Here is a 144,179-nt window from a genome sequence, read left to right on the forward strand (position 1 = left end):
ATCCACACCCCAGATTGGCAGCATTCAAAGCCCCTGGGGCTAGAGGGGAGGGTTATCATTAAAGGTGACATCTGGTGGTGGGATTTATAGCCCATGAAAGAGGCTTCTGGAAGGAGCCTTGGCCTCAAGACCATTGCTACAATGAACAGACTAGGAACAGGTGGGAGGGAGGGGAAACACACGGCAGTGTAGCTCATGTATGCAATGTGCTAGGACTGTGAGAAGGAACTGCGAGATGGGTCATCGGAGGGTGTCCCGCCCATGCACACACTCACATAATGACCACCATGGGCACTGTTTAACTCTGTGATGGTCCTGCAGTGCACCCTCCATTGTCTCACTGTGATATCAAAAAGGCAAGTTTAGCCTTTTTAGCTAAAATCAAGTGCAGGGTTTGAGCAATGAGCAAAGGGATGTCCTTTCTTGTCTTTTAGCTGAGACTGAGAACCTGTACAACATGGGGTGGGGGCCACAATTAATTTACAACCATTGTCAAGGAATGCCATGTTGGTTTGGACCAGCATCCATCGAGCCTAGCATTCTGTCTCTAACAGTGGCCAGTTTGAGTCACAAGTATCCAGCAGATCCCAAAAAATAGATCTTTTTTTTTTTGTTTTGTTACTCATACCCAGGGACTGAAATGGCTAATAATCAGGCTGATAATGCTTTATGGACTTCTTCCCCAGGAACCTGTCCAAACCTCTTTTAAACTTTGCCATGCTAGTCGCTTTGAATGCATCTTCTGGCAACAGACTCCACAGCTTGATTGTGCATGAAAACCTCCTGTTCAAAACAAAGTGGTAAAAAGTACACGGAAAGCAAAAATGAGATTCAAACCTGGGCTTTCAGATGTTTTGCGTGTGTAGTTAGAATGTTTTCTCATTGAGTATTTGTATCACGGGTTTTCAAAAGGCGATACAGTACTAAGAATGAGATGAAACTGAAAGCGAATTCCATTCCCTTCAAACTAGAGAATCCTTACTAACCATGACTCAGGCCCTGTGAACGCTCCTATCTAGAAAACCGCAGGCAATGCTCAGAACCTTCCTTTTCAGTACAGTTCCATAGTCTATAGGATTACCTTCCATTTCAGCTCCAACAGCAAACTTTTACAAGGTAATAAGAACAAATATCCCACAAAAGGCCTGGCCTAATTATTATGGGAAACACTCTTCAAAAGATCTGGAATTAATGAACCCTTGGTTCAGTACAGAGACAAAAAGGCGGGGATTAGCAGCCAGCCAGATCTGGAAACGAAAGAAGGGAAAGGCACGGAGGGGAGAGAAGCCTCTCAAACGTGACACTGCAACCTGTTTGCTCATTTAGGATCTCAGAACTTGAAATCCAAAGGAAGGGGGATCCCCTCAGTTAAGCTCATACATAGTTAAAGTTTGATTTCTCATTCAACTTCCATTCTTATGTCCAAGGCTTAATTTGTAGACAAAATAAAAAAAAGTGGAATATGGAATGGGGATAGGAGTTGAGGAGGAGAGGAAAGGCAGAGTAGAAGAGCCAGGTGTGCGAGGAGGTGGGGCCAGGGCTACATTTGAACTCCATCTCCCAAACACACTTTTCACATTCTTAAGCTTATTCTAATGATCCTCCATCCCCATCGCCCACTTGTGATCAGCCCCTAGCCATTCTTTGCTTAATGAGCACTGGAGGTTGAAGGACAGCTGGAGGTTAAGCACTGCTGGGGCTGGATGATCACTGGAGTTAAGGAGGAGAAGGCGATAGAGGGAATGGAGCCTTTTCTCTTTACCTTCCTCCTCTTCCTTACCCTGGGAATCTTGGTCCTCAATTTCCCAGTCCCCCCTCTATGAATCCCCCCAGTGGTCCTTGGGCCCCCAAGTCTAACCTATAATCCTGGCAGTCCTCAAGCCACCCCCTTATGAAAATTACTCTCTCTAGAAACTTTCCCGATCTCCCAACTTACGGGCCGATTCAGTAAAGTCCGCAGGAGAGCGGGCGAATCTCCCGGTGATCGCACAGGCCACTTGCCTGTGCACACGATACAGTATTCAAATGAGGCCCGGCGGTAGAAACAGACAAAAGGAGGCGCTAGGGACACTAGCGCGTCTCTAGCGCCCCCTTTTTGACAGGAGCGGCGGCTGTCAGTGGGTTTGACAGCCGACACTCAATTTTTCCGGCATTGGTTTTCGAGCCCGCTGACAGCCTCGGGCTCGGAAACCGGACACCGGCGAAATTGAGCGTCTGATTTTCGACCCGACAGCTGCCGGCCGAATTCAAATTTTTCTTTTCTTTTTTTTACCCTTCGGGACCTCCGACTTAATATCGCCATGATATTAAGTCGGAGGTGCACAGAAAAGCAGTTTTTACTGCTTTTCTGTGCACTTTCCCGCTGCACATTTTACTTACTGAATCGTGCAGGAATACCTAATAGAGCCCTCAACATGCATTTGCATGTTGAGGGCGCTATTAGGTTCGGCGGGTTGGATGCGCGTTTTCCACCCCTTACTGAATAAGGAGTAAGGGAAAACGCGTGTCCAATAGGAGGTTAACAGTGCGCTCCATCGGAGCGCACTATCCTGTATCGGCCCGTTAATTAGTAGGGCCCGAGCCTCCTCGATGCAGAATCATGGCTTTCCTCTGCCATGGATGATGAGGGCAGACTGGCAAGTGCCAGCCAGTCTTCTTAGCCTCCTTGATCTGCGAATGGACCTAGAATTCAAAAGCAAGGCCTGTTCTTTGCTTCCTTGGGGAAGAAACCAGAGCAGACTGATTCTAAGGAATCCTTGTTTTTCCCTCTCCTTTTACCTTTCTAACTATCTCGAAAGGTAGAGCTAGCACATTATGAAATGATTGCCTAATACTATACCCAAAGAATATGTTTTGTTTGTGCAAAAGTGATGTATAAATTTTATTTTATTCATATCCAATATATAACATATTATCTAGACAATTAAAATCTAACTAATCAGACTCATTCATTCCCATTCATACCACTTTAAAACCAAATAAAACATCAAACATTGTGACACAAAAATCAACAATTTCAAACTTATTTTTTTTTCACAAACACCTTATAACCTTTCTCATAAACCTTTCACCAGTTTCATATCTGTGCATGAAAGATAAAAGATATGAAACTCTTTTGCGATCGGAAGGATCAGATACAAGATATGAAACTGGTGGATCATTAGGAGTGGACATAAAGAATAATACTCGGAATGATTAGAGAATAATTTATTAATGAAAAAATTAGTAATTTGTTTATGAGAAAGGTTATAAGGTGTTTGTGAAAAAAAAATGTTTGAAATTGTTGATTTTTGTGTCACAATGTTTGCATGTTTTATATGGTTTTAAAATGGTATGAATGGGAATGAATGAGTATGATTAGTTAGATTTTAATTGTCTAGATAGAATGTTATATATTGGATATGAATAAAATAAAATTTATACATCACTTTTGCACAAACAAAACATATTCTCTGGGTATAGTATGTGTTGAGGGATAGAAGATACCGTGTTTGACTACATCCCTGTGTGAACACTATACCAAGGCACTTTGTTTTGTTGGTAAACTGAACATGTTTTCTCTTGTGTGAAGTCTACAGGATGTGGAACACGTTTCTAGGATTCTCTTTCTGACCAAAGCAGGGTGCCTTCAGCAACCTGTCCTGGCATTTACCGATAAAAATAGTAGGAAGACAGGAACAGTAACGTATGCTTGCCTCACTCACCCTCTTCTAATCCCTCTCTTCGGGGGCCGATGCAATAAATTCGCGTAGAAAGCAGGCGCTGAACAGTCAGCGCCCGCTCTCTTAACGCGCCCCCCAAGGGGGGCACCATGCAATATTTAATTTAGGGGGTTGCGTTGGCAAAAAAGGCGCTAGGGTCGCTTGTGCAACCCTAGCGCTTCCTTGCTAACGAGAACCCAATCTTTTATTGTGATTCGGTCGTCCGCCGGTGGACGGCCGAGTCACGAAAACCTACGTCGAGTTTATTGGCGTCGTTTTTCCTGACCGGAGGACGGCCGCCACGAAAACCGACGCCGATAGACCCAGCATCGGTTTTCCTTACCGGCAGACGGCAGTCACGAAAATCGACACCGGATTTATCGGCGTCGGTTTTCGTGACTCAGCTGTCCGCCGTAAGGTAAACCGACGCTGAGGATTCAGGAAGCATGTGATGAGCGCTATTGGAGTCACTCAGCTTTGGACACGCACTGAATATGCGCTAATCTCCTTATTGCATTAGAGGATTGATTAGCACCTATTCTACCCGCGTCTGACTGCAGGTTAACAATGCGCTCGGCTGAGCGCACTGTATTGCATCAGGCCCCATTGACTCTTTCCCCCTGATCCTCTCTGATCAAAGGGTTTGCAACCTGAGGCTCCCGAGCTGCATGCAGCACTTTGCAGCTCTTTGTTACCTTTGCCCTCCCGACTCTGGTAGAAAAGTTTGTACTAGCAGCTGCACCTCTGATACTGCTCTCCAGTAAAACATACAGTGCCTGCAGCATCAGGCTGCAGTTCGAAGTCCCACAATATTAACCACAAGTTTAATGAGGCACTACGGAGCATCCATCTGCAGCTCCTGTTAACCTAGCAACGAGAACTTCACAGAGTACAGCGATTGTAGGAACAGCTGCTGGCCTGCCTGCAAAAAGAAACTTTGGTTTTGCTGTCACCCTGAACAGAGTATAGGGGCCAGCAGATCTTACATGGAGGAGATGGAAGGGGGGGGGGGGGAAGAGAGGACTGAGGGAACCACAGAGCTTACTTGGAGAGGGAGGAGCTGGAGGAACTGCGGATCTCTGTTGGAGGTGGGTGTGGGAGCAGGGGCTGAGGGCTGGGATTATAAGGGCTAGTGCTCCGAAAGGCCCATGCTGTAAAACACGGGCTCTTACTGAGCGTCCATTTTACTAACATGTGCAGAACTACCTCTCCTGGGCGCCCGATGCAATAATCAAATGAGCTGCCACACTAAAAAGGACGCGCTAGGGGAAATTGTGCGTCCCTAGCACTCCAAAGCACTGGGCACCCCAGCGACGAGGCTTTGCGCAGATTAGGAAAATGGACACTCAATACGAGTGCCCTTTTTAATCCCATCACTTCAGAACTTCATAAGCTGGCTGATCCAACGTCACTTGAGAGGACACATTACATACTTACATAAGGGAGTGGCTAGCAGAAAACTTAAACTGTCTCATGGTTTAAGGAAAAATAGTAAAATGGACAAATTCTTGTCAGTTTCTTACTGCAACAGGTCGAATCCGCAAAATAAGAAAGGCTTTAGTTCAACAGGAACCTCAGAAAGCAGTATTGTTTTGGTTTTTTAGTTGAGGACTTGACACGCGGTATCATTTAACGCCAGCTCCGGGGCTGGCGTTAAATTTGCCACATTACAAAGGGTGCATTAGCCGAGCAGCGATCAGAAGGTTAGCTAAAAGCCTCATTTACATCCGAGTGTTATTAGCTACCTGTGAGTTTGGACACATGGTTTTGGATGCGCTAATCGCCTTATTGCATTGGGTGTTAGCCTCGCACATCCAAAACAGGCGTCCAATCGCTCATTAAGCTTAGCATTAGGCTGAGCATACTTTATTGCATCAGCCCATTATTTTATTTATTTATTTATTTTAACGTTTTTATATACCGCACTAGGGGTAGGTATCTATCCATCTTAGCGGTTTACATCATAAAACACACATAATATTTGACATACAGTAAAATACTATAAAATTACAAAGTTTACATTCATTTACAACTGTATATTCCGTAATGCTTAAGGGTTTGAAAACAAAGTTGTTATGTTCATTTTGTTATGTTATAGGCACAGGTGAATAAGTAAGTTTTCAGAGCTTTTTTGAAATCATTACGATTTTCTGTTAGTCGAATATACTCCGGGATAGAGTTCCACATTGTAGGGCCTGCAATTGAAAATGCTCGTTTTCTGGTTAGAGCTAGGCTTGCAACTTTTACTGTGGGTATTTCCAACATGCATTTGTTTATTGATCTAAGTTGTCTGTTTGGTTTATATAGTCTCAATAGTGAACAGAGCCAGATTGAATTGGGGTTATATAACAGGTTGTGGATTGTGGTCAAAATTTTGTAAGAGATCCGGAATGTCATTGGAAGCCAGTAAAAGTGATATAATAGCGGTGTGATATGGTCTCTGCGTGAGGCGTTACATAGCATTCTTGCAGTTGCATTTTGCACTAGTTGCAATGGTTGTATTGATGATTGCGGTAGACCAAGATATAATGCATTGCAGTAGTCTAATGTAGTCAGTATCAAGGATTGAGTTACAATTAGTGGGGAAGTGGGGAAGTCTTGGGCTGTAAAGGTTCTGGAGCTATAAGGGTTGGAGATGTGGTGGAAGAGTACCAGGGCTTATTATTGTAAAAGGAATTTTATTACTCCACATGTTTTTATTTCTCTCACATATTTAGTTTGTGATACGTGTACTAACAAAAAGTGCCCAGCCTTGCTGGGGTAGTCTAGTCTGTAACAGCCTGTGTGTGCACATGTGGAGGCCTGTTCTTATGTGGATGCTTCTGCCTGTATTGGTGCTTGTGCCTGCGTGAGTGAGGGGGGCCTGTGCTTGTACATATGTGTTTGCCTATGGAACCAAGCTGCTGGCACTAACTTTCAAAAAGGAGATAGAGCAGCTTTTAAACTAGAACAAGGGGGAAAGCTGACAGTCGCTCAGCAGTGCATGGTTCGGAGAAATGTATGTTGCAAGTATTTAGGTATGAGGGAGGCTATTACATTTAGAATTTTCAAGCCAGACTTGTGCATAAGACCTCTGAAAACGTGCAAGTTGTCCTGGTACATGCATACACATATACACAGAAAGTTACAGCTGCTCCTGAATAGATGACACTTTCTGTGTGTTACATTTATGCACATACAATGGTTTATTTGTGTAATACATTAAAATGCAATAAAAATAAAAAAGGTTTGGATACATTCTTGGAAGAGAAATCTATTAACTGCTATTTATTAAGTTTACTTAGGGAATAGCCACTGCTATTAATTGCATCAGTAGCATGGGTTCTTCTTAGTGTTTGGGTAATTGGCAGGTTCTTGTGGCCTGGTTTTGGCCTCTGTTGGAAACAGGATGCTGGGCTTGATGGACCCTTGGTCTGACCCAGCATGGCAATTTCTTATGTTCTTAAGCCAGTGTGCACTTCTGCATGCTTGCACATGCTAGCGTAAGCTTGCATGTGCATTTGTGCATGTCTGTGAGCTTGTGCATGCGCATGCCTCTGCGAGTTTGTGAATAAATATGTGTGTGAGCATGAAAGACAGAGCTTCACAGGCATTCTCCCTCAACCAGAAAGGGACAGGAACGAGCCACCTGGACATATATACCCGCCGCCCTCAAGCCAGAAATGGGCGGGAAACATGGCGCCCGCGCACAACTACATACCCGCGCTCTCAAAAACGGCAGAAACGGCCCACTCGCAGCCACAAGCGCACACACAGCCACAAGCGCACACACACAAGCGGGGCCCTCCCCAAAGCGAGGGCCCCGCTCTCATATTCTCTTTCACCTCGGGAAAGAGCTGGAGAGGCGCGCGCACACACTCTGCGACAGCCGTCAGCTAACGGGCTCGCGCTGCTCTAAAGACGTCACACGAGCGTCGGAATCGCTCTAAAACTCCCTTCCTGCCTGCTGCGGCCTACAGCGGAGCTCGCGAGCCAAACCCTCTAGCCCTCTCGGTTCCAGTAGTCCACCCAGGGGGCGGGATCTTTGGAGGGGGCGGGCTAGACGGCTGCAACGTCACACCTGTCAGTCGTCTGACCACGCCGGCCGCTCAACCTTCGGGAAGCAGCTGTCAGGCGGAGGGGGCGTGGTGTGTTGGTCACGTGGGTAAACAATTCCACGTTGTAGGAAGCATGTGGTGGAATATGACACAACAGTGCAGCTGATGAACTTGGTTGCTAACCCTTTAAACTTTAAAAAAAACAACTCCTATAGTCAGATATTTTTATTTGTCTGGAACAGGACTTACGAGCAATCACTAAACCAGCTGAATCTATTTATTTGACAAAATAAAAAGCTAACAGCTGGTTCATTAGTATTACGAAACTCTAAAAGTATCTGTGTCCAGAAAACATGAAATAAGATTGTTAAAACTAAGCATGAAAGTAAAAGCACAAATGTAAATATCTAAATAGCAAAATAAAGTTATTTTACTTTCTTATTGTAGTTAGGCATCGATGAAGATACAGTGTTAAGGACTGGCTGTGATGCTGGATATGGTGCACTAGTTTTGATTTGTGAATCTTCCTACGGAGTTTATTGTAGTCCAATCTAGCTAACCAGCCTCAGTTATATATGGATATATATTGCTACTCAATAAGACTATATATTCTTCTGAATTAATTACTTAAAAAATTATTTGTTAAAGTAATAAGCAAGTGACTGAACTTCAGGGCTCCTTCATGCATGGCCCACTGCTTGATTGGATATCCTATGCAAAAAATAGATATATTTTGCCTCCACAGACCCCGAGAATATAGTGCTATTTATTTAGGGACCTTGAAGCAATCAATATATTATCATTAAGTAGATTTAAAGATGCCTAAGACCTAAATTAACCAATGAAACTGATTGTTTTAAGCCTTAAAAACAAATTTACATGCTGTTATAATGGATTGAACAAATTGGTACATTTATTTTTCTATATTGATAAGATAGTTTTGACTCTGCAGGTAGAGCTCTTTATGAATTTTTATTTGCTAGAGCAATTAATAAAAATGTTTTTAGGTCCTATAAGCATTGGATTAAACAGCTGGGTATGGTATTTTCAAATCTAGTTTTTGATGACTTTGTTTTTCTTTCCATGCAAATTATATGTTGCAAGTATTTAGGTATGAGGGAGGCTATTACATTTAGAATTTTCAAACCAGACTTGTGTGCAAAAGACCTCTGAAAATGTGCAAGTTGTCCTGGTACATGCATACACATATACACAGAAAGTTACAGCTGCTCCTGCGTAGATGACACTTTTTGTGTGTTACATTGACGTCCCTCGAAGTCTGTTCTGACTCCATCTGCTGGACGGGGGACATAACCCACCGTCTGGACTGATCCTGGTACGTACAGGGAAACAGAAAGTTACAGCTGCTCCTGCGTAGATGACACTTTTTGTGTGTTACATTTATGCACATACTTTATGCATAAAGACTTTCTTTACTACAACTCCATCCTCTGAATGCTAATTCAGGGGTGGCAAACCGGCATCTTGTGAGCCACGTGCGGTTCACAGTTTAAGTCCTCATCTAGTAGCTACTGTAGTACCTCCCTATTGCAAACTGTGATCCTCCCTCTTCTCAGCAGCCAGCTTGCAGGTGGAAATTGTTTTACAATTTCCACCTGTGACTTGGGTACTGAAAAGGGGAAAGATTACAGCATACAGGAGCTGTTTGCCTTCACATCCATGGAGCTTAAGCCAGATTGGGGAGCCTGTCCATGGGATAGGCACAGATCCCATCCCATGGCAGCTGAAGAAAAGGGCTGATGGGGCCTGCAGTGTTTCAAATGTAGAGAGCCTACCAGTTCTTTACTAGTGATAATTGGTTTCACAATTGGAGTTAATGTGAGAGAAATAACTCCCCCCACCCCCCCATGTGAGAGCCCAGTATGGTGGGTGTCCATCTTATAAAAATGCCACCATTGTAAGGCAGGAAGTTGACTCTAATAGGAAAAGCACATCCATGGCTGTTCAATGTTTCTTTTGTTTTGATTGGGAAAGCACTCTGGGATCTCAGTAGTTGAGACCCTGGGTTGGAAATGGAGCCAGAGTGCCTTTACCAGTTTGAGCGCCATGTTTTGGAAACCTTTCTCTTACAAGAGGGTAACGTTTTCCACCCTTTCCAGCTCTGTTTTTTTGTTTCCCTTGTTATTATGGAATAGCCCATTTTTTATTTTTATTGGGTGCCTTTGGGCCCAGAGACTCATATTGTTTCCCTTTATTCTTTAGAAGGGATGACATTGAAGTCATCCACAGGGAGAAAGAATGAAATGGGGAGGAGAGTTTGTGGACCCAGTCTGTGACCCACAAGTAGATAACAGGAGAAGAGGGGTAAAGCTGGTACTTCTCAGGTACCAAAACAGGATGAAGGAGAAGATCTACAGGAGAGGTAGGAGAATTGGGACTTTCCTATGGAACACAAATATATAGGGAATATAGGGGTTGGTCAATTAGTTGAGAGGGAGTGGGCCCCACCATTTAATTGGCCAAGAAAATGATTTATTTACCATAAAGAACCCACTGAAATAAAGACAAAGGTCACATAAATATCAAACTGTAAAGTTTGCTTTAAGAACATTAAAGGCTGTAAAGCACATTCCATTCAATGCGTAACTTAACAGTAAAAGTTATGTTGGAAACTAGCACTCCGACCAGCAAATCCTTTGCTGCCATTTGCATTAAGGGGGTCATCCGTGCTCTTTACAATGAACTTTAAAATAGGATTGGACCTTAAGCAATGCACAGGGCCTAAATTATTCCCCCCCCAACCCACACACACTCTCAGGGAATTCTGGACACTCAGATAAATGTAACAATTTGGGAGGACTTTAATAGCAGAGACAATGTAGGAGGTATGGATCCTGGGACCCTATCCAGGACTTCCAGCCTAGGGGTTACAGAAGAAAAGGCAGAGAGAGAGAGAGTGTGTGTGTGTGTGTGTGTGTGTGTGTGTGTGTGTGTGTGTGTGTGTGTGTGTGTGTGTGTGTGTGTGAGAAAGAGAGAGAAAGTGTGTGTGTTTGCAGGAGTGTGAGATTGAAAAAGCATGTGCGAAAGCCTTTATGTGTGTGTGTGCGCATGCAGGGACATTACTAAATATTTAAAAGATTGGTGGCATCCCCCCCTTATGATAATTAAGCTGAAGATACTAGAGTAATTGAGATACAGCTTTCATGACTCTCTATTCCTTGTCTATGTAGTTGCAATTTGGAGAGGGAGGCCTTGGGCTACACGGATCAGTACCACTCCGCTTCCAGGTTTTTTGTATCTCAGACTGCTCCTCACGCAGGACTGTTATCCGCTAGGCCTCTCCTTCTGCTGGGAGTACTTCTTTCCTGGTAGTTCCTGCACAGCTCATGGATCAAACCCCAGCCAAGGAAGCCTCGGCCCCCAGCACAGAACAAACAGGCAGCAGCACGCGAAAGAACTGAATCCTTTCAGAAACCAGGATGCCATCCAAATGCCCCCATCCTAGAGCACCAGTGGTATCTCTAGCCAGAAGTATTTGAGGTGGTGTCAAGAGAACAAGCCGAGTATGGAAGGGTACAAGCCAAAGTGACATTTCTACACATCACTACCCAAATAGCACGGCCTCCTGCATTTAAACTGGCTATGAAACATACAAGAAGAAAAGGTCCCAAGGACCATCTATGCAATTAAACCCTTTCCCTACCAGTTTCAACCACCCCGTAAAACTATCATTAGCTTATAAACCCTCTAGGGACAGGGAAAGACTTAAAGTAGCTGAATGTAATCCACTTTGACGTGCCTGAAAGGCAGAATATAAATCAAATAAATGCGACTGGCTATAATAAAGTGCCCCTTGGGTTAGCACACCCCAAGTGGTTGGGAAAAACTTACAACTGTGTTTTGTGCATGTGCAAGTGTTTATGTAATGTATAATTGCTACTAATAGGTGAATGGTTATAGAAGGAAAAAGAACTGAACCAGTATCTTGGTTCAATTTTTTTTTTTTTTTTTTAGTAAGGGGGGAATGGGACCCAGCTTTGCCTTTCATTAACATGGTTCCCTATATTTTCCAAGCGAGAGAGGGGTTTTACATTTTTTGAGTCCACCCCTTGCTCTATTCCCAGCCGTTTTGTGGGATGTGCCTGGGAAAAAGTCCCCTGGAATATGAGATCTGCATCATTGTCTCTGCACAAGAGGACTCATCAAGAATGTGAGAGGATTGCGGTGTTGTCATTGCCATTCAAGAGGAGTGATTGGGGGTAGTCTTTGCTGCTTATAAACTAGACTAAAAAAAAAAGAGGGTTTTTTTGAGAGTAGGAGATTGTGAAAGGGATTTTTTGTACTTTTGGAGTTGAACCAGTTCCTGAAGGAAAGGAAACTCCCATTATCTGGAAGGATCTAGATTACTGTTGTGAGAAGACTATATTTTTTTGAACAAGGGGTTTTGTTAGGTTTCCAGCCCTAGTTCATACTGCAATTACAAAAAGACTACCCTACCCTCCAAGGGGAAGGGATCATGAAAGTGGATGCTGGTGCAGGGGTAAGAACATCTAGAAGGAGTGTCATGGATAAAGAGACAATGGTTTTTCTGACTGAGTTTTCTGATGCTGTTCCTTATTTCTTCTATAATGATTTTGATTTTCAAACTCAAGTAAACTTTTATGTTGAACACGATTGCTGGACTCTTTTTTTTCCCCTGGAACATTAAGACTGACTGGAAAGTGTAAGATTTTGTTTGGGTTTTTTTTTCTCCTAGATGACTTCCCTGCCCAGTGACTAGAATCAGTGGAGCGAGACTTAATCAGTACAGCCGCATCCAAGGGCAGAGGAGGTAAAGCCTCCTCCCACCTCTGCCGGATGAACCCCAACATTGTAGCTCCCCGGTTTCAGCTAGTTAGCCAACTGGGGATCCCACTATAGAAATAATAAATAAATATCATTAAAATTATTTGATCTCATCATTCAACAATTCTATATACGGGAGGAGAGCAAGATGGCCACCACCTAGCATGCATGTGGATTTCCTACATTCTTTATACTTATAATACCGCAACACCGCGGACAATGCCGCATACTAAAAGAAAAACAAGATTAAGAGAAGTTTTAACTTCTTCGCCCATACCTGATCCACAGCAGCCATGGATAGATTCGCTCTTTGTGTCTCCTCTACAGATATCACTGAAGGGAGGGGCCACCAGGGAGTTCAGCTGTGAGCGAACACTGACCTCGATGGCTGAAGAAACATCTCTAAGTCCTGGTGCGCTGTTGGCTCCACTGCCACCATTCACTGCATCTGATGTTGCTTCGAAGGAAAATTTCTTAACATCTCCAAAAGAGTTAAGTCTTGAAAAAAGATCTAATGTCCCAAGAAGGGACACCATGTTGATGTCTCCTTCGGAGAGTCATTGTTTGCGAGACTCCATGGGCCTTTCAGGAGACTTACATATTCAAGCAGTGATGGACAATGGAAACTCCATAGAAGAAGGAGTAAGTGAACCAAAGGTATGTCTGACTTTACAACCTTCTTTAGACACCGATTATAACATTGGATTCAATTTGGAATGCATTGACTTCAAGGGAGAAAGCTATACTCATTCATTAACGTAAGTCTTGAAAGAGACTAGTACTAAATCATGACCATGCAATCTCAAATAGCAATTATTGATTCTCCATTGAAAGAATTCGATACAAGATTATCCTACTCTGAATCAGTTCAGAGTAATTTGGTGCGATCGGCCAGTGTTCACTCAAAGAAATTAGAGAATATGGAGAATTTGTTGAGAATACTAAACCTGAGAGTTTTGAATTTTCCCTATTTAAAAATTGATTTCCCCCAAGAATTTATTTAGGAATGATGTAGATTCTTAAAATTCCTAGTGAAGCAGTACCAGCTATAACAAAAATATATTATTTTTCTTCATTTAAAGATGTGAATTTAGGTAGCAATTTTAGATCTAATTCTCAGTGGAGCACAGGATTTGGTGAGAGGTAACGGCGGTGGGGCCGCTTGGCAATAGTAATCATAATATGATCAAATTTGAATTAATGACTAGAAGGGGACATTCATATCCACAGCTCTCGTGCTAAACTTTCAAAAGGGAAACTTTGATAAAATTAGAAAAATGCTGAAAGAAGCAGCTACAAAGGTAAAAAGTGTGCAAGAGGCATGGTCATTGTTCAAAAATACCATCCTAGAAGCACAGTCCAGATGTATTCCACACATTAAGAAAGGTGGAAAGAAGGCAAAACGATTACCGGTATGGTTAAAAGGGGAGGTGAAAGAAGCTACTTTAGCCAAAAGCTCTTCATTCAAAAATTGGAAGGATTCAACAGAAGAAAATAGGATAATGCATAAGCAAGTTAAATGTAAGACATTGATAAGATAGGCTAAGAAAGAATTTGAAAAGAAGTTGGCCGTAGAGGCAAAAACTCACAGTAAAAACTTTAAAAAATATATCTGAAGCAGAAAGCCTGTGAGGGAGTCAGTTGGACCATTAGATGATTGAGGGGTTAAAGGGGTACTTAGAGAAGATAAGGCCATTGCAGAAAGATTAAATGATTTCTTTGCTTCGGTGTTTAATGAAGAGGATGTTGGGGAGGTACCCGTACCGGAGAAAGTTTTCATGGGTAATGATTTAGATGGACTGAACCAAATCATGGAGAACCTAGAAGATGTGGAAGACCTGATTGACAAACTGAAGAGTAATAAATCACCTGGACCGGATCGTATATACCCCAGAGTTCTGCAGGAACTAAAAAATGAAATTGTACCTGAAGACTGGAGGATAGCTAATGTAACCAATATTTAAAAAGGGCTCCAGGGGCGATCCAGGAAACTACAGACTGGTTAGCCTGATTTCAGTGGCAGGAAAAATAGTGGAAAGTGTTCTAAATATCAAAATCACAGAACATATAGGAAGACATGGTTTAATGGAACAAAGTCAGCATCGCTTTACCCAAGGCAAGTCTTGCCTCACAAATCTGCTTCACTTTTTTGAAGGAGTTAATAAACATGTGGATAAAGGTGAACCGGTAGATGTAGTGTACTTGGATTTTCAGAAGGCGTTTGACAAACAATGTTGGGAATTATTAGAAAGGGAATGGTGAATAAAACGGAAAATGTCATAATGCCTCTGTATCACTCCAAGGTGAGACTGCACCTTGAATACTGTGTACAATTCTGGTCACCGCATCTCAAAAAAGATATAGTTGTGATGGAGAAGGTACAAAGAAGGGCGACCAAAATGATAAGGGGAATGGAACAGCTCCCCTATGAGGAAAGATTAACGAGGTTAGGACCTTTCAGCTTGGAGAAGAGACAGCTGACAGGGGTTATGATAGAGGTGTTTAAAATCATGAGAGGTCTAGAACGGGTAGATGTGAATCTGTTATTTACTCTTTCAGATAATAGAAAGACTAGGGGGCACTCCATGAAGTTAGCATGTGGCACATTTAAAACTAATCGGAGAAAGTTCTTTTTCACTCAACACACTTAGAAAATAGCCACTGCTAATACTAGCAACAGCAATGGAGTAGACTTACTTTTTGGGTACTTGCCAGGTTCTTATGGCCTGGATTGGCCACTGTTGGAAACAGGATGCTGGGTTGATGAACCCTTGGTCTGACCCAGTATGGCAATTTCTTAATGTTCTTATGTTCTTACAAGTTCAATCACAAGATGCTGCTTTAAATATTTCAGATATTTTGGAACTCTCACAGGATACAGATGTTCAGACAAGAGGAACATTACTCATTACCTTTGCATCTATATCAGAAAGGGACTCTGTATTGAGGCTCTACTTCCGGAATCAGTCACAACTGTGTCATTCAGAAACTCTGGATTTTTCCTGACATTTCAAGGAGCACACAAGAACAAAGGAAGAAATTTCTAACTATGAAAACAGAAGTTGTTTCGCGAGGAGCAAGATTCAGCTTGTGATATCCGTGCAAATGCTTATTAAATTTTCAAAATACTAAGTATTTGTTTTTTGAACCTGCACAGTTCTATACTTTTTTGGGCTCACACTCCTAAAAAATTGATCTTCTATTTGGGGGGGGGGGGTGTCAGGCATTTGGAATTTATAGGGGATAACTGGGAAGCATTTTCCTTTATTTGATTTTCTTCATTGTAATCGCTCTAATAAGTCTTGCTCTCCTTGTTCTTTATTATAATGGAGATACTAGATATCTTTTCTTCTTGGAGTGATATTGTACTCTCTTATTTTGAAATATGCTTGTAGTGTATCATTTTCTGGAACAAGTGTAGGGTTGTGTTAAATTGAAAATTAATAAAAATAAAAATAAAAACCAGTTCTATATAGATATGGGAGTGAAGTCTGGAAGCTGTAGAGGAAGACAGAATCTCAAAAAAAACAAAAAAACATCCCACACCTCCAGTTCTGTAACACTCTCTGCATCCACAGAAATCCTCTCAACGATGGACAAGGGAATTTCCTCTTACAACTTACCACAGGAAAAAAAAAAATTCAAATTTTGTCACCTCAGTAACAGTAACAAACACCTTCCACTATCAGACACTTTTTGAAGTAACACAAAATCCTGCAAAAAAAAAAAAAAGGCAGTTCTTTGAGAGATGGAGTGTGATAGTATAATTGGGTTATAGTTTTGCAAACTGCAATAGGATTTTAGCTGGATAGATAGCCAGAAATGTTATGGGAAGGGGGAGTATGAACATTCTTCTTTAAAGACCTTTAAAGCTCATTTTAATCGATATTTATTCAGGGCTCCTAGGACTTACTATTATGCACCCACAGAAGCAAAGTTTAAAATAGGCAATCAAAAAATATTAAACTGACCTGCTTTTATGGACCTTGCATTGCTCTTCATTCAACTGTTTCATTTTGGTTTTAGGTGTAGTGATTTCCTCAAGTGCTATTAAAAAGCAGGGTTAGGCTAGTGCCAGTCATAAACCTGCATTTCCAGATTCTAACCCCCGAAGTTGATCTGGATCAGGCAATACTGAGCATTGTACAGCCAGCGGTCAGATTCATATACAAACTTGTGTATGCATGAAGATGAGGCTTACTCTTAAAGCCAAAGCAAACCAAGCTTCTTCAGAAATGCGGCAGGCGTGCTATCCAGGTTTAGCATTTTCCAGTGATGAAACATCCAGAGGATCAACAGAGAACACTTAGCTACCAGTCTATCTAATTAGAACAATTCCGTCTTAATTCACTTCAATCCCGGGCTAACTTGGCATGACCAGAAACATGGAGACAAATGAACCAGTTTCCTGGGATTCCATCTGTGCAGAGCGCAGAGGGCAACAAACTATGAAAATCTTGACTTCCCGACAAGCAAGCTACTGGGGATGAAGGTGATTTCCCTAAACTTAATGAATCATCCTCAGGGCAGGCTTGGAGAATCTGCATTAGCACCCAGACTTTCATAATAGCGTTTTGGCACAGGTGCGGGTGGGCTGAAAGCCACAATCTCTTCCCCTCTCTCCAGGGAGTAGAGCATACATAGCTACAGCTGACATATAACTGCACTCAGACACCTTTTTGAGAGAGCGAGAGGAATTCCAACCATCTAACTCAACCACCTAAGGCTGAATTGTGCTACAACAGAGCAGTATAGACCTTCAGAAGGAGAGAACTAACTTTGAAACTAATATGCATAGCACAGGGGGTGGGGATGCTTTTGAGCCCAGGCTTACATAAGGGGAGTGTCCAGGTGCATGGGCCAATGAGGGACTAGGTCAGAGCCTCCCAAACTACTCTAGGTCTGTGTTTTCCAACGAACGTGTGCCATGGAAAATTCACCACTGCCTGCTGCTCATTTCCAGGCCAGCACCTTGCAGCAAGAGCCATAAGCAGTGGCTTTTAAACATGTAGGAGCTCCTTCCTGAGACCACGTGTAATCAAGCATGCTTCTTCCTAGCATAAGCACAGGCGTGTGGTATTTAATGGGCTGCATGCGGGGGCACGGAGAGCTGGGCCCCACCTTGAACAGCATGCACGTTGCACACAGCTCCTCCTCATGAGCCTCTGTCTTATTCCCAGGCTGGGTGAGACAGAGAGCGTGTGCACTGAGCCCTAGCTGTGATGCAGTGTGTACTGGGAGCAGCACAGCGGAGGAGCTCTGGCAGCCACATGAAGCGGTCCCGATAACTAACCGAGCCAGCCTCATGCACAACTTCTCTCTTCTCCTGCACGGCCAGGTAGAGGGAGCTGATCCATTGTGACAGGTTCATGTTTGTTTCTATCCCCTCTCTCCCTTTGTCTTAAAATTCACAAGACAAGGTGGTGGGGCTTGCATAGCGCATGCTCCTCTCCGTGTCCGCAGTGCCTGCTCCGTGGAAGCTGGTATGGCACATAACATTTTTGTTAATGTAAATGTGCCATGGGGTTGAAAGTCTGGTCTATGTAATCCAAGCCGAAGGGAGGAGCAAGGAGTCCACCCTTCAGAAGGTACAGCCTGGCGGTCCAGCAGGAAGTGACAAGCTCCTACCCCAGCTGGCCAGAGGGAAACCACGAGAGCAGGGCGCATGCAATTTTCTTTCCGAGCAAATATTTTTTAGTTCAGTAGTAAACACACAGTAACATGGTGGATGACAACAGATTAGGATGAAGTGGCATATAAAGAGTGCCCCACTGTTCCCGTCTAGGAATATATCCAGCTGTCTGCACACACAATGTGATCCCCTGCAAGATATCACACCTTAAAGGAGCATCTAATTTCCCATAATTAAAACAGGCAACCAGGCCTGCCCCACCCCCTTCCCTTATAAAACTCAATAAAAGCAAAATTCTCCTATCATTGATAAAGAGGGACCTTCGTTTTCAATTTATATTTTATTTTGCCTGGGAATTTCAATGTGATAAAAACAAAAATTAACCAAACAATTTTCCAATTTTTTATATCACAGTGACAGCCCTAGGAAAAATGAAATAACTAAAAACAAAGGTCCCTATTGTTTAGAGTAAAATTATTTATTCTTGGAGGCTGGTGGTGGAGGTGAGGGGGGCAGGCAAGTTGCTAATTAAGCCTAGACAGTATTCTGTCTTGGAAACAAACATGAGCCAAATATCACTCGTACTGGGGGAATAAATAATGATAATTCGTCAAAACCTTTCCCTGCACCCTCTTATTTATAATGTTCAGGTGCTTAGCATACTTTTATTCCATTGGGTATGCAGAGACACATACTCTATAGTACACGAAGGATAATGTCACCATTTCAGCTTCTCGTCTTTTTTTTTTTTTTTTTTTATTAATTATGCTCTTTTTTTTAATTTTGCAGGTTGGAGGAAATCTGCATTCATATTTTACCACGGCGTAAGCCAAAAGGTTAATGGAGGTGGCTACTCATGCACCAATCAACTTGGAAGAAAAATATTCTTTGACATTGTGTAAAAAAAAAAGTGGGGGAGGGGTTGTTCTGCCACCTTCATAGAAGATTAAAGGCTCAGCCGCCATCGCTGCTGAGGGCCTGTGTAAAGGTGACTTGTTGATTTCTTTATGCAATGGACTTGGCCTATATATTTTTTTTTACAACAATTTTAGATCAGGTAGGGGTGTGAGTGAAAAAAAAAACCATGCAAAGAAAAAGATCCTGGCAGTACAGAAATAAAGAGCATTTTTGCAGCTTGAGAATTTTTCTTTTTTTGTTAACAGTAGGATTAATCCAACGGTTGCAACCATAAAGATAGCACCAGTGGGGATGCAGTCGAGGGTGCTAATGATCCCTCGCGTACAGGTTCTCAGTCTTGGCCACCACAAGAAATGGGGTTGGTTTCAAGCTTTATGACTCAGCCTTTCTAGTTTATCTTAGCCAAAAAGCCCAGAAGTGATCATGAGAAACATTTTTTTTTTATTTATAGACATGTGATAATCCATCTTCTCCCACGAGTGAGCTCATTGCAGATTACAGTACATTCATCAATGGTCACATACATGGGTAGTAGACTATTGCAGAGAATTCAGCTCTTTATGCAGTTCAGAAATTTTGTAGAACAGGGGCCCAACTGCCTATGGTGATTTCATTTTTAGGTGGGTGAAATATTCCACACCAGCCATTGCAGTCAAAATGTATAAAAATGAGAATCACGGAAAGATCAACTGGAAGGCAGGGGTTCTAACTGCAACAGCCTTTCAGCACAAGCGTGCAAAAGTCATTTAGCACAAACTATTGCCTTTCAGAGGCGGAAAAGCACCGACGACCAATGAACAATATGCAATGTTTCAATACAGGTGAACAAGCCAGTCATTCCAAAAATTAGTTCAACTCCAAGAGGCCCAGTAATCGTGCAAAAACAGCCACTTCTTATAGGCAATTACCTACAGCTTTATAGAAAAATATTGACTACTGGGAATCCCTCCTAATTCAAAAACACTTAGTGAACCAATCCAAAAAGCCAATGTGACTTTCCAAAACTATTTACAGAGGTACTTATGCAAGTCCCCTTTATAGATTATTGCAATTGGCAAAACAAAGGGGCTGTGTTGGGACTTACATGAAAAATCTATAGCTATCTTGGAAACATGGGCTGCTGTTTTTTTTTTTATGGTTGGTGATTTTTCATCAGTGCACAAGCCCCATTAATTCTTTTGTTGAGCCTACTTTATTATTTGCTGCTTTCATACATGTGACATTAGGATGTAGCACTCTTCATGAAAAAAACTTATATTAAAGAGATTGCACCAGTGGCACTTTTTGGCCAGGAAGCTTCTTGGACCTGCTTCCGTTTCCCCAATGCAGCTGGACTGGAAGGTGGCTGAACTGGTACGTTGTTCTCGCTGATTTTAGAGCAGGTGACCGTAGAGGGGAAGGAGGGTTGGAGCTCACTAGTTCTGTCTTTCAGAAGTCAATACTGGCCCCCTATACTTAAGAGTTGTGCTCTACAGGAACCTTTTCTTTAACATGGGAAACACTAAACAGTTTTTTCAGGGGGGGGGGAGGGATAATGATGGTGGAGGTTTGTTATAGGACTATAGATTTCAGTCTGGATTGAGGCTGGAGAGGGAAGCTCCACTGAGCGATTCAAATGAAAAGCAGAGACCACCTTCGGCCAAAAGGAGGGCACCGTGGTCAACATTATCCCCAAATCTGTAATATGGAGAGAAGGCTCCCTGCAGGACAAGGCTTGCAGCTCTGAGATCAGACGGGTAGAACAAATCGATACCAGGAACACAGTCTTCAAAGTGAGGTGCTTGAGAGTGGCTCTCTTTAAGGGTTCAAAAGGTGGACCTCCCAGAATCCGGAGCACTAAGTTTAAGCTCCAGGAGGGGCATAGACTGCGAATTGGGGGCTTGACATGCTTCGCTCCCCTAAGGAAACAAACATCTGGATGAGAAGAAAGCAGCGTTCCTGCGAGACGCAAGAACCCTTGAACCCTCAGTGAATTAAAAGCCAGTCCCATGTTGAGACTCCGTTGTAAGAAAGCCAGGACCTGGGCGACAGACACCTGTCACAGCAAGATATTCATAGACACCAGGATTCAAAAACCTTCCAGACCTGGACTTGGGCCACAGAGGTTGAAGTCTTCCAAGCCTTCAGGAGGGTAGAAATAACTGCTTCAGGATACCCCCACTTCCTTAGCCTGCACCTTTCAAAAGCCAGGCTGCAAGACGAAAGCGTTCTGCCTGGTTGAAAAATACAGGACCCTGGCGCAGGAGGTTTGACAGGTGTCCCAGACGCAGAGAACAGTCCACCATCATGTTGACCAAGTCCACAAACCATGGCTGACAGGTCCTGGATGTAACTAGATCCTTCGGAGTACCTTTCCCACCAGAGGCTAGGGTGGGAACATGTAGAGGATGTTCCGTGGCCACAGCAAGACTCTGGCATCTACGCCCTCTGCCCTGTGTTCCCTTCGTCGACTGAAGAAGCGCGGAGCCTTTGTTTCTTTGAGTGGCCAGATATAGATGTTGACATCCCCACGTCCTGAAGAGAAGTGAGGCTGCTGTCTCGGACAGCTCCTATTCTCCAGTATCAATGTGCTGACGACGCAAGAAGTCCGCTTGGACATTGTCCACTCCCACAATGTGCGAGGCCACCAGATGGGAGAGATAGCGCTCTGCCCAAGGAAGGAGCTTGTCCTCCAGTGACACATGAAGACTCCTGGTCCCGCCTTGCCGGTTGTTGTAAGCAACTGTTGCATTGTCTGAGAGTATGCGAACTGCTTGGCCTTGGACCTGTGGGAGGAACCACATGAGCGCCAAATGGACTGCTCTTGTCTCTAGCCGGTTGATAGGCCAGGCTGTTTGTTCCAACGTCTACTGGCCCTGTGCCAAGTGCCTGCCACACACTGCTCCCCAGCTGGAGAGAGACTGGCATCCATGGTGATGATTATCCATTGTGGGATTTCCAAGTCAACCCCCTGCAGTAAGTGGTCCAGACTGAGCCACCACAAGAGACTGGCTCGGATGGACGGAGGGCTTGGTAGCAGAGCCTGAAATTCTCAGGAGATCAGCTTCCAGTGGGAAAGCAAGGCTCTTTGCAAAGGTCACATATGAGCAAAGGCCCAAGTACCCAGAAGCTGTAGATAGTCCCAGGTGGTGGGAAGCAGGAGGAGCTGAAAACATCGTACGTGAGACTGAAGAGATAATGCTCGCTCCACCCGGAGTGAGACCTTGCCCACTGTGGTATCGAAGTGCACCCCCAAGAAGTTTAGACTGATGGGGTAAGCTGGCTCTTGGCAAAATTTATCACCCAGCCTAGAGTCTGAAGAAGGTGCAGAACTGTCGATCGCTTGCTGACATAGTACGCTGGACTTCACACGGATGAGCCAGTCGTCGAGATAGGGATGGACCAAGATTCCTTCCTATCGCAGATTCGCCGCAACCACCAACAATCTTGGTGAAGGTTTGAGGTGCGGTTGCAAGGCCGAAGGGCAGGGCCTGAAATTGGTAGTGCTGCCCCAAGATCTTGAACCAGAGAAAGCACTGATGTTGCTTCAGGATGGGAATATGCAGATAAGCTTCGGTCAAGTCCAACTAGGTGAGGAACTCCCCTCAGTGTACCGCTATCACTGATGCAGGATCTCCATCAGGATGTGAGGAATCTGGAGAGCCCTGTTGACCATCTTGAGGTCTAGGATTGGCCGGAAGGATCCTTCCTTTTTGGGAACCACGAAGTAGACTGAATAGTGGCTGAGCCCGTATTCCGCTGGAAGCACTTGAAGGATTGCCCCGAGGGTTTGGAGACTATCTAGGGTCTGGCGGACAGCCTCCTGCTTCCTGGATGGACTGCATGGGGAGAAGACAAACCAGTCTTGAAGAGGCTGAGCAAATTCTAAAGCGCAACAGTGATTGTGGCCCACTCCGAGGAAGAGGGAGAGACTGCCCCCTATTCTGGGAGTCAAAGAGTGGGCCGGCAACACTTCATTGGGAGGATTTAGAGGATGCCCCTTGGGCAAGGTTATCTCGAGCGGGCCACTGACCGCAAAAGGACTGAGACCAAGACTGCGACCTGGATGAAGGAGACTTGTGAGCAGGAGGTCTAGACCGACGAAACAGTCTGTCCTCTGATACGGTTGCACAAGGAACTGAAGACTCGTGAAGTTTGGGGGCGATATTCCGGCAGTTTATGCACCTTATTTTCGCCCAGCAATTTAATAAGCTGGTCCAGGGTGGATCCAAGATGGCTACCGGATGTGCTGCCGTGGTCTGAGCATCGATAAATCTTAAGAGTTGATTCCTGCGAAAAAATTTACCTTTTTATGATGGGAAGGAAGCGCAAGCAGAGGACTCCTTATCCCGCGGTAACCCTAGCGAGCACCCCGACCGGCCTGATGGACGCTCATGTCAGATGCAGCAACAGAGGAGCAGGAGACCAGCTGCTGCAGAGAGGTGGAGAGGCTCTCTACCAGGCTCAATTTCACAGTTGAGTCCCGCTGAGAAGGCTCCACTGCTTAATCCAGCTGCCTGAAGATCAGCACTTACTCCTGGGGAGGAAACCCAAGACCAAAGAGTCCAGGACTTCACTCCAGCAGGGTCCGGAGCAGTGCAGACAGCAGCCTCTAGCCCCTTGGGAGCACAGGGGCAAGGCGGTGGAGAAAGTGGAACTCCAGGAGGAGAAGCTTCGGGAGCTGTTGGAGTTTCCCTGCGATAGAAATACCATCAATGGTAAGACCGCAAGTCTTCTTTTGAAACGTTGTGGGAAGCCATAAATGAGATGAGTGAATATATTGCAGCAATAAACACCAGTAACAGAACAAGTCAGACGGCATGAAAAGAGAATGGAAACGTTTGTGAATATGAACTTGGAAACGGAACAGACTGCTTCTATTCGGACTGAGATAAAGGCGCTTCAAACGCAACTGATGAAAGAAAAATAGTACTGCTCAAAATAGAAAATCTGAACATTGCAAAAATTCAAGATATATAAATTTTCCACAACTACCTATGAGATCTGAGAGGTTTTCAATAAGTATATGTCTCATATACTAAAAGTTTCAGAATAAATGATTCCATCGATTACGAAGATACTTTATATATCAAAGTCCAGAAGAGAAGCAGTAAACCAAGAAGGTGATTTAGAGATTGAGACCAGCAAGTGATCAGCTTCTCGATATAACAATTTTGGAAACATCTGATACGGAACTGGCAATTCCTGCTACTTTGATTGTGACTTTTGCACTAGAGACTGACAGGGAATGGCTGTTGAAATCAACCTAATAAATGAAGGTTGACCGACGTGCCGCAAATGCGCAGTAGAGAGCAGCTCTACCGCGCATGCGAGCACGGTCACAGTGTGCCTCTTAAAAATAAAAATGGCGCTGTAGGAGCGGCGGTGGCACCGGCCCGAAGACCCGGAGTGGCGGCCCGAAGACCCGCGGCGGCGGCCCTGGCCCGAAGAGCAGGAGCGGCGGCGGCATGCGCGCGAGGGAGGGACGGATGGAACACCCCGGAGATCTACTGAGGGGAGGAGGGAGGGGGGAGAGAGGAGTAACTGAGGGGAGGGGGGAGGGAGGAGTGACTGGGGCAGGGGGAGATAGGAGTGACTGAGGGAGGGGGGAGGGGTGGAGAGAGAGGAGTGACTGAGGGGAGAGGAAATGATCCAAAAAAAATGTTAATGTAGCCCGTTTTAACGGGCTTAACGGCTTGTTAAGTATAAAGCATAGGAATGAAAGATTTTTGGGAAACTTAGAGCCTTCCCAGATGTCTCCCATGAGACGCAGAGGAGGAGGAAAGCTTTCCTTCTGTTGAGACCACAGGTCTTATTAGTTGGGGCGAGATATTTCCTCAAATTTCCATGCAAATGTGTGGTTAAATATTTACAAAATAAATGTATTTTTTGATCCACCCCAGTTAACTCAGTTCTTAGTGGGGAAAGCTCCCTTAACTACTGAAGCTCCCTGTTTGGAGGTTCCTAGTCCCTCATAAGTAGAAAGTGTTGCTGTAATATCTGGTATATTTCCTTAAATAAGTTTATTTGTACTTTTCCTTTAGGTTTGGATGGATCCACCTTCATTGTGGATCTTAAAATATGAAGGGATTCTGAAAAATTATTCTTTCCTGTTAATTTTGTATATTTACAGTACTTGTGTATTGATTGAATATTCTCTATTTCCTTCAAGATTTGTTCTTGTAATTATTGTAAACTGGCAGAAATATAAAACAAAAAAAAATAAGCTGGTCCAGCTCATCTCCAAACAGAAATTTTCCCTTGAAGGGAAGAGAACCCAGCGACGAAGAATCCGCGGATCAGTTACAGAGCCAAAAGGAGGCGCCTCGCCGAGACCAGACACACCATGGACCGCGCTAACACACGGAGAAGATCATACAAGGCATCCGCCCCATATGAAATAACCACCTCCAGACATCCCACTTGCTGCACCTCCAAGGGAAGGTTCTTGGGTACTAAGCAGTTGCTGAACCCACCTTAACCCTGCCCTTTGCATCAAGGAGCTACAAACCGCCGCTCTTACACCCAAGGCGGACACTTCAAAAACACGCTTCAGATAAACCTCGACTTTGCGGTCCTGCAAATCTCGTTACCGGGATATGGTGGTTCTCTTCGTGACAGCCGTCACTGCGGAGTCCACCCGAGGAAACCTGCGAGTTCCAGATACTCCTCTGGGAGAGGGTACAGCTTGTCCATAAGCCTTGCTGATCCTCAGGGATGCCTCTGGTGTTTCCCATTCTTTTGGTTAACTGAAGGCGCATAGGGTGGAATGGAAAAGCCTTAGCTGGTGGATGGAGCCCTGCCAGGACCTGTCCCCCTTCTTGGCCGTGGTAGTGGGCTCTGGAGATTCCTGTGGAGGGTCGATATCCAATTCCTTCAGGACATGTGCAATAAGACTGTCCAACTCATCCAGTTGAAACAGCCCAAGAACCCTGGGATCAATCGCGCTCCACCTGAGCCTGCGGAGCTGCGTCATCCAGATCCGGGTCCAAGGGGGTCTAGGGGGAGGAGGGATGGGGGGGGGGGGGGTGTCTATAGAGGGCTGCGAGGCCACCCGCAGAGAAGCTGAGTATCAGCTGACCTTAGAGCCACCCAGTGCCCCCTAGGACTCCTCGACCCGGGGAATCTTCGGTGGAGGGAGCAAGAGCGGATTCTGCTGCTGCTGTTGGCTCAGCCGAGCCAGATAGGTACTATGCATTAGTAAAACGAATTCTGTGGAAAAGGGCCTGGGGGAGGGGGGGCGGAGCAGGAGGATCCCCATGAGGCAGGCCTACACCCGGCAAGTCCACCAGGGTAAGGACCGGGGGTGAGGGAGCCAGCGTGAGGGTCGGATCAGCGCTGGACTGCAGGGGAACAGTTTCAGCGAAATTCAAAATGGCAGCAGTTCCCGGGGACGGGAACGGCCCTGGCCCTTCAACCCCAAGGCGTGAATTAACACGAGAAATGGTGCACCCCTCCGGCCTCGAGGTGCCCTACCCATCGATGAGGCACCTGGCACAAATACCCTCCCGGGAGGCCAGCTCTCCACAAGAGGAGCATCGTGCGGAGTGCAGCATGGAGGTGGATCACCTCCAAAGGCTGCCTTCTGCTGAGAAGCACGCTGCGTCCCAAAGTAACGCTCGACCCCTTACAGTAATTTTTTTTTCTCTGTCAGAGAAATGTCGCCTCTGACAATTAAGCTGCTTCTGAGGTAAAACGGCCTCTCAGGCAGCAGGTCGGGACAATGGGGGAGAGGCTGGACCACCAGCTTACACCCCAGGCAGCAGGAAAGACCAAGCTGAAAAATAAAAATACAACTTACCCCAAACAGAGAGAGAGAGAGAAGAATAAGGAGAGAATGAGAGAGAGAAAATGGCAAAACCCCTGACGTGAGTCCTGCCTGCAAGCTGAGCCCCAAGACTGAGGCAGAGTCTCAAAAACTTTTTTTTTTTTTTTAAAGTCTAGATCCATCCAAAGAGACAGCAGAGGAAGATATAAGCTCAATAACTATCCCTTGGCTTAGAGAGGAACCTTAAGTGAGACCCACATCTGCTGGAGTCAGAGGAATACGGGGGGGCGCTCTTACTAATAAGGGTCTGCCTTCTCAGCTTTTGCTCTGACTCCATCTGCTGGAAGGGGGATACAACCCACGGTCTGGACTAATCCTGGTACGTGTACAGGGAAGGATCTATACCAGAATCCATAGGTCCAACCCTGTGCTCTCCAACCTCTCTTGGGGCAGCTTTTGCCCTTGAGAACAAGGGAGAACTGACCACCGCCTCCCCCTCCAGAGACACCATAGGCCAAGGGGATGTCCCAACATGGGCAAAAGCTGTAGTAGTCAAGTCGCTTTGAGCCTCTAAATAGCACTTATAGAGTGAGGACTGAATTACTATCAGACGGCACGCCTCGCAAACAGCAAGGCGCTTGGACCTGTTCGTCCCTGGCGCCTAGCTCTCCTGAAATTCAGCTCTAGCCCAGCCTCCCGGGTGCACAGCAATGCCATCTGGGCGTACACGCACACCCCTCCAGGACACATGCAAATACACACACACAAGACTAGGTCACGGTCGTAAGCGCACAAGTACATGCGCAAATATGTGCTAAAGTTTAATTTGCACAAGTATCTGCGCAAAAGCACTCTAGTCTAGCCTGTGGCCTTACGTGCCCAGGTCCCAGCACATACAGCTGCCACGCGGTGAGAATGCATGCAAACAAGAACCACTGCAGTGGCCTACCATACGACTAAGTAAAGCCTGCCTCTTCAGTGCGTTTAGGCCTGGATCCGTTTTAACATCCAGCACTGAAAATCGGCCCGAGGAGTTTTTCAACAGCTCAGGCCTCTTGGCTGAGAATCCATGGAGACTGGGGCCAAGTGCCAGGTCCTCACTTTGCACATAAATTAAAACCAGCAGAAGACCTTTACCAGAACCAGAGACTACTCCTCAGTGCAGGTGCCGGTGATATTTGAGGGGGATTCCAGTCTCTCCTGCCAACGTTGCTAGAGAATTGAAAATGGCTGCAGTTTCCATGCTGACGGGGAAAACCTCAGAGCAAGCCTCACAGATGACGGGGTCTAGCACTACTGGTGCGGTCGTAGACTCCTGCTGCATGCACACACTGTTCCTCCCTGCGCCTACAGCATCACCATCAACTCAATGGCAAGCAGGGGAACCGTTCCTCAGCGCAATGGAGCCAACACCTGGTCTCCTCCGCCAGCAGAGCAGCTGCTGAAAAACCCCATTGCTGAGCTCCCCGAATTGCTAATATAGAACCCCCTCCCCCAAAAAAACAAAACTCATTGCTGCACAGATTCCTCCATCTAGTTCCTTCTCATTTTTTTTTTACCTCTCTGAAGATCACAAGCACACACAAGTGCTCCACACATGCTATACTTGAATACTCTTATTTCCCATTCAATGGCAAGCTCGGCTTAGTTAAGCTCTTGCATTTCACTTTGAGGCTTATAGTTTAAGACCGTATAGGGAAGGCCACTAACCATCCTTTGTTGGAATTTGAAATGTTTAAAAAAAAAAAAAAGGCAAATTATGGCAGCAAATGCATTTTCCTGGTTATTTTGAGTTCACACAGATTTCCCTGACTTTTAGAAGTTTGCCCACTTATGACTTGTAGATTTAGGGGTCTATTTACAAAAATGTTCTCCCACTGTGTCTATGGGGAAAACGCTCAGTAAACAGAGCCCTTCATCTGTAAAAAAAAAAAACATAACCAAAAAAAAAACTATTCGTCAAAATATTTCGGCTTGCCAAAACCTAGTCTCCAAAAGCAGAAAAAGACACAAGGGCAATGGAAGACATAAAATTAACTGTCTTTAAGACAGCATCTTTATTTTAAAAATGAAGATTCATAGCAGCATTTACATAGTTAAAATGGTATCAAATTATAAACCAATACTTTAAAAAAAAAGGCTTACGAAAAATGCATGCCCCTTTCCACCATTTCATTTAAAAAAAAATTCCACTGCATCCCCTAACTCCACAAGATGCCCAAGCATTGCAGTCCCTCGCCACGGGGCTGGTTAACGAGTCTGTTAAGCCTTTTCTGGTTTCCTGTTTTTAAAACAGCCAATATCAAGCATCACCCTCCTTAGCAGCATTCTGAGCACTTCTGTGTTCTGTAGGTGGCTGGTGTACTTGATCTATTAATATTAATACATAGTGATATTCAATTATAAAAATATTGAAAAGTTTTTTCAAGTTAAGGGCTTCCTCTGTCGTGAGAGAGAAAAAAAAAAGCACTTTCCTTTTCGTGGAGTTCAAAAGCTTATTTTTTTCTTTTTTAAAAAAAAAAATATATATATATATACTTGCAGCATTCCAGCAGGCACTTCAACAAAGCTGTCTTCCACCTGGACAGCCTGGATTGTGTTCCTATACCCAGCTCACATGGAGTTGGAATGTAACACTGGGTTCTGCTTCTTGTTACTCTGAGGAGGAGTGAGCACACCCGTGGGTACTGGAGACGTCCGATTCTGCTCCGTCATCATGGTCCCCTTTGCTTGAGCCTTGTCCTGGGGGAGAGACACCAGAACAAGGTATTTTACAAGATGAAGATACCTGGTGCGCACACACACACACACGCGTAGACGCCAACCATTCGGAGGAAGGTTTATCAAGGCACACTATCGTCTCCTAGCCCTCTCAGAATAAGCCCTGCCGGTTTCTTTCGCTTCCCCATGTACCTCAGAGCTAGAGAAGTAGTTGAACAAAAACATTTCTAGAGGACCTAGTTTAAACATGGCTCCTAGTGCATGCGTTAGGAGCAGTTAGTGGCCTTGCTTTTCCTGTGCTAACAGGAGGCTCGTACAGCTTACACAGCAATATAGCATGAGCCCCATGGGAATATCCTCAGATCAGGGAGAAAAAAAAAAAAGAGCCAAGAAGTTTTTCCTGCCATCTCAGAGATTGGCATACATGGGGGGTCTCCACTGAATGTTAATCTCATGCATATCCTGAAAACCAGAATTAAATGCGTGCACCTCCAGAACAGGGTCAGGAAACACCACTGCTTTAAAAAAAAGGAACAATCACAAGAAAGGGAATCATTTTTTAGGGCTACTTGCATCTGCTCTGAAAAACCCGTAACAGGAAATTCAGAAGAGGAGACTAAGAGCAGGCCTCAGCTGGACCCTGCACCAGCTCAAGGCAAGGAAAGCCAAGGAACTGTCTAACATAAGAACTCATTTTTCCATGGCAGCCATGCAGGTGAACATCCTGAAAGTGTGAAACAACTCAAAGAGCCCCTGAGGCAGGCAATTGTGTGTTAAAACCCTGCCGTGTCAGGTTAACCCTCCCTCCCCCACTCCCCGGTGGCCAAGACCAGCAATTGCCTGAAGGCTACCAGTGCACCCAAAGCTAGGTTATGCTTCACTAATCATAATATTTAAAAAAAGCATTTATACGATGAAGGTGCAAGAATTGTGTTGCATTCGACACCGGTGACATTATAAGATCGCCGCTTACGGATATTGCAAGAAACGATTAAGTCCGTGATTTTAGCTGCACCAAAAATATATATATAAAGAATAAGTACAATCTATTGGGCAATAGTCTGGTACATGATTAAATCATTGCTGATTTTGTCTATAATTCAATTGCCTGCCCACACTGCTTATGATACCAGCAGGTTCAAAAAGGAGTTTTTTTTATACTGGACCCTATTTGGTGGTTTTCTAACTAAGACTAAAGCAATTTTTCCTATCTTTGGTCAGTTTTTCAGCAACATGCTGTACAGATGCAGTAAAACATGTTAATATTGTGGGATTTTTCAGTGGGCGATAAACTTAAAATCTGGTTTAGCTCTTAATGGTCTTGTGAATTTATGCATGCAAAGTGCACTCAGGCAAGCAAATCCTGTGGACAACTCAATGGCATATGTTATAGCAACTTTCAAAACTCCACTTATTTGAGTAAAACCCATTTTTTGATTAGCTTTTGGGAACTAATGCTAGAATCTATTCAGATCTGAGGAAGGGAGTATTAGCTCTCATAAGCTAGTCAAGAATTGTATTAGTCAAAAAAAAATATATATATGTTTTGTTCACCTATTTTTGTATTGTAATTAGTGAAAATTACTCTAGGATATATATTGCCTAAACCGTTGTAAGATGAAAGGGTAGCCAGAAATATTTTTAATAAGGTGTCCTATTAGCCCCTAGCCAGTCTAGCTTTTCAGGATATTCACAAGATGATTTGCATGCAATGGAGGTAACTCCATGAGAAATTCTCTCAAGCCTATTCATCTTACAGATTCTGCCAGGGGTATATAAGTTCATGAGCACAACTGTGATAAAAGTGCTTTTACAGTCACAGGTGGAGCACGAAGTACATCCGAGGACCAGAACAAAGTTTTACTTTTGACATCCTAGGAAAGTGCAAGTAATGCATGACCACAGGCAACTCCAGATACCATACCAGTAAGTCCAAGCCATTTATGTGGGGCTGAATGTTGTGCATATCCTCAGGAGCAATGCCTTTGAAATACTTCAGCTTGGAGCTTCCCGCTTCCCTTATGGCCATAGCAAACGGCACCATCCACCGTACGCACTCCTCCAGCTCGCTCCACTCGTAACCTGCGAAAAAAAAAAGTAGCCGTCAGCATGCTGCAGTGCACCCGGCAGGTCCCGAGACTCTGAACCCAGGAGGAGGAGACAAACTTGCCTGAAACCTTCTGCACTAGCTCAGCAGAAGAGAAGTGGTAGAGCGCCGAAGCGGCAAGAACCCCGTACGTAAATTCCAAGCAGCCAATATCCAACACACACAGATCCAGCAGCTAGAACAAAAACCAGGAGAAAGAAAAAAAAACATGACAACTCACGCCAGTCAAAATGATAAGTGCTTACACATTACAAAGCAGCAACATTGTGCTCACCTCTGCTATTTGCACAAAGACTTGCTGGGGATACTGTGGCAATAGCACCTCGTAAAGGTTATTTAGATAAGCAACTTGCATGTAGATGTTCAGCCAGGACACGATTGTCAGAGGACTTAAACTCCAGTTGAGGCCCTAGAGAAATGAAAGTTTACGTTGTTGGATGCTCCTTTGATAAAGTGCACCAGCTCACCCCCCAAAGCAATCTGGCAGCGGCACATTCAGGTTGTACCGTTTCCACTGCCGGCACAAATCTTTTGCTCTGTAACAGCAGGGCCTGCATTAAAAAGCACAGGATGCTGAAGACCGATTTCTGGTGATCTGCCAGAAAAGCTTCGTGCACAGCAAAATAGGGCATCTTGGTTGCAGGAGTTCAGATGCCTTGCAAAGGTTGTGCCATTTTCTTGAAAAAAAAAAAAGAGCTTTTACAGAAGCTACAGGAAAGCAAATAAAAGTGTGGGTGGATGAGAGGCAGGGAAGAGGAGTTGCAGGATGGAAAAAGCACTCGCTGTGTAGCAGTTTGATGTTCACAGTACCTTCATAATGATCAATTCCATACTGAGAATTTCATCCTCTCTACAAGCCCCATCAGTAACGTATGCAAACTGGTGCAACTTTGGTGGATAGATTTCCTGGAGGTAGACGGGGAAACATGTTTAAAAAAAAGCTATTGCACAGATATTAATTTAAAATGCACAATTAACTGAACCAGCATGGTTATTTCCAATGAAGATTTTACTTTAGCAGGAGGGAGAGAATGGACACTACTACACAATATATAAAAGGGCTGAAACGTGTTCTACCTCGAGCTTTGCAGCAATAAATAAAGCTGAAATTCCAATCAGCTGCAGACGTGTTTTGACGACATTCTGCTGTGTGGCCATGAATCGGTCAAAGAAATCCTGGGCTAGGTTACAACGTCTCCCGGTGAAGTTTGTAGACATCGCAGACCTGAAAAGTTACCATTTGAAAGACGCATAAATATATACTTTGGTGGGGAGAACTGTCACTACAAAGTAGATCTGGTGTGCAGGTTTATTGAACAGTTCCTTTAAGCACAGTGATAGGAGCCCAAATATTAGACTGACAACAATCATAGTAACTTAAGACTACTTGCACACTTGGGTAAGCAGATTGCTGAACAATTAGACTTAGACCTTGTTCATGCAAATAGTCTGAATCAAAATCTTGTTTTAAGGCTCGCTACATTCTATAGATGGATGTACTTGAAATATTCATAATATATATGTTTCAATTTATAAGCTGCCTTTCAGTGCTTCAAAGCATATTATATTCAGATACTGCAGATACTTTTACCCACTGTAAGCACAACTCAAGATGTTTGACAAATGATAATTATGAGCCCTGGCTATCAGAGATGATCCAAACTATGTAGAAAGTTACCAGAAAATTAAGAAGCACTGCAAAGGCATTTGTTAGTGATATGGTATTTGTGAACATTAGCAAATTATGACCAATAAAAGCCATGACAGATGCCAAAATATGACTAGAAGTTAAAAAAATGTAAGTCACTATTTAGTGTCTTTAAATCAAACAGAGTCCCAGTCTCTAAAATTTAGTAAATCATTTGGATGGATGCCCTGGCGAGCACATTGACATGAGATCAACCAAAAAGGAAACGATGAGAAGAAAATGTTTCACAAATTAAAACAAACTGCCTTGACCAGAACACAGTGGACCTGGTCAAGGCTGGCTTTTGGGGTCCGGCCTTTTCATAAGATGGTCCAATAACTGGTGGTCAGGGAGCAGGACATTCCGGAGACTGGCCTTAAGGTTAGTCGAGCCATGGATAAGCTCTATCCCTTGCCTGTAGATACTCTGGAGCTCCTGAGGGTGTTGAAGGCGGATGCTTCTGTGTCAGTTACAAAGAGGATCACCATTCCAGTAGCTGACGCGGCAGCTCTGAAGGATTTTCAGGACAGGAAGATCGAGGTGCACCTCAAAGTTTCTGCTCTTGGCATCCTCGCTGCAGTGTGCAGCAGGTTTGTGCTTCAGGCTAACTTGAGATGGGTGCAGCAGCTACAAAGTGCCAGGGATCTGTCACCCCAGAAATCTGAACAGGCGGAGCGCTTGGAGGCAGCAGTTGCTTATGGGAACAATGCTTTGTATGACCTTATTCGCACTTCTTCTACGTCGGACAACCGTGTCTGTGGTCTGAGCCAGGAGGCTCCTGGCTCAGATCAGAGAATTTAGAGCAGTGGATAAAGCATCTTGGAGATAAGTTGCACAAGCTACCAGAGGTTAAAGCCAAAGAATTTCTACCTGTTCACTCTTGAGGGCAAAGGTGTTTCCATCAGAGCAGAGCTCTGGGTGCAGGCCAGAGGCAGACCTCAGTCCATTCAAGGACACAGAATGAACAGAGGGCTCCAGCCAAGGGGCTGGCAGAGCCAAGTCCACGCAATGGACCCACTCCTCAGGGGTCTGGTGCTTTTATATTTTTAATTTTAAACAAGGAGTGGGACAAAACGTCAGACCAGTGGGTTCTAAGTGTGGTAGGACAAGGCTATGTTTTAGAATTTGCTCGGCTGCTAAGAAACCTATTCATTGTATCTCCCTGTGCTTTCCTGGCAAAGAAACTTATTCAGGAGACCATCTAAAGACTGAGAATGCTGGGAGTCATTGTTCCTGTCCCCCAAGAGGAGCAGGGGACAGGACATTATTCCATTTATTTTGTGGCATTAAAGAAAGGAATCTTTCGTCCAAGCCATATGGAGACGCAAGTCTTTCATAGCAGCGGTGTGAAGCAGGGAGTTCTTGCATATTTACACACTGGGATCTGCCAGGATCGGGAAGTACCTCCGGTTCATGATCCTCGGGAGGCATTTTCAGTTTTGCGCTCTACCGTTCGGTCTAGCCACTTTCCCAGAGGACCTTCACCAAGGTAATGCTGGTAGCAACCGCCTCAGGAAGGAGGGCGGGCTGGTTCATCCGTATCTGACTGGCTCATCAGGGCAAAGTCTGAGGACATTCGCAGACAGGTGGTGGAAAGGGTGTTACACCGCTTGAGGTCCTTGGCCTGGATAGTGAATCTGGCCAAGAGCCACCTCTCTCCTTTGCAGGTTCTGAAGTTCCTGGGCGCACGTTTTGATACCCAAGTGGGGAAAGTGTTTCTCGCAGAGCAACGGATCATCAAGCTACAGGCTCAAGTTCTGAGCCTAATGGAAGCCCACATGCCCACGGTCTGGGATTATCTGCAGGTCCTCTGGTTCCATAGTTTTAACTTTGGAACTGGTCCTGTGGGCCTTTGCTCATGAGACCATTGCAGAAAGCGTTACCTTCCGGGTGGGATCTGATGTCAGGAACAGTTTTATATTCTGCTGCCTCTTACAGATTCAGCCAGGTCCAATCTGTCGTGGTGGCTTGATCGACACCATTTGGTCCATGGGGTGGACCTGGAGGTACTGCAGTCGACAGTAGTAATCACCGATGCCAGCCTCTCCAGGTGGGGAGCAGTGTGTGTGTGTCAAGTCTCAGGGGGTGCAAGGCCAGTGGTCAGAGGAAGCATCGTGGTCCAATCGCTTGTAGAGAGGTGCGCTTGGCTTTGCAGGAGTTTCTGCCCCTTGTGTGCAACCGCCCGGTCAGGATCCTGTCAGACAATGCAAAGACTGTCACCTACATCAACCGTCAAGGTGGTACCAAGAGTCGGGTGGTTGCTCTAGAAGCGAAGATGCTGATGGACTGGGCAGAGCAGCTTCTCACATAGGGTCAGACAATGTGCTGGCTGATGTTCTCAGCTGTTAGTTGGATCCTGGACAACGGGCCTCATTACTGCCAGATGGGGCATCCTTCATATGCATCTGATGGCAACTCAACAAGATGCCAAGGCACTCTACTTCTTCATTTGCAGAAGGAAGCGTGGAGCAGAAGAGGTTGATGCCCTGGTTCTTCCTTGGCCGTACAACTTCCTGATCTATGTGTTCCCGCCATGGCTTCTGGTGGGTAAGGTTGTGCAAAGAATAGAGATCCATCCAGGCAAAGTAATTCTCATGGTGCTGGAGTGGCCACGGAGACCTTGGTTTACAGATTTGGTCAATCTAGCAGTGGACGGCCCGTTGAGACTGGGCCATCTGCCAAACCTGCTACACCAGGGCCCCATATTTTAAGACCAAGTGGATAGCTTTTGTCTAGCAGATTGGCTTTTGAAAGGAGACAAAAGGATATCCGGAAGATGTTTCTACTCTGTTGCAGGCTCGAAAGACTTCTACTTCCTTGGCGTAGAACTGGGTTTGGAGAGTCTGAGTCTTGGTGTACAGAGCAAGGGGTTGATCCTCTGAGCGTCCGTGGTGCAGGTTCTGGCTTTTTTGCAGAGAGGCCTAAGAAAAGGCTTGTCCTTTAACTCAGAGTGCACAGGCATCAGCCCTAGGCTGTTTGCACGATAAGATTCATGGAACAATCCTAGCTGTGCATTCGGATGCAGTACATTTCCTCCAAGGGGTGAAGCATTTGCACTCCCCGTTCATAAGGTGCACCTTTCTTGGACCCTTAACTTGGTCCTCAAGGGCATGTGTGCAGTGCATATTGAGCCTCTTAAAAAGGACCACCATAAAAGATCTCACTTTAGAGGTGGCTTTTCTTGGTAACTATTTGTTCAGCTAGACGGGTGTCAGAACTTCAAGCCCCGTCATGTAGAGAACCTTTTCTGAGAACTTCATATTCAGGAGGGTCTTTGCAGATGGTGCTGTCCTTTTTGCCGAAGGTGGTTTCGGCATTCCACCCAAGTCAGTCAAGCTTCCACCTTTTCCAAATCTGGAGGTTGTGTGCCTCATACAAAAAAGAATTAAGACGTCTGGATGTCAGAAGGGCCTTGTTGTGTTACCTAGAGGTCACTAACAGTTTCAGATTGGATCACCTTTTTGTACTATGGAGTGGTGTGAAAGGGTTAGAAAGCATCAAAAGCCATGATTGTGCATTGGTTGAAGGAGGCTATGGGTTCCACATACATCTGTCATGGGCATCCTATCCCGGAGGGGTTAAGGGCTCATTTTACCCGATCCCAGGTGACTTCCTGGGCAGAATGTCAGTGTCACAAGAGATTTGCAGGGCGGTTACTTGGAAGTCTTTGCATAAGTTACAGATTGGACGTCCAGGCCTCAGACATCAGCAATTTCAGTGAAGATGTACTTCAAGCGGGACTCCCGCAATCCCACCCGATAGGGAAGTTTTGGTATAGCCCCAGGAGTCTAGAGTGATCTGGGTACGTACAGGGAAAGGAAAGTTGGTTCTTACTTGCTAATTTTTGTTCCTGTAGTACCACAGATCAGTCCAGAGTCCCGCCCAGTGGCGAGAGGTGTGGAGAGACAGTTTGACCTATTTACTATAATAATTCTGAAGAACTGCACAGGTTTCTCATTAGTCATTTCAAGAAAGGATACTAATTTGGTTATATAGTTCTCAATTATGATTTCCTCTTTCCTCTGATCCTTTAGGGGATATTATCGTGCTAGTTTTAGTAGAAGTTTTTGTGACTTTCTGTTTGGGTACTGAGTAATACAGGTGGCACACCGGGTTAAGAGGCGGTATCGGCAAAGCTTTCTCTGTCTCCATCTGTTGGAGGGGAGGCAAAACCCAGGAGAGTCTGGACTGATCTGTGGTTCTACAGGAATGAAAATTAGCAGGTTAAGAGCCAATTTCCTATAATTCTGGAGAGCTTATTTGTCAATAAATTTTGTTCTATAACAGCCTCTGTGCTTTTTCTGGTATATGATAAACATGGCTCCCAATTAAAAAGTTAAAGCAGCCAAAAATACATCACGACCTTCTAATTCGTGTTTTGACCATATATTCTGCTGCTCATTCCCCCCCATCAATCACAAAGCACACTCATTGATACCACGCTGCGGGTGGCAGCGAGCAGGAAACCGACCTCCATTAACCAGTCGAGAAGAATGGCTCTCATCTTAGGCTGCAGGTGAGGATGCCGCTGCAGGAAGTGCTTGTCCCTCAGATAGGTCTGCTCTTTGTTTAGCATGTTCTGCCATACCTCGTCTTTGCTCGCCCAGCTGAAGAGGATGAAGAGAATTTGGTTTTGTAAGATTTTTTTCCCCTTTTTAAAAAACGGTGATGTACAGAAATAAATATATTACTATATCACCCCTGCCCCCCCCCCCACTCCAGATCCAGGGTTCACTTGGCCAACCCTGTCACCCGCCTGCTGTCACTTTACCTCGGCACAACAGATATGGGTAAACTAAAAATCCTCGCAACCCAGCTGCGTGGCAGGACTAAAACTGCTGCGTAGCGCTGAGACGCCATTGTCTGCCTGCAGCGGGGGGGGGGGGGGGGGGGGGGGGGGAGGGGAAGGGCACGTGCTTTCTGCAAGAGCTGAAACATCCATGCAAGTAGAAAGAGAAGCAAAGCCCTTTTCCCCCTCCCATTGAGGACAATCAAAGCCCCATCTTTGGGACCATGATCAGCTCCCCTCTTAATACCCAAGGATGCCTCCACCTTCTATTCTTTTATCAAGCTGCTGCCTTTATCCTATCTTACTGCCTCCTTCAATGGGAAAAATAAAAGACTTCCTCTTAAAGTCTGCTGGGCAGATCTGCTCCAGGCTGCCACCTGTTTTGAGCCCTTGGAGCTAGCAAATCAGTAGCAGCGAAGGCCGCAAGCCCCGAAGGAAATGAAAGAGGTGGGCGGGACCTTTGCATAAAATACTTACCCCAGAACAGGTAACGGGGAGGCTCTCGCAGGAGTAAACCTATGCGGTACAAAGAGAGAGTAACAGACACCCCCTGCTTCATCCTCCTCCTTGTCGGGCGTGGGCATTAACCTGTGCGGACTTCTACATATGTCATCGCTGCTCCAAGAAGCCTAACAGGGGAAAAAACAAAACCAAAAACCCACACTCACTTGATCAAGTTTATCATTACAACCCTACAGTCATTAAGCTTCAGGCTCTTAAACTTACAGTAGGGGAAAAAATTCCCCTGGTAGCTGGTTAGAAATGTCAAACAATTCTCTGAGAAACAGACTTTTATTGTATAATTAAGCATTGGAGCATAAACTAAGCTGGCAATAAAAAGCAATAAACCAAGCATATTAACATGCCAGTAGGAATAAAAAAAAAAAAAAAACTTAAAATTACTTATTTCCTGTACAAAATGTGTAGACTTTACACAAAGATGTAGTTGCAATAGGTGGGAGATGACCGTGCAAGCTTTAACAGGATCCAGGGAATGACATTCAAATTAGCTTATGGCAACTCCTTTTCGATTCAGGGTGGTCAACACCTGTGCGCTGCTGGCCTGATTGGCTACTACAATTATTTCAACCATATGAGAGATGCAAGAGCCTCAGGCTTGCCCTGAGCAGTGGCTCCGATCCGGAAGTCCCAGGGAGGCAGTGATGTGGGAATAAATCGTACCCATGCTAGGGGAAAGTGGAGGGAGAGAGAAGACCGTTGCTGATCCAAAAGGTTTTTTGATCAGGGTATTTTTTATTTTTTTTTGGAGGGCCCAGGAACAACCTCCTGTTTCCTTGTGTTACCAGATCAATCCAAACTAGGGTAGGATCCAGTACTGTCTTCATTCTCAGCTACCCAGGGATTTCTTTTCTCCACCATTTTAAATCCCTTCCCAACCCAGAGTGGCCATCATCAGTTGAAGGCAATATATATACATATCAGGGATCCTTCTGGAACCCTGCAATCCCAGGCCTAAACCTGGCCACAGGGTGTCTATTGCAGAATGACTGGGGTGCCCCTTCAAGGAGCTATGTAGCAGCATCCCCAGCCACATGTGCCAGGAAATGAAACCCACATCTTCAGCACCAGGCCAGCCCGGCAGGGTTTCATGGGCAATCTGTTCCATCGTTTCCCTCTGCGGGTCAACCTGTTACTGCTGGCTGGGTACACTGAGTTTAAAGTCTTCGGAGAAAGTAAGTTCAATACCTTCGCTCCCTCCCCCCCTTATGCTATTAGAATATTTTTTCCATTATACATCTGTGCATAAACATACCCAATCCCAACAGCCATGCTGAAATCCTACTGCAGCTCCTCACCATGGCTGCATGGCTGTACAAAAGGAGGTTTAATGCTGAACTGTCAAGATTACTAGATCCAGTGTCATTCCACTAAAATTGTGTAGGAAAAAAAAAAAAAAAAAAAAAAAAAAAAAAAGATGGTCCCTTCAACATCTCATGCATGTTTTAAAAAAAGTGTTACAAAAAGGAAAGTGTGAAAATATAGTTGAAGTCGTTTCTAGCCCAAACACGAAGGAAGGTCAAAGCTGACTTTGCCGATGGGAAAGTCCCTACACTATTTAGCTGAAGTACTGAGTGCAGAGCAGTTTACTGCCCACTACACCTCAACTTTGGCCATCCAGAATAAGTAAATAATCAACAGCGCATTATCTAAATCTAGGTCTATGCAGACTCGTTTATTCAAGCAGCATTACCAGGTTTGCCCCCTCACTGTTCTCCAAGTTAGTTATCAGAGCAGATCATGTTCAAGCTAGAGTTCCACGTTAAAAGTTCATGTAGCCCGCACTTCCAGCTTGCCCAAAGTGGCTAAAAATGTAAGACTCTGCATAAAAACATACAATGAGAAGGTAATAAACCACCCTCATCTCTCTCAGGCAATTCATATGATTGAAATCAAGATATAAGGTGTCAAGAGACAGATCCAAATAATTTATACAGCAAGCACATGGCACAGCTGAATGTTGCCACATGGATTTGCAGGGGTTTCCAATCAACCCAAGCATTTCTGGCCTTTTCTGCTCTTAGACAAGGATGGCTTAACTTCCCCAGGTTCTCTTTTTGAAAAGCAGCTTTTGTTTTACCAATTAGGGAACTATTCTACAAACAAACAAACAAACAAACATCAAAAGATCAACCCTAGCTGGGCCTGGAATATGTCAGGCCACACACTGGAGACAGCCTAAGGAGAGGTGCTACTGCCCACACCCCCCAAATCAGGTATACAAACAATTATAAGCTTAGTAGGAAAGTATCTGGTCACAGATAAACCAAATGAATCAGCTAATTTCGTTTTCTTGTTGGGTTACCACAAGGCTTTATCTTATCTTCCCCAGTGACTCAAGGCTCTTCTCTGCTTATCCCACATTTTCCTGAAGAGTGGATTTTCACTTGGGATGCAAAATGAGTAAAAAAATAAAACCACAGAAACCAGAGTACCTTAGTGGTGCATTCTGTTTGCATGAGACTTACTTCAGCAAGATATAACAGCAGAACAGACCAATATCTCATCTTTATGACACTCTAGAAGCAGCGGCATACCTAAAGTATTTGGCACCTGGGGAGGATAACTTCCTTTGGCACCCCCCATATAAAATTTTAAAAGTGTCCTAAACATGAGAAAATATTTCAGAGAACCATCACCACCAAATAATTAAAGCTAATAAAGACTTTGAAACTCTCCTGCCCTCCATCTCTGCCATCTTAAGATTTTCAGACTAGGGGCACGCGTGCACACACACGGACAAAATCTGAACTGGAAACTACGATAAGTCTGGTTCTGTATGCAGTGCAACAATGGAAAAAGCAGATCACGATTCCTCAAAACAATACAATCAAGAAATATAAATTAAAAATTGTAAGCCATACTAAAAACCATATCAAAATAGCTGATTAATAGAATTACCAAACAAAATTTCAAAACACGCATACATCGCATCCAATAATTAAAAGCAACAAGGATAAAAAAAAAAAAAACAACCCTACTGCTCTCCATACCTGGGAACTTTAGATTTCTAGTCATCTTGACACAGTTGTGAATTGGAGGAGACTACACACATATATACAGGCACCCCGGAAGAGGCGGTAGGTGGTACCTCTAATGAACAGAATGGATGTCTTTGGTAGTATGGACAAGGAAAAAAAAGGCACACCTAGAAGCAGAAGGCTGATCAGGCCCCAGTAAAAAAGTGACTGGACTGCTACGTTTCTCCCCAGACAGGTTGACCCCCAGACTGGGAGGTTCGCAACGTCTCGTGGATATCTTCCCGAATGCCACACATTGCCTTGCTATGGAAGCAGCTTAGGTGCATGATACAGAGTTGAACGAGTCAAACCATATAGACGATGTCTCACACCCTCAACATCTGGAAAGGGCTGGGGGGTAGTAGTTTGTGCCACCCACTAGTTGAAGAAAAGGTTTAAGCCTCTGCAGATATTCATAGATGTAATGTGTGATGTAAAACTGGTAATCAACATGAGCATATTACCAGAGCTCTGAAATACATTCTTGCCAGAATTATCCACAACTTTGGATCTCTCCCTAGGAGACAAATTTGAGTCAATCTGTACCTTTTTCAGTGCATACTTCAGTGGGGAAGCTGGACCACACCAAAAGCAGTGATACTTCTGCATCTTTTCGTTAAGATCCAATTTTCTTGCACCATGACTGCAAGTTATGGGGACTGCCTCATTCTCACTTGGAGCTCATCCAGAACCTGTGGAACAGCAGAGCAGCTGGATCAGATTGTCTCCAGAATATGGAGAAGGCTAGTACTTCCATCTGTAGGTCTATCTGTTCTCCACAAGCTTCAAGAAAGGTCGTCCAGTGGGAGGTACACTCCAGAGGATATACTTGTTGACGCCTCAATCCACAGTCAAGAGCATGCTAACCCAGAGGCCCATGGATAATGAAGAAAAAGGTGGTGGCCTCTGGTTATTTTTGAGGGAAAGGAGGCCCTGGTCCAACAGCTCCAACCGGCTGGACTCCGCTGCAACGGAATGAGAAAAAGAACCAAGGGGTTCTTAAGTAGTATGCGCTCTGATGGGCAAAGAAGGAACTCCCTTCTGTAACTGGATCAAGGCTAAGCTGGAGAGTAGAAGATGAACGAATCCTGAAGTCTCAGCAGTCAAGGAAGGTCCTCACCCAACTTGACTACCTGCTTGAGAGACTGATGCGAACTTGGACCCAGTGCAGGAGGCAGTACACCCTCAGATACCAATGCTTGTTCCTGACCCAAAGACCCTGTGAAGAGGCCACATGGAGCAGATAGGGCCTCAGTGCAACCAACCTGGTCAAAGAAAAGGCACTAATACCAAGGAGGGTAGAGCTAAAAATGTCACCCTCTACTTGGCCTGGGACAAGCACAGTTTACTGGGCAGTCACAGCCATCAAGTGTCCTGGGCCCAAAGCCACTGGACAATGTACAGGTGTGGATGCCACAGACGCAGGAATTCTATTCCCCCCAAGTGCTTTGAATAGTGGGAGGAAGACATTAGAATGTGTTGAAAAGTTCCTTAAAGCGATAAAGACTGCATAGATGAAGGTTGTGTCAAGGATAGTGGGTACAGGATCATGGAAGCAACTCCAGTGCTGGCTAATGCAATGGTGTGTAAAGGACTGTATATCTCAAGGAAGGTGCAACATGCCTCGGTAGTTGGGGCTTCAGTGCTGTGCCTCTAGGTAGATAGACTTTGGCTGCACAGAGATATTGTGCGTCACAGAAGAAGGTGAGTCAACATCAGTGCATAGAGTCTTGACAGAATTGTTGCTCCTTGCATTGAAGGTGCCAATGCAGTGCATATTGCATGCTGATGCACAGAATGTGCTGGCATCGAAGTATCCTGGGTCACCCAATGTTTCTTCAACACATATCTGCCAAATAAGCGCCTCTTACTCAGATTGGCTTCCACTACTCGACCCAAAGGCCTCAGCCTGATGCACATACAGGGGAGTTTTTGAAGAGCTCCAGCTCAATTCTTTACCCAGGGAAAGAGATGATGCTGCATGGTGGGTGGAGGAAGGACTGACTTCAAAACATCTTGCGCAGCTCAGCTCTGTGGACCCTGGATCACAGAGTATGAGAGGACATCCTCCCCTAAGCATAACAGTTTGCCTGATAATGTTTTGGGCAGAGTGGCTGTAGCACAACTCATGCCCACCTGAGAGAGACCTGATCTTACTGCACACGTGCTCTTATTTTTGCCCATCTCTGGAGGTGAGAGTCCAAGGCAAAATATTCCACTTTCCAATGCAGTAAAATTGTTAGCCCTGAAAAGTGCTGTGTTGAGGCCGCAGAGGCAGCAAGGCAACAAAAAAGGATGGAAGTTTTTATTTTTCTAAAGGGTATTAGGAAAAAATGTAACAGAAACTATTCATGTACATGCTATGCCTGGCAACTCCCGCATATGCTGAGAGCTTAAAGCTCATTTACAGCTCTATTAAGGTAGAGAGCCAAGCCTGTTCAGTGTTGCTGAATGATGTAAGCTGCATGGGAAGGCTAACTTAGCCTGCTTATCAATGGAGAAGTGCAGCCATAACTGAAGGAGCCAGTGAAAAAAGGCCAGAGAAGTATGGCTGGTGATCAGGCGGATAGCTGAGCTCTCGACAAGTTGGTGCTCTTAACAGTTGTGTTCTACAACCATGCTCCAGCTGGAAAGTACACCAAGTCATATGCACTGTGACAACAGGACAGCACATTTATATCCTAGTTTGGAGGTCAAATAGTAATGTATCACCCCCCTCACTCTACAAATACAACACACAGAGAAAGAATATCCTCAAGCACCAAAAGATGCAATTAGACCAAGAAAATGTGGCAGCCCAGGTGAATTGGGGGCTACTGGCTTGACTTAAAAAAAGTTCACCTTGATATGTTACCTGTATGTATTATACCCTATGAACTCCAGAAGGAAGCAATACAAATATAGAGAAGTTTGCAGGCTAGAGAGCCCATCCCTTCCCCGAGCATCTTCCTCCCCTGTGGCCCTCTACTTCTGGAGTAGGAGCTCTGAACAGGGAGACAAGTGGTGGGTGGGGGAAGAAGCACAAAAGGCAGGAGCAAATAAAGTTCTGCCTCTTCTCAGGCTCGGAAAGCAACTGCCAATCCCTGTAGCAGGCAAATGGCGGCCATTTTGCAGCATCTGCAGACAGCGCTCTACGTTTGTTTCAGAAAACGCAGTCCTAGGCTGACCTTCCTGATTAGAAGCCTGGCTTCCTCCGGTGTCCAAGCTGAGTGCGATTATACCTCAAGCATTCATCCCTGGGATGGCATGGATGTTTGGGGGCAAGCTTGCCAACTGGCATGGGTGAGTTTTCTGGCACCCCCCAATAGCCAATGAGTCTGCCAAGTCTGCTCTTCATGCAACCAACCAAGAGCAGGCCAAATTGCTCACTTGCAGTAAGGGCATCGCCAAACAAAAATAAGAGCTGAGGAGAGGTGAATTGGCCACCCATGCAGCCTGGTACAACCCCCCCTCCAAGTCCCAGGAATAAGAGGACAGAAGCAGCTGGTGCCAATCTGCTATACATCTATACATGCTGCTGGAAGTGAGGAGAACTGAGGTGCTATCTGCCCAACAGGAGCAAGAAGCCAGCAGGGTCAGATGGGCATGGTGAGGCCCCTGTCAATCTGCCCTGGTGGCCCCAATGCTCTAGTGGGGCTTCCCAAACTCACTGCTTTGCTTTTATAATACACCTCCAATGGGCCCAATAGAAACCAGTATTGCACAGGGCAGCACAAGGAGAGGAAGGTTTTCTTTTCAGCTTGATGGCTGAGTTGAGTATTCAGGAAGCACCAGGGAGTAGAGCAGGGGGGACAAGGGTGATAGCTGGCAATGGCACCCTATCCCACAGGCCTGCCACCAGGTGCTCCACCTTATTTCATGAGCCTGCCTGGGTTCAGAGAAGGGAGGGAAGGAGGCACCCATCAACAACTCAAGGAGTGAGGTGCCATGCACCTTTTATAGAAATGTGACAGAGACCAGGTTTTGTGTAAGGTCCTTTACAATGCAGTAAAGCTAGAGGCTAAAGTCCATTATTTGTGACATAATTCTTCTGTCATACATATATGAGAAGTACCCAAACCTTCCATTTTGCCTGAATTGTGTGCAATGATTTGGATAAAAAACTGTACAGACAAGCTTGAAGAGCTACATGGATTCCTGTGTTTTAGTTTAAACATTAACTTGGAATCCCACTGCTGACAACCAATCATGTGCAAACATCACCTTCTAAATCCACTATCCCTGTAACTGAAAAATGTCTGGGCAAAGCCCCTATGGTTTATCCAAGTCCCAGTTTTTAAACAGATGGACCCGTGGCTTAATAGGGGCCACCAAGACCTGCAAACATCCAGTCAATATTCAAGACCTCTGGTGTTACAGGGCTAGATATACTATTATTTTCCCCATATTCACAAAATGAGAAGAGCTTTCGTTCATATGCCCACTTATGACTGTTACTGAGCCAACAATCGGGACCACTCAAACCACTCAAATTAGAAAGTGTGGGACCCATCATGGGAGGTGGGTCTGTTGCAGTGCATTACAGACATTTACTCCAATAGCTCCTTTGCACGAATTTATAGTTTGTATATGGAACTGAAATCTCCACGTTAAGAATTACTGCAGATCTCCATCCCTAGGCACCGGCAACAGCAGAGTTCTGCATCTTAGGCTTAAAGTGGCCCTGAAAATTTAAGAGGTCTTACAATAACTACAGGTTTATGAATTAGAAGAAGAAGGCACTGCCTAACAGAAAATATTTTAAATATTGTGTTTCAAACTGTGCAAAATTACACATACATACACTTCTATAGTGAACATAGGAAGTACTTTTGCTAAATAGGGGCAGCACTTTCAACATGAACCTCAAGGCAAGATTCACAGACAAAATAGAAGACCAGGAAACTCTTCCCAAACAAAGAACCAACGATGGTTTAAAGTTCAAGGACGACAAAAAAATAAATAAAAGTGACAAGAGTAGGCAGAATAGAATCACATATGGCTGACATTACACTCCCAGGCCCAGCCTCGGTTACCTGGTTTTCATATGGCTGTTGCTGCTTCTTCCTTGTCATTTCTATCTTGGCTAGCTCCTCCTCATCTGGATCTTGCAAGAACTGGAAGAAAAAGGCACAGTTTAAAGCAAACGAGCTCGAAAGTAAAAGCCTTATTTTAGTTACTTTATTTTTTTCAAATGAACTTACAATGGCAACATCTGCTTTTCTCTTTCTGGAGCGCGTTGTGAAATCTGTGGGGGTTTCATCCTTTGTTGCTTTTCCCTCGACAGAATCACTTAAAGAGACAGAAAAACACACTCGCTGTGACCTGGAGCTAGATAGTGGGCTTTTTATTTTATTTCTTTGGAGTAGGGGGGTGGCCAGTGGCGTCTGATACGAGTGACAAAACGCTTGGCCTACTCCACAAGCCGGGACACGAGCTGCTTAAAATGCAGCGCTAGAGAGAGCGAGAAAAAAAGTGTTACCAACCTCTCCCTGGGCATGGCGGGCCACCCACTGCTTCTTACCGAAAGGGCTTCGATCCTAGGAGAGGAAGGCATTAAAATAAAAAATACAACACAAAACAGGTTTTCAGAATAGGGGGGGAAAAAAGAAGAACCATCTCAGCTTTTAAAAAGGAAACAGCCCGCAGTTCCCCAGACGCCGCTTCTCCTCCCCCCCACTTCAGCGTGGAGAGAGATCCGAGTGTGTCCCCCCCGTCCCCGATGATCCCCCCCAGCCAACCTGGGAGGCGGCCCACCAAGGATCCTTGCAGAAATCGCCTCAAAAGGCGCCGAGATCGAAAAATGGCCGCAGAAGAGGGAGAGAGGAGGAGGAGGAGGGAAGCCCTCACTTCTGGGCGCGCTTTTCTCCCGGCTTAAAAAATATGTATATATTAAGAAAAATGGCTATTTTTTACACATACGTACAGATCCAGAAATAATCGTCCCTCATGCACAAACGAGAGGCAGCGGCTGCCATTCTGCCCCGGCGCCTGATTAAAAGGATGGGGGGGAAGAAGGGAAGCCTCTTACCTACAGCCGCCGGGTGTGGGTGCGCGTTATGGCGAGGTTTCGTGAGATCGGGAACTCTACCCGTACACGCGAGGGAAAAGAGGCCAGGGAGAGCGCAGGCCGGCTGCGCGGTATAGCCGGGTGCACACTCCAGCTGCTGCACTTGGGAGGAAAAGGGCTGCCAACCTCACGCGCGCGTTCTGCGCCTCCTGCCTATATAGGGGGAAGGGCGGATCGTCGCGCGCGCGCGGACAGGACCGGCCCACCCCCTGCTCCTCCTCCTGTATCAGCGGGTTTTAAAGATATTCTTCCTCCCCCAACCCCCACCATCTCTCGCCTCCCTTGCCAATGCACCCTGCCCTGCCCTTACACCCGTGGCTACAGCGGTCTTCTCACCCTCCCCCAATCACTGGCACCCCAACCACCCCCCAGGCTCCGGGCAGCGCTCACCTCCGGGACGGGGAGGAGCGAAAGGCAAGAGGCGGGGCAGGGGGAGGAGCCCGGAGTGCGGAAGTAGCCGGAGCCGCGTGGTCGCCGCCTGAGGGATGTAAACAGAGAGAGAGAGAGAGAGAGAGAGAGGGGAGCAGGAGGAGCCGCTGAGAGAGCGGCGGGCCGCGTGGGGCTGATGGAGCCGGGTCGGCTCGGGCCCTTGGCCGTCAGGCGGTGCGGCCGTGCGAGCTCCCGGGGCTCGGCACTGGAGACCTATGGACCGGTGCCGCTTCCGTGCTCCCGGGCCGCATGCTGATCGCGCGGGTGCTGCGCTCCCCGGCGATCTCGGGTTCCTGCGCATTTATCTGCCTTTCCTCTTGGGGAAATCTCCCCGATCCTGCGAGTCTCTTGTTTGGATGGCGAGCGGGGCCTGAGACGAATCGGGTTCAACAACCACGTGCTCACAGCCGGGCCTTCCTCCCCTCCCTGTGCATTCGCCGTGAAGTTTATGCAGCTCTTCTGAAAGTTATAGCTGTCGTCCTAGCATATGAAAACAGTATCCGATGCAATGCACCCTCCAAGGAGTGACCAGGTGCGTGCAATGTTTTTGTGTGTGTGTGTAACCAACAATTTTTTTTAAAACAACAATTTCTTTGCATTTGTGCATATAGTACAAAATAAAATTTGTGAGAGCGACTATGTAAAACCTCCGAGCTCCGAAAGGTATGAGCGATTGCTCTCAGCTTAGAGGGAACTATGATCGGTTGAGCCCAACTCATTTTTCACCTGTAGTTTGTTCAAGATGGCCTAGCTGTAGTGTAGCCTACCTGCCTGTCCGGTTTCCGTTGCTGATCATCTGTTATGTATAACTTCTCTAGGTATAAACTATATATGTATAACTTTGTCATGTAAAACCTACAGCAGCGCTTATGTTGAAGCTATAATATAAATAATTGCTTGTATATATTAGCTTGAATTGTTCTAATTGCAGGGACACCAGGCAGTACTAGTTTATTACTATCGCAGATCATGGAGGAGACTTGTGAAGCTGAAGTTTATCAACAGGCTGGAGTTGTAAGTAGCATTCTTTGTAGTGCCTTATTATATTGAAAAATAAATGCCAAAAGGCTGAAAATGCCCAGATTTGTTGATAGCAACCATCAAAAATTGAATTGACAAGTAAAGTTGCACTTTTATAATTTCCAGAAAGAAAATATCACATTTTTATAAGAACATGCCATACTGGGTCAGACCAAGGGTCCATCAAGTCCAGCATCCTGCTTCCAACAGTGGCCAATCCAGGCCATAAGAACCTGGCAAGTACCCAAAAACTAAGGGCCAGATTTTTAAACCTATGCCCGATTATGTATATAAAAAGGGGGTCCTCACACATGCAAAGCTTACCTGAACCCCAGTGCCAACAAGTAATCATTGACCCCTAAAGTTTGTGCGGTGAAACATTCTATTGTGAAAAACTAATAATTTCAAGATGCCTAACAAAACAAGAATGCCTACATCAAGGGGGACGTATTCCAGGGATCAAAACAATTTTTATAATCACAGATTTTTAAATAAACAAGTGAAGACATGAAAAACGTTTGAACAGAAGGGCCTGCTCCTATTTCAACAGATATGTCTTCAATCAGCAGCTTTGCATGGGGCCATGTTGATTTGGGGTAAATAGCCCAGTTTTAACGTGGTTTGGTAGAGTAATATGGCAGTTGAATTTCCTGAAAGGTCATTGTAGCGAGGTTTTGAAAGTCCCTTTTCGCGTGCGATAGTTAGATAGGGCCGGAGTCGGCATCGGAAGAGGAGGAGTCGGGGCATACGCCGCGGAAACTTTGGCTGGCGGCGAAAAGGTAAGAGACCCCTTATCGCCGCCAGTAGCGCGTCCGATGGCGCTACCTTTCACGGTGGCGCTATTGGGTGCGAAAGCCGGCAGCGATCACACCGCTGGGGGTGTGATCGCTGCCGGCTTTCACGGGCCCGCCCCGTTACCGCGGGATTCAGATAGCCCTGCGAAGATAGAAAATCCAGCCCACAGCAAGCCTCTGCTTTCTGTATCAGCCGCTATGCCTGCTGGCTGAGGAGAGCAAGGAGTCAGGTACTTGAAATCCCCACTGCTGGTTTTCTCCCACTCCAGCAATCACTGCTGCTGCCAGTCCAAAGTGCGTTCAGCAGAGCGCAAATTTTTTTTTTTTGGCGAAAACTTTACTGTTGATGCAGCAAGATTTACTCACAAAAAATGTGTGTACAATATGCATTTAAGTTGCACATGATGATGGCATTAGCTATTGTTCCCTCCCCCGATCCCAGTTCAGAGAGGTGCGCCGGCTTACCCGGTGTTTTCTTAACGCTGGAAGTGTAACTCCTAGTCTGAGGTGGAGTATAGTTTCCAGGGCTAATCTTAGACTATAGGCCAAAGCTGGAATTCCACTGCTGGGACCTGTAGTCTGTATTTTATGTGCAGAAAACTTGCTTTGCCCACAAAAAGCACGTTTTCCATACATAAAATGATTTATGCGCGCACAAAAAAATGCGTCCTGTTCTGAAAAATGTTTTTGTGCGCATAAATCATACTTTTTTTTTCTCTTTGAAAATTGACATGAAAGCCTGAAGATAACATTTGAAAGTTACTGCCATGTTTCCGTTTTTCATTTACGTTCCTTTATTTAGTGTTAGGTAAGGGTCGGCCTGTGTTGTACATTTGTTGATGATCTTTTTTTTATAGGTGAGGTTGTTGCTCACCTATATCTAAGGGTATGGCAGGTTTGCTATATAGATTCTGAGTATTTTTTTTTCCAGGTTTTTGTGTAACCTAACAAAATGTCAGACAGTGGATGTATTTAGAGTTTTAATTTATGGAGATGATATCAAAATTTGAATTTTTTTTGTATGGCGAGCTGAAAGTGGGAACGTCTTAATTCAGCAGAATAGTTCTAAATATTTTGATGTTGCTAGTAAGATGCCCAAGGGTTTGTCTATCATGGTTCAACCCTACATCAAAAAAACTGTGTGCAGCACACCAGTCCCAAATTTCTCCCTGATGAAGTAAGTGAAGATTAAAACTGTTGTTAAAAAAAAAAAAAGAGAATATTTTCTCTTGTGTCATTTAAAAAAAACAATATTTAGGATTATATATTTTTAGTTCAGCTGCAGCATGTAGTGGGCAGGGTGTGTCACACACGAGCATCAGGTATGCCCCAATGGGTAAAACATTGAGAAACACCGATCTAGAGGATTATATATGTAAGGGTGCATGCTGTTTGACTATACACCTTTCAGAAAGAACATAACTTTACTCCTCATCAGCACGTCCCTGCACTGGTGAATTTGTCTGCACTTGCACTAATCTGTACGCACTTTGTTGCATGCACATGTTTTGTGCAGAAAAGTCCTTGGTGCGTCAGGAGTAAGATGTGCACGTAATCATGTGTGAGAATGTTCGCCCAGCCCACCTTATTATGTTTGCCCCCTAATGATATTCTAATACCCTGCTAGTCCCCTCAGTCAGCAGAGATTTAGAAAATACCCGAGAAAACCCCACAAGTAAGAAGGAAAATAACTTCAAAATTAAACACTTACTAGCAACTCTACCCGTTCTACGCCTGGGCGGCGAGCCTTTTTATTGGCACATCTGCTCTTGTTTTGAGCTGAATTTCCCTAGAAATTCACTGTAAGAGTGTCCCTTCCACATACATGCTCCCTCACTCTCTGGCACACACACACACACACATCCCCCTTATATAGGCTCCCTCTCTGAAACCCACACTCAAGCATCCCCCCACTCCCCCTCTTACCAACCAAGCTGCCTCTCACCCTCTCCCACACCCGTCTCTTCTCTCACATACACATTCTTTCTCACCGGCATCCCCCCACCCACCCTCTCTTACCTCCCATGCTCTCTTTCACACCCTCCCTACCCCCCTCTCACCAACCATGCTCTGTCTCTCCCCCTCTCTCACACACACACACACATTCTCTCTCACCGGCATCCCCCCCATGCTTTCTCTCACACCCTCCTGCTCTCTCTCTCCCTCCCTGACATACATTCTCTCTCACCGGCATGCCGCAGGACCCGCGCAGTTTGCGGCAAAGATGAAGGCCTGGCGTGCCGTTCGTGGCACACAGGGGCCTTCCATTTTCGCCTTGAGCAGAAAATAGCAGCGGAGACCCCGGCATGCCACGAACGGCATGCGTCCCGCAGCACACGCTCCGTTTGCGGTGAAGATGAAGGCCCGGACGCACCGATCGCGGCACACGGGGGCCTTCCCTTTTCGCCGCGAACGGCGCGCCAGGCCTTCATCCTCGCCGCGAACGGAGCGTGTGCCGCAGGACGCGCTCCATTCACGGCATGCCGGGATCTCCTCTGCTATATTCTGCCTGTCCCCGCGATGGCCGCTGTCCTTCGTACCTGCTGTAGCTGGTGTTGTCCCATGGCCGCTGTGCGGCGTGTTTGAGCCTCCAAGGCAGCCAGGAAGCCGCCTGCGTCATCTATCGGCGGGCTGGGGAACATGCGCGAACACTGACGGACACACTACCAAGCCCGATATGTTATGGAGTTTGCGTGCAAAAAACTATAAGCTTCTGTCCGACCAGAAGTTAGATCTTTTCTGCGCACACATCTTTAACAGAAGCCTCCATTGGAAAATTATGCAAAACAAGCTTCATGGGGGCAATGCTTGGCCTTCGCTTGCCTTTTCACGAGCAGTTCCTCCCCCCTGCCCCTCGCCCTTCCTAAGTAAACGGACCTCCCAAGTCCCAAAAGCGTCCTCTGGGTTCCCTGGATGAAGCCGAGCATAGCCCTGCTGATGGGGAGCTGGCTCGCTCCCTCCTCCCCTTGCCACCTGACTGCAGATCCCCCTCCCCCCCCCCTCCCCCCAGATGAGGTTGGTGAAGGTAGAGGATGGAGGGGAAATGGAGGCTGGGCCAGCATGGTGTCCCGGGGTCTCGGTGCCAGTGTGTCAGGGCCCCCCCCTCCTTCAGGCTCCACTCTTCCCTCTCCTGCCTCATGATTTATGCAGACAAAACAAGCACAAATCATGTTTTATATGATTAAAAGTGTTGGGTGTGCAAAACATGATTTGTGCACAAAGTCCTCCTCCCATCCTGAGTTGAAATGCATGTGCAACCTATATGTTGGCATGCTTTTTTTTTTTTTTAAATTCCAGATGCATTAGCACGCCATTTGCTTTCTGCATCCGGAGTGACATTTTTTTTAGCAGGTGTTCTAGGAAACCGTGCTGAGTTTCAGCGCGCAGTCTTAATACGTAGCTTACTGCGTCAACCGCTCAGTTAAGAAGCAATAGTGTTCCTATTACACTAGTACACAAGAGTAATTCAGGTGCTTGCACGGACTGGGGGCTGGCAAAGGAAATGTCCTAAGGCTGAAGCTTTGTGCATCAGCCTGGCTTACCCTGCAGGAGCAATTGTTCCTTCCCTGCCTATGGGGCCCAGGCAGATCGCCTCTCCCTAGCGAGCCCGCATCCTGCAGGTCCTGCCAGACGGGAGACTGAAAACTGACCTATGTGGTGCTATCCAGCCCAAAAGGCTAATCCCTAAGACGTTAACGTTGACTAGGTAAGTACACTAAGGGGCACGTGCCATCATTGTCTACAACTCAAGAAAACATGTCATTGCCGTGTAGTAAATAGACAATTATCACAATTACACTCGTAAGGCATACATGGAGCTTATTACCATTGCTTTGCTATTGGTTGCCTTTTACTGATCAGCACCAATCCTAATATGTGTAAAACAGACGCTGGGTAGGGGGCTGGCTTTGCTCGTGTGTAATGCGGTAGACGGATAGAGCACACCCAACCCTACCAAAAGAGCAAGGCTGTGGCAGTTCTTATTCAGCACTAAGAGGGCACTTTTTAAATATACTCACCCCCCAAAAAATGGAGCGCCCCGGGGACGAAACGACCAATGCTAGAATCCAAACAGGGCAGAAGTGTCAAGAAAAACAAACTGAATTGGAGCAATTTTCTTCTGTTATTGTGCAGGCGGGTTCTACGTCAGAATGTTTTATAGAGGAGCTGTTACCATGGATTCTTGTATTTCCAGCTAAAATTCCAAGAACTGCTCTGTATCCAGCATTCTGATTGGCTGTTTTTTTTTGCATTGCCATGCAGCCACCTCTCCTGGTCAGGCATATATATATATATATATATATATATATATATATATATATATATATATACATTATCGCACATTAAAATACGAGCGCAATGTTTTGGAGGCTGTAGCAAGCACCGACACAAGGCGTTACGGATTGAAACTTAGCCTAAATTTTTGTCTCCTGGGTCACATAGTCCATGCTGTCAGATAAGGGCCACATGGCCCACCCAGCCTGCATAGACCTCCCTCCCTGCCTGTGCCGCTGTAGCTAAGGATAGCTCCCGGCTGTCATCGTTACAGGCTTGACCCACCTGCAGGAGATCGCGCCTGGGAAGTGTGGCCTGCAGCCCGCTCTCGGCAGCTTGCCGTCTCCGCCCCCCCCACCCTGATTTACATCAGAATGTACCAGAGCTCTGCCGCCATTTCTCGTCGCTTGAGTTTTGGGGCCCTCGCCGTGGTATGCCGACGAAATCCAGCTAAGAAACGTCAGTGTGGAAATGTCCCAGTCAGCCACAGCGTTATCTGACAGCAGAAGCCTGCTGGATGCTGCAATGCAGTGGATTCAGAAAAATGGGGAAAAAAATAGTCCAATGAAATAATTTTCAATGATTTTGTTTTAGATTACATTTTAAAGTTGTAGTCCCCTTGGTGCAGTCTCCACTGGAAAAATAGTCTCTGCTCTCTTGTTTAGAGAACCTTGCATTTATTTTATTTATTTATAAACCTTTCTATACCGATATTCGTGACAACATCATATCGGTATTTGGCTAATAATATCTAGTTTGTGACCTAGACACTTTTTGGTGGTGAAATCCATAGCCATCGGGATGATGATTGCTTTATTTATGTAAATTATATAATCACGTTAGTCCTCTGATTAATTACGCTATAGACGCTCTTCCTGAGACAAATTCAGTAGCATTGTTGATGAAGGGGGTCCATTTTAAATGTGTTGCTCATAGCGAAAAAGGCCCCACAGGCGTGAGCTTGCCAGCGGCGCGGATTTTGAAAGTTGAGAATTGTGCGCATACGTGCGACGCGTGAGCAAAAAAATAAGGGGACAGCGCCAACAGTTCCGAACGCAAGTCTGTATTTTAAAACTGGAAGTTGCAGTGTGCGCGTCGGCTGCTTATATTCGCTGCTGCGCCCGATGGGAGGAGCAAGTACGCGGGAATCGCATTTTTAGGGCTCACCCGACAGGGCGAGGGTATCTGTGTCAGCTGGAGGGCATTCGGGATGAAGCAGCAGAGGGGTTTGGATGTCCTCGAGGTGGACTGGTGGCCTTAAGTGGAAAAGCTGGGAATGTCCCTCACGCGAGCATGTTTTTTTAAAAATCCGCTCGCCATACACGCGTTACACCCGACAAAGTCCTAGGGAAGATGTGCGAAGTATGTTTGCTTGTGTACCCGCTTAGGATCATGAGCATACTTGCACAGGGGTTAGGCGTATTTTAAATCACACGCACACAAGCGCATGTGAATGAAAATCCTACTGTATCTCCGCTAGCGCACCTACGTGCATGTGTGTGGGTGCATGCGCGCTCGTTTTAAAATTTAGCTTGTAGGTATTTTGGCTTCATTGATTCAAACGTTAGCAAGCCTGCAACATGCTCCCACATATGTAGAAGTCTTAATATTTGTTTCTTTCCTTTATTTTTATTTTTTTTTTTAATTTCACAGTTCTTTTTTTCATCTAGAGAATATCTAGAATTATATTTCATGAATTGGTTTGTTTGAACTTTACAAAATCCTTGCGACTGACCAAAACTAGGTATCAAAGGTTTATTTACTGTGGCGAGGGCTACTCGGGTCAATTGGATTTTGATTTTGGACTATTCTGATGGTTAGAACAAATAGTCTGATTTGGGCTCGGTATAATTAGACGTTTGTCTATCGGCGTATTTTCTGCAGGATGGCTCGACAGTGGAAAATGCTGCGTGATCTCCCCTATACGTTCCATACTGGCCCTGAAATCACTGCAGCAATGGCATCCATATGTGCCTGCGCCTGGGTTTCCAGATACTAACTGGTGCCAATCAACAGGCACTAGCAGTTGCTCTTGCAGCAGGTAAATCCATATAATACATTTGCAATTTATCTTCTCTTTGTGTTGGCTTTTATTGTTTAATTTATGTGTATCTGAATACACAGTACATAGCTGGGTTTTGGGTTTTTTTCCTGACTTGATTAACAAGCACAATCCCAAAGATCTTCGAATTAAAATACAGCTTTGGTGAATGATGTAAAAATGTGATTTATCTCTCTGCTAGTGTTTAACAAAGACGGTCTGAGCTAGTTACAGATTCATTTTTGCAAATCCCTTCCAAATGGAAAAGCCATCAGTCAGGGGACGGTTAATGGGTTTAGCTCTCTGACTCCGCCTTGACGTAGCCACTGTTTTAATATTATTTAGTGTATATCCTGCTGGTCTTTTTTGAAGCTTAATGAAATTGCATCTGATTTTTTTTTTTCCAACCTCTAAATCGTCTCAGTATATACACTACATTGGTTTGATTGGATGGGTGTCAAGGAAAGTCCCACTTCAAAAGGGAAAACCTGATCAAATGGAGATTGCGGTCCCCACCGAGATCATGTTATCGGGCTGCAGAGCAGAAGTGTAGTGCAGTGTGTACCCGTTTTCAGATCTGATTTACTGTTCCACGTACGGACAGACCAGAGAAGTGAATCACGAGAGGTTGAACCAAGGATGGGATAAAGGCACCGGATCCTCGTGCTAATGGGGAGCAAGGGGGAGAGGTGTCTGCTTCCCCTGTCTGTCCCCTCCCCTCCTACCCACCCCCAGTGTTAATTCGGGAGCTGATGTGTAATAAGACTTTGGGACTCGGCTGGCTCAGTGGGAAATGCCATGCAGAAGGCCTGGGTCTGGTCCGCGGGTCAAGTCTTGGGCAGGTCGGGGATGCTGCGGAGACACCCGTTCCCAGTCCCTGCTCCAGTTGACTGGGCTGTGGAGGGAGCTGCGGATTATGGGCCCCGGCAGAGGGTTGTCGCTGCAGTGACTGAGCTGAGTTGGGAAGGCAGATATAGAAAAACAGAGGTGTAAAAACCTTGGGAGAGTGAGTGAAGACTCGTGGCACTGATTCCAATTGAGCTGGATACCCTAAAGAAGCAAGAGGACACCGCCAAGCCAGATAGAAAAGAAAAAAAAAAAAAAGAAAGAGCTTGAACTAAGGAGTTAAAGTCCTGTGCGTTCAGTGAGGATTTTCAACCATCTGAAAAATGTTATTTCATTGCATGCACAAATTTACCTGCACAAAAAGGGACTTTGGGGGGAGAGAGAGTGCGTTAAAGATTTACATGCATAAATAGCCTGAATTTTGATAAAAAGCTGTATCTGGAAACGGCATGCTGCTTATAAACTTGACTATGTGCCCTGTTTTGCAGCAGATAAAGCAAGGCCCAGCCTGGCGTCTGGTTAACTGCTTAGCAAGCCAATCCCGCAAGCCAGCGTGCACGGGTGTCCTGTGTTTGAAAATCGGGTTTGTTCTTGCAGGTGCCTGAAATTGCACGCGTCGCTCTGCAGTCGGGCACGGGGCTGGAAATTTTACTCTCCACTGGAGATCTCTGGTTGGCGTGAGGCCCTGGAGGATAGCGAAAGGCGGCCATTGTTGTGGTACTAAAAGCTTTACTTCAGATAGCTTCCAGATCACATTCCAATAACAATTTAGCAATTTAATAATATATGCAATTAGGTCCAGGAACTTCTGAAGAAAGTCTCTCTCTCTTGCTAGCTAGAACCAGTGATATCGTGAAGCGAAAAAGTTCATCACTTGATGGAGACAACAAACTTCCAGTTCATTCTATTGCCCCAGACAAATCGATCCCTGATGCAATGAATCTTATTTTTTTCTTCCTTGTTTTCAGGTGCATCTCATCAGTGCAAAGCGCCTATTGCTGTTGCCCTGTCTGTCCGTCCACACACAGGTATCAGAGGCCCTCTCCGTGGACAGGCTGAAATTCGGTAGGAGAGTCTGTAGCTGAGGCATCAACACTGCTGCCAAATCTGTCCTGGGGAAGGGCCCTCTCCGCCCCTCCTGATAGATGTGCCACAGAGGGTTAGGGGGCCGTGCCCTAAATTTGCAAACGTGGGCAAGGATTGATGCTTAAAATGCAAGAAGGTGATGAAATGCATCTCCAACATGTTACTGTCTGCAGCAAAATAAGGAACTGCAAACTTACAGCTATGTTATCGGTACTCGCTGACGTAATGGGCAGTTTTCTTAAGCACCCTTGCCTTCTGCTTGCAGCGGACTTAAAACTTTCCAGAAAAGGTGATGAAACCTTACTTGTGTCTTTTTTTCTTTTTTTCTTGTTATTTTAAAGGGCTCATCAGGAGCACATGTCAAGGTAGCCAGCTCTCACAGAAGCTCTGATCTCTAACCGTCCCTAAGGTGGTGCGAGGTGTGCCGCTGTTTTCCCTGTGCTTCTACATAGCTGTCGTCGCTGTAAAATTTCAGCCGATGTTCTCAGGTTTTCGCTGCATTGAAAACGTGAATCTGAAACTTGATCGGGTGTGCAGCAGGAACGTGGGCACCCTGACTTGGATACCTGTGCACACCGTGCTAGGGCACTCCGAATTATGTGTTCCAAAAAGAGAGAGAGAGTTCTAGTGGCGTTTTTGTAATTTACGACCGCTAACAGACGCAGCACTTTACGGTGCTCCGTTTCCTTTTTAGAATTAAAACGCGAAGGCAAGAAAACCACTTTGTCACCCGAGTGCTCTAAGTGTCCTAGGTGTGGAGCTGTCACCCGGTTGTGCAGTACGGCTGTCCGTCATGCTGCGGCGAGCGGAAGCTGATGATGTGCCATTGAAATTCCATCTTTCAGGAGAGCAGGAGGCTTCTTTCGCTCGTGGAACATATTTCATTGTTTTTCTTCGTCTGTCTGCTGTTTATGGCATTGCCTGCTGTTCCTGGACATGCTGGTTTTTATTGCCTTTTATTTTATTGTTTGGTGGTTTGCTTCTAAGTGCCTAGTATTTTATTTGTCTTGATGTCAGCCAGCTTTTCCATCCAGGATTACCTCGAGGGGGCGAATTTTACTCTACGATGCGCTCCTCTTTTTCAGGCTGTTTCCACAACCTTGATACGTGGCACGTGGACCCAAGAGAGAGACATAACCAGTCCCTCTGTGTTGTCTGCATTTTACATTGTGGCATTATAAAAAGAGTTTGCTGATCAGTTTTGGTCCAGCCTGCAGGCATCTTCTTGTTCTTGCCTGCTCGGATAAAAGCTGAAAGCTACCAATAAATAATTTCATAGGCCCTTGAATTCCTATTAGAATAATTTTTTATTTGGATATTTCCAGTGCTTTTCATCCAGACACCGATCCAGCTTATTTCAGCAACACGCATGTGGCTACTATACCTCCTGGTGCCCAGCCTGTATATATGAAGGCTTCTGTAAAAGAAGAGCAATAATCTTTACCCCTGCCAAATTTGAACAAGCTGGAAAGGTTCCAGACCTAGAAGGACTTGAACGGAGGGGCTCCGGTTTATTTCCTGGCCGGCTGTGCTCCCCCGTCCCACCCCCATGAGACATTATTGTCCTGCATGTCTATAGGAGTTCCCCTAGCAAGGGAACCCCTTGCTCCGCTGGATCCCTTGCTGGGGTTCCTGTTAGGACAAGCAGCAGAGGCTCAACGTTGTGTTTATTTTTTTAAGTTTAACCTTGGCCAGATAGCCAGCTAGGAGCACCACAAAGTATATGCGTTTAAATTAGGAGACAAGAAAAGATACGCATCTAAATTAGGAGCACGCCAAGAGATGCGCTTCTCTCCAGTTCCTCCCCTCCGGAGTTAAAATGTGTGTTCACCCTGCACTGACCAACGCCTTTTAACTCTGTGTGCACACATTTTAACTGCTGATGCATTAGCCTATTGCATTGGGAGTTTACAAAAATGTAGCCTTTTCATTAAAACTGCCCTGAATTTCAGTACACAGGCTCTTAAGGCACTGGCTATTGCATTGGCCTTAAATCCAGTCCAGGTCAGTTTCCACAGTAATTCCTCTTCATGGGCACAAACAGTCAATACTAGAGATGTAACATCTGCTTACAGGACTAACACGGAGCTTTCAAAACTTTTTACATCACATAACACATCAGTGCACACACAGACAGAAGAGGTCCCGAGTTTTCCTCCGGGATCCCACAGCGACACTTGGCCTCCTAGCCGTCTAAATACCGAGAGCACCTTCCAGGTGTCCCAGCATCCCTTTGAATCCCTTGAGGACCAATCTAGATCCGAGGGAATGCGGGGGAAGGGATGCCATATATCTGGCCATCCGTAGACCGAACCTGGCTTTCACCGAGCTGTTCCGCAGCTCCACTCGCACCTCGAACCTGGCTCAAGGCCACCGACACCACCTTTTTGCCTTAAAACAGGCTTGGGATTTTTTTTGATGATTGTGCAGCTTTTTGTTGTTCTCTTTGGTATTTGAAATCCCTCTGTGCGGTTTGGATTTCATCCGAGCAGAAGGTTTCATCTTCTGCCGTGTTGCTGATGAAGGCACGATGAACGCCTGCGCCAGCGGCCTGCTGAGATATCACGGGCAGACCGGAGCGGACCGTGTGCGGATTTTTGCTGAGATAAGAAACCTAGACGATCTCCTGGCGGAGGATTTGGCTTCTCTTTAGCGTGGTCGTGTCCTGATATTCCTGCCCATTGCATTACTGGAGTTGGATTTTAGATTTGCTACTTTTGCCTTTCCAAACCCAAGCTCAAGGTTTGCACTGCAAGCCATGAGCTGACTTTTTTTTAAATTTTGGAAATAGGCCTTTTTTGTGGCATTTGAAAAATATATCGCAGTGTTCTTCAGTATAGCTCATTTCAAACTTACAAATAAGTCCAGCTTGGTATTTTTAAGCAGCAGAATTAATACTTTGGGTATTTACAAATAGCTACTTTAGTCTGTTGATTTATTTTCCGCCTGATCGGATACTGCCTGCCTTTCCTTTGTTTGCAAATAAAGACCCCAGGCCAAATTAGGACTTTAAAACAAAAAAAAAGAGGGGGATGGGACGGACTAGATAACATTCATTCTGAACATTAACCAGCAAGAGTTCAAGGTCTGTAAGTTGCATTCTGGCAGCTGCACCCCCTATAACGGGATGGAGGGTGCTCTTTTATCAGATAGAAAGGGTCCATCCTCACACTGAAGCAGTTTGGGGTAGGATTGCATTGGCTAGCATCGATGGTAGGAAAGGAGACAGCATTTGTCCCTTGGAGGTACATTTTTTGCTGTTTAGTGAACGCTGGGGGAGGGAGAGTTGTGTCCTCTCGTGGACCGCAAACCGGCCAAAAGACAGGAAACAGAGAGCAGGACCAAACGGACAATTCTCGTTGCCACCCAGTTTGCTAATCATTTGATGATTTAAAATGTATTTGCTATACAAGAGATATGGTGGTGTCTGCCTATAGACTCTCAGCATTACCTCAGCTATCTCTTACTTTGTCCAAGTTGAGGCTCTAACTTTTTATTCTGGTTTTCTGATAACAATCTAAAGTAAAGAATCTGTAACCCTAGTTCTAATTGGGTTTTAATAATTAGGTGTTAAAGTGAGCACTGGAAGGGAAGACCTAGTATGCTGAAGTCCTACCTCACCACCAACTATTCCTTCATTAATTCTCTTTGTCTAATAGACAGACCCATGGCCGGGGGTGGGGAGAGACTGAAACAAAATGTGTTTCTGCACACACTTGCTCCCTCACAAGCAGTCCTGGTCTCTCCCTGTATCTCCCACTTTCACGTGGTATCTGTCTTTGCTGTTCGCTATTGCACAGAGTCGCTTACACACACACACACACACACACATACTCACACTCACTCACTCACACTCTCTCTCTCTCTCACCTACACACTCTGTTTCCCGAGCTGCCGCAGTCTTCGCACAGACTCATGTCTCACTTGCATTCCCCTTGGTCATTGTCACACAGATTCTCTCTCTCTTTTGCTCTCTGACTCACACTTTCTTTCTCTGGGGCCCCGATGCAATATTGTGGACTCCGGTTAGCGCTCAGCTTAACCAGCGATTTGGATGCGAGATTTGGACGTGCTGGGCTAACCGCCGCTGCGATAAGGGGATCAGTGCGTTCAAAACGCGCGTCCAAACTCACGCATAGCTAATAGCGCTCATCACATGTAAATGCCACGTAGAGGAGACTATTAGCTATTACCCCCCCCCCCCCCCCGATGCAAAAACATCACTTATTAACCCAGCAAATTTAACACCAGCCCCTGGGAAATAGATGTTTTTGAGGGTGACAAAGTGACTGTGACCAAACTCTAGCAAATTATACAATGTAGGATAGCGTTCTGTCAGCTCTTTAATGCCCACCAGCCAACCGGGCAAGTATGGTGCTCCGAATGCTCAAACATGGCGCCGCATTGCACGCTCTGCAGTTTTTCTTCTGGCCAGAAAGGGTCCCCTCTCCTTCTCCCATGCACTCTGTAAACTCTGTTACTGCTTCAGCCGCCGCTGCCACTCTATCCTCTTCCATGAAGGAAAACGGTTCTTCGCATTTCTCCTCTGAGCCTGAAGGTGGAGTTTCAAAGCTGTGGTGTTTCCCTTTGGAAGTCCCGAGTCGGCCATGGTCACGGGGATTCCTGTTTTTTTTGCAGGTGCAAAGCACGCAGGATAGAGAGCACAAAGGGCTTTCAAAGTGAAATCCCGCATGTACTTAAGCCGGCCTGTTCTGACCCCTGGCCCCTTTTCACCTCGGGAGTTTAACGGTACATTTGCTGCAGCTTAAGTGCCTTTTTACCCACGGAAAACCGGTTCCCATTTCAAAAAAAGGCAGCTATTGGGGTAACAGCGTTGATCCTGCTACAGTAAGAAAAAATAAAAGTTACGGATCAGTTGACTGTATTGAGAGAATGAAATGTACATCAGAAATAGCCATATTGATTCTGTGCACATGATCATCAGCTGTATACCAAAAGAGATTTCAGTCCCTTTGGCTCCTTGTAGTGGGGCATTGTTAGAGTTGTGTACCCACAAATTCCAACTTTTTTTTTTTTTTTACAAAGAAACAGGATGGCAGGAAAAGACTGCATGGCCCATCCAGTCTGCCCATCCATCCAATTAATTCAGCATTATCATTCCCCTCACTTCCTTAGAGATCCCCTGTATTTATCCCATGCTTTCTCGAATTCAGATATTGTTTTGGTCTCCACCACTTCCACTGGGAGGCTGTTCCACACATCCACCACCCTCTCTGTAAAGAAATATTTCCTAAGATTACTCCTGAGTCTGTCCCCTTTCACCCTCATCTCATGATCCCTCATTCTAGAGCTCATGTGCTGTGCATGGAAAGCTTTGAGATACTTGAATGTCTCTCTTATATCTCCCCTATCCTGCCTTTCCTCTAGGATGTATATGTTTAGATCTTTAAGTCTATCCCCATATGCTTTAGAATGAAGACCACTGTCCATTTTAGTAGCCACCTTCTGGACTGACTCCGTCCTGTTTGTATCCTTTTGAAGATGCGGTCTCCAGATGGGGAATGTGATGTGCATTTTTGGCCATTAGCATCTTTACTTTATCAAATTTTTAGACGTGCAAAATTCTGTGCACCCAAATCAGAAAGTATTCTTATTTTTAAATCAACATACGTTTACCATCCAAGTTTAAAAGTGACATAGAAGGTGAAAGTTTGATTTTAAAAAATTCATATTTTCATTTTAAAAATATCTTGATGGGGGAATTATGGCAATGGAGAAATTAATATATATATGAGATTAGAAACAGAAAACACATTTGATGGGGGTAGAATCCCTTTTTGGCTCACATTGAATGCGTCCTTAAAGGCAAGAAAGGGGATTAGTGGAGTATCTCTGGGAACAGTCATGGGACCGGTTCTGTTAATATCTTTGTGACTGATATTGTGGAAGAGTTAGAGAGAAATGTTTGCCTCTTTGCAGGTAACACAAAGATCTGCAACAGAGAGGACATCCCCGAGGGAGCAGGCAGAATGAAAAAATGAGCTAAAGAAAGCTTGAAGAGTTGATTGTTTGGCAATTAAGATTTAGTGGGGGAGCAAACAACAGAGGCGGATAACTTGTCAAATATATTCAGCAGGATAAACATCCCACAGAAAATACCAGCCGAAAGTTATCTGGCTGCCTTAGCTGGATAATAAAAAGCCTAACCGGCTATGTTTGAATATAACTGGGTAGGTTTTTAGTCACTCGGTCCAATCCCCTCCCTCCCAAAATATCTTATAAAAGGCCCTATCGTACCGTGCTCTGCTCGCCCCTAAAAACCTTAAAATACAGAAAGACCCCCATCCCGCTGTCTTATAATATTTTTATATCAGACTTCCTCTCACCCACCCACAAGGATTGAAAACATTATGGACCCCCCCCCCCGATACATTTTCATGCATTGCCGGGAGCAAGGGGCTCTCTTCCCTGCCCCTGGCGCCTCCAGCGCTGCTTTAAGAGAGGTAGCACTAAGCTCAGGCTTCCGGCACTGCCTCTATCTCCTGGATGGTGGAGGGAGGGGATTTTCAGTGCTGCTTTGCAGTAGCAGGTCTAAAGTTAGCCAGATAATGTAGCCGGATATACCCGATATCAGCTCAATGCCTCCCAGGAACGCCCCTTTTATTATTCAGCTATAATTTAGCCGGATAAGTGGCTGAATATGCAACATTCGCCATTTGAGATGTGCCACATGAGTTATCTGTCTAAATGGCTTTTGAATATGTACCTCAAAAGAATAATTTAAAAATAAAATTGTTTTTTACATATATTTTTTTATCATATGAATTATACATGCATTGAAAATTTTTTTTAGTACACAAGTTGCCTTAGGTGGATTTTTATCCTATTTTATTTGATTTGTGTTTTTTTCAAGTAGAGGCAGTCCTTGAAAAAACAAAGCAGGTGCTTTGAGATTTCCACTTTTGTGAAGCTGCTTGGTCCACTCTTATGGTAAAAATATTTTACATATTATACTTTTCAATATATATTTTGAAAAGTATTTTCAATATTTTTGAGTTGTATTTTAATTTTTTTACTTGGTTTTTTTTCTGTTTTTATGACAACTAGGATTTCTCATATTTAAAAAAAAAAATAGAAGGGCAAAGAAGAAAAAGAAAGGAGGATAGAAATTAAAAGGTACTTAAAAATTGTTTAAAAATAGAAATAAAATTGAATAAAACCTACTGTCCCAGTGCCAAAAAATGCAGTTATGCACTTGGGGTGTAGGAATCTACTGGTGTGATAGGTGATGAATGTTATGGTTTAGCGGTGTTTGGGTGGATTCTTGGGTACTGTGGCAGATGACCACGCCCTGTGTGGGAGACACAGTACTGGGCTAGACTCAGGACGCACAAACACAGAATTAGATCTTTTATTGTACAGCTTGATGTATACCACCAGAGGTGGCAGTAGTGAGGTGGTCTAGATGTAGCAGTCTCGGGGCCCTCGGCAGAGTGAGCCTGTCTCACCCCGTTGATATAGGGGGATTCCGTTGTAGGTTTCCCAGCAAGGCAATGCTGTAGATGAGACAGACTGAGAGTTAGATTACTTACTAGATGGTACCCGTAGGTTGGCGATTCCACCAGGCAGAATTTGATGGTAGAGGCAGGGAGAGCAGGCCCTCGAAGAGCAAGTACCTGATCCCTGTAAGTGACCTGAAATAAAGCAGAGGGCCCCCGAGGAGCGGGTACCCAAGTTAGAGATTACCCCGAAGGGCAGATAGAGAGCTTCCAGCGGCAGCAAGGAAGCGGCAGAGTAGCATAGACCGGATGAGTCCAATCCGTGTTTCAGTCCTAGTCCAAGTCCTTGCTAACTCAATTAGCTAGTAAGTCTGGGCAGGCTAAATACCCGGATGGCTGACGTCACTTGAGGGGACGCCCCCGAGGTTCGCACCATAGCTGGAATAAAGACGTGGGTAGCGTGCGCACACCCTAGGAGGCCCTTGGGAGAAACATGGCGGGAGGCAACGCCGTAGCCGTTCTGGGGACGCCAGAGAGCGCGACTTGCAGATGCAGCAGTAGCCATCTTCCCAAGGCTAGCGGGGAGAGCTGAGGCACAAGGTTCGAAGCCATCTAAGACCGGACGCAACAATGAAGAGCCAGTGAGCACCAGGAGAGAGACCATGGGGATGATGGTGTCTAATGATCCCAAGGTAGTGAAACAGTGTGGTAAGGTAATGGCCAGAGCCAGAGGGTATGCTGAGGTGTATAGGGAGAGGGCATAACCAGTAGCAAAAATGAGATGATAAAGTCTCTTTGTAGGTCATTGCCGAGGCCTCACCAGCTCTATTGGGTTCAGTTCTGAAGGCCGTACTTTTAGAAAAGGACGTAAGAAGCTAGAGACGGTGCAGAGAGAGGCAACCAAGATGGTGCAAGGTCTGCACCAAAAACCCTAAGAGATGAGACGGAAGGACCTCACTATGTATATCCTGAAAGAGAGGAGAGAGATGATACAGATATTTAAGTAGCTGAAAATGAAAAAGAAGCAAACCTTTTCCAGTGGAAAGAAAGTTTGTGAAGCTCCAAGGGAGCTGGACTCAGAAACGATATCAGGAAGCAGTTTTTCCTGGATGGTCTTTGTTCGAAATGCCCTTCCAGAGGAGGTGGTGGAGACAAAAAATGGTAACGGAATTCAAAGAGCAGTGAGACAAACCCAGGGGATCCTTGCAGGCAGGATGGCAGCGAAGCCCTGGGTAACCTGTATGGGATGGCAATTCAGACATAACAGCAGTGGCACGATTGCTGTGAGCTTCCAGGAGTGCATTGGAGTATCCCGCACGGAGTGGCAGTCACAACCCTAAACGGCACTGGGCAGACTTTGGTCTTTATTTGCCATCATTTACTCTGTTGCTTTATTACCAGAGGTGTCTGATGTATCAGCAGTTGACACCAGTTCAGTTCTAAGAAGCTACAGAACTGCTGTACAGCAGCCCTGGAACACTTTACTCCTAGGGTTCATGATGCCTTTTCTTGTTTGATGTGCATACGCTGGATGCTGTGTTGACTGTATTCATTTAAAGTTAAATAAAGGGAGAAAAAAAACAATCAATCCCTCTTGATATCCTTAATCTAGCATCACCAAATGTGCCCACCATTATAACAAAGTGATTTCACTTGGTTGGGATCCTTCCCCTGAACCTCATGCGGTCCTGGTTCCAAGCACAGGGGGAAGATCTGGAAGATTCCAGGTCGCTGGTCAAAGGAAATGAACGGAGATTTCCAGGATTCTCAACTCCGCTCGTATCGCAAGTGCTCGTGAAATGAAAGTGAAATCCTCCAAGATGAAATTAAAACGTTTCCACCATGGAAATTCTCCAAACTAAAAATGAACTGAATCCATATTTCATTAGTTTCTGTGGGGATAGGGAGGATGTAACATCATTAAGAGCTGGTGCCTTCTCTTTATTTTGAGAATGTTTTGACATGTTTTGGGAGGATTATGTGAGCTGGGCCGAGTACTATACAACTCTAGGGTCGGGCTCCCTGGTCTCCCGCCGTGCTGCGGTAAGGGCTGCGGACTTGACTGGTACCCATAGTATGGCAGAAGGCTGGAGGCTAGCTTGAGGAAGAGGGGGCAGTGGCTGGCCAGGCACACACGGGCAGTGGCGCATGTCCTCATTGTCATTCATCTCCTCTTACTAAACCCTTGTCTCCCCAACTCCATCCACATTGTCCTGGGCCGGCAGGATAGAGCCCGACTGGTGCTTTGAACTGTTAATTTCAAAGCAGGAGATTTCAGCTCGGGACCAATCTCCTTATCCTCTCTTATGCTGCAAATCCCTCTTCACCCCGCTCTCTCATGCCCCCTGCTGGCCTGAACCCCATGGCATTCCCCTCCTTCTCCTGCTACTGGCCCAGATCACTATGGGAGGGTGAAGAGGAAAATGCAGTGAGAGAATAGCTGAGGGGATCTGGGGGGGAAGGGCAAGAGAGAGAGTTTGCCTGGAGGGGGAGGGTGAAAAAGAGGAATTGGGGAGTGAGAGAGTGGATTAGCGGGAGGAATGGATAAGGATTGACCCGGGCGGGGGGGGGGGGATGGATTAAGAGGGGATCTGCTTTGTGTATTTGATATGGGGGATGGGGGTGAGAGAAGGCACCTGGAAAGAGGAGAGGGGAAGGGAGAATAAGAGAACCAGGGAAGGGGGGGGGGGGAGAGAAGGGTTGGGAATTGCAAGGGGAGGGACACTTTCCTCTCACACATTTAGATCCCCAAACCTCTCCTACCCCACAACACACACACACATCCCAACTGCCTCCCTGATTCTCCATTCTTCTCCTCAATCCCAGAACGTTCCCTCACCTTATCCTGATCTCAGACCCTCCCTCCTTTGTGCCTCTTACTTGTCTCCCCTCCTTCTCTTTTTTATTCTTGCTTCAACCTCAACCATCTATGCTCCTCGCCCCTCCCCAAGATTTCTTCCTCTTATTCTGAGATCCCCTTCTCCTCTCTTCTTGCTCCAACATACTCGATACCCACAAAGCCCCCAAAATACAAAATAAAATGATACAGAAACATGGGCAAAGCTGGAAAAGCACCTAATTTGCATTATGCAAAATAGATTTACATAATTTATTAGGCCAAATGGAGCAAATTTATGTGACTGTGCCACGCAGAAGCTGCACAATTTTCTAACTTGACTCACAAATCCTGAGTTGCTGCAGGAAACGCAGGGCTGGGCCTAAGGAGTAGGTTTTCTTGCCAGCTAGCTCCAGAACTTACCGTAGGTGATTAGACCCAAGTTTCTGAAACATTTCCCCCCCCATCCCCCAATAGGCGAAGTAGCCTGGGTTCACGCGCTGCTTAAAACGTGGGGGTTGCAGTGAATGGCGGGTGGAGGCCTTAATCAGCCAGCACAAGTTTCCAGTGCTAACTGGGCTAAGGGATGGCGAAGCTATCTCTGGGCACAAAACCAGTCTGCTTAAATCTTGCTGGGTATGATTTAAGAGAAAAAAATAAAAATTCAGAGGCAGCCTAGCCGCCTGAATAACCACTGCGTGGCTTGTTTAAAAATCTACCCCATGCCTTTTGGCTGAAATCCAAGTGCACGGTGTTGGCTTTTGAACTAAAATGGATCCCCTTCTTGGCCTTTTGCCTGGGATTGAGTGCTTTTACCATACGAGGAGGAGGAGGAGGAGGGCTTTCACACCCTGCCACTTGACACCTTCAGTGGGGACCAGATTATGTTATAACCGCTGCCAGAGGAGGAGGACTGAACCTGCTTTACTTAAAAAAAAAAAAAATGGAAGTAAAAATGCTCCAGACGAGGAGCATCCAATGCAGACCTGCCTCGGGCTGGAGCCAGGAAACGTGTGCTCAACGGGAAACGTTTCAGTCTAGCCAGCCTTCGAGCAGCTGATGTGAAAGCACAAAATGGGGTATTTTCAAATTATGTGCAGTCTGGAATAGCCAGAAACCAATTTTATAACTTAATACTATTTAGGTTTGTTTTTTTTTTTACTCCTGCCAAACTGAAGCTAGAAACCTGCAGATCTAGTATTTTTTTCTTAACAGTGAGGGAAAGATCATTCTGCAGACTAACCCATTGTGTTCCACGTGGACCAGCCGAACACTGTGCACAAACATGGTCTCTTTGTTGCTGTGCGCCCATCCAGTTCCACGTACTGCACTGCCTCTAAAGCAGTTTGGTTTATCACTGTTTTGCGTGCTCTCTGACCTGACGAAGGGAGCTTAGCCCTCCGCGACCTTAAGTGTATCAAGGTAGCCCAGTGAAAACGGTGTCAGCTAAACCTGGGTTGCTGAGTCCCTTATTTCTACAAATTCGAGGTGGATTAATCCGGCAACTACAATACCGTTGGGAAATTTTGCATTTACAAAGGCACCCTTCACCATTTTGAAATGGTGACATCTTGAGATACATTTTAAATGTGCTAATAAATTAAAAATAAAAAAACAGGGTATTCAGTATACTTGGAAGAACTGTGAACAGAAAACCAAGAAATGCTAATGTCTTACAGGTGCATGTATTTCAGCTTTTATTCTACATGGAAAGCAGCAATCCTCTCGCCACATTTACTTCTATCTAGTGTATTACACCTAATTATATAACATTTTGCTTTTTTTTTTTTTTGCTTTAATTTGAGCAATTTAGAGAACATTTCAGCTTCCGGATGATTAATCTCGTACGAACGAGGCGGCATTTTAATGCCTTTGTTTTCCTTTTAGTGTTGCAAAGGTGTTGCCTTATGCCAGGCATGATTTGCTAGGTTAATTGGAGAAATGTGACAAATGCTTCAAAGGAAGGAACCCTGATTCAGTCAGATGAGTGCTTTCTTCTGAAAACACTCCTCCAGGGGCGATCTCCCTAATAATTACTGTAGCCCACGTGAAAAGAGACTTGCATTGACTAGAAGATGAGCTGCAGTGTCGTTAACTCTTGATAACACCGTGGGATGGAGTGGAAGAAAGACACCCAGTCAACATTTATTCTTGGGAGTCCACTGGGGTTTTTTTGAAAATATTAAAGAATGCTGTAAAAATGGCTTTCAGCAGTGTGGGGAATTTTAAGGGGCCAGGCCAGGGAAGGAGGAAACCAGAGACCAAGTTGGACCAATGGCAGCTCAGTCGGCAAGTATTAATGGGTAGATTGAATGGACCATTTGGTCCATTTCTGTTGACGTCATCTGTGGTTGAAGAAACCAGTTTATATTAGATTAGATCAAAAAGAGCCCCCTCCTTTTTTCATTCCAAGATTAAGAACTATTTTTGCTTTTAGACCTATTCTGCGTTATTTCTTTTTTGTTTACAGTTTTGTTGAGTAAAAGGTACATATCTTTTTGTTACGGTCAGGAAACCTAATACAATAAAAATTCTCCTTCCTTTGGTCCACTGAATAATTGTTCATGCTGTATTCATGCTTCCCATTAGGGGTAGTGCTTGTTTAGGGTTCTGTTGAAGTTCAGCACAATATTACTGACTCATTTTGGTTCATGATAGAAGGACTGGGCATGTAAGAAGCTTTGCAACATGTAAATACTAAGGGACCAATGTAGTACTACTTTTTTTGCCCATTTCGTTTCTATGAGAAAATGCTTATCTAAGGCAGTGGTATTCACCATTGTCCTTCATGGATAGCAGCCATGGTATTCAAGATATGCAAATGAACCAAGACCAAATCTAGGCAAGTTTACCTCATAAATATTTATTGCTGATATCCTGTGTGAATGCCAAGGTCAAGAAGAGAATACACCCAGCACTTAGTTATCCTCCGAAATAAAATAAAACAAGCAAACTGATTTTAACATTTTTCCCTCTTCCGTTCTATAACGGACAATAGGATTATTTGTTTTTATTCTTTATTAGCATGGCTCAATTGAAGATTGAAATCAGATTAGAGTGAAAGACAGAGTATCTTTTGTACTTACCAGCTGCAAAAAAATGTGTAAACAAGCTTATGTAATTCAACACCTTCTTAATTAAATGGGTATGTCAAATTATCTTTGCATATTTTAACAATTTGTACGCAGGTACAGTAATGATCTACTACTTGTATCATTTCTGGGAGCAATACACAATAAACATTTTAATCTACTAAATGTTCTGTTCGTATAGTTTTTTTTTTATTATTTAGATAGGGCAACCAGATTGCTCTGTATTATAATGGGCAAGCTAAGCCAGTCACGGGTTGACCGCATTGCATGCCTGGGAGAGGCAGTTCGAATTTCCTTAAAAGATGCAGGTCTGCTTTTCTAGGCATGCAGCGGGTTGAAATTGGGGTTGCTTCAACCTGCTCTCGTGTATTTGAAGAGATCCATTTGCTTGGTACGGAGTTTAAAATTTTCATTGAATTTCTGTGCCATTTTGTATGAAAGCATGAAAAGATGCTTTCTTGCGGAACTCAATTGAATTGAATAATAGATATAACCCGAGGCAGATCTTAGACTGAAACATGGCTTGTGTTTGGGTGATCATGGATTTCATCAGACCTGTGGAAGAACAAGTATTTGAATGTGATAATGAGCGTCCATCCATAATAGATTATTAAGTAGTTTGGATTTATTATATGGAAAGAGGGAGCTTGAAAATGAATTAAAATGTGTGCGTTAGCTCTTGAGTAATTTTTAATTACATAAAAAGTTTATAGAAAAAAAGAACAGTGAGGACCTTGGAACCGATTCATTAGAACATTGGAGTACGAGGCCATCTCAGTGGAATCCAATATTTTTTATGATGTTTGATACGACTCCCCTTCATAGGATATGCAGCTATTTACTTACCCTATTTTTTTTTTTAAAGAGGCCAAGCATCGAGAACTTCCAATGTGCAACTGCATTTCCCAAATTCTTAGGGGGCCAATGCAATATCAAGGACGAAAAAATGTGCGTCTAAACTGGGTGCACGTTTTTTCAACACACGCACATCCCACCTCTCCTGGCGCCCGATGCAATAGGCAAATGAGCCGCCACGCTAAAAAGGATGCGCTAGGGATAAACCGTGTCCTTAGTGCGTCCATGGCATCGGGCGCCCAGGAGATGTAGGTGTGCGTGGGTTAGGAAAAAGGATGCTCAATTAACGAGATAGAAAAGAGGACACTCGTAAATTGAGCATCCGTTTTCCCAACCTGACTGCCATCAAGTTTTTTTTTTTTCATGCTGCTTTCTGTGGACGATATGAGTATGAGGAACTGGGTTTTACACGTGTAAATGCACTTTAGTCATGGAAGTGGGCTTTTGAAAATTGCTAAAATATATGCCATTGAATTTTCCATAGGATATTCATTTGTAAGTGCACAGAAATGGCTTTTGAAAATTGCTACAATAGTATATTACATTTAAGTGCATAACTCCTTTGAAAGTTACCTCCTTATTTTCTAAAGAGTCAACCTTTTATATATTTATGAGAAAACATTTTGATAATAGTCCCTCTCTTTACCATGATTTTATTTGCCAATGGATTGCATATCCAGAAATGCTTTTGCTTGGGAAATCATTATAGAGGAAGTCTGAAAGAGCTGTCCTGTTAGACCTTGCCGTAGTTATGCTTATCCACTTCATAGGCAGTAAAACAAAACAAAGGAGAAGCTGTAGCGTTTAGGGATTTCAGATGGCAGACTAAATAGATTTAAGAGATCAACATCTACATCTACCGTTTGATGTAATCTCTACTCTCCTATTAGTTTACAAAAGATGTGCCATATTTCATGACTGCATATAGTCATGATCCAAAGGTACCGAGTTCTAGTTGCAGTATTGGTTCTAGCAAAAAGTGGAATCATTGATAGATTGTGATACCCAGCTGGTGTCAATTCCAGGCCGGCTCTTGCTTAAAAACTGGTCAAGGGAGACATTCCCTCTGATTTCTTTCTGCACAGGGTGAGAGCATGGGCAGCTCTTCTCTTCCAACTTGCCTGCACATTGCATCTGGCAATGCTGCTGTGGGATCAGAGACTCCACCTGGGGACTGTCATGGCTGACTGCTGGGCTTGTCCACCAGGTGGTATTACCTTCAGGCCAGCTGGAGCATAAACGCTGGCCCATTCAGGGTGGCGTGTTAGCAGCTGAAGATGACAAACAAAAGGGGATGGTGCCTCTTTGGAAAGCCATTTGTGATGTAGAAGGGTGACATGGGAATAAGCAGTAAGGTTTGCTGGCATTGGGCTAATGAATGGAGCTAGCCCTGCTATATAAAGCTGGGATTTATTGATTTTGTTTTTGCATGGTTGGGATTATTTTTTTCTGATCAGACTTTTCAAGAACGATATGTTTGGTCTGGTCTACTCATACAATTGGGATGGAATGGGACAAAGATAAAGATCCCTTCCAGAAGAGCCAAATATCCTTCCAATAGATTTCTCAACCAATATCCTTACTAGTTCAACCTCTTGCTATTAATATTTATATTATTAATAGAAAAGTGAAATGAGCATTTATAACTGGAGGACATGCCCTCAATGGGACAGAGGAGGAGCTTCACCTTTACCAGCCCTATTCCCTTGGGTTCCAGGGTCCAGCAGGACTTAGGCGAGTGACTCCTAAGGGCAGTCGGAGAAAGAGAGTCCAGATGTGGTCAAGGTTGGGGCTGGTAGCGAGCAGAGGGTGGTTGGGGTCTGTAACAGAGTTCAGCACTAGACAGCAGCCAAGAGAATGGTCCAGGTCCGGAGCAGAGGTGAGTACCAGGTGGCAAGCAAGAGAATGATCCAGGTTCATAGCAGAGGTCAATACCAAGAGACAGGTTGGATGGACAGGACAGGGTTGGACACAGGAAGAAGACCAGAGCAAGGCAAAAGTACAAGGAGGAGACAAGAGGCACATGGAAAGCAGTACACACTGCAACACAAGGCAGGGGACCTGTTGCTGAGGCATGGGCAGGAGCGCGATGGGGGTTTAAATACCCCTCCGTGTGACATCAAGGGGCGCCTCAGTTGGGCTTTTCTTCCACGGGGCCTTCAAAGGGTGATGTGTGCTGTGCATGTGCGCCTAGGGGCCAGGCCAGTGGGAGCAAGGAATGGCAGTGTTCGAGCCACGGTAACCTTTGGCGGTATGCCTGGTGCGTGCGGCTGCTTGCAGGACCATCAAACGTTACACCAAGCCTTAAATTTCCCCCCCCCCAGAATCTTAACTCCATTCCAAGCCTAGTTCTTTTTTTTTTATTATTATTCTTTATTTTCAAGATTTTTACACATTTCATTCAAGTCATAAATACTGACATTAAAGAAATATGACAACCAAACATATAGGCAAAATATATATTTCACCAAAAAAAGATAAGCAAAATATGTTGTCGAATAAGACCACAAAAGGGGACTGAAAGTAAAGGAAAAAAGAAAATAAAAAGAGAAAAGAGCTCTACAATAATTTACAATGGAAATAACCAACTAAGAAGGTAGAATCAAGGGTCTTTCCCTATTTTGCAAGAAACTTTCTAACTGATCAGGATCAAAGAAAATATACTTAAAAGTACCGAGTTTAATAATACACTTTGCAAGGAAATTGAAGAAGAAATGATGCCCCCATATCAATCACTCGTCTTTTTAACAAAAAAGCTTTTATTCTCAATTGAGTCGCTCTAGTGACATCAGGAAATATAGTAAATTGTTGGTCTAAAAAGCTTTTTATCAGTAACACAAAAATAACATTTGCATAGTCCATATTTTGTCAGGTTCAAGGGCAAATACAAGTATAATAGCACAACCAGAAATTTAATCTGATAATCCTGTAACCTAGCTGTCAAATTATCTATAGGATTAGGTTGTAAAGAAGGACTTCTGAGTGATAAGGGTACCTGCCTAGAGGATAAGTCTTCAAAAAAATATGTATTAAGAGATTTTACCAATTGCAATTCTGAATTTGTGGTTTACGTTCTAATGTGTCCGTGTAAGTTACTATATGTGGGCAAGACAATTAGATCTCTACGTGGAAGACTCTCAGAACATAAGAGCTGTTTAAAGACCATGAAGATAGAGGCTCCGTTAGTTAACCATTGCATCAATATGAAACACAAATTTGGAGAGCTAAAATGCAGCGTTTTGGAACAAATTAAATCAAGTGAGTTAACGTACTACAAATCCAATGTATGAGCAACAGTTCCTGGTGCCATTGTGGAGTCCCACAGCCTCCTTCCCGGACAGCAAATAAGCAATCCATGAGCCCATGGCAAGGGCTTTCCCTGGATTTCCAAGCCTAAGCCTCTGTGGACCACCTCACAGCAAGGTTTTTCCATCCCAGAATAACTTCCAGCTCCTTGAGGACCCAAGTTGGTACCCCTGATTGTTTCCCCATAGAAAAAACCACTTCTGCAGCTTCTGGCCTTTTCCCTCGAGAGAAAGCTGTTACAGAGCCTGCTTCTCGAGGAGAGACACCCCAGGCACTCCATCGTCCTGGTGCGTCCCTCCAGTCCCCTTCTGCCAAACTTTGAGGGGGAAGCAGTCGGGGGGGGGGGGGGGGGGGGGCGGGGGCTATGTGTTTGATGTTCCTGTCCAGCTCAGGAAATAAATTCTGAAAAGTACTCCTTGTAGAGGATCCACTCATTTTTATTTTCAACCCTCTTTAAGGTACACACAGTGGAATTCAGTGTCTGCTCCGTCCATAACTTTTTCCCCCTGAATTCACATTCTTTACCATTCACAATGGTGTGTACTGGCTGTTCAGTGAAATTGTACCAATGTAATTTTTATAATCATAATATTCGAACCATAGTCAAACAAGTTAAAAGGTAGAGGTCAAGTGGACTCCTCCATCCAAAATCCTTTCCAATGAATTCTTCAGTGATGCAGGGCCTACTTCATAGCCCCTTTACATTCACGTTAATTACAGTCTGGTGTTAAGTACTTAGGGGTAGATTTTCAAAAAACGCGAATAGGCGTACTTTTGCTGGCACATCAGGCGCAAGCAAAAGTACGCTGGATTTTAGTAGATACGCATCCACTAAAATCCTGGATCGGCGCGCGCAAGGCTATGAATTCTGTATAGCCGGTGCGCGCCGAGCCGCGCAGCCTACCCCCGTTCCCTCCAAGGCCGCTCTGAAATCGGAGCGGCCTTGGAGGGAATCCTCTAACGCCCTCCCCTCACCTTCCCCTCCCTTCCTCTACCTAACCCACCCGCCCGGCCCTGTCTACACCCCCCCCCCCTTACCTTTCTCCGGGGATTTACGCCTCCCGGAGGATCTACAAGGATCCTCTACAAGGAGTACTTTTCAGAATTTATTTCCTGAGCTGGACAGGAACATCAAACACATAGCCCCCGCCCCCCCCCCGACTGCAACCAGGAACTGTTGCCTGCTGTTGCGCGCAACAGCGGGCCTGTTGCGCGCCGGGACGCGACCTGGGGGGTACGGAGGGCGCGGCCACGGCCCCGGGCCGTAGCCACGCCCCCGTACCCGCCCCCAAAACACTGCCGACACGCCCCCTAAACGCCGCGACGACCGGGCCCGCACCCCGACACGTCCCCCCTCGGAGAACCCCGGGACTTACGCGAGTCCCGGGGCTCTGCGTGCGCCGGTAGGCCTATGTAAAATAGGCTCACCGGCGCGCAGGGCTCTGAAAATCCGCCCCTTAGAGTGCAAGTTTCACATAATTCTTTCCAAGTTTTCTTTTCAGCTCTTAATTGTCATTCAAACAGATCGCATACAAATAAAAAAAAACAAAACAAACCGTTATTTTGCTTCCCAATCCCAGATGTAAATTTCCTGATCCTCTCGCACGTTACGCTTTGTGAAGGTCTCTTATGACAAGAAGCTCAAGTGCCAGGGCTCTCGTGCGAAAGTAGATTGTAATATCCATTCACTGGTTTGGGGATGAGATGAAACCCCATTAGGAGAATTGAGAGGAAGGCAATCGGGGTATCTACCTAAGAAATACCAAAGGAGGTCTAACCACTTCCTGTCTTTGACAATGGGCATGCATTAGGTGTTTAGAGCAGTGGTTCACAATCCAGTCAGGCTGGTTTTCAGAAAAGCCACACTGCATATGCATGAGATAGATTTGCATGCACTGCCTCCTTTGATTGCAGATCTATCTCATGCACATAATGTGGATATCCTGAAAACCAGACCTTGCTGGGCATGAACTAAGGACTGGATTGAGAACCACAGGCATAAAGGAAATGTAGAACTATGGTTCCAAAATCTGTCCGGGGGGGGCAGCCAGTCAGGTTTTCAGAATATAATCAAGGAACATGCAAGCACATTTATCTCATGAATATTCATTATGGATATCCTGGTGGGCCCTCACGAGAGGTGTAAGAACCTATGCTGTGGAAGAAATGGAAGGCATGGAGAGCTGTCCATTCACTGTCATACCTGTCCAATTTCTAGTAATCATGATTTAGGAATGCATTGAAGCCAGCATGAACTACATTACACGTCTTGTCACCCGTGTAACCTCCAAAAGGAAGATTTCTGGTTGAATGCCCCCTATCGAATGCTGTAGTGCAAGTGTGAGGAACCTTTGGTTCTCAAAAGGCCACAAACCAGTTGAGTTTTGTGACTACCCACAATGTAGTAATTCTCAACTCAGTCCTCGGGACACACCCACCCACCCACCCAATCTGGTTTTCAAGATATCTGCAATGAAGATGCTTGTGACAGATTTAAATACAGTAGAGGAAGTGCATGCAACTCTATCTCATGCAAATTCATTCTGGTTTTCCGAAAAAAAACAGACTCAGTGTGTCCTTTAGACTAGGTTGAGAACCCTTGCATAATGAATGTGCATGATGGACTGTGTTCTGCCTGTTTACTGGGCCTCTCCTGAAAGCCCAACAGGTTTGCGGCCCTCAAGGCTCAGAGGTTCCCCACCCTTGCTGTAGTGATATCTAATTGTTGATTGTTAGACCAGTGGAAATAACAGCCTGTAACATGAAAGAAATGCTGAGAACCAGGTTCTGTCACTTCCATGCCACAAGGCAAAAACCTTTTAAAGGAATAATTGACTGTGATGGATATATATATATATATATATTTATTTTGTTTCTTTATGAGGGATCTCTTTTGTGTGATGAAGAAACGACATTGCTTTTAAAGTGAATGAACCGGCGATGCTGTCTGATTTACTACTGAAAACAGAAAAAAAAAATATTAATGGCGTGAAGCAGGCATTAGTGAAACTGTTTAGCTGCGCAAAAAACACACATCAGAAACAAGTACTCCAGATCAAAGGAGATAGATAGCGAGGCAAATGGATATGTGGGAGAAAGAAAAAAAAGTTCAGCTTTTATCATTTCTGAAAGCAGCAGCGTCGGTTGCCCTAATAATTATTTGCAGACTTGCGGGGCACTTTCCAGCTAAGTGAGACAAAGAAATGCTCCTGAGAACCTCAGCATGTCTGTTTCTTGAATGTATTCATCTAGCTCCCTTTATTTTGCTTTATTCAATATTTTATCAATTTTTTATATATATATGCAAACAGGGCGACAAAGTGAAACAGCCTCTGAGAATCTAAAAAGAGCAGACCTGAGGCATAGCCTTACGGGAGCCCTTGGGGGGGATGGTGAGGGTGCCCGAGATGCCAGAACATGGCCGTCTGCGTTGGGCGATTTAAAAACTAAGGAGAATGGGGAAAAGAAGAAGGTAAAGGGAGCTGTTCTGCTTAGCAGTGTGGATCAGTGGAAACAAGGTTTCCCCCTCCGGCTCTCAGCTGTGACTCACACAGGCTTCACTCTCCATAGGACCCTGAGGAATTCACTCTGCCTCTCCGTCCTTAATCTCACTCCTCTTTTCTTAACCTTTCTTCATTTAGATTATAAGCTTTTTGGAAAAGCTTTTTGTTTTCTGCAAGAGCCCTGGAAAAGGCTACTCCCTGAAAAAAAGCAAAGGTCCCGGGAACCGTTTCATGACCGCATAGACACGGCTAATTCATTTGGTACTTCTTATTCATTTTATAGATCTACTAAACATATGCAGCAACCTAGCTAACTTTGTTAAACCAACTGAAGAGCTATAGTGCAGAGAGGGCCTTAAAAAAAAAAACAAGTCCTACCCGTGATTCCAGAAGTGAAATCAGACACATGGGGTTCCCTGTTCCACGTAACTTTACAAAGGAAGAGCCCCACGGAGAACACGTATACAGTGCATCTAAGCAAGTGGCCGTCGCTCGATTCCAGCCATCCAGTTTGCAGTGTAGCTCTCTCTGCTGGCACCCAGCCACATCCCTATAATAAGACTCGCTACACAATATGTTTCTCAGTTGGCAAGGCTTGCGTGTGGTCCTGATAACAGCTGACACAGCAGCCCATGCAAGGAGGAGATAATTAAGGAGGCTGTCCCATTTCTAAATGTATTAGATATATATATATATCAGAAATAGCTTTCTCACCATCTTTAAATGTTTATAAATTGAAGTCCTTTCTACAAAGTGTTGTGATTGCAGTGTGAGTCCTTGTGAATACATGAAATAAAGTTCAAATAACAAAAGGATACAAGGTGATACCTTTTTATTGGACTAATGTAATAGATTTCTTCGTTAGCTCTCTGCAAGTTACATTCCATTCTTCAGGTCAAAACAAAAAGACTTTCCTTGTTAAGGTCCTGATCTTTGATTCGGTGATCTGGTCCAGACGGATGTCCCCACCCCATGGAAGTGTCGCTCGTCTTGTGTCCGCGCGCGTGTTTATTCTCGTCTTTAACCTCTGACCCGTTTCACCGGCGCAGCACCCTCTCCACGTGTTCTGCATTGAAGAATAATAAATGCTACATTACAGGAGGAGCAAGAATAGGATCCCCTTATGTTGATTACCTCTCTCATGTGGGTGACCGTGGGGGTCTCCTGTGAAATACGTTTGGCATAATTTGCATGAAGCAAGCACTAGTGAAACTGTTTAAACTGTGCAAAAACACACATCGGAAACAAGTCCTCTAGATCAAAAGAGATAGATAGTGAGGCAAACTGAAAACAAAAGTTCAGCTGTTTATCATTTTCTGAAAGTAGCAGCACCAGTTATTGTAATAATCTGAGGTCTCACGAGGCACTTTCCTGCTAAGCGAGACGGAAAAATGCTGTGTATTCCTGAGAGCATCATCTTGTTTGTTTCTTGTTTCTATTCCTCTGTTGCCGGATCACAATTCTAGCTTCCTTTATTTTCCTTTATTAGATATCTTTTCTCTTATATATTTTTTTTTGGGGGGGGGGGGGTGTTATAAGAATGGGGTGAAAACGTGAAACATCCAATGAGAAGTTAAAAAGAGCAGGCCTGCCCCATAGTTCAGGCTGTAGCTCTGAGCCATGAGGCAGGCCTGTATTGTACGCAGTTTAACATAATGGAGGCCTTGTTATATGGGAGAAAGGGGGTGGTGAATGAGAAGTGTATCAGACTAGGCTTGGGGAGATGGGGAAGAGACAGAGGATGGGAGAGAATGGATGGGAGTGTAGAGAAGGAGTATGAGAAGAGCATTGAGAACAGTGAAGATTAATGGGGTTGGTGGGAAAGAGAGAGAGATGCCTTCTGCACAAGTCACCTGATCAGTTGCAACATGGAAGGATGTGGTCAAAGTTAATAGCACAGCCGCGTTTAAAATGTTTTGGGCAAGTTTTTGGAGGCTAGGTCCATTAACAAGTATTTAGCTTGACAGGCACAGGGCTCATCACTTCCTTCATCTGGATGAGCAAAAGGGAAGGCATCTTCCAGGTACTTCCAAGCCATCCAGACTGGCCACTAGTGGAGATAGGATGCTGTGCTCAGAGGACATTGGTCTGACCCAGAATGGCACTCCTTATGTTAAATTGTTTTGACGGGTGTATATTTGCCAGAAAAGCAATAGTATGTGTAACCCCTGGGCAGGATGGATCCTTTTATTTCCACCCAGGGGTACATGGGAATTGAGATGGACTTTTTCTGCACACAGTTCTCAGTTTCTGCACAGATAGCAATTATAGCTGAGTTCCAGGGCCCTCTGTGGGACGGATACAATAGTTCCAAGGCTATTTTTCATAAGTCCCAATACCAGCCCTTCCTTCTCCTTTGTAAACAGCATCCAGAAAGCACACTGAGAAGCAATGTGGGTTCCAACTTATTTTACTCATAGTTGATTTGATGACTGAAGAATATTTACAGCACTCAATTTGTGTTTCAAAATAAAGTCAATAAATAATATTACAGCTGACAATAAATGAACAACAGCTCAGAAAAAAATGTTTATACAACCAAAATGATGAGACCTTCTTTCTTCTTCTTAATAATACCAAGTAGACGAAGTTGTAACTATTGTACATTATATCCTTAACCCCTTCTGCCCATTTACAGTGTGGACTTCTTCCAGAGAAAATGCAACATAAGTCTAACAAGATGGTGTGCAATAACAGTCCAAGGGAATCACCCAACATGTTTCTCCAAAAATAGCTTCCTCAAGGGCAATGTTAATCACTTCAGAACCCCCAAAATGTCATTGCGCTATCAAAAGAAAGCAACAAAAACAAAATTATCATACGACTAACCCAGAAAACATCCTTACCAGCTTAGGATGCCAAACTCTAATCATTCACACACAGATGCTGTCATATTGTGGAATATTCAAAGGTCATTCATTACTCACCAAACGAAATTTAAATAGGCAACAACCAATGAAAACTTACCACATACTCTCTCAATGTGATGGATAGCAGGTGTGTGAGCTCTTAGTGCTGCAGAGTAGTTGATGCAGCCTCAAGGGCCAAACTTCGTGGCCTATGCCGGCAATTGATAAACGCATCCTAGAGCAGGTCAATCCGGAGCTTCACCTCTAACAGCCATCTCCCCCACAGGTTGAGCCCTTGGGTTCTGGTGGCCAGTAGGAGCCAGGCAGGTCCCTAGGGTGGTGGTGAGACCTAGAGTCCAGAGACACACCAGGGTCAGGGCAGGGAGCTAGGAAGATTCGTGAGGTCTAGGCAAGAGAGGAGAGGCAAGCTGAGGGTGGATAAAGACACAATGAAGACACTGGATGACAAGTATGGGAGATAAGGCAAAGTTAGAGGACAAGGCTGGAGAAGAAGCAAGGCTGGATGAGGCAAGGCTGGACACAAGAATCAGGGACGCTCACAACATGCACTGCTAAGCAGGAGACATGTTGAGGTGTCCGTTGTTTCTTGGAAGGCTCCATATATATATACAAAGAAGCCTGTGATGTTATCAGAGGGCGCCGTGGGGACTTTCCCACCGAGGACCCTTTAAAGCTGGGAAGTGTGCGAGCCTAAGGAAGGTAGCCATCATGGCGGCATAGGAGGCTGGAGTTGGCGGCATTCTCATCACTCTGAGGCCGGGCATTGGGACCACAGGGAGGAGCATGATGATGTGGAAGGCTGATTCTGGTGGCATTCCCGTCACACCAAAGCTGGGCCGCATCAGGGGTGAGTGCTGTGGCTTGCGGGGCCTACCCGTGGGCAACGAATCCTAACGTTCAATAACCATCATACATTAATGCTAATATTTCAAACACCAACATACCAGCCAGCCCTTCATAGTTACAAACTTTGTTCACGATCCACATTACCATTCCTAACATTCAAAACTATTGTGATACAAAAAAACCTCATTTCATTTACAGAATGACCTAATTCTAACCAATGAGAATTTAAAGGGGCTTCCAGCCGACCAAGATGGATCGCACTGCTGTGTTCTATCACACAAATCTTCACTAACTGATTTGTTTTCCCTACATAGATCAAATTGCAGGGATATAGAACCACATACACAAAATTGGCGAGACTCGCAGTATAAAAGGAAGCCCAGCTGGCCTTACCTTTGCTGGTCTAATAGCCCAATGCTGAGTTCACTCTGTGTATGCTGTTACCAGGCCTCATTCCCATGTTCCTGCTTTCTGCGTTCCTGCTCCAGCTTCTGGTTCCTGATCCAGTCCTGCCCTGTAGAGGCGTAGCCAGAACTGATTTTTTGGGTGGGCCCAAAGTTAACAAGGTTGGGCTATAGGTCTGTGTCTGGACAGTGTTATAAGTATCCTGATTTTGTTGGACTTGGTTTGAAATTGTAATTTTATATGTACCACTTTTTTCAAAAAGTGGACACTCAGAGACCTAGGGTTCTAAAAAGAGCTTAACCTTGCTGGCAGTTATTTGGCATTGAGCTCAAATATATGGTGTCACGTTATTTAGTTGTAAGTGCTTGATGTGGTGGTTTCTATTGATTTTTGTAGTCAGACATAGCTGCTACATGTGTCTGCCACATGTGTGTATACGAGTCCCTCGTTTAGTGTAAGATGAATGCCAAGTGCTCAGACACTAGTACAGCAGACAGGTAGTGATATGATATCATATCATTGATCTGATCCTTACATGTGTGCCCCACTTGCCCGGTTCACAGTAATGTGTCAGCATGCATTACCTAGTGCGTGACATTGAGTGCCACATTTGTTTTACCTGCCAAGATCCACAAAGTGACATGATGGAGGAGGCAGCAGCAAGCTCGGTAATGTCATGTAATTTGGACCCACACGTAGACTATGCATGTGTGCACTGGGCAGGTCCCCAGAAGTGATGCAATAATCAAGGGGGATGGTTTGCAATGCTTTGATTTGTGATAGGGAAAGGTGGTATAGGAAATGCAGTAAATTAAACTAATTGCCCAGGTTCTGCTCACATGGTCATCCCGCAGAGCTGTTACTGCAGTCCCCTGCCGGTAGCTGAGCCTTAAAACACCGTGCACTTTATTTCGGCGCATGGTTTTAACGCTTGGCTTAAAATATTTTTTTTTAACTCCTGCTGCAGTGAGCTAATGCTATGCCAAAGCAGCGGGAGTTAAAAAGAAAAACATGCATAAAGTTTAAAATGTATGTTCAGCACAGGCCAAATGCACATTTTAAGTAGTTGCCAGATTAAGTCAGTACTTAACCGGCTGTCTGGCACAGTTCACCAGTATATATCCGGTAAGTAGCAGCAAACCGTGCCAGATAGCAGGATAAATCAGCATTTATCTGGCTTAAGTGGTAGCAGCGGCTGCCGGCCTTACCTAGAGTGTTCCTGACTGTTTTTTCTTTTAACAGCTCTGATCCAGGAGTTACGTTTCCAGTGCTATAAAAGATGCGCTGCCCAAACACGGTTTCTCTGCATTGGGAGTACTGCTTAATGCCCTCATTTGCATGGGATTTCCATGTTAGTACTCCTATTTAGGGATGCGTGCCAAACTCCTTGCTGCGTCGGAAGAAAACGTGCGTTGAAGTACAGGCCGAAAGGTGCATTTGACTGAATACACCTTTTTGCATCAGCCTGTCAGTGTGCTGTCCAACTGCAGGTTTGGATTGGGGCCAGGTCACCATTACACAGACTCCAGGACAGAATTTTTTATATGTAGAAAGAAACTAGACTGGTTGGTGATTTAAGCAACCCACCAACTGACATACAGGCACAGTTAAAGAGGAGGGTTATACCAGTTTATGCTTAATCTATCATTCTGATATTGTATTCACTGAAGAGATACCCACTTTTTCATGCATTTATTGTGTATATATGTGTATATATATATATATATGTAGTGCTATAAAGTTATAGATGGCCAGTTTTGAGAAGAGAGTTTGCAGGTTCAGCTTTTTTTCTTTCTAGGCTGCTGTTAAATTTTATTTTGCACATTAATTGTCTCACTTAATAAATGTGTGATTTCCTAATCTACAGCACACCCTAGTGCTGCTTTAAATTCAGGAGAAACCATGCTGCTGCAGTTTCTTTAACCAATTCAGGTGCAAAATATAGCATGCCATTCCCTAAATCAGGTGCATGTTTCACACAGCAATAAGATGCCTTCATCAAAGATTTGAATATATGTGGGAAACAGATGCATCTTCCATATATGCTGATTTCCTATATATATCCATCCCTTGTGCCATGCACACCTGGATTTCATGTGCAAGGCAAGAGTAAGCATTACAGGGATTCCTGACCAGGATATCGGAATCAACAAGTCGCTTTCAGCATAGCTAAATGTTTTTCCCTAATACTTCCTTGGCAGATATAAATGTATGTGATGTGCTGAAAACAAATAAAACCCCTGGAATAAAAGCTATTCCATTATAAGGAACTAGTACACACACACTGTCACCCTCTTTTGTTCTTTACAGGCATAATATCCTTTCATGGAGATGCACTGTTTTATTGTAAATAGTAAACATAGCAGGGACATTGGTTCTTTAGGCCTTTTGAAGTGGGTTAGAACGCCTCCAGTCCTGTAAACTGAATCTGAGCTTAAATATCCAACTCCTTTTCTCTCTTATGCAGTTAGTTATGTTTGATTGAAGACTGTTTTCTCCTTATCGCCCCATCTAAACTGAATGACTGTAAATGCTGTTCTTTAATTATTGTAGGCCAAAGGCTTAAACTTGTTTTGGATTTCACACGAGTTTTGTGGCCTCAGACTGGTAAATAGTAGTCATTCATGGCTATCAGAGATCCATTGTATACAGAAGCTCGTCGGTATTCGCTGTGTGGAAAGAAGGAAATTCCAAGACAGAAGTGACGTGCTGACGGAGGATGGGCAGTAAAGTTTTCAACTCAACAGTATGATGTTTTCCCTGATTCTGAACAATATCTCAGTTGTGTTTGTCAGTATTAGCGTTGAAGTTCATATAATGCCTGGAGGGGCGGGGTGAGGAGTGGGGAGGTGTCGGTCACTGCTGAATGGTGACACCGAGCAGCTGGATTCAGGGCTCACGAGAGAAGGGATATGGAAAAAGCTTAATTTCTCTCATCACAGTTCCAAGGTTCTTGAGACTTTACTTTTTTCCTCAGATTTATACGTCGTCTTCAGCCATTTCTGGATAGCTCAGATCTAAAAATTCTTACCCATGCTTTTGTTCTTTCTAGGCTTGACCACTGCAATGCTTTATTACATGGTCTTTCTACAACTCAACTTAAACATCTTCAACTAGCACAAAACACTGCTGCTAAAGTCATTTTTCACAAATCCAAATTTGATCACGTAACTCCTTTGTTTAAATTACATTGGCTTCCGGTATTTCTCCGTATATTTTTTAAAACATCGGATGCCTTACTTTCAAGGCCCTGTGCTGAGCACCCCATCTTTTCTTGCCTCTGTGATTTCCCCTTACTTTCCTACTTGCCAGTTATGGTCCTCGCAACAATAACTTCTAGTGCTACCTTCTATCCGAAACATTCATCTGGAAAGCTCAGGAGTAATCTGCTTCTCTTATTTGTCTCCTCATCTTTGGAATTCTCTACCTTTTAACATTTGTGCTTTTCTAAATTTTAAGAACTCTCTCTCTCTCCTTCCTCACCAGGAGCAGCCCAAAATGTGGAAAGCCCTGTCTCAAAAGTTACCCTAAGCACATTTTATCGCGGGCGTTATTCATGCACAATTTACAGCAAAATGATGACTGTAGGTCTTAGTCGGATAAATAGCTTTTTAAGAGTTTTTAAGTAGCATTTTTTTCAGATTTAGTTGGGCAAGTCTGACAAGCGCTACAACTTATCCTGTTAAGTTGTGGTTGCTGCTGCTTAGCCAGATAAATCTGAATTTATCTAAATAAATGCCTCTACTTAGCCGGATAAGTCTGAACTTGTGCAGCAGGTGGTTTTTACATATGTGAGCATCTTTGCGTGCATAGGTACTCATATAACCTGCACATATCATATCTGTGCAGGTTATAAAATACCATAGCAACTTTGTGCGCACCCATATATACACATATAGAGAGAGATTTTATAAACTTGCGTGTGTGCGTGCTACCCAGCGCGCACACATGGACACCCAATTTTATAACATGCGTGCACAGGTGCGCGCATGTTATAAAATCGGGGGTCGGCGTGCACAGTGGGGTGCATCCTGCGTGCGCCGACGCCCGCGGCCTTGCATAGTTCCCTCCCAGTCTGCTCCAATTTTGGAGCAGACTGGGAGGGAACTTCCCACCCCCTACACTAATCTCCCTTCCCCTGACCTACCCCTCTCCAGCCCTAACCTACAGCCCCCCCCAAAATTTTTGTTTTACCTATTGCATGCGCTGGCACCCTGCCGGCACGCGATCCCCCAGCAAATGGCCGCTGTGCCGGGGGCCTCTGGCCCCGCCCCTTTCTTGAAGTCCCAAGATTTAACATGCGTCCCAGGGCTTTACCCGCGTGGCCGGGCCTTTTACATGTGTAGGCGTTTGAAAATCCGGCTCATATGTTGCCATGTGGACAGCTTTGAAAGTTATCCTCGTAGTTTAAAAGTGTATGCTCCTTTTTTCCTTTTGTAGTCTTAACAACTGCAAAATATAACGGTGATATATTAAATCTATTTCTTCTAAAAAAAAATTGTCAGAAAAATCACTCCATTCTGCATTGGTATCTCCTACTGCCTATTTAGTTGTAGATAAGGCAGACAGCTTGCAGCCTGATCACATATACAATATAGACAATGCAATAACAGAAAAACAGCAAAAAAAAAAACCCCCCAACAAAAACCCCACAATCCTATTTCAGAAAAAGCAGAGAAAAACAGCAAGAAAATTAATTGAAAACAGTGCAGTTTGCAGTTTCATACAAACCTAGTGATGGCAGAAAAAGACCAACTGGTACATCCAGTCTGCCCTGGCTTCTGGTTTTCCAGTGGCCCTAGGACCTCTCTCTGTATCTTCTCCCATACACATATTATACGAGCAGCATAAAATACACAGCCACATGACTACCAGCTTAGCAGTAGAAATAAAGCCTATGACTGCCACACAGAAAACTGCAATGTCGACAGCACCTCCAAAACAAGAATTCAGTGCAGCATTTAAATGAGAATCACCAGGGAAGAGCTACTCATTCCAGCAGCAATTCTGAATAATAGCACTCATCATGATAGTGAAGTCTACAGTAATCCTCTACAATAAAATGTCTATGATCGGAAAAGTGGCATTACAGTAAAAGTGCTATTATTATCCAAACAGTACTATAACAAACAATAATTATAGGATCACTTATATGTTATCACACAAAACCATAGCAAATAATTTTTCCTAGGATGAGAAAATTAGCAGGATTCTGTATAGACATTTGGAATCACGTGGTGTTCTATTTCTTTTACAACTGGACACCTGTCTTTCTACTCCTAACACTCCCAGTACACATGAAAGGACAAGATTACACCAACACGCTAAAATAAAACTGCAATTGTAGACTGAATTTATATTTACACAGCAGTATACTTCTGTGTTGCAGGTTCTTTTTCTGTTTTTTCCCTCATCCAACATACTGTATTCTGATGTGGATATATCTCTGAAAGCTAAGTAGTACAGTTATAAGTCATTTCACAAGTGCCTTGGTGCTACATGTGGTTTTATAGTATTTTGGAAGCCTATCAGTATGAATGATACAATTATGAATCATAAGAACATGCCATACTGGGTCAGACCAAGGGTCCATCAAGCCCAGCGTCCTGTTTGTTTATTTGTTGAGTTTTATATACCGTCATTCGGTGAAGCCATCACAACGGTTTACAAGATTCAAAAGCTAGTATCTTAACATATGCAAATTAAGGGTATAACAGCAGGATACATATTATATTCTAAAATGAGTGGATAAGGGGAACGGAAAGGGAAAAGATTAGGAGGGGATGGGAAGTGGGTGGAGGTGCTGTGGGGGGGTGAAAGAAAAGAGTGGGGAAAAGGAGGGTTACAGAGGTGGGGAAGACTGGAAAATGGAAAGTTATTCATTTTTAAAGTCCGGCAAAAAATCATATTTGAATGAGTCGGGTTTGCTTGGTGCTGGTCTATGTCTTCTTTTTGCATGGTTTCGGTTGGTAATTCTGTTGGGTGTTTGGTCCTGTTTCCAACTGTGGCCAATCCAGACCATATGAACCTGGCAAGTAGCTAAACACTAAGTCTATCCCATGTTACTGTTGATAATAATGGCAGTGGCTATTCTCTAAGTCAACTTAATTAATAGCAGGTAATGGACTCCTCCTCCAAGAACTTATCCAATCCTTTTTTAAACACAGCTACACTAACTGCACTAACCACATCCTCTGGCAACAAATTCCAGAGTTTAATTGTACGTTGAGTAAAAAAGAACTTTCTCCAATTAGTTTTAAATGTGCCCCATGCTAACTTCATGGAGTGCCCCCTAGTATTTCTGTTATCTGAAAGAGTAAATAACCAATTCACATCTACCCGTTCTAGACCTCTCATGATTTTAAACACATCTATCATATCCCCCCCTCAGCCGTCTCTTCTCCAAGCTGAAAAGTCCTAACATCTTCAGCCTATCCTCATAGGGAAGCTGTTCCATCCCCTTTATCATTTTGGTTGCCCTTCTCTGTACCTTCTCCATCGCAACTATATCTTTTTTGAGATGCGGCGACCAGAATTGTACACATTATTCAATCCATTTATTATTGTTAGCCTGTTATGCTAAACTTGTATTTAACCCTTTCAGCACAGATGGTTAAAATAAGGTTAACTTATACAGCACAGGTAGGGATGTTCATTATTGCTGTTCTTAACACTTCAAGTGTTCATTGTAATGCTACGCTGGGTTTGTTAGCTAATAAAGTCCATACATTTCTTAAGCTGATTTTTTACCTTAGGCACAGAACAGGAGTGGCACTACTGGTTAAGGTATAGCTGCAGACTAGATCAGTTCTGCACTCTTATCACATTCATTTGGTGACCTTTTTCAAATTACTTAGGACCTAATCCATCAAGATCTTGTCCTATACAGACAGAATGGGAAAAAAAAAAAAGCCTTATTGAAGCAAATTCCCAATGTTTCAAACTTAGAATGGTTTTTTAGGTAGGGACATTAAATCAATGTGAATTAATCTTATACAAATTTTGTATGTTGATGATCTATATATTATGGGTTAACTCCTTGGCCTAGACTGCCCTGCAGATGCATTAGTAATCCTCGCAGTCGAGGACAAATGTCCTATCTGTGGGGTCTGATCCGAAATTAACAGATTGTTGCCACTTGGACATGCGTTGCCAAGTGGGATGGATAGTCCTGATTTACGGATTCAGCCAATGGCATGCTGCCTTTGCTGCTCTTGCTTTTCTATTACCGTTCTAGTGCTTTTCAATGCTGAAATCCTTATAGAAAATAATCTTTATCAGGAATGGTTCTGGACAATATCCTCCCATGTTGGTGCTGATTTTGCACTTCATATTGGCTTTGAGAATGTTCTCTTGAAGCACTTCCTCATCTCTCCTTGAGCATAAGTCTTGATTGCCCTGAGAGAATACAAAACTTGTTTCAGGAGTCTGGAGTCAGACATCCAGATAATGCGGACAGTCCAGCAAAGTTATGTCATTGCTTAGATACTTGTGGTCTTTGCTTTTGAGAGGATGCCAAGAGTGGTGCATCCATCTTCTGACAGGATTTGGAGAATCTCTCTACAGGCAACACTGCTGCACACCGTCCACTTTAATAGTTAGCACTTGCATGGCTTTCTGGAAATATGGAGCAAGTGCACTTGTGTTCTTTCAATTATGTTAGCAGCATTGTTGCCTGTTCTTTATTTTACAATAGTGATCTACATCTTCAGTTTTATTGAGTTTCACCGATAAATGAACATATTTTTTACACTATTATTCAGTTTTCACTTATTTACATCAATTTTTCAATTCACACAGGGGCGGATTTTAAGAGCCCTGCTCGCCTAAATCCGCCCAAATCCGGGCGGATTTAGGCGAGCAGAAAACCCCGGGACTCGCGTAAGTCCCGGGGTTTTCTGAGGGGGGCGTTCCGGGGGCGGGCCCGGGACGTGGCTATGGCCCGGGGGCGTGGTCACGCCCTCCGGACCCGCCCCCAGGTTGCATCCCGGCGCGCTAGCAGCCTGCTGGCGCGCGGGGATTTACGTCTCCCTCCGGGAGGCGTAAATCCCCCGACAAAGGTAAGGGGGGGGGGTTTAGACAGGGCCGGGCGGGTGGGTTAGGTAGGGGAAGGGAGGGGAAGGTGAGGGGAGGGCAAAAGAAAGTTCCCTCCGAGGCCGCTCCGATTTCGGAGCGGCCTCGGAAGGAACGGGGGTAGGCTGCGCGGCTCGGCGCGCGCCGGCTATACGGAATTGATAGCCTTGCGCGCGCCGATCCAGGATTTGCGCGGCTACGCGCGTATCTACTAAAATCCCGCGTACTTTTGCTTGCGCCTGATGCGCCAGCAAAAGTACGCCAAATCGCGCGGTTTGAAAATCTACCCCACAATGTTTTACTAGATATTTTTATGAAATGCCATCCCAATAGATAGTTTTTAGTTTGTAGCACTGACTCGGAAGTAGTTCTTAGATGCCATATGATGAAGCCATTTAGATTAAACTATATTAAAATTGTGCCATGATTGTCTCACATAAATAAGCACTTAATGCCTTTTTTTTTTTGTATTTTTATACGTTTCTTGGTTTTATTATTGTACTGCCCTCACCTCTAGTTTGAGACTCTTCCAACCCCGACCTCAGCCCAGCCACCAACCTTGTTTACTTCTACCTTCCTTGTACCTGGGCCTGGAAAGCACTGCCAGCTGGAAGAACCTGCGGGCACAACCCAAGGGGAAGATAGCAGGTCAGGCAGAAGACCTAGCCTTGTGGCATATCTTGTGCTTGCAGACAGCAACAGTGGCTCATGGACTCACGATCCCCCATTTCATGACAATTATTGTTTTTTCATGTGTATAAATATACATATATACATATTGTTATGTGTTTAAATGTGTATACATATTAAAATTTATGACTATTCTCTATTAAAATGATTTTTTTCTTTTGCTTACCTTTTCCCAATTTCAAAGCAGTTTTTATATTTGCAAGATATACCCTAAAAAATTCCTACAACAATATTCACAAATCAGGCCCCTTGCTCTGGGACAGCTATGGGCAAAATACAGTCCATCACCATTTTTATACTGCGGCCTGCCTGTCTCACTAAAATTTATGTTATGTGCGGGCCATGGCACAGGAGTGATACGCTGGCGGGTTTCCCACAACCCCATCAGCAAGAAGCCCGGAACTGTGATGCAGGAGTGACGGAGGGTGGGAACCCCGCCAGCACACCAGCAAGAAGAGACCCTGCACAGCGGAGGGCTTGAAGTTGACCTGCCGGCTGGCTTCCAGTACCCAGCCAGCAGGAAACAGACATGAAGCCGGCAGGAAGGGTGAGTCAGCAAGCGGTTCTCAACCGGTGTGTCGCCAAGAACATGCAGGTGTGTCGCTACACTTCCCAGTCCCCCGCTGAACCAGCTGCTCCCCCTACCCAAGGAAATAGGTCCTCCATCCGGGCTTAAAATGCTGATAGCACGGGCGGAACGCGGCTGGAGAGCTGGAGTCAGCGGCACCGGCATGCTCTCTTCTTCCCACACCCCGGAAGAGGAGCAGCAGGTGCGTATGCGGGAAGAAGAGACCATCCAAGTGCGGGCAGCGTCGGCCCGAAGTAAAGAAGAGAGGTGCGGCCTGAAGGATGAGCAGTGCAGCTCGGAGTAAAATGAGGAACAACGTCAACCCTCGCAGCTGATGGGACTCCTTTCTCTGCGAGGGCTGAAAATGAAGGAGGTTGCTGCTGCCTTTAGGGTTGGGAGGAGGCTGCTGCTAGCTGGGGGGGGGGGGGGGGAGTGAGTGAATGAGCAAGCATATGTGTTTGAGATCATATGTGTGTGTGTATGAGTGAGATAGCATGTATGTGAATGATTGAGAGCCTGTATATGTGAAAGAGAGTATGTGTGTGATTGAGAGCTGGTTTAGGTGAGAGAGCATGTGAGTATGTGAATGAGAGCCTGTGTGTAAATGAGAGAAAGAGAGCATGTTTGTAAGCATGTGAATGAGAGTCTGTGTGTGAAAGACAGCATGTATGTGTGTGATTGAAAGCCTGTGTGTGTAAGCATGAAAAGATAGACAGCATGTGTGTAAATGTGTAATTAAGAGCCTATATAACAGGCCGATACAGTACAGTGCACTCCGCCGGAGCGCACTGTTAGCCCGCGATTATATGCACGTTTTCTACGCGCTAGCTTTACCCATTATTCAGTAAGGGGTAAAACGCGCGTCCAACCCCCCCGAACCTAATAGCGCCCGCAACATGCAAATGCATGTCGATGGCCCTATTAGGTATTCCCGCGCAATTCAGTAAGTAAAATGTGCAGCCAAGCCGCACAATTTACTTTCAGAAATTAGCGCCTACCCAAAGGTAGGCGTTAATTTCTGCCGGTGCCAGGGAAGTGCACAGAAAAGCAGTAAAAACAGATTTTCTGTGCACCCTCTGACTTAATATTATGACGATATTAAGTCAGAGGTCCCGAAAGTTAAAAAAAAGTAAAAAAAAAATTGAAATAGGCTCACGGCTCATGGGTTGAAAACCGGACGCTCAATTTTGCTGGTGTCCGGTTTCCGAAACAGTGGCTGTCAGCGGGCTCGAGAACTGACGCCGGCAAAATTGAGCATCGGCTGTCAAACCTGCTGACAGCCACCGATCCTGTCCAAAAAGAGGCGCTAGGGACTCACTAGTGTCTTTAGCGCCTCTTTTTACCGCCAGCCCTAATTTAAATAAATTAAATTACTGTAGGAGAGTGTCCTGTGCGCTCGCCCGCGAATTTTACTGTATCGGCCGGTAAGTGAGAGAAAAAGCATGTGTATATGTGAGGGATTGAGAGCCAGTGAGAGAGGAGAAAGTTGCAAACAAACCATCCCTCCTCCTGCTAATTCACAGCAATCTCAGGGCACCTGGATATCAAACGTTCCCAGGTATGCAGAGCAAAAACGTTTTGTATCCTTATTATTTTTCATTACTGGGTCTTTGCTATTTTGAAATATTTTATTGGTATCTAGAAATTTTTGATATGAGTTTTTAATTATTGGATATTCCATTGATTCTTTATTGTTCAAATACTGTGTCTCCCTTTCAGGGAAGTATTGTGTCGCCAGAAACATTGCAAGACCCAATCCCTCTCAACAGTATCTAAATCATAAAGCAAAAACCCAAGGTTATTGCAAGAGCTACAGAAAACGAGGATTTCAAGAATGGATGATACCTCTTAAGCCAAAGCCATGCCGAGGCATTTATTTTACATATAGTTTACTAAAAGTTCCAGCCCCTTCCTGTCTTCACTTCAGCTCAAACGCAGAAGGTCGCCAGCTGCCTCCTCGCCCAGGGACCGGCTGTACTCGCACTCAGATCAGGGGACAGACTCGGAAGGTCCATAAGCGCATAGAGGGACCCATACCCCGAGAGCAACCGCCAACGCCAACTAAAGTCATCGGCACCAGCAGGCGCACCTCGCGTCACATGTGGCGAGAAACCGGCGGGAGGTGAAATCAAACATTACCCCCGGGAAAAGATTTGTAAAAAAAAAACAACACACAAATTAACTCACTGCCCCGACTACTGAAACAAAACCCGCTACAACGAGGACACGCCTCGGAAAGAGAAAGCACCAAGGGCAAAGTCCCACGATCTTCCAGGCAGCCAATTGCAGGAAGCTGGGGGGGGGGGGGGGGGGGGGAAGCAAGGACGCCGGCTTGTGACAGCCGCGCGCGCGGGCCCATACTGCGGGCCTGGTTGCGCGCGCGCGCGCGCCACCTTCCAGCTCCTGCTAATCCCATCGGGTCTTCTTCACAAGCCTCAGCCAGCTGGGACTCGGGGGCGCGCTCCGGTCCAGGCCTGGTACCGCCCCTCCGCTCACGCGCTCGCTAGCTTATTGCTCCGCCCCACTCCTCCCTTATCCCTCTCCCCTCTGGGCTAGCCTCGCTTGTTAGCTGGTAAAGGAGTACGAGGCTGGCGCGTGCTCAGCTGTCAGCCGGAGGAGAGAAGCGTGGAACTGACGTCATCGTCGGCACAAGACAGCTGTCAAAGACAAGAGAAGAAGAGCGCGTACCTGACGACGTCAACGTCGGCGCCTGGCTTTAGCCGTCAGAAGGAGGAGAAGCACCGAGGGAACGTCATCAGCTCGGCGCCGGGCTGATAGAGGGGGGGAGGAGGCCTCGACGCCATCAACTGTCGCGCCGAGCTGACGCCATCAACTGTCGCGCCGGCCTCAGCCGTTAGCTGGAGGAGGGGGTGGAGCGGTTGCCCTTGCTCTTAGTCATATGGGCTGGATGTGAAAGGGGGAGGCCATGGTATTGTCCTGAGCTGAGCCACGGCTGGGCGAGGAGGTGGAGGTAGGTCGCCGGGTGGCTTGTTATTGGGCTTCATATGTGTCTGCTCTACACTGAGCCTGCTGAGAGGGAGCAGGCGACTCTGCCGGGAAGTTTCTGGGAAAGAAACGGTCAGGAAAATTAGACTTTTTCCGTGACGATGATTAGTAGACGTATCGGATGAAGACATCGGAGGGTTTTCTGAATCTGCGCCTTGCTGACCGTGGCTTCCAGACCTTAAATTGTTTTGTTGGCAAAAGTATTGCATAAACTGGGGCAGTTTTACTATTGCTTAAAATCTTATCCAGTTTGTATCTTGTGAATGTGATTTTTATCTTTTTTTAATTTCTTTCCGTTTAGTTGTGCTCTAATATATTATGTATCAGATTCTTTTGTTGAAATAGGGTCAGAATACAAGTTTAGGGGATACATTGTTACTGACTAGCTTTTGCGTGTTACATTCCTCTCCATCACGTGAGTAAAGAGGCAGCACAGTTACCTTGGCAATAGTCCAGAATGAACAAAGTCTGAAGTTATCTACATATGTCATGAAATTGCTGGTTACATTACAGTAAAGTGGGCTGGGGGAGGAGGGTTCACAGAGGGTCCCATCTCTGGTAATAGATGAGAGAGCCAACATGGTGCTTTTTTTTTTTTAATGAAGTTCTCTTGTGGTTGTTCCACGATGTAACCCCTCCCCTACTTTTGCTAATCTATCTTGGCCAAGAGGGCACTGGGGATAGTTCATCCCTGAACAGAAGATAAATTTTTCTCAAGGTCCTTTGGCTGTAAACACTGGAACACACACAATATTCCTTGCCCATAAAGATTGTGTTCAGTCAAGGTTTTTTTTTTTTCTTCTTCTTTTTTACTGGCAATGTCTTTAGTGGTAACAATTTGTCCTACAGTGCATTTGAAGTGAGATGTATATTTCATTTACACATCTGCAGCATTCATTCATAGTATAGAATGAAACCTGCTGAGATATACTGGATGAGACCAGTCCATTGTTGAAAATGTCTGAAGATTTTCTCCAGTTCTATAGGTGTGGGCGGACTCCTTTGGAAATAAAACTCATTTAATAGAGAATGGTGTATTAAAAGAAAAGCAATGCTACAAGGTTCTGCTGTTAGATTTTTCTGAGGGCAGGCTAGAGCCTTTGGTCAAACTCAGTGACATTTATCCGAAGACCTTACAAAATGCATGATTTACACACACACGCTGCTTCTTGTCTTATTTCTTTGTCAGTTCTACTTTTAATTAGATAAATATGGACACATATATTGAACACAAACAGAACAATTTTTAGTATTACATAACTGGCTGGTAAGCTCCATCTAGCAGGGACTTCTTTTATGTATCTATAAGCACTGCAAATGTCTGGAAGTGCCATAGTAATAGTCTATGATGTGATATTGTTTCATACATGGCTGTATTCATTGCTGTTTGCATCTGTTAAATAGAGTTTACAAATTAGATACATTTTTTCTAGACAGGGCCTTTAATGTTCATGAATGCTCCATGGGGCTTAAAAGCCCTTGAACTTTCACTCATACAAAGAGAGCATTCACTAGCTTACAAATGTCCTGCCCATCTGCACTACTGCTAAACAAACCTGGCTCAGACTTTATTTTCACTGTATTGTGTGGACTTCAAATGATACACAAGCTGGTAAAGTATTTGTTAGGTCTTTGTTATGACTGCTACTTTTTTTTATTTTTTGACGAACCTGTTACCCGTTCATAGCCAAATTCTTTATACTCTCCTCTGTAATTTGTGCTTTCAAAGTGATGCCAAGATGCCTGTGCGAATGAACGATGTCATGGCACTACTATGCCATATTTCTGAGCAACAGCAGATGAAAGTGGCAATCAAGCATTCGGGCAAAGGTGCGATCATAGCAGGGGCTGCTGCATTTCTGGGAGGCCTGATGGGTGGGCCACCTGGAATAGCAGTAGGTAAGTGCTTTATTGCCATTTACATACTTTTTGTGTCAAAACCTTGAAATCCTTTGCATATTTGTGGCCATAGGGCCACTCTTCCTTTAAATTCGCTGCTGCTGTATGTGATAAGCCAGACTACTTGAGTTATTCAGCTCTCATTCATGCACAATGGCTTCTGGTGGAAATTTAGAAAAATCCTCCTTTTTATCTGAGAAGGTGGGCAACTTTTTTTTTTTTTTTATAGATCTTTTTAAAGATGAGAGATCAGACATAAGAAAAGTGTGCACTATGGAGGCATAGGTAACATAGGCATGTGCTTAGAGTGCCAGATTGTGAAGGCACTCAAAAACTGGGATGGCTCCTGCTGCTCTTTACTTCCCGGGGTGAAACCCGCCGCCCTCGGTCCTCTGCTAATGGACAGCATAGAGACAGAGTTAAACACAATACAAATTGACAATATTCCTGTTTAAAAAACAAAACAAACAAAAAAAAAAAAACACGCTTTCATTCCACTAGCCTTCCTAGGTCCTTGTAAGGCTTATTTTGGCATAGATTGAGAAGACTTGAACATTGAGCAGTAATTTAATTTTAATTACAGAATCTATATTCTGCATTCCAAGGCAGAGTACATTCACTTAAAGTACAAAAAACAATAAAATACAGTTTATAACTCAAACCCAACAATACTAAAAACAAAGTAATAAAAATGTCCCTTATGACCATTTATAACCCTAAAACAGCATTTTGTTCAAAATAAGAACATGTAAAAAAAACCTAAGAATTACCATCATTGTCCCCAACCTGGTGATGCACCTCATACCTCAATGCAGCAGAATCGCAGTAAATTATTCTCTCTCAACATTTTTTTAATCATTCATAAAGACATTTTATAGAATGAGGGCCTAGCTCTGCATCCAACCTGCCAAGCAACCAAATATAAGTGGAAAGACAGGTAAGATGAAATATTCCTGCTAGACAGGGTGCCAGTTCTGCAAGGGCACGCGCCCTGGAAGGCACCTATAAGCAATGTTCCCTGTAAGCTGTGGTTGTGAAAAAAGCACACATAAGAAAAGGGAAATTAGAATGGTGGTGTTTCAGAGAATATTGTGCACAAACTTGTATTCTAAATTGCACATGAGAACTTTTTTGCGCACACACAACCCACAGAAAATTGGAGCGAACATTGCCTCAAAGTATTTCCTGACAAGATTGCAGTGCTCTGAAAGGTACATAGTGTCACACTATTTGCCAAATAGCTTGGATTATGCCCAGCAAGAGCACAAAACACTAAGAATTGAATCTTAAACTGTACAATATACCATTGGCTACCAATAGAAAGCCATTAACAAAGGAGAAAGTCACTCCCTACAGCTATTTACCTGTTGTTTTGGGTGTAGAATCTGCAACCTGACAACTGTCCTCTTAGACCTGCATAGATAAAAGTGCAGTCATCCAAACTGCTTGCATCACCTGCTCTTGTATCTTGAGGTTGAAGAAGAGACCGACCTTGCTTAATTACTTGTAATCTACCCAAGAACTTCTTTGTAACCGTCTTGACCTGATTGTTTGTCTCTAGTGAGTCTAGAGACCAAAATTATTGCTAGTCTTTTAACCTTGGCTGACAGACAAATTTGTTTCACCATTTGAAATGAGAGAGACTCTTTGGACCAAGGAGCAGTTTCAACCTGTAAAATCTGTTTTATCTAGGTTCAGCTTTAAAAAAAAAAAAAAAAATAATAATGCAGACACATCCAGGCAGCAACTGTTAAACATAAGAACATAAGGTATGCCATACTGAGTCAGAACAAGGGTCCATCAAACCCAGTATCCTGTTTCCAACATTTACAGGTACCAGGCAAGTACCCAAACCTTAAATAGATCCCATGCTACTAATGCTGGTGACAAGCAGTGACTATTCCCTGTTGATTAATAGCTGTTTATGGATTTCTCCTCCAAGAACTTATCCAAAATTTTTGTAAACCCAGTTACACTAACTGCCTTAACCACATCCTCTGGCAATGAATTCTAGAGCTTAACAAGTAAAACAAGTTTTCCAGTGCCCTTTCAGAATTGTCCCATATGTGACTGACCCCTAGTCAGCCACTAGATGGCCCTAGATCCTTGCCCATTGATGTTCAGCTTAGTGGGAGAACTCTGTCCTTTACAGCTCTCCCCCGAGATTGGTTGTAATTGGTGGTCCCAGTATTCTTGGGAGGGCTAGGAGCTTAGCACATTTAGTCAGTTTGAATTAGATGTCCGAGAGTGAGGATCTATTTTTAGTATCTTGCTGGATTAAGGCCTATCTCCCTGACTTGTCTTTCCATTTGAGGAGATCCCTTCAGTGCCCTCCCTGCCTTCTGAGGTTTGCCTTCTTTTGGAATCGGAGACTTTTTTTTTAGATTTTTGCTAACTTGGGAATTGCTGGTGTGAAACCCTGCACCCTTTTGGTGAAGGCCGTTCCCCAAAAACCAAAGGCTAAAGACCTGTGTATCTCCCTTCAAGTCCAGAGAAGGAACAGCAGCGATAGCATCAGCCCAGAGATTTTTCCTGTTTTGCGTTCCACTCCTTCTCATTGGGAAGCTAGGCTGTAGCGGCCTGGATGTTGCCATGATAACAATCTGAATAGCATGTGAATAAATATTACCTTTTTATCCTTCAGGTCCCTAAAAATAGTTTCCAGGGGAACTTGGCATAAGTGGGAAGCCCTGTGGGACCCCCAAAATCAGGGGCAAAAAACCAGAGTGCGTATTAATATCCTTTGAGATCTATTGAGGAAGGATCTCGGCTTTACCTGGAACACCTAACTCTGTAAGCTGCTGCAGTAAACTCTGATCAACAGTATCAAAGGTTACTGACAGACTGAGGAGAACCAGAAACCTTCACTCTCCCCAGTACCATCAACGATTGCATATTGTCGGTCAGTGAGATTAAAAATGGTTTCCCTACTAAAGCCGGAATGAAATCTTGCTTGGGCTGGATCCAGATCTACCTCTCCCCCCAATTCTTCCATAAAGGCCCTAAAATTGGGTTGTCAGGTGTCCGGATAGTGCAACAATGTACACGGTAACAGGAAGCTTATTATTTTTTAAATCCTTTCGTAATTTAACATGTGTTTGTGAAAATGAGAATAACTCTGGGCCAAACCGGGGAGCATATCCTCTTTAGAGACCAGGGACTTTGCAGCTAGAAAAGGAGCATCTTAAATCTTGGCAAGGTAACTAGATTAGAAGGAGGGAGTGAAATGAATTTAAGATTTTGAGTAAGGAAAGCGTGCAGAGGTGTGACTTCAGGAATGCTTTCCAATATAGATTTGTGGAAGAGGGGTGTGTGTGTGTGTGGGGTGTTCTCTGTATTTGTTGGGAGGGAGTGTGGAAGATGCTTGGGGGGGGCTCCGGAAGGCGTTGTGGGTTTTTAGAAGGCCAGCTTGTGCGTGTAGAAGGGGTTGGGGGTATGACTGTGTCTGTAGGTGCAGTGTATGGGAGGATGTTGGAGAGTGTATATGGCTTTGCACCATCCCTCAACTGTTGTGTCTATTTTCCCTGTTTCTGGGGAGTGGGATGTGTATCTTAGGGGGATAGGTGGCTTTGCAGGTGCTTTTTGGTGGCATCCTTTGCTAGTTGTTTCACATATTTTTCCCTGCCTGCCATTTTTACAGTAGCCGCGTAAACAGCCACCACACAGACTACTTTTTGTTGTTGTTTGTTTTGATTTTGACTGTCATTTTCAGCTTGGGTGTCCCTCCCCCTGGAGGTGGGGAGGGGAGTCTCCGTCTTGGGAGTGAGACAGCACTCAGCATAAGATGTGTGTCACCCCCCCTTCCCCCATTTACAGACTGCCTGTTGGCCTTGCAAACGGAAGGTGCGTGTCTGATTATGGCATATCTTTTTGTTTTCCAGGGGGTGCAGTGGGTGGATTGTTTGGTGCTTGGCTGACCAGTGGACAGTTCAAACCGTTGACTCAGATTATCATGGAGCTGCCTCCAGTTCAGCAGCAGAAGGTCTATGATGACGTCTATGCCCTTGTTAGACACTTAGACTGGACTGATGCAACCCAGTTGATTCTCCTTGTAACAGGGAATGTTGCTCTCCAGCAGAAGGTGGCTGCAGCATTAATAAACTACATAACCCAAGAGCTCAGAGCGGAAATCCAATATGGAGATTAACACTATGGTGTGTGCCTCACAACGGAGTTGAAGAAGACGAGTTTTGATAGCTTATACAGAATGTAATTAGTACTGCTTTAAAGGGATCAAGTACCTCAATTTCATGACTTTAAATGGTTCATTTCCCTTTGCAGATCTTTTTTGATAGGTTTTGATTTTTGTTGCATTTTTTCAGGGGTAACTGGGTTCTTTGCTCTATAGTTTGCATCTGCACCCTTCCTCCTCCTCCTAAAATTAAGATAAGCATTTGGGCCGGATGGCATGGGAGTGGAGGGTATAACTGTGTCCCATTTTCAAAGTTCAAGTTTAGTCTTATGGATCATGCACATTAGTTGGAAAATAATAGTGTATAATAGGTCATATTAACTATCCCTCTACTCTAGCAATGGCTATATACAGATTATGATTTTACAGATTATTCCAATTTATACAAAAAAAAAATCATGTAAAGACTCGGGTCCCAGAATTTGGATGTGGAAATTTGCATTTTCTTATATTAAAGGAAAAAATAGCCTTGTTAATCCTAAAGCTGACTAAAGAAATGTGATCTATTGCCAGTACTGAAACTGTATTTTTCTTTTTTTTTTTTGCAAGTGCTATAGTGGGGATTAGGCAATGCTAATCTTTGAGTGCTACAGATAGGTCTGTTTATGATATCTACAGTGATTATACAGGAGATTAGATTTGCCTCCACTGTGTGCAAATATCTATATCTTCTGCATATTCATTGGGATAGCCTGTAAACCAGACCTGTTTGTGGCACGTGAAGACTAGAGTTGCTTACATCTGTGCTATAGGTTTTAGTCATCCTGCTTTAATCAAATTACAAAACCAGAAAAGTCTGAGTAAACAGAATTTGCTTGGTTATGTTTATTGGTGGAAATTGATCCATTTTCCTAAAGGTCTCTGCGTTCTTCCCCCTCTTGTTCATGTCATAAGTCAATCTCCAACTCTGCAATCACTTTGTCAATGATAATCCCCATTCAGACATCACATATTCAGTCACTAATCAACTATTGAAAAGCAGATTTGACTAAAACACTTAAACATCTTTTATCCAGAATAGTTGGGATGAAGCCCATTCTGAATAATGGGAATTCCTGCATAATATCAAAAAGAACAACGACTGTGCAACATGCAACTGCTTATTGAGCATCAGATGACAAACAAGGAGTCCCTATTGATATGTGTCCATCTGGTTTAGGCTGCAGTGTCCAGCTGGTGACTGATGGTAGACTACGGTATAGGCAGTGGAATGCCTCCAAGTCTTACACAATGTAATGCTTTCTTTGCAGAGGAGGGGGCTGCAGTTCCCCCTCCCCCCACCAAAAAAAAAATTATGCCCAGACCTCTCTTCTGCTGCCTCCATTTTCTTCCCCCTGCTCCCTGACTTCCCCTCTTCTCTCCTCTCCCCATCCCATTCTTCTCCTCCCTTAAGCCCCTCCACTTTTCCCCTATCCATGCAGGCAAGAGTTGGCAGGTCCACTGGGGCAGGCCTGGCAACTACAAGACAGGGCAGATCTGCGAGGCGGGAAGGGAAGGCAGGTCCAGCAGCAACAAAGTGAAGAGGTGGGTCTGGGCTGGCAGCAAAGATGCAGATGCTTCCATCTAAGCTTGCTTGCTCTGGAAGTTGGAACTTCTGCCATGACCAAGCTGCACAGAAGGGGGAGGATCGGAGTACTCGCTCAGGAAGCGGGAAAGGGTCATTGATGCTGACAAACGCTTTTCACTTGCTGGCCCAAATTTTGATGGGGCAATGGCCACTGGCCTACCCTGTTCTGATGCCTGTAGAATGCTGCATACATTCAGTGGGAGCCTTCTTAAGTATCACCATCTGTGCCATCTGCCATATATAATTACTTATTTTAATACGCTTTTTCTATAGCCTCTGCATCTGCATAATTTCCTCCTGGGTAGTAAGACCTCTGCTCCAGAAAGTATATCTATCAGCTCATAGTAGATATAGACTCCTGTCATTTGTTTGTAGAACGGGTTGCTTTTCCTCATCCTTGCTGTTACTTTGTGTTTGGTGGTTCAAAACAATATCGGTTTCAGAATCAGAGAGACTCTCATATGCTGGAACGTTTGTCACTGTCAATCCAGTTGTCAAAATAATCATTGCTGGAGGTCTGGAACAATCATCCTTAACTCTTGGGTGTACTGCATTAGTTGACCAAGGTCGGCTCAAGCCAAATTCCAGATAATGGAATTTAGCATGGGAACCACAATTGTTATTTCTAAAATGTATTGGGAATTTTCAGATAATAGACGTTCAGGTAAAAGGTGCACTGTTATATGTAAGTTGTAGAACATAATTAATTTAAAAGCTTCAGAGCATAGTAACTTTTTTTTTTAATTCTGTGATTTCCTGGAGTTCTATGTAAAAATGAAGTGCATTATTTTCAGTAACACTATTGTGAGAGAAGAGCCTGCTGTGGCACCAAGTGCATTATTTATTTATTAATAAATGGTGAAAAACTGTTCAGATTAAATCTGTTTACTTATTTACACTTGTGAATTGCTTTTATCTTTCAAAATCAAGTGATTTCAGAAACAGCTGCATATACACACACACAAGTGAACAAAAATGAAATAAAAAAAACCCCAGCACAATCCTGTTCACAATAATTTAAAATTTAATTTCATATACAAATCATGAAAGTAAACACCAAATCTTACAAGGGAAATTGAATATAGCTTTCGAAAACAAGAGAATGTTTTCCCTTCAAAGAACCATTTCTTTTATATTGATGGAAAGTAAATATTAAAGGGATTCATGGTCGTCCTAAACAGAAGAGAAATGTTTTGGGTGGATCACAGTATCCTAATGTTAGTGAGATCATTCTCTGTCGACAAGTAGGGTGAATTGGCCACACTGTGGCTCCATAAAGGCTAGAGGATGGGAAAGAAGAGAAGATCCAGGAGGTGGAGTACTGGAGTGGAGGCTACTACCCTTACTCAATAAGCCTTCGCACGGTTAATGCAACTCCAACATTGTTCTGTGCTTCAACGGCAAGGGGAAATGTGGAAAAGAGGATTTGCATTCAGATAACAACCAACAAGGACTGAACTTCACAATCTGGGTAAACAAGAGTGGGGGTAGCTTGCTTATTACAGCAGTTACTACCCTAAGCCAATTAAGCCTGATACATCACCCTGAATGCATATACAGCACTGCTCTTTGCTTCAACGGTAGGGGGAAATGTGGAAAACAGGATTTACATTCAGACAACATCCAACAATGCATGGATCTGTGCAGTCTGGGTAACCAAGCATCAGGGTAACTTGCTTGATACAGTGGCTACTATTCTTAACCATTAAGCCTTATGCTTACTTTTGATGAAACTCCAGCATTACTCAGAATCAGTCAGGAAATATTTCTTCACAAAGAAGGTGGTGGATGCCTGGAACGCCCTGCTGGAGGAGGTGGTGAAAACAAAAATGGTGCAGGATTTCAAAAGGGCATGGGATAACCACTGTGGATCCCTAAAGGCAAGGGGGAGGGGAATGAAATGAGAGGCTTGGGGGTAACTTGCTGGTGTGGCAGATACTATCCTTAACAAATAAGCCTTCATATTGTTGATGCAACTCCATCATTGCTTGCTGCTTCAATGGCAGGGGGAAAAGAGGAATTGGATTTAGACAACAAGGACATTGAATTGTACAGTCTGTGAAAACAAATAAGCATGGGGGTAACTTGCTTGATGTGGCAGTTACCACCCTTAACCAAAAAGCCTGATGGAGCCACATCAGAAGTGTACTATCATTGTTCACTGCTTCAACGGCAGGGGGGTGAAAGGAAATTGGACTCACAGTAACCAACAAGAGTCCTGACCTTGGCGGTCTGAATAACTGATAAGTAAGAAAACTGATAACTATCAGGTCGCTACTGTAACGTGCGGTTGAAGATTTCCTGTCTGTAACGTGCTGGGAGTGCACAATTCGGACGCGTAAGGCGATCCAGCGATACGGTCTCCAGTTTCACGCGTCCTTAGCGCTTCTTAAAACAGACGCATAACCCTTTCCGCACGCAGCATGTATATGATATGTAAATGAACGAATTAGCTGTATAATGAAGGAATTAGCTATTCCCCTCCGATACTGTGGCGCGCGCTCAGATTATCTCCTTTGTAACCCGCTATTTTGCCGCGTCCTTAACCTGTTAGTTTACCGCCTACCCTCTACTTGGTGTTCGAAAATTAAAACAGGAATAAAGTGTAAAAAATGGGGGTAAAACCAAAGGGAGTAAAGTGTAAAAAACCAAGGACGACCTCCATATTAACATTGCAGTGTAAGTTGTTTATATGTATAAATACCTGTCACTTTCCGAATCCCCCAGGCGTGCGGTCATCAAGGCGGCGATGGGAGCCGGCGGGCGGATGGGCGCCCGTTCATCCAGGCGGCGGTGGTGGGAGCCGGTGGGCGGGTGGGCGTGTGTTCGATCCAGGCCGCGGGCGGGTGGGCGTACATTCATCCAGGCCCCCGCCGGCAGTGAATGAATGCCCGTGCGATTTCGGCGCTCAAGGCGGCCGGGTGGGCGTGCATTCTGGAGGCCGCTTTCGCCGCCGGCTCCCTCTGCCTGGATGAATGCACGGCCCCCGCCGGCAGTGAATGAATGCTTGTGCGATTTCGGCGCTCAAGGCGTGACGTCACGACGCTTGACGTCACGGCATGTGACTGCCTTGAGCGCCGAAATCGCACGGGCATTCATTCACTGCCGGCGGGGGCCATGTATTCATCCAGGCAGAGGGAGCTGGCGGCGAAAGCGGCCTCCGGCTCCCTCTGCCTGGATGAATGCACGCCCACCCGGCCGCCTTGAGCGCCGAAATCGGGAGGAGAGGAGAAGGGACTACCGTAGCAGGCCCGAGCCTAGGATTGCCCGTCTCTCCCCTCGCTCTCTTGCTACTTTTTCGGGGTTTTTTTTTTTTTTGCTTCGGGAGGAGGGGACAGGACTGGGGCTGCACCGGAGACCGGACGTGGCCAGGGCAGGTGAGCGGGGGCTGGGGGAAAGTTTGCCGAGCATCGGAGAACATAACTGTCCACTTCCTGGTACCTGTCATTTCAAATGTCATTTGAAATGACAGATACCAGCGTGGCCGTGAAGCGTTAGGCCCGCGAACCCAGGATACTGTATAGGCGCTCTATACAGTAAAATGGGTTGCGCGGGCCTAACGCTTGCCTAACGTTTCGCAGCCGCGGCATGCATTTGTATGCAATTTGAAGAGAGTATCGAGCGGTAGGTGAAGAGAACCTTGCGTGCGGGGAACGAGGGTGCGCCCGGCACTGCCGCACTGTTTCTACCGCGGCCTTAGAGTATCGATCTGTATGAGAGCTTGCTGGTTAGACTGGATGGGCCATTTGGTCCTTTTCTGCCGTCACTTCTATGTTTATGTAACAAGCTCTTCAAAAGAATAAAACTATTTGAAATCTACTGTGCAAGAGCAGATGGTGTGGGCAAGATTGTTTGTTTCTTAAATATGAGTTATTTATTGAGGAGTGGGGTCACAAACCAAAGGATATTTTAGCTTGAGTAGGATTTCCGTGCTTCAATAGAAGATACAGCTCGGGACTTGTTTTATCAGATGATGGGGAGGAGCTCTGTCTCTTCCTTGGTAGTGGAAAATGGATATAAGATACTTTATAGGTGGTATCTTACTCGCCAAATTGGCTAAGATGGTTCCTGGCATCTCTAATCATTATTGGCGAAACTGTAGAGAGAGGAGTAATTTCTATCATGTATGGTGGGAATGCACAAAAGTAGTATGTTATTGGGATATGGTCATTGACCTAATTGATGAGTTCACTGGGTGCAGGGTATTGAGAAATCTCAGACTTTTTTATTTATCACCATGGATACTGATGCCTTAGAGTAAAAGATTAGTCATTTGATACTACATATTGTGACAGCATGATGTGAACTGGCAGCATGGTGATGCAAGATCGATGTTCCACAAAAAGATAGAACTGCAAATGAGACTAGCTCGATTGTTTAACATGTGTACGTTAACTACTTGTCTGCATGATTTTATTCTAAAATTTGAAAAAACCTGGGCATTGCCCTATGAGGAAAGACTAAAGAGGTTAGGACTTTTCAGCTTGGAGAAGAGACGACTGAGGGGGAATATGATAGAGGTGTTTAAAATCATGAGAGGTCTAGAACAGGTAGATGTGAATCGGTTATTTACACTTTCAGATAATAGACTAGGGGGCACTCCATGAAATTAGCATGTGACACATTTAAAACTAATCGGAGAAAGTTCTTCTTCACTCAACACACAAACTCTGGAATTTGTTGCCAGAGGACGTGGTTAGTGCAGTTAGTATAGCTGTGTTTAAAATTGGATAAGTTCTTGGAGGAGAAGTCCATTACCTGCTATTAAGTTCACTTATAGAATAGCCACTGCCATTAGCAATGGTTACATGGAATAGACTTAGTTTTTGGTTACTTGCCAGGTTCTTCTGGCCTGGATTGGCCACTGTTGGAAACAGGATGTTGGGCTTGATGGACCCTTGGTCTGACCCAGTATGGCATGTTCTTATATTTGTTGGAAAGAAGCTCAGAGTTCCAGTTCTGAATCGGCAAAATAATGATCAGCAATGGGTGATAGATAAATATCCATATTTTGTGAAGTGGTATGGATGATTGATACTGCCTGGGTTGGATGGGGGGCAGGGAAGAGGGGTCATGTTTGGAGGGGTGGGTACCATATTATAAGGGAAGGGATGTAGCGTGTGTTTCTAGTGATGTAATAGTAGGGGATGGGGGAGAGTGGATAATGCTGTAATTTTGGTTTAACAATTGCTTTAAGCTTTACATTTTGATTGTCCCTTACAGTTCTGTGTGCAACTCTTTTTTTGGGGAATAGTGATGATTCCAAAGGGCCATAAAATAATTTCTTTACATGGGCTAGCTCTTTTGCTTTTTCCCCAACATCTTTCTCTTAAGGGGGATTCTTTCTGTGGGGTCTAAGGCCCAGGCAAGGGAAACCTTGTGTGTTATGTTACTTCTGCTCTTCAGGTAGGTACCTGGACAAAACAGGCAAGACTCGCTGGATGGATGTTCAAAATAATATTTACTGATATTGATTGGAGGAAAATCAATAAACTGTATACATAAAATGTCCAAATACATCTAGATTCCTTGTCTTTGATGTAGTATAGTTTAAATGATGTATCCCTCTGTGGAAGTATCCCTTTTTACTGAAACTTGGAGCTTGTAATCCATCCATGGTGTGGCATGAATGTCTGTCCCAAGGGGCTGAGGTATCCTAACCTGGGCAGCTGTCCCTTTCCCCAAACAGTACCTGACTCCAGAAGGGCACTCCCGAAATTCACCTGTCTGTGCCTTGTGTCCCAGGGTGGAAACTCCGGTTGGGGGTCTCCTGATGGTCGTCTTCTGTAAGCTCCTCTTTGAAAAAATAGCTCTCTCTCATTGGTCAAAGAAGGGGAGCAGCAAAACACCTTCCTTCCCACAAAATAGAAAAAAAAACCCCAAAAGGGGGTTTCACTGGCTGTGCACTGCAACCTCCTATTGATGGGTTGAAGTTGGGCAAAGGTCCTTCCTGCATCTCTGGGGAAGGGGTTACAGCGTCCTAAAAAGGTGCAGGTCAAACCAGCCAAAAGTCTAGGAAAAATTACAAAAATCACCTCTTCCCTCTCTTTTTCCTCCAGCCTATCACCAAGAGCTGGCAGGGCAGTGACTCTCCCTCCTTTTGCTAAGCTGAGGGCCTGACTCTGGGGAGCACACTGAAACAGGTCCTTCCTTCTTGAAATCAAAACTATACTGCCCCCTGGTCACATGGTCTAATGCCCCCTCGTGTCTCACAGACTGCCCATTCCTGCAAGCCTCTGGGGGAGGAGCAGCTTTGAATGGCACAGCCTGCAATGCAGATGGACTAAAATTAAAGGCTGGGGACTAGGACCACTTGGTGGAGACCTCAGTCTCTACATGCAGTGGTCCCCAAACCTGTCCTGGAGGGCCACCAGCCAGTCGGGTTTTTGGGATATCCTCAATGAATATGCATGAGAGAAAATTTGCATGCACTGCCTCCATAACATGCACATTTTCTCTCATGCATATTCATTGTGGATATCCCAAAAACCCAACTGGCTGGTGGCCCTCCAGGACAGGTTCGGGGACCCCTGCTCTACATGTATAATGACTATAATGTGTTATGTTAACTTGCAATATTGCTAAGTGTTTTTATATTGCAAATCTAGTTGTTAAAATGTAAATTACAAACAAGTTTAATATACGTTGTGATATTTTTACCTCAGAATATTAGATTTTACATGAAAAAGGACATTCAATTATAAATCCCTTATTTTTAATTGTGTTTGGAAAGTCCCATGGAGGGGAGGGTGGGACATAAGTCTTTAAGGCTTGATTAGGATACCTAATACCTTTTCAACCAACCCTGTATCCACCTATCCTCTTCCTCCCCAAACATCTTTTACCTCATCTGCAGATTCAAAATGCCTAAATGTGGTAGGAATTATTATCTCCAGGTGTCCCAGCCCTGCCTGCCAGTATGCAAAATGCACTGGCTGGCTGGAGCCATTTTCTTGTATGAAGGTACTTTTGTACAACAAAATGGCATCAGCCACAGGGCCAGCAAGTGCCATTTTTGCTTACGGGTAGGTGGCGTAGGAATGCTTGGAGATTGGACCTGCCCCATTTAGACATTTTGGACCCAGGGACGGAATGAAGATGGTGGGGACCTTAGAGGGTTGAAGGCTTTGGGCTGGGGAGTGTCAGTTTTTAAAGTTTGGATTGCTGGAGGGAGCTGGGGGGGGGGGAGGTAGACCTGAGACAGAAACTGAGACTGCCGGAGAATAAGAATGAGCAAAAGAAAAAAAAAAGACAAGTCACAGAAACTGAGACAGAGACTGTTTATTGTTTGTTGGTTACTAGAAAAACAAAAATTAAACATTAAAACAAAATAGAATGGGGAGGGGGCAGCACTATAATTGTTCGCAGAGTACAGCAAAAAAGCTAGCACGGGTCCTGCATTTGCTTATTGCACTTGGTATTATTTGTGTTTTTCTTTGGAGATGTTATTCCTCTCTTCCCTGTATGTACCAGGATCATTCCAGACTGTGGGGTTATGTTCCCTGTCCAGCAGATGGAGTTAGAACCAAAAATTCCCAGGGGAGGACCTATATAGCCACGCCTCCCTCGCCTCAATCCTCAGTATAGTTCTAACTCCAGCAGATTGAGCAGGGGACACGGTGGTCCCCAGCACTTTTCTAGTTTTATTTTCTCTTTGAGGGATCAATTAAATATTAGATAAAGGTTTTTCTTCTAAGGGATAGATTCTGTAGTGTTCTGACAGGACCACTCCGTTCAAAGAGAGACACTGTTTTCCAGTCAGGAACTTGCTGACAGGCTGTGTTTTTTGCCTGTCACTTTATTTCTCTCTTCCTATCTTTGTTTTTTTCCTCTTCCTTGCCTGGCTAGAGTGTGGTAAGTGTTATTTTTATTTCATTTACAGTCGTTGGTAGGAACAGGAATTTATGAGGGGTGAAAGTCTGTAGTGCTGACTGCTCCCCCTAGCCCCGGAGTTTTCCTTTTCCCCTCCTCCCTTTCAGGGAGTGATTGGAGATCCCGCCCTGCAGCTCTGCGACGACCCATTCCCCAGAGCTGCTCACCGTCGGGACGGCGTTTTTCCCCGACGGTCTCTTGGGGACGGTGAGGGGTCCGGAGGCCGAAGAGTTTTATTAATTCGCCGCTTCAGTTGTTGCTGCGCGCCGCAGCTGCCCCTCCCCCTCCCTCCCGCCGCGATGCAAAAATCGCCGAACGGCTCCGAAGCTCGGCACGGGCTTCAGCAAACCTCAGATGGATTTTCTTCAGCTTTTCCTGAGGGGGAGTATGGCTTACCTGGTAGGCAGCTTGGAGGAGAGTCGGACTGCGCTGGCAGGAAGCGGCATGCCCCGTTTCCCCTCAGCGCGGGAATGGCGGCCATTTTCTCAGCTGACTGAGGCAGCTCTCTCTGAGGAGGACGTTGACGCTCCTCTCCAGGTTTCCTCTAACAGTATGGAGTTTCGGAGCGCAACGGACCAGGGCAGGCAAGGGGACGACGTCTCGGGGGGCCCCTCATCAGCACTTCCCGCTTTTTCGCCAGAATTCATTGTTTTAATGCACAAGGCATTTTTACAGAGCAGGGATCAGAATCTTGGAATTTGGGGGCCCCCTCCCCCCAAACTGGCCTGCTTGACACAGCTTTGACGGCAGACCCTCCCTTAGGGAGGGCTTCTTTGCCCACAGGGGGTGCAGGGTCCACTCAGCCCCCCCCCCCTGGTGGTTCCTTTACCGCTGCAACAACCGTCGGGGGATCCATGGCAAGATCCAGATGCGGATGATCCCTCCCTGGCGGCCCAGGTAGAAGGTGACGACCCGAGGGTCCTCCGTATTTTTCAAGCAGCGGAATTGGATGATCTCATCCCCCACATCCTCCAGGAAATGGACATTGACCCTCCTCCGGATCCTGTGGCTCAGGATCCGAAGATTAAGAAAGGGGATCCTCTCCTAGCGGGCTTACGACCTCTAGCGAAAGCTTTTCCCACGCATCACAACATCTTGCAATTGATTTCAAGGGAGTGGGATACTCCTGAGGCCAATCTTCGAGTCTGTCGAGCCATGGAAAAGTTATACCCTCTCCCCACTGATTTCTTGGAGATTCTTAAGGTTCCTGTTGATTCAGTGGTATCCGCGGTCACGAAACATACTACCATCCCGGTCACGGGCGGGACGGCGTTGAAGGATGTCCAGGATCGCAAGCTCGAGGTTTACCTCAAGCGTATCTTCGAAGTTTCAGCGTTGGGGATGAGGGCTGCTATCTGCAGTTCCCTAGCACAGCGAGCAGCTCTGCGTTGGGTACAACAGCTTCTCACTTCCCAATCTTTGCCACAGGCAGAGACTATTCAGGCTGATAGACTTGAAGCGGTGGTTGCCTATGGAGCTGATGCTTTTTATGATCTGTTAAGGGTCCTCGCTCGTTCCATGGTGGCGGCGGTGTCCGCTTGTCGTCTTTTGTGGCTATGCAACTGGGCGGCAGATGCTTTGTCTAAGACGCGCCTGAGTTCCCTTCCTTTCAAGGGTAGGTGCCTATTTGGGGAAGATTTGGATCAGATCATCAAATCTCTTAATGAGAATGCGGTGCACAAGCTACCAGAAGATCGTTCACGTTCTTCTAGATCTTTTTATTCCTCCAGAAATAGGTACCGGAATCAACGGAGGTCGCGTCCTACTAGACAGCAGACACCTCGGGCTCCTTCTACACGATCACACACCTGGAACCGGTCTTTTCGGGGGTGCCGCCACGGTAAGGATACTCAAGGGGCAGGTCCTTCCTCGAAGGCTTCACAATGATGCCAGAAGGACCCAAGAGGGGATCCCCCACCTGGGGGGGGGGGGGGGGTCGCCTTACTCTCTTTTACAAGGAGTGGGCCCAAATTACGTCGGATCAATGGGTGCTGGACATCTTAAGACAAGGCTACGTATTAGATTTTGTACACGAACCCCGAGATCGTTTTCTGTTTTCTCCTTGCGGTTCCCATCTCAAACAATTAGCAGTCAGACAGACTCTCGATCGTCTGCTACAGCTGGGGGCGATAGTACCGGTAGCGGCCTCCGAACTGGGAAAAGGTCATTATTCAATCAACTTCGTGGTTCCCAAGAAAGAGGGCACTTTGACCTATCCTGGATCTCAAGACTGTCAACAAGTGTCTCAGAGTTCCTCGTTTTCGTATGGAAATGTTCCGTTCAGTGTTACCAGCCGTGCATCCGGGAGAATTCTTGGCCTCTTTGGACCTTACAGAGGCATACCTTCACATCCCGATCCATCACCATCATCAGCGCTTCTTACACTTCAAGATTTTGGGACAGCATTTTCAGTTTTGTGCTCTCCCTTTTGGTCTGGCGACGGCTCCGCATGTCTTCACCAAGATTATGGTAGTGGTGGCGGCGGCGCTCCGCAAGCAGGGTATCCTTGTACATCCCTATCTAGACGACTGGCTCATTCGGGCGAAGTCGAGGACGCAGGGTTACTGTGCTGTAGACAGGGTAGTACAGCTTCTTCAGTCTCTGGAATGGATCGTCAATTTCTCAAAGAGCAAACTGATACCGTCCCAATCGCTGGATTTTCTGGGAGCACACTTCGACACCAGCCGAGCCAAGGTATTTCTGCACCCGGACAGAGCGCGGGCTCTGCGTGCTCAGGTAACATGGTTCATGGCACTAGTTGCTCCCACGGCGTGGGATTATCTCCAGGTACTGGGAACCATGGCCTCAATCGATTTGGTTCCGTGGGCCTTCGCTCATCTCAGGCCTCTTCAGAGGTCTCTGCTTTCGCGATGGAACCCAGTGTCGGGAGATTTTCAAGCAGTACTGCCCATCCCGGATGTTGTCTTGCTCAGCTTACAGTGGTGGCTGGACCCTCGACAATTAGCTCAGGGAGTGTCTCTACAGAACCCGGATTGGGTGGTCGTCACCTTGGATGCCAGTCTCACCGGCTGGGGGGCGGTCTGTCAGGACGGGTCTCTCCAAGGCTGATGGACGATGGAACAGTCCACTTGGCCCATCAATCGGCTGGAGACCAGAGCAGTCCATCTAGCGCTGCAGGGGTTCTACCCACTGGTACGCAGTCGAGCAGTTCGGATTCTTTCGGACAATGCAACCACAGTGGCGTACATCAATCGCCAGGGGGGCACCAGAAGCCACCTAGTTTCGTTGGAGACAGAGTTGATGACATGGGCGGAGCTACACTTACAGCGGCTAGCGGCTTCGCACATAGTGGGCGTGGACAACATTCAGGCAGATTTTCTCAGTCGACAACACCTGGATCCCGGAGAGTGGGAACTGAGGACGCAATGCAAAGGATAGTACAGCGTTGGGGGGAGACCCCATGTGGATCTAATGGCAACCGCGACAAATGCAAAGGCCGCCCGGTTCTTCAGCCGCAGGCAAGAGCGCGGCAGGAGTCGACGCGCTGGTTCTTCCCTGGGCTCGACAGTGTCTCCTGTATGTCTTTCCTCCGTAGCCTCTAGTGGGCAAGGTTATCCGACGGATAGAGATGCATCAAGGTCCGGTGATCCTAGTTGCACCAGAGTGGCCTCGTCGACCATGGTTTGCAGGTCTTCTGAATCTGGCAGTAATCGGCCCTCTTCGGCTCAGTCATCTGCCACGTCTTCTTTGCCAAGGACCAATATTTTTCAAGGAGGCAGATCGCTTCTGTCTTGCGGCATGGCTTTTGAGAGGCGTCAATTGAGACAGCGTGGATATCCAGAATCTGTCATCTCCACGCTCCTGAAAGCTAGGAAGACATCCACGTCGGTTACTTATGTCAGAGTATGGAAGGTTTTTGAGGAATGGTGCGAGTCAAAATCTATTCTACCAACGCAGGCCTCGGTGACACATGTCCTTTCCTTCCTACAGGCTGGTCTGGAGTTGGGCCTTGCCTATAATTCTCTTCGTGTGCAAGTGGCGGTGTTGGGAGCCTTCCTACGTAGTAATGACAGGGTGCTCCTGCCCTCACATCCAGATATCCTACGTTTTTTAAAGGGGGTAAAACACTTGAAGCCTCCAATTAGACCACCTTGTCCTTCTTGGAATCTCAATGCTCTATGTGCACCGCCTTTTGAGCCGCTGACTTTGGCCACACTCGAGGATGTAACCCTTAAGACCATCTTCCTGGTGGCGATCAGCTCAGCACGTCGGATCTCTGAACTACAAGCTCTATCATGTAGGGAGCCATACCTTCGTTTCACGCCAGGGGGAGTATCCCTGTAGACAGTTCCATCTTTTCTGCCGAAGGTGGTCTCGACTTTCCATCTCAACCAATTGATAGAGCTTCCGTCATTTTTATCCTCTGATTATTCTGACCCGCGTCGGTTGGATGTCCGGCATTCTTTGATACATTATTTGGAGGTTACTAATGAATTTCGACTCTCCGATCATTTGTTTGTCCTTTGGTCGGGACCCAGGAAGGGTTGCATGGCATCCAAACAATCAATCGCTCGCTGGCTGAAAGGAGCGATTTATAGCCGCATACATCGGAGTGGGTAAGTCTCCACCTTTAGCTGTTAAGGCGCATTCTCTCCGCGCTCAAGCGCCGTCGTGGGCGGAAAGTTCTGCAGTTTCTTCTCAGGAAATCTGTAGGGCGGCCACATGGAAGTCCCTCCACACTTTCGCAAGACATTATCGTCTAGACATTCGCGCGCCGTTTCACGGTCAGCTTTGAGACAGGGTCATACGGGCAGGGCTGTCTGCGACCCACCCATGATGGGGAAGCTTTGGTACATCCCACAGTCTGGAATGATCCTGGTACGTACAGGGAAAAGAAAATTCTTCCTTACCTGCTAATTTTTGTTCCTGTAGTACCATGGATCATTCCAGACCCCTCCCTGGTTTTGGGGGTTCTTTGTGGGCCATCCCTGCTTTCCTGTCTTCACAATATTTTCACTCTGTATCTCTAGTTATTGCGAGCTGTGTCTTTGAACACAGTGCTGTTTGCAAGTTCTCAGTTACAGTTTTTTTGAGTATAAGTTAGTTGCTGTCACTTACAGCTGTTATTTTTTCTCTATATTTTTGAGATTAATTGATTCCTCTGGTTCTGTCTCTTCTCGTCTTGGCTTTGCTAGTCCAGTTACTGAGGATTGAGATGAGGCTATATAGGTCCTCCCCTGGGAATTTTTGGTTCTAACTCCATCTGCTGGACAGGGAACATAACCCCACAGTCTGGAATGATCCATGGTACTACAGGAACGAAAATTAGCAGGTAAGGAATAATTTTCTTATTTAGAAAGGGGAATGGAGAAATGTACTTACCTGATAATTTCATTTTCCTTAGTGTAGTCAGGTAGACTCAGGGCCAGTGGGGTTTATGCTCCCCTGCCAGCAGGTGGAGACTGCAGTGACCCCAGCCTGCCCGTATTCTCTTCAAAAGCAACTGTGGACAGACTAGCAAAACCTTGATTAAAAACAGGTAACCAGAACTGTACTCAACTAACCATAATCAGTGAACTCATGTAAGATTCTAGGAGCCCCAAGCTAGGGCCTGGATGAACACTTACCAGTAATCCCTTGGGACCCAGAGCCCCACAGGAGGACTATTGACACACTCATGTGGCAGCTGAGGGTGGAAGCTGAGTCCATCTGTCTACATTAAGGAAAATGAAATTGAGGTAAGTAATTTCTCCATTTCCTAGTGTTATAGACAGATGGACTCAGGACCAGTGGGATGTACCAAAGCTACTCCAACAGGGTGGGAGGCTGCCCACGGTCCAATCAACACCACACATGCAAACTATGCATCCTTCTAGGTCCAAATCCTGGAAAAAGTGTGTAAGGAGGACCACATCGTAGCTTGGCAGATCGACGGCAGACAACAGACTAACCTTCACCCATGATACTGCCTGAACTCTAACCTGAGTAGGCAATGGCTTTGGCATCCACATTCACGGCCATGATTATCCATTTAATCCAACAAGCTATGATAGCCACGAAGTTGGAGCACCCTGCTTACTTCTGCCTTGGAGAACAAACAGGCGATCTATCTTTCAGAAAGGTTCAGAAACCTCCAGATACTGCACGACAAGTCACTTGACATCCAAGGAGTGCAAGAAGTGATACTCCTCCACATCCTTGACTTTATCCAGGGATGGCAAGGAGATGGATTAATTCAAATGAAAGTCCGAGACTACCCTGGGCAAAAAGGATGGAACAGTACGCAGCTGTAATGCCCCTGGAGTCACCTGAAAGAACGGCTCCTGGCAAGACAAAGCCTGAAGCTCAGCTATTCAAAGCGCTGAATAGGCACCAGGAACATAATCTTAAAGGTCAAAAACTGCAAGAAAAAGCTATGCAGCGGTGTGAACGTAGGGCCTGCCAAAAAATCCAGCACCAAGTTAAGACTCCACAATGGAACCAGAGACCTCAAGCGAGGCCTAAGATGCTTCACCACTGATCTCTCCTGCAACTGTAGACTTGAAGAACCTTCGCATTGTGAGAAGTCGCCAGCAGGTCTGGGAATGGAAGACCCCCAGTGATCCACAATCAGCTGAAACACCTCGGCTGCCAACACCCACTCTCCTGGGTCCAGACTCTCTCTGCTGAGAAAGTCCGCACTTACATTGTCTTTTCTTGCAATGTAAGAGGCCAATATCATCTGCAGATGACTTTCTGCCCATTCCATCAGCTGGTCTATTTTGTGCGACACTTGCTGGCTCTTGGTTCCTCCCTGGCGATTGACGTAGGCCACCAATCAGTGTGTTGTCTGACATCACGCGAACCACTTGATTTTGCAGCCTGTGGCTGAAATGCAAGCATGCCCACCATACCACCTAGGCTTCCAGGTGATTGATGTTCCAATGGGACTCTTTGGCATTCCAACGCCCTTGGGTTAACAACTCCAGACAATGATCCCCCCAACCGTGGAGACTCACATCGGTCGTGAGTACCAACCAGGTCAGAGAGGACGAGGGACCTGCCTTTCTCAGATAATCCCCCCCCCCTGCAACTACCACTGGAGGCGGGAACAGATTTCTATCGGCAAGGGGAGCCGAACTGCAAAGTGGTGAGAGTGGATTCCAATGAGACAGCAGAGAGTACTGAAGAGGTCACATTTTTCATTTCATTTAAGAGGCTTTATTAATTGCTTACCACAATAATGGCCGAAGCGATGTACAAGAAAACATTCATAAGAAAATAAGTGTAAAAAAATAACAAAATAAAAACAATACATAAAAATCATTAAATCAATAAAATATATTATATTCAAAACAAAAACATCTGATCTGCATATAAGGAGATCGCTAACCAGTAGCTTTAACACAGTCGGGGAAACCTGCTGCAAAAAGGTTTTAAAATCTTTTCGAAAGGTTTTACTGCTGGGGATTATTCTTAGATCCAACGGCAAGGAATTCTATAGGGAGGGTGCTACCACTGAGAAGGTTGATTCTCAAGTGAATGTTAAGTGGGCTGCTCAAACAGAGGGTACATCAAGGAGTCCACCCATGCCCATGGCACCACTTCCAGGGTAGCTGCTATCAAGCCAAGCACAGGTACGTAGGACCATACCATCGGGTGTATCATGATTAGGGATGTGAATCGTTTTTCAACGATTAAAATTATCGTCAGATAATTTTAATATCGTCTTAAATCGTTATAGAACACAATACAATAGAAATTCTAACGATTTATCGTTAAAAATCGTTAAATCATGTTAGTGCGCACTAACTGGGAGTTAGTGCGCACTAACAGAAAATGATACAAATTGACACTTTCCAGGTCAGTGAAGGTCAGTTAGGAATGAATATGTATTCCTATTGGCTGGCTGCCCTCTTATCTATTGATGTTACCAAGGTTCCCACTGAGGTGATGGTTGGGGGGAATGTGAAATGGAAACAGTTGGAAGCTTGACAAAAAAAAGTAATGTGATGATCATCACTCATGTGACTAGAACTTGTTTGTTTATTATTTTTGTGCATTATATGCACACATTGACTCCAGCTTGTGGAAAAGGCAGGTCTCCTTTACTGCACACACTGACACACTGGGATAGGGCACTGTGTGCAGGAAGATCACAACACTCCTGGTATTAATAGGGATAGGGCACTGTGTGCAGGAAGATCACAACACTCCTGGTATTAATAGGGATAGGGCACTGTGTGCAAGAAGATCACAACACTCCTGGTATTAATAGGGATAGGGCACTGTGTGCAAGAAGATCACAACACCCCTGGTATCAGGGTTAGAGCACTGTGTGCAGGAAGATCACAACATTCCTGGTATTAATAGGGATAGGGCACTGTGTACATGAAGATCACAACACCCCTGGTGCCAGGGTTAGGGCACTGTGTGCAGGAAGATCACAATACCCCTGGTATCAGGGTTAGGGGACAAGTTCTAGTCACATTGACTGATCACATTACTTTTTTTGTCAAGCTACCAACTGTTTCCATTTCCCATCCCCCATATACTGTCAGTGGGAACCTTGGTAACATGAATAAATAAGAGGGCAGCCAATAGGAATACATATTCATTCCTAAACTGACTTTAACTGACCTGAAAAGTGTCAAATTGTATCATTTTCTGTTAGTGCGCACTAACTGGGAGTTAGTGCGCACTAATCAGAAAAAACGATTTTTAACAATTTTTTAACTAAATAATCGTGCCAAACATGATTTTCTTCTCCTGCCAGACGATTTCGATCGATAGGGCACACGATTCACATCCCTAATCATGATTACCAACTGACACACTTGAGACATCAATTTCTGGATCCAAACTTCTGGTAGGAAAACTCTGTCCTGCCCCATGTCGAACCGGACCCCCAGATACTCCAAAGACTGGGATGGCTGAAGATTGCTCTTGATCATGTTTACCATCCAATTGAGCTCCTGAAATAAGGAGATCACCTTGTGTGTCACCAGGTGGCTCTCTTCTTAGACTGGGCTTGAATCAGCCAGTCGTCCAAATACGGGTGCACCAGATTCCCATCTTTTTGCATGGCTGCCGTTACTACCACCTTAATCTTGGAAAATGTTCTGGGTGCGGTGGCTAGACCAAAGGGAAACACCTGAAACTGATAATGGTATCCCAATCCCACAAAGCGTTGGTGTTCCAATCAGATGGAAATATGAAGATAAGCCTCTAACAGATCTGTTGGGCTTGTAGTGTGTTTGTGGACTCTTGGTCGCAGTGGAGATGACACCTCTCATGGGGAGGAGCCCCGCGGGGAACCACAGTGATATAGCTAGATGCAGAAAGAAACACTGGAAGAAATAGGCTTTATTGTACTACCAGTAGATGGTACTTGCTTCAGGAAGGAAAGGCACAGAAGTCCAATAAGGTGCCAGTAGCTCAACAGTCTTGCAGATTAAGTTGCACCCAGAGAAGAGGTAGATAGTGTTCCGTGGCATGGGCTAGCCAAACTTGGAGGGTGGAGGTAGAAAGCTGGAACATAGAAGTACTCACAGTAGAGCAGTGCAACGTCTTCCTGGTAGATGATAGATGGGACTCGAGGTCCATGGTGCATGATACTTCTGAGCTGGACAGGCCCTCGAGGAGCGAGTACCTGGAAGCACAGACAGTCCTGAAAAAGAGAGAGAGAGAGAGAGACTCCTGAGGAGCGGTAGTCAGTTAGTAGAATACCCTGAAGGGTGTTGGAAGCGAGAGGCCCCGAGGAGTGGGTACCTAGAGCTTCTTAGAGTCGAGATACCACAGAGGGTAGCGCGGAATCCAAGCGTGCAGCTTAGAGACGGTGAGAGAAGCAGAACTATAGTCCTTGCTAACTCGCTCAATGATAGCGAGATGGAGGCTTAAGTAGCCGGAGGTACTGATGTCATGCGGTGGGGATGCCCCCAAGGTTTCTGCCATGATATGTTGATAAGCATAGGCACTGTGTGCATGTGTGCCTTAGGAAGCCACAGGAAGCAACATGGCGGAGACGCCAAGGGTTTCGGCATTCGGCACCAGAGGCAGCCATCCTTCCCACAGAGGTAGAGAAAGGGAAAAGAGAGGTGAGGCAGAGCGGTTGCAACAAGATCCAAGGAGGTCAGAAATTCCCCTAACTGCACCACCATTATCACACAGTGGAAGGTCTCCATGTAAAAATGAGTCACTTTCAAATGATTATTGATCCTTTTGAGAGCCAGGATGGAACAAAAAGAGCTCTCCTTTTTGGGCACAACAAAATAAATGGAATATCACTCCATACTCTGAGATCTACAATCTATTCAGGAAGGACTGGGTGGAAAAGAAAGAGGAGGGATCGTACTAGGGGTGTGCATTCGGTCCCTACATATAGACAATCCGCAACGGATGTGGCCATATTCATTGTATTCGTGGGGAAGCGAAACGTATCGCGATTCCCCACGAATACACAAATCTTTGCTGAATTATTCGGCCGCCTAAAGAAACCAATTTAAACAAACCCTCCTGACCCCCCCCAAGACTTACCAAAACTCCCTGGTGGTCCATCGGTGCCATCTTGTGTTCCTACCATGTGATGGGGCTGACCAATGGCACCAGTAGCCCCATTACTTATATCAATCTCCGCTAAAGATGAGACAAATTTATTCAATCTGTGTGTCCCAAAAATAATAATCTCACCTTATTTTTTGTTCTTGTGAACTAACAACGTGATTACAAATAATTAAAAAATAATTTGAAGCGGGATGAGGTACGTTTCATATACTTAGACGCATGCCTCCACAGCCTTGCCTCTTATTTTCCAATATAATCATTAATTCACCTCCCTCCCACTCGTTATATTTTATACTATTTTTTGAATGAATTTGTTCAATATTTTATTTAACTCATTATTGTTAAAAAATATGATCTCCACCTTGTCTTTAGGTTTACTCAATTTTTTGAAAAACATTTTTCTCTAAAGTCTTGTCATAGGCACTAAAACCTTATGACCTAATTGATAAGGGAAGATTTCACTTGTCTCCAAACAAGAGAATTTCATATGAACGCCAACTTCATGCTATAAATGCCGCTTCATGATGTTAAATGTGATTAATCATGGACATGATTAATCACATTTAACAACTAACTTTGATAACAAACTGAGGGGATCATTTATCAAAATGCGGTAAGAAGTTTTCGCATGCGAAAAGCCCTTACCACATGCAGTCGCACCATATCGTGTGGTGCGATGCAAATTCCAAAAATAGGAGGAGTTATGGGCAGAGAGTGGGCTGGGTTAGCCTGCCTGCGAAGAGGTATCTCTCTCCCTCTGGGGGGGGGGGGGGGGGGGGGGGGGGGGAGAGAAAAAAAGAGAGAGAGAGAGAGAATAATAGCATGGCCCATAGATAGGTATTTGTATTCCTAGGATAGGCCCACCTAGTAACTCGAGGTGGGGATTAGGTAAGAGTGTAGGGGGTTAGGGGCCACTTTCACATTCTACATGAGACGTACGAACAGAACAGTGGTCTCTTGTGAAGATTTGCTGGCCTTCGGAGTGAGGAAACTCACTGCAAGATGAGATTTGGGCAAGGTTCTCTCAACCTAGCTTGATGTTACCCAGGTAGAGAGTCCATCAAGCTAGGTTGAGAGACCCTTGCCCAAATCTCATCTTTGAGTGAGTTTACTCACTCAAAAGGCCAGCAAATCTTCACAAGAGACCACTGTTCTGTTCGTACGTCTCATGTAGAATGTGAAAGTGGCCCCTAACCCCCTACACTCTTACCTAATCCCCACCTCGAGTTACTAGGTGGGCCTATCCTAGGAATACAAATACCTATCTATGGGCCATGCTATTATGGCCAGTCTCTCTCTCGTCTGGGATCATTAAAAACCTGGTCCCCCAGTGGTTGAATGCAGGAAATACATCAGGTTTGGCACTTATCGCTGAATCTGAAATGGCATCGCAATGTGCACTAAATTTAGCTCTTCGCAAAGGTAATTATCGCAAATTGCGATAAATACTATATTAGCATAAAACACGCCCCTTTTGCTATCACATGCAGTATTTACCGCATTTTGATAAATCCACCATGTTACCGAACCTTATGGCACCCATGTAAATGTACAAATGGTAGTATCACTACTTGTATGTGCCTTAATGTAAACCGTTGTGACGGTCCCCACCAAACGACGGTATAGAAAAGACTTAAAATAATCGCAAAGACTTATATCCCAACACAGCCGTGTTTCGAAAAGGTGTCCTTTCTTAGTCAGGGGAGCTTGTGTCCGTTCTTTCTTTTGTGCTCTCAGGTACTAAAACTCTGAACCATGGCGTGCTTCTATCAATTTACTTCTTTCTTGTCTCAGGTTGATAAACGCTTGTAAATGGCATTCTATGTCCTTCCTCTCTCTCGAGCTAACCAGCTCTGAGTGGCGGTGTTGTTTCCCGGCGTTTGTGGAGTTTTTTTTTTTTTTTTAAACAGGTCAGCAGATCGTAAATCCACCAATGGATAGTGGAACGTCTTACGTCATGATTAAATCTCTTTGACTGGTTAATTAAATTTTACCTCTGTACACAATGATTTGTGAGAAGGTGTCTTTAATCACCGAATCCTCAAAGTGCCCACTCCACAAACGCTGAGGTACAATCGGAATCCCTCCTCCTCTTTATGCAGTATCCTGTGATCGGATCTTCCCATTCACTGCCCTCAATCGTCATGGCACACATATCACAATGTTGGCATGCTCTGTGTTGTCCCTTATATGGTGCTTCTTCTATATCTCTTGATATATTTGCATGAACTACTTTATCTCTGATGTTTGAGCCTCTTGTTGTAGCTATAAGAACATAATAACATAAGAAAATGCCATACTGGGTCAGACCAAGGGTCCATCAAGCCCAGCATCCTGTTTCCAACAGTGGCCAATCCAGGCCATAAGAACCTGGCAAGTACCCAAAAACCAAGTCCATTCCATGTAACCATTGCTAATGGCAGTGGCTATTCTCTAAGTGAACTTAATAGCAGGTAATGGACTTCTCCTCCAAGAATTTATCCAATCCTTTTTTAAACACAGCTATACTAACTGCACTAACCACATTCGCTGGCAACGAATTCCAGAGTTTAATTGTGCGTTGAGTAAAAAAGAACTTTCTCCGATTAGTTTTAAATGTGCCCCATGCTAACTTCATGGAGTGCCCCCTAGTCTTTCTACTATCCGAAAGAGTAAATAACCGATTCACATCTACCCGTTCTAGACCTCTCATGATTTTAAACACCTCTATCATATCCCCCCTCAGCTATCAAAGGGAATTCTTCAAATGCATTATGCACTGACAATATGGGCCAATGTCTACGTATTGAAGATGTAATAGATGCTGTCGCTATGCTCTGTGGTATAATGCAGGTTAACCTGCCCTGTTCTTTCTTGTTTTGATATTGTAAGAGCTGATTGCGATCAGAAAATTTAGCTCTTTTGTACGCTTTGTTTATAATCTTCTTCAGGTACCCCCTATCTTTAAGTTTACTTTTCAAAAGCTCTGCTTGTCTTTCAAATTCTTCTTTGGTGGAACAGATTCTCTTATATCTGAAAAATTGGCTTGCCGGTAGTCCCTGCTTGAGGGACAGGGCATGATGGCTATGGCACTTTAACAGTGTTTCTTTCTGTACTTTTATGATGAACGGTTGTTTCGAGTTTCTGCCCATTTCTTTGTATTTCAATATCCAAATATGCTATTTGGTTTTGGTTACTCACTGCAGTAAACTGCAGAATATTGTTCCATAAAGTTCAAGAAAAGAAAAAGCTAAGTGGGCACTTTGAGGATTCGGTGATTAAAGACACCTTCTCACAAATCATTGTGTACAGAGGTAAAATTTAATTAACCAATCAAAGAGAGATTTAATCATGATGTAACACGTAAGACGTTCCTCTATCCATTGGTGGATTTACAATCTGCTGACCTGTTTTTTAAAAAAAAAAACATACTCCACAAACGCTGGGAAACAACGCCGCCACTCAGAGCTGGTTAGCTCGAGAGAGAGGAAGGACGTAGAATGCCATTTACCAGCGTTTATCAACCTGAGACAAGAAAGAAGTAAATCGATAGAAGCACGCCATGGTTCAGAGTTTTAGTAACTGAGAGCGCGAAAGAAAGAACGGACACAAGCTCCCCTGACGAAGAAAGGACACCTTTTCAAAACACAGCTGTGTTGGGAGATAAGTCTTTGCGATTAACAATGAAGCGGCATTTATAGCATGAAGTTGGCGTTCATATGAAATTCTCTTGTTTGGAGATAATAGTGAAATCTTCCCTTATTGATTAGGTCATAAGGTTTTAGTGCCTATGACAAGACTTTAGAGAACTTTTTTTTTTTTCAAAAAATTGAGTAAACCTAAAGACAAGGTGGAGATCATATTTTTTTAACAATATGAGTTAAATAAAATATTGAACAAAAATTCATTCAAAAAATAGTATAAAATATAACGAGTGGGAGGGAGGTGAGTTAATGATTATATTAGAAAATAAGAGGCAAGGCTGTGGAGGCATGCGTCTAAATATATGAAACTTACCTCATCTCGCTTCAAATTATTTTTTAATTATTTGTAATCACATTGTTAGTTCACAAGAACAAAAAATAAGGTGAGATTATTATAATTTTTGGGACACCAGTAGCCCCATGACATAGTATGGGCAAAGGCTATCGGCGCCATTTTGATTACTGGCAGCCGATGGTCCGAGTGCAGGAGGTCGCTCCCGGACCCCTGCTGGACCACCAGGGACTTTTGGCAAGTCTTGGGGGACCCTCCTGACCCCCACAAGACTTGCCAAAAGTCCAGTGGGTGTCCGGGAGCGACCTCCTGCACTCCAGCAGTCAGATGCCAGTACTCAAAATGGCACTGATCGCCTTTGCCCTCACTAGGTCACAGGGGCCAGTATTCAAAATGGTTCTGGTGTCATCTCAGTAACAGCAACTCAAACTCTTACTTCTAGGCTCAGTAGCCCTACTTTTGAAAAGACAGCAGTTTATCACCAATGCATGTCCTCTTGAGAAAACACAACAAATAAGACTGATTCAAACGCTTACATGCTAGTAAAATCTCTCATCTCGGTAACAGACACAGAACCAACCTAACATACTCCCAGGATCTGTAGTAATGCACATAAACTAATCCGCACACAGTTACACCTGTATTAGGGTTGCTCCTGTGAGTGTTTTCCATATCTATGAAAAGGCAACACTACAAATATTAAATAAGGCCCTAAAAACCAATACACCTCTTATTAGGAAAACAGAACTAGCAAGCAGCTATAGATCCCCACCCAGAAATAATTGTAAAACTATACTAATAAGCAGAACAAATGTTTCAAAACAGATATGAACAGAATAACATCCAACAATTAAAAACTCATAAAAACTATTAAACATTCTCCAAACACCAATAAAATATTTCAAAAAAGCAGACATCACATAATATTAAATAATTAAAATGGCAGTCAATCAAGAAAAATAAACTTAAAAAGCCACCTTTACTTACCCCCTTCAGCAGTTCTCCTACTCCCCTTCCATGCAGGCTGTGGCACACACCAGAAGCAGCAGTAGAAGCTAAGCTCTATACTCATGGTCCTCTTCCTTAGTGCCCATGTCTCTCTCTCTCTCACACACACACCATACCAGCCATGCCCCCATAACCAGTTTGTCTCTCACACACCTATCATCTCCCAAACAGTCTTTGACGCACACACACCAGTCACCTTCCTGAACAGTTTCTCTCATGCCATACACACACACACAGGCTTCCCACTCCTGTGTTCTACTTACATATATGGGCTTCTCACTCTCATAATCACTTTCCTTGTCTCTCACACACACACACCTGACCTCTCTCATGCATACACACACACATACACACACAGGCTTCCCACTCCCATGTTCTCTCTCAGATATACAGGCTTCTCCCTCCCATGCTGTCACACACACACACACAGGTTTCTCACTCCCATGCTCACTCTCTTCACATGCACAGGCTTCTCATTCCCATAATCACTTTCTCTGTTACACACACACACCAGTTTCTCTCTCAATTCCATGCTCGCTCTCCACATGCACAGGCTTCTCATTCCCTGAATCACATTCTCTCTCACATTCACACGCACCAGTCTCTTTCTCTCATGCATGCACAGACACACACACACACTCCCATGCTCTCTCTCACATAATCAGGCTTCTTCCATGCTTTTTCTCTCACACACACATCAGTCACCTCCCTTAGCAATCACTTTCATTGTCTCTCACATATACACACACATCAGCTCTCTGACCAGTTTCTCTCAAACACACACAGGCAGGCTGGCTGGCTGCTTCTCTCTCTCACTCACTTCCTCTCCCCACCTCCCAGCACAAATGGTAGCTGCAGCAGCAGCATCCTCATTCAGCCCCCGCAGGCCTAGAACAAAGAATCCCATCGGCAGTGGGAGGCTCATGCTGCTGTCTCCTTTCCCGATTACCGGCTGCTTAGATTGCTCGGGGGCCGATGCTGCTGCCGCTACTGCTATTTTTCCATGTGGCACGGCTTTCTCCTTCCCGCGTACTGCGTATCACTTCCTGTTCTGGGTCATGAGGGGGGGGGGGGGGGCGCGGGAAGAAGAAAAGGCCAGCCGTAGGTGCCACTGCTTCTTCTACCATCGCTGCCGTTCCCACTGGGCTTCAACGTACTGATAGCCCGGTGGCAACGGCAGCAGGGAAGAAAGAGCAGCGGGAGAGACCGTGAGCACACGACATACCAGCCGGTGCTTGGCAACACACTGGTGTGTCGCGACACACCGATTGAGAAGCGCTGGTCTAGGGTATGATAGCTAAGATTAATGATAAAAAAAAATGCAGTTATGCATTTAGAATGCAAAAACCCAAAGGAGAGGTTGCTATATTGGAGGTGACATTCTTCTAAGCACAAAACAAGAGTGGGACCTAGGGCTGATCTGATGATCTTAAGCTGGCCAAACAGGTGCATAAGATGATGGCAAAAGTCAGAAAGATGTATGACTGCATAGGAAGTAGAATGGTCAGCAGAAAATGGTAAGTGATATTGTCCCTGTATAGGAGCCTGATGAGAACTCACTTGGAATACTGTGTACAATTCTGGAGATCACATCTCAATATAAACCAAATGTCCAGAGGGTGGCTATTAAATGACTAGTAGTTTTTGTTTTAAACCTATGGGGACAAAGATCTGAACATGTTTATCCTAGAGGAAAGGTGAGAGAGGGGAGATATGATAGAGAGATATATAAATACTTCCAAGGCTTCCATGCCCAGGAGGCAAGACTCTTCCAATGGAATGGAGGCTCTGGAATGAGAAGACATAGAACAAGGTTGGAAGGGAACAGACTCCAGAGTAATCTTGGGAAAGTATTTCTTTATGGAGAAGACGGTGGTTACATGAAGCAGCCTCCCTGGGGAGGTGGGACAAACAAGAACAGTATCTGAATTCAAGCAAGCATGGGATAAACAGAGGACCTCTAAGCAAGGGGTAGGGATTATAAAGCTGAATTTAGGTGGGTGGATGGGCAGAATAGATAGGCCATATGGTCTTTTTGTGTGGTCCCATTTCTCTGTTTCAGTTTTCAGATTATTTTATACAAACATTGACAAGGATCTGGTATTATCATCAGGATCTGCTTTCAGAAGAGTCAGCAAGACCTATGAACTAAATTCAACTTTTACTTTCAGCTTTACATTATCACAGGCTAATCATATAATAGCTTACTTATTCGTTTCTGATAAAGTAGGAATTTCTCAGGTCTTGCAGTTTGAGATTTTCTTTATGGTAGGTTAATTGTTTTATCACAAAATGTGACCCACTGTCTATGTGCAGTTATGAAGTGAAAAGAACTTAGAGATGGCAACAAAAACAGAAAAATACAGTGGAGAAAGGTAAAACAGGAGAAAGCAAAATGGCAGCTGAGGCAGAACAACCTGTGCTAACTAGTGCCACCCACTGAAAATTCAACAGCGAGTATATCGCTATGGATGTACATGGCAATCTCTCCTCTTTAGTAGCAAAATTGAAGGGCTACTGTCCTCACTCGTTACAATCAGACATACACAATATGTGAGGATTAATTATATTTTAACCATTTATTTTTCACCTTAAGAAATTGGTATCAGACTGCGTGCTCAATCGCTTAGGCTCTTGCCCTATACAGGGCTACAACCTCTTTCATGATGGCAATGGCACTAGAATAGTAACTTCATTTACCAATTTCACTAATGTACTCTTTTTATTATATGTACCAATTTTTAACTTTATCATTTACAATTTTTTTTTTTATTTAAAAAATGTTTTTACTTATCTTGTCAAATTCATGACAACCTCTCCATACCGTTGTGTAAACTTGTCCCGTGAATTTCCAAATCAACTGCCTGATAGGCAGTACTATCAACAAATACGTGTGTGTGATTGCTAAAATTCTACCCTCCCGACATTGCAATGTTTCGGCGGCACAGCTCGCCTGCTTCAGGGGATTCCTCCTAATGAGATAATATGAAATACCATTTTCATTAGTCCATTATTCATATTTACTAATAAATTTTGCAAGCATTATACTATTAAACATAGAACACACATCTCTTTACTATCCATTGCCAATTTGTTTAGCACCAAACTTATAGCGCACATGCGCTCAATGTACATTCACAACCTCTTCCTTGTTTTTAAACCTCCCCCTATCTTCAACAACCTTACTTACTCCATTTCAATAGAAATCCTTTCAAACATTATTAAACATAAGATGTTCAACACAACAGTACTTACTCATTTTACTGATCATTACTGGTTCCTTCCCCACAGCACAAAACTTTCAGCGTGAATGCTCAGTAGATACTGACCATTACTTCCTGGTTTTTAAACCTCCCCCTATCTTCAGTGTCTCACCAATCAGAGTAAAACTTTCAGGTTCCAACCAATCTCTTGTATTCAGAGTGCACAAGCATTCTAAAGAGCTTTTCTAAAACATTCCTGTGTTTGAAGTTACCTCCTACCCTGAATTCTAAAACATTTCCATGTTTCTAGTTCCCTCCTGCCCTTAAATCTCAAATAATCAGGATAGCCTGCTCCCAGTTCATATCGGCGCTCACTGCCTACATGAAGACTGACCAGTCTACCTCCTTATTTAAGCCCGATGGCTCCATGGTCCGCAACTTAAAAATCCACTTTTGTTCTTGTTGTAGTAATTTTAAATTGAAATCACCTCCCCGTATATCCTGCTTCAACACTTCTAGCACTGTACATCTCATACTACTAAACAAATGATTTTGTTCGATGCAGTTGATTTGGATATTCACGGGACAAGTTTACACAACGGTGTGGAGAGGTTGTCATGAATTTGACAAGATAAGTAAAAACATTTTTTAAATTAAAAAAAAATTTTTTTTTTAAACGATAAAAAAGTTAAAAATTGGTACATATAATAAAAAGAGTACATTAGTGAAATTGGTAAATGAAGTTATTATTCTAGTGCCATTGCCATCATGAAAGAGGTTGTAGCCCTGTATAGGGCAAGAGCCTAAGCGATTGAGCACGCAGTCTGATACCAATTTCTTAAGGTGAAAAATAAATGGTTGAAATGTTAAAATATAATTAATCCTCACATATTGTGAATCTCTCCTCTTTGGCAGATCCCAGCAAATCTGCCTCCCCTCTACATATAGATCTCAACCCTCTACCTCCTACCCCATTCCACTACCCAACCGGCGATATAAACCTGATACCAGAGAGGTCCCTGAGGCAGCTGGGAATCAAAATGTGATCATGATGGACCGAGCTCTGCTATCTCCTCAAAGGGAATATATACGCCTAACAAGAACAGAGCGGAATGGAATTCCGTCACCTTAAGGGAAGTACTAAGTACCGGCAAATATTTAATATTTTTCAGAAGCATTTGCTCACCATATAACATTGAGTTTTATTGTAATTTTGAAAAAAAGACAAAAAATCTGAAATTGTGCAATACGAATGATTAAAAATGGCCCTCTAGCAGTACAATGAATGGAGCAGTAATGCCCAAGGATACTGCAGGGCGTTATGAAGGTCACTTATGAAATATGAGTAATATGTAAGAATTCATCCGGGTGTTAAGATTTTTGTACAGGTATGTGAAAAACTTGAAAGATTAGTTATTTGACGTCATTCTGAATATCCCTCCAACCTAACCCAGCACTCAGGGATTTTCCGGCTGAGCCTGACCTCAGCACACTCCTCATCCATGGACAGTAGTCTGTAATCCCTCACCACATAATTCCTGGCATTCTGCCTCACCCCTCCCTAGTCCATCCCTGACACTATCTGACCTCCCCTGACCAGGCTGACCTCAGCACACACTCTCAAATCCAGCAATTTCTGACCCCTTACTCAGCTCAGCTGCTGCTTTTTCCCCCTCCTTCCTGGTCCAGCCCTAGACCAGTGTGGCCCATCACTCTCCTTACATAGGGAGTCTGGGTGTCTGTGGCTGGAAGGTATGGAAGGAAGCAGGGATGTCTGTGTATGCACACGGCTCTTGGGTGAGGGAGGCAAGCTTTGGGGCAGGAGAGAGAATGTGTGTGTTTGTGTGTGTGGGGAGAAGGAAAGATGTACATATGAGTGGACATGTGTGTGTTAGGAGAATAAATGAGAGCTCATGTGAGTGTACAATATGTGAGCAGGTATGTATGTGTGAGTTGGGCATGTCAGAGTTAGGGAGAATATGTGAGCAGTGACGTGTGTGTGAGGGAGTACATGTCAGTATATATAAGTGAGCATGTGAATGTGAATATTTTATGATTTTCAGGTCTAATTTTGCAATTTTTTAAAATTATGCATTTAATTTGTGCACTGCTTCAGGTTATATAATAGAGTGCAGTATGTAAAAGGCTTAAATAAATAAATATATGTAAGTTCCAAATTGGCACACTCTGTCCTCTTATCCAGCCCAGCCACAGCTTTTCATCTCCCATCCTTGGCCGAAACCCAGCACAGTGTTGTTCATCAGTCTCCACAGCTAGAGGACTTGGGGGTCTGTGGCTGGAGCGTTCGGAAGGGGGTAGTGATGTCTGGGTATGCACACACTCCATAGCTCATACGGTAACTAGGAAGGAGATAGACTGTGACTAGATGGACTCCACAAGTGCTCTTAAAAAGCTCCTACACGTTTAAGAGCCTCCATTCATGTCGCTTGTTGCTGGGAGATGCTGAAAGCAGACTCCTGGTGTTGGGCTGGACCTGTTGAACACCTGTTCAGATCTCACAGCACATTAGTTCTGAAACAGTGGTCTACAGCAGTGATAAATAGAGTCCATGCCAAGGAAGGGGTGATATTAGCAGTGTGCATCAAGGATCGGTCCTTGGACCAGTTCTTTAACATTTTTTTAAGCAACAGTGCGAAAGGATTGATGGGAAATCGCTTGTCAATGATACCAAAATCTGCAACAGAATAGACAGCCAGGAAGGTGGGGGAAATAGGAGGGATCTAATGAAGCTTGAAGATGGTCTAGGGCAGACCTGGGCAAGGGGCGGCCCGCGGGCTGAATCCGGCCCGCCTACGGTCTGAATCCGGCCCGCCCACTGCTGAGAGCAGACGGGGAATGAGGCACTGCAGCAGTTCATTCTCCGCTCCCTCGCTCCCCGATTGGCCGGCCAATCGGGGAGCGAGGGAGCGGAGAATGAACTGTTTTGTTTTTTTTACAGCGTCCGGGGGGGAGGAGGGAGTGACTCGAGCGAAGGCACGCTGTCCGATTGGCCGGTGCTGGGCAAGCCTTGCCCAGCACCGGCCAATCGGGCAGCGTGTCTTCGCTCCAGTTTCTTTCCTACATATGTCACGGAGTTTTTTGCCGGTCCGCGGCACGCGCTCCCGGTCTCTCCCGCTGCCGTTGCCGCTGGGCTGTCAGCACGTTCAAGCCCAGTGGAAACGGCAGCGGTGTTAGAAGAAGCTGTGGCACCCGCGGCTGGCCTTTTCTTCTTCCCGCGCCTGCCCCCCCCCCCCTCCCGTGACCCGAAACAGGAAGTGATACACGGAGCGGTGCGCGGGAAGGAGAAAGAGCCGTGCCGCGTCGGCTGCAGCATCGGTCCCCGAGCATTTGAACCAGCCGGCAATCGAGAAGAGTCAGCAGCATGAGCCTCCCGCGGCCGAAGGGATTCTTCTTTCTTGGCCTGCGGGAGGCTCATGCTGTTGACTCTTCTCGATTGCCGGCTGGTTCAATTGCTGTGGGGCCGATGCTGCAGCCGACGCGGCACGGCTCTTTCTCCTTCCCGCGCACCGCTCTGTGTATCACTTCCTGTTTCGGGTCACGGGAGGGGGGCAGGCGCGGGAAGAAGAAAAGGCCAGCCGCGGGTGCCACAGCTTCTTCTAACACCGCTGCCGTTTCCACTGGGCTTGAACGTGCTGACAGCCCAGCGGCAACGGCAGCGGGAGAGACCGGGAGCGCGCGCCGCGGACCGGCAAAAAACTCCGTGACATATGTAGGGGGAACAGGAAGTGAGTAAGAGAGAGTGAGAAGCAGCCAGCCAGCCTGTGTGTGATTGAGTGGTCAGAGAGCTGATGTGTGTGTGTATGTGAGAGACAATGAAAGTGACTGCTCAGGGAGACGACTGATGTGTATGTGAGAGTGTGAGGCATTAGTCAGGGAGGTGACTGATGTGTGTGTGTGTGTGTGAGAGAGAAAAATCATGGAAGTGAGAAGTCTGGGTATGTGGGAAAGCATGAGCATAAGAAGCCTGGAGTTGTGGGAGTGAGAAACCTGGGTGAGTGTGCATGCATGAGAGAGAGAGACTGCTTGGTAAGGTGACTGTGTGTGTGAGAGAAAAAGACTGGTGTGTGTGAATGTGAGAGAAAGTGATTATGGGAATGAGAAGCCTGTGCATGTGAAGAGAGTGAGCATGAGAGTGAGAAACCTGGGTGTGTGTGAGACACAGCATGGGAGGGAGAAGCCTGTATATCTGAAAGAGAACTTGGGAGTGGGAAGCCTGTGTGTGTGTGTATGCATGAGTGAGATCAGGTGACTGGTGGGTGTGTGTGTGTGAGAGAGAGAGAGAGAGAAAAAGTGATTATGGGAATGAGAAGCCTGTGCATGTGAAGAGTGAGCATGGGAGTGAGAAACCCGGGTGTGTGTGAGACACATCATGGGAGGGAGAAGCCGGTATATCTGAAAGAGAACATGGGAGTGAGAGACTGGTGTGTGTGTGTGTGAGAGAGAGAAAGAAAGTGATTTTGGGAATGAGAAGCCTGTGCATGTGGAGAGAACAAGCATGGGAGTGAGAGACTGGTGAGTGAGTGTGTGTGTGTGTGAGAGAGAGAGACAGAGAAAGTGATTATGAGAGTGAGAAGACCATATATGCAAGTAGAACACGGGAGTGGGAAGCCTGTGTGTGTGTGTGTGTGTGTGTGTGTATGGCATGAGAGAAACTGTTCAGGAAGGTGACTGGTGTGTGTGTGCCAAAGACTGTTTGGGAGATGATTGGTGTGTGAGAGACAGAAACTGGTCATGGGGGCATGACTGGTATGGTGTGTGTGTGAGAGACATGGGCACTAAGGAAGAGGACCATAAGTATAGAGCTTAGCTTCTACTGCTGCTTCTGGTGTGTGCCATGGCCTGCAGGGAAGGGGAGTAGGAGAGCTGCTGGAGGGGGTAAGTAAAGGTGGTTTTAAGTTTATTTTTCTTGACTGCCATTTTAATTGTGTGATGTCTGCTTTTTTGAAATATTTTATTGGTGTTTGGAGAATGTTTAATAGTTTTATGAGTTTTTAATTGTTGGATGTTATTCTGTTCATAGCTGTTTAGAAACATTTATTCTGCTTATTAGTATAGTTTTACAATTATTTCTGTTTGGGGATCTATAGCTGCTTGTTAGTTCTGTTTTCCTAATAAGAGGTGTATTGGTGTTTAGGGTCTGATGTAATATTTGTAGTGTTGCCTTTTCATAGATAGGGTTGCTCCTGTTTGAGTGTATTCCATAATACAGGTGTAACTGTGTGCGGATTAGTTTATGTGCATTACTACAGATCCTGGGAGTATGTTAGGTCGGTTCTGTGTCTGTTACCGAGATGAGATATTTTGCTAGCATGTAAGCGTTTGTATCGGTCTTATTTGTTGTGTTTTCTCAGAGGACATACATTGGTGGTAAACTGCTGTCTTTTCATAAGTAGGGCTATTGAGAACTGAGTTAATTATATTAGTCCGGCCCTCTAAAACCATCCCAATTTCTCATGCGGCCCCATGGGAAAATTAATTGCCCACCCCTGGTCTAGGGTATGATAGCTAAGATTTAATGATTAAAAAATGCAGTTATGCATTTAGAATGCAAAAACCCAAAGGAGAGGTGCAGTATTGGAGGTGAAATTCTTCTAAGCAGAAAAGAAGAGTGGGATCTGGGGCTGATCTGATGATCTTAAGCTGGCCAAACAGGTGCATAAGGTGATGGCAAAAGTCAGAAAGATGTATGACTGCATAGGAAGTAGAATGGTCAGCAGAAAATGGTAAGTGATATTGTCCCTGTATAGGAGCCTGGTGAGAACTCACTTGGAATACTGTGTACAATTCTGGAGATCACATCTCCAAACAATATAAACCAAATGGAGTCAGGTCAGAAGGTGGCTATTAAATGACTAGTAGTTTTTGTTTTAAAGCCTTTGGGGACAAAGATCTGAACATGTTTATCCTAGAGGAAAGGTGAGAGAGGGGAGATATGATAGAGATATGTAAATACTTCCAAGGCTTCCATGCATAGGAGACAAGCCTCTTCCAATGGAATGGAGGACAAGGATGGAAGGGAACAGACTCCAAAGTAATCTTGGAAAAGTATTTCTTTATGGAGAGGACAGTGGTTACATGAAACAGCCTCCCTGGGGAGGTGTGAGAAACAAGAACAGTATCTGAATTCAAGAAAGCATGGGATAAACAGAGGACCTCTAAGCAAGGGGTAGGGATTATAAAGCTGAATTAGGGGAAGAATGGGAAGAATAGATAAGCCATATGGTCTTTTTCTGTGGTTCCATTTCTCTGTTTCAGTTTTCAGATTATTTTATACAAATATTGACAAGGATCTGGTATTATCAGGATCTGCTTTCAGAAGAATCAACAAGACCTATGAACTCTAATTCAATTTCTACATTCAGCTTTATCTTTTCATAGGCTAATCATATAATAGCTTTCGTTATTAATTTCTGATAAAGTAAGAATTTCTCAGGTCTTGAAGTTTATGGTAGGTTAATTTTTTTTCTCATGTGACCTGCTGTCTATGTGCAGTTATAAATGTTGTGCTGGAGGTGGATCCTTGGGCCAAGGTGGTGTTGATGCTACCCGTAGAGCAGGCCCTACGGGACCCCACCATTGGTAGGCGGAGCTGGCTGATTGACAGAGGCCGACTAGAGCTTCACCAGTACCAGCCCTCATTCCCCACGGGTTGAGCCCTTCGTACCGGGGTCGGCTGGTCTTAGGTGGGCCTCTGTCAGAGTTCTTCTCAGAAGCGAAGCATAGATCAGGGCAAGAGGCAGACAAGGAGAAATGGTAAACAAACATAGGTCAAAAGCAGAAGACAAGCAGCGGATGGTCAGGCAAGGCAAAGGTCAGAATCAGTCAGGAGCAAAGTCAGACTAAGCAGGGGTGAAGCCAGGTATCAATCAGTAGTGTAGTCAGATGAATCAGAAGTCAAAGCCAGGTATCAAGCAGTAGAGACAAGCAGAGTAGACATGGAACTCAGGAGCAAGGCAAGATCAGAGGAACATAGATGAAGCAGGAACAAACTGGGACCCAGGAACACAGATGAGATGCAGGAACAAGCAACTAGCACACAACAAGCATGGAGACCTGTTGCCAAGTCTAGGAAGCACTGACTGGACCCGGCCTAAGTACCATGACCCAGTGACATCATCATCCAGGACCGTGAGGAGACTTCCTGCCACGGCCCCAAGCCCAGCAGCCCTCACAGGCGCCCTCCCTCACATCCAACCTTCCTATTCAAACCACTTCATACCCTACACTAGACCAGCCCCTCCAAACTTGCCTCTCCCTCCCCAAAGCCTACCCACCAAAGCCACCGATACTACCCACACCATGCACACCCTCCTCAACCCACCACCCTCCTTTTGCAACTGCTTCCCCCGCAACAGACCTTACCCCCCTTCACACCCCAGACGCCTCACGACAAGCCCTACCTCCCGCAACTTCCATCCCACCGCCCTATCCATAATCACCATACTTCTCATCAATGCACAATCCATCTAAAAAAAAACAAAACCCATTATACATGACCTCCTAATAGACAATCACCCAGACATCTTATGCATCACCGAAACATGGCTCAAAAATTCTGACACAGCCCTAATCAACCAACTACCTCATGCAACCTACAACATCTTCCCCCTCCACAGACCAAAGAAAAAAGGAGGTGGTCTTCTCCTCTTAGCACGAAAAGAGCTCAACCTCACATGCATCCCCTTCACCCCCCCCACCCCCCCCTAGAAATAGGCCTTTTCAAATCCAAAAACCTCCAAATCCTCCTACTATATGCCCCACCCCCAGTTGCCTAGGTCAAAACCTCACCACCCTCACCTAGACCTTCCAGCAATAATACTAGGAGATTTCAACCTCCACATGGAGTCCTCCCCTCTACAACCACAATGCCAACTCCTCCTCGATACCATGAATGTGATGGACTTCAAGCAAATCATTCACTCCCCGATGCAAAAATCAGGACACACCCTCGATCTGATTTTCATCAACAGCAAAATCTCAACATCCAATAGTCCTACCACCACCACCAGCATTCCCTGGTCTGACCACAGTCTCATCCAGACCACCCTTCACCTCAAAACACACCAACCCACTCCAAATAACTCCAAAAAAATACATCAGCTTCCAAAAGCCGTGCCCCAGTGACGTCCTTGCTGAAGACCTCCCTAGCGCTCTAACCACATTAGACCTCAAAGATCCAAACATGGCCATCAATTCCTGGATTGACATCAACGCAAAAATTGCCAAAACAAAATGCCCCATCATCACCAAAGCAATTCCCAACTGCAACTCCTACAAAACTCCATGGTACACCCCCAAACTGAAAAACACCAAAAAAACTCATTGCCTCAACCAAAGTAAAAAAGATCATCCAGAAAATCAACCCTGCATCACACCCCATCGACACAATCCCAGTCAAGTCTCTCAAACTCATTCCTGATACCATCTCCAAACCCATTGCGGACATTATAAATACCTCACTCGATGAAGGCATCTTCCCAGAAGCCCTGAAATGCGCCATTATCAAACCAATCCTTAAAAAACCACATCTCAACCCCCTCCGACCTCTCCAACTACAGACCTATCTCAAACCTCTCATTCATATCCAAGATCATCGAGAAACACGTCAACCTCCAACTCTCTGAACACCTTGAAAATCATAACATCCTATACCCCACCCACAATGGCTTCATAAAATCCCTCAGCACCGAGACCCTCCTTCTATCACTCACAGACACAGCATTAAGAGGCTTTGATGCCGGACAATCCTACCTTCTCATATTACTGGACATCTCTGCTGCCTTCGATACTGTAAATCATAGCATACTGACGACACGACTGACTGAGATTGGCCTAAGTGAAACAACCCTCAACTGGTTTCGATCTTACCTATCCAACAGATCCTACAAAGCTCATATCAATAAAAATGAGTCAGAACAATTTCCACTCCCTCATGGAGTCCCACTAGGCTCATCCCTCTCATTTACCCTATTCAACATATATATGCTCCCACTCTGTAAACTTCTCTCTAGCATGGACCTCATATTCTTCATCTATGCAGGCGACGTCCAGATTCTTCTCCCTGTCAAAGAAAGCATACCTAACACCATCGCTTTCTGGAATTCCCTCTCCACCCAGATATCAAATCTCCTCATGCAGATATCCCTAACCTTCAACCACAAAAAAACCAAAATCCTTTATATATCAAACAAAAGCATAACCAAAACCAGCAAAGTCAGCACTTCCAGCCAGCCACACACCACCCTCACCAATGAGGTCAGAGACCTAGGCATCCACCTTGACTCAAACCTCAACATGAAAAACACATCAACTCGACAATCAAAGAAGGTTTTTACAAACTAAAAATCCTCAAAAAACTCAAACCTCTGCTATTCCACCATGACTACCGCACAGTACTCCAAACCCTCATACTATCCAAGCTGGACTACTGTAACTCCCTCCTCCTCGGACTGCCTGCCTCCACCACAAAACCACTTCAGCTACTACAAAATGCTGCAGCCAGATCCCTTACAAACACCAACCGTACCTCACACATCACCCCAATTCTAAAAGAACTACACTGGCTCCCCATAGCATACAGATCGCAATACAAAACTCTAACCATACTACACAAAACCATCAACAACCAAAAAATCAAATGGACCAAAGACCCTCCCCAACTACAACATAGCCAGAAAAACCTGTGTTCCCAAAACACAGGCCTCCTTATCATACTACATACAAAACTTGCTCACCTGACCTCCACCAGACAATGCACCTTCTCTGTAGCTGGTCCATCCCTCTGGAACCAGCTACCTTCCCACCTCAGACTGGAACCCTCCCCCCAAACATTCAAAAGCAATTGAAAACATGGCTATTCCAGGAAGCCTACCAACTCGCAACCTAACTCCACCCCCCTCCCTCCCTCTCCCCCTTCCCAAGCTCTCTCCCTTCCTCCCTTTCTTTCCAACTAAGTCAGGTACATGTCCTCCTGTACATACTCCTTCTGTTGTCTCTTCCTTGCTTCTGCAGATTCCATTCTCACCCATCAGATACCCCAGCCCAGTTCTACAACTTAAAACTACAATACCCATCCTCACTCCCATCATTTTCATTGTATAATCTGTTCTATCAACAAGGTTTTATTGCCAATTGTTTATTTCCTAGCATGCAGCCAGATGGACTCAGAACAAATGGGTATAGTGTGCTCGTGCTAGCAGTTGGAGATGGATCTGATGTCAGCACGTAGTACATATACCCCTGCAGGAAGTGCAGAAGCTCAGTAATTTCCGTCTCCAAAGCAGTTAGGAGCTACCTCACACTCGCTGAGCGTTTTTCCAAATTTTAACCACAGATGCCAGCCTAAGCGGATGGGGAGCACACTGCCAAGAGCTAACCACCCAAGGGCGGTGGAACAAGGAGGAGTCGGGGTGGAACATCAACCGACTAGAGGCACGGGCAGTCAGGTTAGCCTGCCTGCGATTTGCCCACAGACTTTGCAACAAAGCGGTCAGAGTGATGTCGGACAATGCCACCACGGTGGCATACATCAACCGACAGGGCAGAACCAGAAGCCAACAGGTGTCCTTAGAAATAGCCCTCCTGATGACATGGGCAGAGGAAAATCTCCAAGACATCACCGCCGTCCACATCGCCGGGAAGGACAACACCACGGCAGACTTCCTCAGCAGAGAAAACCTAAACCCGGGGGAATGGAAGCTGTCATTCACAGCCTTCCAGATGATAGTGGATCAGTGGGGGACTTTGGGCATGGACCTGCTAGCGGACAGGTCCAACGCTCAAGTACCCAGATACTTCAGTCGCAAGCGGGATCCTCAATCTCAAGGGATCGACGCCTTGGTTCAGACATGGCCTCAGGGGACTCTGCTATATGCCTTTCCCCCATGGCCCCTGTTGGGAGCCATTATACACAAGATTCAGTGGCACAGAGGCCTAGTTCTTCTAGTGGCCCCGGGCTGGCCAAGAAGACCCTGGTACGCAGACATGAGAAGACTGCTGGCAGGGAATCCACTACCCCTGCCTCCATACAGGGACCTACTGCAACAAGGTCCCATCCTCCACGAGGATCCAGCTCAATTCTCTCTTACGTTCTGGCCATTGAAAGGGCCCGACTGAAGAAGAGGGGATACTCGGGGGTGGTAATAGATACCCTCCTCTGAGCACGCAAGTTCTCCACATCACTAACTTATATAAGGATCTGGAGAGTATTTGAAGCCTGGTGCGAAGCCCGCAGCACCAACCCACAGGTCACTAAAATCCCCATTATTCTGGATTTCCTCCAAGATGGACTTCAGAAATGTATGTCCCTCAGTTCCATCAAGGTGCAGGTGGCTGCGCTATCCTGTTACAGCCCCAGGAGAGACGGCAACAGCATCGCCACACACCCAGACGTTTCACGTTTCCTGAAAGGAGTTAAACACATTCGCCCGCCACTGAAGTGGCCAGTGCCCCTGTGGAACCTCAACCTAGTTCTGGAATTCCTAGCGGGACCCGCCTTCAGACCTCTCCGAGGCCTGTCCCTCCGCTTACTAACCTTGAAGATGGTGTTCTTGCTGGCCGTATGCTCGGCATGCCGCATCTCGGAACTACAGGCACTGTCCTGCCGTGATCCGTTTCTCAGAATCACCCTGGGAGCTATACATCTTTGCATGGTTCCCTCCTTCTTACCCAAAGTAGTCTCACACTTTCACCTCAACCAAACCGTATTATTGCCAACCACGGAAGGGTTGAAGAAATCGGAAGAAGGTAGAGTACTGCGTCATCTTGACATCGGCAGGCTGCTGTCCAGATACCTGGAGATGTCGGAAGCAGTATGAAAGATGGACCACCTGTTCGTCCTTTACAGTGGGAAAAGGCAAGGAGAAGCAGCCTCACATGCAACTATTGCCCGTTGGATCAAAGAAGTTATCAAAGCGGCCTATGTAGAAGCGGGAAAACCACCACCTCTACAGGTCAAGGCCCACTGTACCAGAGCACAAGCGGCCTCCTGGGCAGAAACTAGGATGCTGTCGCCTGCCGAGATATGTAGAGCAGCAACGTGGTCCTCCATCCATACCTTCTCCAGATTCTATCGTCTGGATGTCCAGGCCAGGGAGGACACAGCATTTGCAAGGGTAGTCCTTAGTGGACCTCGGGCAGCCTCCCGCCCAGTCCGGGAGTAGCTTTTGTACATTCCATTTGTTCTGAGTCCATCTGGCTACACGCTAGGAAATGGAGAGATTACTTACCTGATAATCTCGTTTTCCTTAGTGTAGACAGATGGACTCAGCATCCCGCCCGGCTGCCAATACATATGGCAATTCACCGATTCAAGGTAAACCATGTTTTCTTTACACAGGGCATCCACCCTGCCGGGTGTCGACGCCTTCCGGTTGAGAACACTGGCGGTCTCCAGCTATTGTCAATCAGTCAAGTTCAATCATGTTAAGTTAATTAATCGGTCAGTCACACATATATCCATAATGCTTTGCTAGAAAGATTACTGAGCTTCTGCACTTCCTGCAGGGGTATATGTACTACGTGCTGACGTCAGATCCGTCTCCAACTGCTAGCACGAGCACACTATACCCATTTGTTATGAGTCCATCTGTCTACACTAAGGAAAACGAGATTATCAGGTAAGTAATCTCTCCAATGCTTCCCTCTAAAGTCAAAGTTAATCATACAACCTATAACAATCTGTTTCACAGTTACAATGGGAATGTTTCAATGTATATATGTTACAATGTATAAATTAATGTTACAATGTTTCAATGCATAACATATAAATGTTACTATGTATAAATTAATGTTATAATGTATAAATAGTATGACCCACAGTCATACTATTACTCTGTTATAATGTGAACCGATGTGATGTACCCCAACGAATGTCAGTATATAAAAGCAAATAAATAAAATAAAGGTAGCTCAAATGTCTTCTTGTTATTTATTCATGTTACCAAGGTTCCCGCTGAGGTGGTGTTTTTTTACAGAGTGTGTTTTATATTGGGGAATGGGAATGGGGGATCATTTGCCATTTCAAGAAAAAACTGTATCATATAAAAGATAAATAGATGACATCTTCATAATCTTGGGAAGGATCTGACAAGGAATTGAAGACGTTTGGGAATTAGTTCAACAGCTGCGATGAGAATATCAAATTCACTATGAATAGTGATTTTTGTGAATTTTTTCTTAGATCTAATAGTGTCTAAAACAGATACAGGGAGAATTAAAACAAGTGTCTTTAAAAAACCAACAGATAAAACCACTTTTCTCCACTATTCAAGTGCCCATCTGTTATCATTGAAAATCAGTCTCCCTGTCTCACAAGTTTTTAGATATAGGCGCAATTGCTCAGATACAATTTATTTCAAGATGAGATCTGAAGAACTGCAAGAGCAGTTCAAAAAGAGAGGATATCCAAAAAAAGTGTCAAAGCAGGATATAAACGAGCATTATACAATGACAGGGAGTCGCTGTTGTCTACAAAAGAAAAATCTTGCTCCAATAGCAATGAAATGGCAACTTGTGTTACAAAATACTCATCGCTTAGCAGACAAATTGTGAGAAGTATGAGCTCTCACTGGTCTATCATTCAAATGATAGAAGGGTTGGAGGAGACAGAATTTAGAATGGCATTTTCTAGAAATAAAAACTTAAAAGAAATTTTGTGCCTGTCGAATCTTCCAGAAATAGACATTGAACAAGGTACATTAGACAACACTATTGTGAAAGGCCATCATAAATGTGGACATTGTAGCATTTGTAGCCAGACCTTACAAACAAATTCACATGTTTAAAAACAGGAATACAGTATACATTGAAGAATTTTATGACCTGTGCTTCAAAATTTGTTGTATATGTAATACTATGCCCATGTCCACGGATTTATGTTGGTCAAACATCGAGACCATTTAGACAACGGATTGGTGAACACAGAAGCTGCCTTAAAAACAATCGAGAAAATGCACCACTGGTTACACATTGCACAGAGTATAAACATCTTTTTTCTGAATTAAAATGGTTCATGATAGATGTAGTACATAAAAGTAAACGAGGAGGAGATCGGCTGAAACTTTTGTATCACCGGAAACAACAGTGGATATTTAAGTTGAGAAGTGAAGAAACCAGTTGGTATGAACAGTAAAATTGAATGGAATACTTTACTATGAGGGTAGAAGGTTTCCTAAAAGTAGATCAAAAACAGGTGAATAAGAGCAG

The 144,179-nt window shown here is 45.0% G+C and overlaps 2 protein-coding genes and 1 long non-coding RNA gene across 4 annotated transcripts; 2 read left to right on the plus strand and 1 right to left on the minus strand.

Annotated features, from left to right (window-relative positions):
* Positions 1 to 28,862: 28,862 nt before the first annotated feature.
* CCNE1 (cyclin E1) lies at positions 28,863 to 47,874 on the minus strand. The gene is given in 13 exon segments (XM_029608446.1): positions 28,863 to 29,583; positions 31,487 to 31,644; positions 31,733 to 31,844; positions 31,944 to 32,078; positions 32,480 to 32,575; positions 32,747 to 32,857; positions 32,859 to 32,894; positions 37,828 to 37,963; positions 38,623 to 38,774; positions 46,700 to 46,780; positions 46,868 to 46,955; positions 47,150 to 47,203; positions 47,695 to 47,874. Coding segments are annotated over 12 exon segments (1,248 nt in total). The 5' UTR covers positions 47,164 to 47,203; positions 47,695 to 47,874; the 3' UTR covers positions 28,863 to 29,454.
* A 297-nt stretch (positions 47,875 to 48,171) lies between these two features.
* Positions 48,172 to 92,299, plus strand: LOC115095143. 2 transcript variants are annotated; one of them, XR_003857698.1, is made up of 3 exons: positions 48,172 to 48,694; positions 49,094 to 49,176; positions 91,988 to 92,299. It is a non-coding gene; the product is annotated as an uncharacterized LOC115095143 (long non-coding RNA). The 2 variants fall into 2 exon arrangements; XR_003857699.1 differs by lacking the exon at positions 91,988 to 92,299 and adding an exon at positions 49,309 to 49,341.
* Positions 92,300 to 95,270: 2,971 nt separating this feature from the next.
* Positions 95,271 to 104,265, plus strand: C7H19orf12 (chromosome 7 C19orf12 homolog). The gene is made up of 3 exons (XM_029608448.1): positions 95,271 to 95,699; positions 97,464 to 97,633; positions 101,515 to 104,265. The coding sequence occupies exons 2-3, from the start codon at positions 97,474 to 97,476 to the stop codon at positions 101,778 to 101,780; spliced, it is 426 nt and encodes a 141-aa protein (XP_029464308.1). The 5' UTR covers positions 95,271 to 95,699; positions 97,464 to 97,473; the 3' UTR covers positions 101,781 to 104,265.
* The last annotated feature ends 39,914 nt before the right edge of the window (positions 104,266 to 144,179 follow it).

This window comes from Rhinatrema bivittatum, chromosome 7 (genome assembly GCF_901001135.1).
Source record: "Rhinatrema bivittatum chromosome 7, aRhiBiv1.1, whole genome shotgun sequence".
NCBI classification, from domain to species: domain Eukaryota; kingdom Metazoa; phylum Chordata; class Amphibia; order Gymnophiona; family Rhinatrematidae; genus Rhinatrema; species Rhinatrema bivittatum.

Bases quoted from the DNA above. Each gene is read 5' to 3' on its own strand.
- C7H19orf12 (XM_029608448.1), top strand. From the start codon at position 97,474: ATGCCTGTGCGAATGAACGATGTCATGGCACTACTATGCCATATTTCT. The intron at 97,634-101,514 runs GTAAGTGCTTTA...TTTGTTTTCCAG, and splicing joins GCCACCTGGAATAGCAGTAG to GGGGTGCAGTGGGTGGATTG.